This window comes from Malaya genurostris, chromosome 2 (assembly GCF_030247185.1).
Source record: "Malaya genurostris strain Urasoe2022 chromosome 2, Malgen_1.1, whole genome shotgun sequence".
Lineage (NCBI taxonomy): Eukaryota > Metazoa > Arthropoda > Insecta > Diptera > Culicidae > Malaya > Malaya genurostris.
Genome location: NC_080571.1, coordinates 87,434,451 through 87,578,629, shown reverse-complemented (window position 1 = coordinate 87,578,629; position 144,179 = coordinate 87,434,451). Strand labels below are relative to the sequence as shown.

Genomic DNA, 144,179 nt, shown 5'->3' with positions numbered 1-144,179 from the left:
GATTTAGGTCAAATTTTGCATGAAGGCTTTTTTCGAGGTGCTTAAACTTTTGAGCACTAGAACTTTACGAAAATAGAGTTGATCCCAAAATTTTGGCACCCTTATATATATAAGAGCGGTAAAAATCAACGTGTTTTGTCGGTTACGTCACTTATACCATCATATATCTGGAACCAAAAGTCACAACCATTTGATCTTCGAACTTGATCAACGGCCTGAAAGTAGCTTTCAAACGAGCCCAAGTTTGTTAAAATCGGATCAGCCATCTCTCAGAAAATTGAGCGCGTTCAAATACAACGCTTTTTGTCGGTTACGTCACTTATACAATCATATCTCCGGAACCAAAAGTCACAGCCATTTGATCTTCGAACTTGATCAATGGTCCGACAGTAGCTTTCAAACGAGTCCAAGTTTGTTCAAATCGGTTCAGCCATCTCTGAGAAAATTGAGCGCGTTCAAATAGCACGATTTTTGTCGGTTACGTCACTTATACAATCATATCTCCGGAACCAAAAGTCACAGCCATTTGATCTTCGAACTTGATCAATGGCACGCCAGTAGCTTTCAAACGAGTTCAAGTTTGTTAAAATCGGATCAGCCATCTCTGAGAAAATTGAGCGCGTTCAAATACAACGCTTTTTGTCGGTTACGTCACTTATACAATCATATCTCCGGAACCAAAAGTCACAGCCATTTGATCTTCGAACTTGATCAATGGCCCGCCAGTAGCTTTCAAACGAGTCCAAGTTTGTTCAAATCGGTTCAGCCATCTCTGAGAAAATTGAGCGCGTTCAAATACAACGCTTTTTGTCGGTTACGTCACTTATACAATCATATCTCCGGAACCAAAAGTCACAGCCATTTTATCTTCGAACTTGATCAATGCCCCGATAGTAGCTTTCAAACGAGCCCAAGTTTGTTAAAATCGGTTGAGCCATCTCTGAGAAAATTGAGCGCGTTCAAATATCTTCGAAAAGTGCACATACATACACACATACACACACACATACACACACACACACACATACACACACACACAGTCATTTTCCGATCTCGTCGAGCTGAGTCGAATGGTATATAACACTATGGGTCTCCGAGGCTCCGTTCGAAAGTCGGTTTTTCCAGCAATTCTAATACCTTTCTATAGAGAAAGGCAAAACCCTTCTTAGTCCACTTAGTGGAATTTTCATATATCTTGAAAAATCACCATAGGAGGGAGTACATGAAATTTTCGAAATCGAAAAAAAATTTTTGATGCCAAAAGGCTTAGAATTGCATGAAACGTCGAGATTTAGTGTCATCTCGAAAAAAAATTTTTTTGAAAAAGTCGACTTTTTGGGACTTAGAAAAAATATGAAAATTTTTCTAAGTCCCAGAAAGTTGATTTTTTCAAAAAAAAATTTTTTCGGGATAACACTAAATTTCGATGTTTTATGCAGTTTTAAGAGTTTTGGCATCAAAAAAAATTTTTTATTTTGGAAATTTCATGTACTCCCCCCTATGGTGCTTTTTCAAGATCGATAATTGTCAAACCTTTACCACCGGGCAGCACCCCTTAAGCATGTCCGATTTAGGTCAAATTTTGCATGAAGGCTTTTTTCGAGGTGCTTAAACTTTTGAGCACTAGAACTTTACGAAAATAGAGTTGATCCCAAAATTTTGGCACCCTTATATATACAAGAGCGGTAAAAATCAACGTGTTTTGTCGGTTACGTCACTTATACAATCATATTTCTGGAACCAAAAGTCACAACCATTTGATCTTCGAACTTGATCAATGGCACGACAGTAGCTTTCAAACGAGCCCAAGTTTGTTGAAATCGGATCAGCCATCTCTGAGAAAATTGAGCGCGTTCAAATACAACGCTTTTTGTCGGTTACGTCACTTATAGAATCATATCTCCGGAACCAAAAATCACAGCCATTTGATCTTCGAACTTGATCAATGGCCCGACAGTAGCTTTCAAACGAGCCCAAGTTTGTTCAAATCGGTTCAGCCATCTCTGAGAAAATTGAGCGCGTTCAAATACAACGCTTTTTGTCGGTTACGTCACTTATAGAATCATATCTCCTGAACCAAAAATCACAGCCATTTGATCTTCGAACTTGATCAATGGCCCGACAGTAGCTTTCAAACGAGCCCAAGTTTGTTCAAATCGGTTCAGCCATCTCTGAGAAAATTGAGCGCGTTCAAATATCTTCGAAAAGTGCACACACATACACACACACACACATACACACACACACACACACACATACACACACACACACACACACAGACATTTTCCGATCTCGACGAACTGAGTCGAATGGTATATAACACTATGGGTCTCCGAGGCTCCGTTCGAAAGTCGGTTTTTCCAGCAATTCTAATACCTTTCTATAGAGAAAGGCAAAAAGCCTTCTTAGTCCACTTAGTGAAATTTTCATATATATTGAAAAATCACCATAGGGGGGAGTACATGAAATTTTCAAAATCGAACAAAAATTTTTGATGCCAAAAGGCTTAGAATTGCATGAAACGTCGAGATTTAGTGTCATCTCGAAAAAAATTTTTTTTGAAAAAATGGACTTTTTGGGACTTAGAAAAAATATGAAAATTTTTCTAAGTCCCAGAAAGTTGATTTTTTCAAAAAAATTTTTTTTTGAGATGACACTAAATTTCGATGTTTTATGCAGTTTTAAGAGTTTTGGCATCAAAAAAAATTTTCGATTTTGGAAATTTCATGTACTCCCCCCTATGGTGCTTTTTCAAGATCGATAATTGTCAAACCTTTACCACCGGGCAGCACCCCTTAAGCATGTCCGATTTAGGTCAAATTTTGCATGAAGGCTTTTTTCGAGGTGCTTAAACTTTTGAGCACTAGAACTTTACGAAAATAGAGTTGATCCCAAAATTTTGGCACCCTTATATATATAAGAGCGGTAAAAATCAACGTGTTTTGTCGGTTACGTCACTTATACCATCATATATCTGGAACCAAAAGTCACAACCATTTGATCTTCGAACTTGATCAACGGCCTGAAAGTAGCTTTCAAACGAGCCCAAGTTTGTTAAAATCGGATCAGCCATCTCTCAGAAAATTGAGCGCGTTCAAATACAACGCTTTTTGTCGGTTACGTCACTTATACAATCATATCTCCGGAACCAAAAGTCACAGCCATTTGATCTTCGAACTTGATCAATGGTCCGACAGTAGCTTTCAAACGAGTCCAAGTTTGTTCAAATCGGTTCAGCCATCTCTGAGAAAATTGAGCGCGTTCAAATAGCACGATTTTTGTCGGTTACGTCACTTATACAATCATATCTCCGGAACCAAAAGTCACAGCCATTTGATCTTCGAACTTGATCAATGGCACGCCAGTAGCTTTCAAACGAGTTCAAGTTTGTTAAAATCGGATCAGCCATCTCTGAGAAAATTGAGCGCGTTCAAATACAACGCTTTTTGTCGGTTACGTCACTTATACAATCATATCTCCGGAACCAAAAGTCACAGCCATTTGATCTTCGAACTTGATCAATGGCCCGCCAGTAGCTTTCAAACGAGTCCAAGTTTGTTCAAATCGGTTCAGCCATCTCTGAGAAAATTGAGCGCGTTCAAATACAACGCTTTTTGTCGGTTACGTCACTTATACAATCATATCTCCGGAACCAAAAGTCACAGCCATTTTATCTTCGAACTTGATCAATGCCCCGATAGTAGCTTTCAAACGAGCCCAAGTTTGTTAAAATCGGTTGAGCCATCTCTGAGAAAATTGAGCGCGTTCAAATATCTTCGAAAAGTGCACATTCATACACACATACACACACACATACACACACACACATACACACACACACAGTCATTTTCCGATCTCGTCGAGCTGAGTCGAATGGTATATAACACTATGGGTCTCCGAGGCTCCGTTCGAAAGTCGGTTTTTCCAGCAATTCTAATACCTTTCTATAGAGAAAGGCAAAACCCTTCTTAGTCCACTTAGTGGAATTTTCATATATCTTGAAAAATCACCATAGGAGGGAGTACATGAAATTTTCGAAATCGAAAAAAAATTTTTGATGCCAAAAGGCTTAGAATTGCATGAAACGTCGAGATTTAGTGTCATCTCGAAAAAAAATTTTTTTGAAAAAGTCGACTTTTTGGGACTTAGAAAAAATATGAAAATTTTTCTAAGTCCCAGAAAGTTGATTTTTTCAAAAAAAAATTTTTTCGGGATAACACTAAATTTCGATGTTTTATGCAGTTTTAAGAGTTTTGGCATCAAAAAAAATTTTTTATTTTGGAAATTTCATGTACTCCCCCCTATGGTGCTTTTTCAAGATCGATAATTGTCAAACCTTTACCACCGGGCAGCACCCCTTAAGCATGTCCGATTTAGGTCAAATTTTGCATGAAGGCTTTTTTCGAGGTGCTTAAACTTTTGAGCACTAGAACTTTACGAAAATAGAGTTGATCCCAAAATTTTGGCACCCTTATATATACAAGAGCGGTAAAAATCAACGTGTTTTGTCGGTTACGTCACTTATACAATCATATTTCTGGAACCAAAAGTCACAACCATTTGATCTTCGAACTTGATCAATGGCACGACAGTAGCTTTCAAACGAGCCCAAGTTTGTTGAAATCGGATCAGCCATCTCTGAGAAAATTGAGCGCGTTCAAATACAACGCTTTTTGTCGGTTACGTCACTTATAGAATCATATCTCCGGAACCAAAAATCACAGCCATTTGATCTTCGAACTTGATCAATGGCCCGACAGTAGCTTTCAAACGAGCCCAAGTTTGTTCAAATCGGTTCAGCCATCTCTGAGAAAATTGAGCGCGTTCAAATACAACGCTTTTTGTCGGTTACGTCACTTATAGAATCATATCTCCTGAACCAAAAATCACAGCCATTTGATCTTCGAACTTGATCAATGGCCCGACAGTAGCTTTCAAACGAGCCCAAGTTTGTTCAAATCGGTTCAGCCATCTCTGAGAAAATTGAGCGCGTTCAAATATCTTCGAAAAGTGCACACACATACACACACACACACACATACACACACACACACATACACACACACACACACACACACACACAGACATTTTCCGATCTCGACGAACTGAGTCGAATGGTATATAACACTATGGGTCTCCGAGGCTCCGTTCGAAAGTCGGTTTTTCCAGCAATTCTAATACCTTTCTATAGAGAAAGGCAAAAAGCCTTCTTAGTCCACTTAGTGAAATTTTCATATATATTGAAAAATCACCATAGGGGGGAGTACATGAAATTTTCAAAATCGAACAAAAATTTTTGATGCCAAAAGGCTTAGAATTGCATGAAACGTCGAGATTTAGTGTCATCTCGAAAAAAATTTTTTTTGAAAAAATGGACTTTTTGGGACTTAGAAAAAATATGAAAATTTTTCTAAGTCCCAGAAAGTTGATTTTTTCAAAAAAATTTTTTTTTGAGATGACACTAAATTTCGATGTTTTATGCAGTTTTAAGAGTTTTGGCATCAAAAAAAATTTTCGATTTTGGAAATTTCATGTACTCCCCCCTATGGTGCTTTTTCAAGATCGATAATTGTCAAACCTTTACCACCGGGCAGCACCCCTTAAGCATGTCCGATTTAGGTCAAATTTTGCATGAAGGCTTTTTTCGAGGTGCTTAAACTTTTGAGCACTAGAACTTTACGAAAATAGAGTTGATCCCAAAATTTTGGCACCCTTATATATATAAGAGCGGTAAAAATCAACGTGTTTTGTCGGTTACGTCACTTATACCATCATATATCTGGAACCAAAAGTCACAACCATTTGATCTTCGAACTTGATCAACGGCCTGAAAGTAGCTTTCAAACGAGCCCAAGTTTGTTAAAATCGGATCAGCCATCTCTCAGAAAATTGAGCGCGTTCAAATACAACGCTTTTTGTCGGTTACGTCACTTATACAATCATATCTCCGGAACCAAAAGTCACAGCCATTTGATCTTCGAACTTGATCAATGGTCCGACAGTAGCTTTCAAACGAGTCCAAGTTTGTTCAAATCGGTTCAGCCATCTCTGAGAAAATTGAGCGCGTTCAAATAGCACGATTTTTGTCGGTTACGTCACTTATACAATCATATCTCCGGAACCAAAGGTCACAGCCATTTGATCTTCGAACTTGATCAATGGCACGCCAGTAGCTTTCAAACGAGTTCAAGTTTGTTAAAATCGGATCAGCCATCCCTGAGAAAATTGAGCGCGTTCAAATACAACGCTTTTTGTCGGTTACGTCACTTATACAATCATATCTCCGGAACCAAAAGTCACAGCCATTTGATCTTCGAACTTGATCAATGGCCCGCCAGTAGCTTTCAAACGAGTCCAAGTTTGTTCAAATCGGTTCAGCCATCTCTGAGAAAATTGAGCGCGTTCAAATACAACGCTTTTTGTCGGTTACGTCACTTATACAATCATATCTCCGGAACCAAAAGTCACAGCCATTTTATCTTCGAACTTGATCAATGCCCCGATAGTAGCTTTCAAACGAGCCCAAGTTTGTTAAAATCGGTTGAGCCATCTCTGAGAAAATTGAGCGCGTTCAAATATCTTCGAAAAGTGCACATACATACACACATACACACACACATACACACACACACATACACACACACAGTCATTTTCCGATCTCGTCGAGCTGAGTCGAATGGTATATAACACTATGGGTCTCCGAGGCTCCGTTCGAAAGTCGGTTTTTCCAGCAATTCTAATACCTTTCTATAGAGAAAGGCAAAACCCTTCTTAGTCCACTTAGTGGAATTTTCATATATCTTGAAAAATCACCATAGGAGGGAGTACATGAAATTTTCGAAATCGAAAAAAAATTTTTGATGCCAAAAGGCTTAGAATTGCATGAAACGTCGAGATTTAGTGTCATCTCGAAAAAAAATTTTTTTGAAAAAGTCGACTTTTTGGGACTTAGAAAAAATATGAAAATTTTTCTAAGTCCCAGAAAGTTGATTTTTTCAAAAAAAAATTTTTTCGGGATAACACTAAATTTCGATGTTTTATGCAGTTTTAAGAGTTTTGGCATCAAAAAAAATTTTTTATTTTGGAAATTTCATGTACTCCCCCCTATGGTGCTTTTTCAAGATCGATAATTGTCAAACCTTTACCACCGGGCAGCACCCCTTAAGCATGTCCGATTTAGGTCAAATTTTGCATGAAGGCTTTTTTCGAGGTGCTTAAACTTTTGAGCACTAGAACTTTACGAAAATAGAGTTGATCCCAAAATTTTGGCACCCTTATATATACAAGAGCGGTAAAAATCAACGTGTTTTGTCGGTTACGTCACTTATACAATCATATTTCTGGAACCAAAAGTCACAACCATTTGATCTTCGAACTTGATCAATGGCACGACAGTAGCTTTCAAACGAGCCCAAGTTTGTTGAAATCGGATCAGCCATCTCTGAGAAAATTGAGCGCGTTCAAATACAACGCTTTTTGTCGGTTACGTCACTTATAGAATCATATCTCCGGAACCAAAAATCACAGCCATTTGATCTTCGAACTTGATCAATGGCCCGACAGTAGCTTTCAAACGAGCCCAAGTTTGTTCAAATCGGTTCAGCCATCTCTGAGAAAATTGAGCGCGTTCAAATACAACGCTTTTTGTCGGTTACGTCACTTATAGAATCATATCTCCTGAACCAAAAATCACAGCCATTTGATCTTCGAACTTGATCAATGGCCCGACAGTAGCTTTCAAACGAGCCCAAGTTTGTTCAAATCGGTTCAGCCATCTCTGAGAAAATTGAGCGCGTTCAAATATCTTCGAAAAGTGCACACACATACACACACACACACATACACACACACACACATACACACACACACACACACACAGACATTTTCCGATCTCGACGAACTGAGTCGAATGGTATATAACACTATGGGTCTCCGAGGCTCCGTTCGAAAGTCGGTTTTTCCAGCAATTCTAATACCTTTCTATAGAGAAAGGCAAAAAGCCTTCTTAGTCCACTTAGTGAAATTTTCATATATATTGAAAAATCACCATAGGGGGGAGTACATGAAATTTTCAAAATCGAACAAAAATTTTTGATGCCAAAAGGCTTAGAATTGCATGAAACGTCGAGATTTAGTGTCATCTCGAAAAAAATTTTTTTTGAAAAAATGGACTTTTTGGGACTTAGAAAAAATATGAAAATTTTTCTAAGTCCCAGAAAGTTGATTTTTTCAAAAAAATTTTTTTTTGAGATGACACTAAATTTCGATGTTTTATGCAGTTTTAAGAGTTTTGGCATCAAAAAAAATTTTCGATTTTGGAAATTTCATGTACTCCCCCCTATGGTGCTTTTTCAAGATCGATAATTGTCAAACCTTTACCACCGGGCAGCACCCCTTAAGCATGTCCGATTTAGGTCAAATTTTGCATGAAGGCTTTTTTCGAGGTGCTTAAACTTTTGAGCACTAGAACTTTACGAAAATAGAGTTGATCCCAAAATTTTGGCACCCTTATATATATAAGAGCGGTAAAAATCAACGTGTTTTGTCGGTTACGTCACTTATACCATCATATATCTGGAACCAAAAGTCACAACCATTTGATCTTCGAACTTGATCAACGGCCTGAAAGTAGCTTTCAAACGAGCCCAAGTTTGTTAAAATCGGATCAGCCATCTCTCAGAAAATTGAGCGCGTTCAAATACAACGCTTTTTGTCGGTTACGTCACTTATACAATCATATCTCCGGAACCAAAAGTCACAGCCATTTGATCTTCGAACTTGATCAATGGTCCGACAGTAGCTTTCAAACGAGTCCAAGTTTGTTCAAATCGGTTCAGCCATCTCTGAGAAAATTGAGCGCGTTCAAATAGCACGATTTTTGTCGGTTACGTCACTTATACAATCATATCTCCGGAACCAAAAGTCACAGCCATTTGATCTTCGAACTTGATCAATGGCACGCCAGTAGCTTTCAAACGAGTTCAAGTTTGTTAAAATCGGATCAGCCATCTCTGAGAAAATTGAGCGCGTTCAAATACAACGCTTTTTGTCGGTTACGTCACTTATACAATCATATCTCCGGAACCAAAAGTCACAGCCATTTTATCTTCGAACTTGATCAATGCCCCGATAGTAGCTTTCAAACGAGCCCAAGTTTGTTAAAATCGGTTGAGCCATCTCTGAGAAAATTGAGCGCGTTCAAATATCTTCGAAAAGTGCACATACATACACACATACACACACACATACACACACACACATACACACACACACATACACACACACACAGTCATTTTCCGATCTCGTCGAGCTGAGTCGAATGGTATATAACACTATGGGTCTCCGAGGCTCCGTTCGAAAGTCGGTTTTTCCAGCAATTCTAATACCTTTCTATAGAGAAAGGCAAAACCCTTCTTAGTCCACTTAGTGGAATTTTCATATATCTTGAAAAATCACCATAGGAGGGAGTACATGAAATTTTCGAAATCGAAAAAAAATTTTTGATGCCAAAAGGCTTAGAATTGCATGAAACGTCGAGATTTAGTGTCATCTCGAAAAAAAATTTTTTTGAAAAAGTCGACTTTTTGGGACTTAGAAAAAATATGAAAATTTTTCTAAGTCCCAGAAAGTTGATTTTTTCAAAAAAAATTTTTTTCGGGATAACACTAAATTTCGATGTTTTATGCAGTTTTAAGAGTTTTGGCATCAAAAAAAATTTTTTATTTTGGAAATTTCATGTACTCCCCCCTATGGTGCTTTTTCAAGATCGATAATTGTCAAACCTTTACCACCGGGCAGCACCCCTTAAGCATGTCCGATTTAGGTCAAATTTTGCATGAAGGCTTTTTTCGAGGTGCTTAAACTTTTGAGCACTAGAACTTTACGAAAATAGAGTTGATCCCAAAATTTTGGCACCCTTATATATACAAGAGCGGTAAAAATCAACGTGTTTTGTCGGTTACGTCACTTATACAATCATATTTCTGGAACCAAAAGTCACAACCATTTGATCTTCGAACTTGATCAATGGCACGACAGTAGCTTTCAAACGAGCCCAAGTTTGTTGAAATCGGATCAGCCATCTCTGAGAAAATTGAGCGCGTTCAAATACAACGCTTTTTGTCGGTTACGTCACTTATAGAATCATATCTCCGGAACCAAAAATCACAGCCATTTGATCTTCGAACTTGATCAATGGCCCGACAGTAGCTTTCAAACGAGCCCAAGTTTGTTCAAATCGGTTCAGCCATCTCTGAGAAAATTGAGCGCGTTCAAATACAACGCTTTTTGTCGGTTACGTCACTTATAGAATCATATCTCCTGAACCAAAAATCACAGCCATTTGATCTTCGAACTTGATCAATGGCCCGACAGTAGCTTTCAAACGAGCCCAAGTTTGTTCAAATCGGTTCAGCCATCTCTGAGAAAATTGAGCGCGTTCAAATATCTTCGAAAAGTGCACACACATACACACACACACACATACACACACACACACATACACACACACACACACAGACATTTTCCGATCTCGACGAACTGAGTCGAATGGTATATAACACTATGGGTCTCCGAGGCTCCGTTCGAAAGTCGGTTTTTCCAGCAATTCTAATACCTTTCTATAGAGAAAGGCAAAAAGCCTTCTTAGTCCACTTAGTGAAATTTTCATATATATTGAAAAATCACCATAGGGGGGAGTACATGAAATTTTCAAAATCGAACAAAAATTTTTGATGCCAAAAGGCTTAGAATTGCATGAAACGTCGAGATTTAGTGTCATCTCGAAAAAAATTTTTTTTGAAAAAATGGACTTTTTGGGACTTAGAAAAAATATGAAAATTTTTCTAAGTCCCAGAAAGTTGATTTTTTCAAAAAAAATTTTTTTTTGAGATGACACTAAATTTCGATGTTTTATGCAGTTTTAAGAGTTTTGGCATCAAAAAAAATTTTCGATTTTGGAAATTTCATGTACTCCCCCCTATGGTGCTTTTTCAAGATCGATAATTGTCAAACCTTTACCACCGGGCAGCACCCCTTAAGCATGTCCGATTTAGGTCAAATTTTGCATGAAGGCTTTTTTCGAGGTGCTTAAACTTTTGAGCACTAGAACTTTACGAAAATAGAGTTGATCCCAAAATTTTGGCACCCTTATATATATAAGAGCGGTAAAAATCAACGTGTTTTGTCGGTTACGTCACTTATACCATCATATATCTGGAACCAAAAGTCACAACCATTTGATCTTCGAACTTGATCAACGGCCTGAAAGTAGCTTTCAAACGAGCCCAAGTTTGTTAAAATCGGATCAGCCATCTCTCAGAAAATTGAGCGCGTTCAAATACAACGCTTTTTGTCGGTTACGTCACTTATACAATCATATCTCCGGAACCAAAAGTCACAGCCATTTGATCTTCGAACTTGATCAATGGTCCGACAGTAGCTTTCAAACGAGTCCAAGTTTGTTCAAATCGGTTCAGCCATCTCTGAGAAAATTGAGCGCGTTCAAATAGCACGATTTTTGTCGGTTACGTCACTTATACAATCATATCTCCGGAACCAAAAGTCACAGCCATTTGATCTTCGAACTTGATCAATGGCACGCCAGTAGCTTTCAAACGAGTTCAAGTTTGTTAAAATCGGATCAGCCATCTCTGAGAAAATTGAGCGCGTTCAAATACAACGCTTTTTGTCGGTTACGTCACTTATACAATCATATCTCCGGAACCAAAAGTCACAGCCATTTGATCTTCGAACTTGATCAATGGCCCGCCAGTAGCTTTCAAACGAGTCCAAGTTTGTTCAAATCGGTTCAGCCATCTCTGAGAAAATTGAGCGCGTTCAAATACAACGCTTTTTGTCGGTTACGTCACTTATACAATCATATCTCCGGAACCAAAAGTCACAGCCATTTTATCTTCGAACTTGATCAATGCCCCGATAGTAGCTTTCAAACGAGCCCAAGTTTGTTAAAATCGGTTGAGCCATCTCTGAGAAAATTGAGCGCGTTCAAATATCTTCGAAAAGTGCACATACATACACACATACACACACACATACACACACACACACATACACACACACACACAGTCATTTTCCGATCTCGTCGAGCTGAGTCGAATGGTATATAACACTATGGGTCTCCGAGGCTCCGTTCGAAAGTCGGTTTTTCCAGCAATTCTAATACCTTTCTATAGAGAAAGGCAAAACCCTTCTTATGTCGTTTTCGTTTTTAAACTGCACTACACCGGTGGAGTGCTACACCATGGCATGAATAAACGAACAAAAATGATGAAAACATAAACAGTAACCATTGACTACAATAAACGATTCCATTGCACAGAGCTACACCAAACTTTTGATGAGTGCTACACTAGTGGTATCGGTGCAGAAAAAGTGTAGCACTGGTGTAGTGCAATTGGTAAAAACGAACGGTTTCAGTGCAGCTTTCGCTACACCTGTGTAGTGCAATTTAAAAACGAAAACGACATTAGTCCACTTAGTGGAATTTTCATATATCTTGAAAAATCACCATAGGAGGGAGTACATGAAATTTTCGAAATCGAAAAAAAATTTTTGATGCCAAAAGGCTTAGAATTGCATGAAACGTCGAGATTTAGTGTCATCTCGAAAAAAAATTTTTTTGAAAAAGTCGACTTTTTGGGACTTAGAAAAAATATGAAAATTTTTCTAAGTCCCAGAAAGTTGATTTTTTAAAAAAAAAATTTTTTCGGGATAACACTAAATTTCGATGTTTTATGCAGTTTTAAGAGTTTTGGCATCAAAAAAAATTTTTTATTTTGGAAATTTCATGTACTCCCCCCTATGGTGCTTTTTCAAGATCGATAATTGTCAAACCTTTACCACCGGGCAGCACCCCTTAAGCATGTCCGATTTAGGTCAAATTTTGCATGAAGGCTTTTTTCGAGGTGCTTAAACTTTTGAGCACTAGAACTTTACGAAAATAGAGTTGATCCCAAAATTTTGGCACCCTTATATATACAAGAGCGGTAAAAATCAACGTGTTTTGTCGGTTACGTCACTTATACAATCATATTTCTGGAACCAAAAGTCACAACCAACAACAAAAAATCACAGCCATTTGATCTTCGAACTTGATCAATGGCCCGACAGTAGCTTTCAAACGAGCCCAAGTTTGTTCAAATCGGTTCAGCCATCTCTGAGAAAATTGAGCGCGTTCAAATATCTTCGAAAAGTGCACACACATACACACACACACATACACACACACACACATACACACACACACACACACACACACAGACATTTTCCGATCTCGACGAACTGAGTCGAATGGTATATAACACTATGGGTCTCCGAGGCTCCGTTCGAAAGTCGGTTTTTCCAGCAATTCTAATACCTTTCTATAGAGAAAGGCAAAAAGCCTTCTTAGTCCACTTAGTGAAATTTTCATATATATTGAAAAATCACCATAGGGGGGAGTACATGAAATTTTCAAAATCGAACAAAAATTTTTGATGCCAAAAGGCTTAGAATTGCATGAAACGTCGAGATTTAGTGTCATCTCGAAAAAAATTTTTTTTGAAAAAATGGACTTTTTGGGACTTAGAAAAAATATGAAAATTTTTCTGAGTCCCAGAAAGTTGATTTTTTCAAAAAAATTTTTTTTTGAGATGACACTAAATTTCGATGTTTTATGCAGTTTTAAGAGTTTTGGCATCAAAAAAAATTTTCGATTTTGGAAATTTCATGTACTCCCCCCTATGGTGCTTTTTCAAGATCGATAATTGTCAAACCTTTACCACCGGGCAGCACCCCTTAAGCATGTCCGATTTAGGTCAAATTTTGCATGAAGGCTTTTTTCGAGGTGCTTAAACTTTTGAGCACTAGAACTTTACGAAAATAGAGTTGATCCCAAAATTTTGGCACCCTTATATATATAAGAGCGGTAAAAATCAACGTGTTTTGTCGGTTACGTCACTTATACCATCATATATCTGGAACCAAAAGTCACAACCATTTGATCTTCGAACTTGATCAACGGCCTGAAAGTAGCTTTCAAACGAGCCCAAGTTTGTTAAAATCGGATCAGCCATCTCTCAGAAAATTGAGCGCGTTCAAATACAACGCTTTTTGTCGGTTACGTCACTTATACAATCATATCTCCGGAACCAAAAGTCACAGCCATTTGATCTTCGAACTTGATCAATGGTCCGACAGTAGCTTTCAAACGAGTCCAAGTTTGTTCAAATCGGTTCAGCCATCTCTGAGAAAATTGAGCGCGTTCAAATAGCACGATTTTTGTCGGTTACGTCACTTATACAATCATATCTCCGGAACCAAAAGTCACAGCCATTTGATCTTCGAACTTGATCAATGGCACGCCAGTAGCTTTCAAACGAGTTCAAGTTTGTTAAAATCGGATTAGCCATCTCTGAGAAAATTGAGCGCGTTCAAATACAACGCTTTTTGTCGGTTACGTCACTTATACAATCATATCTCCGGAACCAAAAGTCACAGCCATTTGATCTTCGAACTTGATCAATGGCCCGCCAGTAGCTTTCAAACGAGTCCAAGTTTGTTCAAATCGGTTCAGCCATCTCTGAGAAAATTGAGCGCGTTCAAATACAACGCTTTTTGTCGGTTACGTCACTTATACAATCATATCTCCGGAACCAAAAGTCACAGCCATTTTATCTTCGAACTTGATCAATGCCCCGATAGTAGCTTTCAAACGAGCCCAAGTTTGTTAAAATCGGTTGAGCCATCTCTGAGAAAATTGAGCGCGTTCAAATATCTTCGAAAAGTGCACATACATACACACATACACACACACATACACACACACACATACACACACACACAGTCATTTTCCGATCTCGTCGAGCTGAGTCGAATGGTATATAACACTATGGGTCTCCGAGGCTCCGTTCGAAAGTCGGTTTTTCCAGCAATTCTAATACCTTTCTATAGAGAAAGGCAAAACCCTTCTTAGTCCACTTAGTGGAATTTTCATATATCTTGAAAAATCACCATAGGAGGGAGTACATGAAATTTTCGAAATCGAAAAAAAATTTTTGATGCCAAAAGGCTTAGAATTGCATGAAACGTCGAGATTTAGTGTCATCTCGAAAAAAAATTTTTTTGAAAAAGTCGACTTTTTGGGACTTAGAAAAAATATGAAAATTTTTCTAAGTCCCAGAAAGTTGATTTTTTCAAAAAAAAATTTTTTCGGGATAACACTAAATTTCGATGTTTTATGCAGTTTTAAGAGTTTTGGCATCAAAAAAAATTTTTTATTTTGGAAATTTCATGTACTCCCCCCTATGGTGCTTTTTCAAGATCGATAATTGTCAAACCTTTACCACCGGGCAGCACCCCTTAAGCATGTCCGATTTAGGTCAAATTTTGCATGAAGGCTTTTTTCGAGGTGCTTAAACTTTTGAGCACTAGAACTTTACGAAAATAGAGTTGATCCCAAAATTTTGGCACCCTTATATATACAAGAGCGGTAAAAATCAACGTGTTTTGTCGGTTACGTCACTTATACAATCATATTTCTGGAACCAAAAGTCCCAACCATTTGATCTTCGAACTTGATCAATGGCACGACAGTAGCTTTCAAACGAGCCCAAGTTTGTTGAAATCGGATCAGCCATCTCTGAGAAAATTGAGCGCGTTCAAATACAACGATTTTTGTCGGTTACGTCACTTATAGAATCATATCTCCGGAACCAAAAATCACAGCCATTTGATCTTCGAACTTGATCAATGGCCCGACAGTAGCTTTCAAACGAGCCCAAGTTTGTTCAAATCGGTTCAGCCATCTCTGAGAAAATTGAGCGCGTTCAAATACAACGCTTTTTGTCGGTTACGTCACTTATAGAATCATATCTCCTGAACCAAAAATCACAGCCATTTGATCTTCGAACTTGATCAATGGCCCGACAGTAGCTTTCAAACGAGCCCAAGTTTGTTCAAATCGGTTCAGCCATCTCTGAGAAAATTGAGCGCGTTCAAATATCTTCGAAAAGTGCACACACATACACACACACACACATACACACACACACACATACACACACACACACACACACACACAGACATTTTCCGATCTCGACGAACTGAGTCGAATGGTATATAACACTATGGGTCTCCGAGGCTCCGTTCGAAAGTCGGTTTTTCCAGCAATTCTAATACCTTTCTATAGAGAAAGGCAAAAAGCCTTCTTAGTCCACTTAGTGAAATTTTCATATATATTGAAAAATCACCATAGGGGGGAGTACATGAAATTTTCAAAATCGAACAAAAATTTTTGATGCCAAAAGGCTTAGAATTGCATGAAACGTCGAGATTTAGTGTCATCTCGAAAAAAATTTTTTTTGAAAAAATGGACTTTTTGGGACTTAGAAAAAATATGAAAATTTTTCTAAGTCCCAGAAAGTTGATTTTTTCAAAAAAATTTTTTTTTGAGATGACACTAAATTTCGATGTTTTATGCAGTTTTAAGAGTTTTGGCATCAAAAAAAATTTTCGATTTTGGAAATTTCATGTACTCCCCCCTATGGTGCTTTTTCAAGATCGATAATTGTCAAACCTTTACCACCGGGCAGCACCCCTTAAGCATGTCCGATTTAGGTCAAATTTTGCATGAAGGCTTTTTTCGAGGTGCTTAAACTTTTGAGCACTAGAACTTTACGAAAATAGAGTTGATCCCAAAATTTTGGCACCCTTATATATATAAGAGCGGTAAAAATCAACGTGTTTTGTCGGTTACGTCACTTATACCATCATATATCTGGAACCAAAAGTCACAACCATTTGATCTTCGAACTTGATCAACGGCCTGAAAGTAGCTTTCAAACGAGCCCAAGTTTGTTAAAATCGGATCAGCCATCTCTCAGAAAATTGAGCGCGTTCAAATACAACGCTTTTTGTCGGTTACGTCACTTATACAATCATATCTCCGGAACCAAAAGTCACAGCCATTTGATCTTCGAACTTGATCAATGGTCCGACAGTAGCTTTCAAACGAGTCCAAGTTTGTTCAAATCGGTTCAGCCATCTCTGAGAAAATTGAGCGCGTTCAAATAGCACGATTTTTGTCGGTTACGTCACTTATACAATCATATCTCCGGAACCAAAAGTCACAGCCATTTGATCTTCGAACTTGATCAATGGCACGCCAGTAGCTTTCAAACGAGTTCAAGTTTGTTAAAATCGGATCAGCCATCTCTGAGAAAATTGAGCGCGTTCAAATACAACGCTTTTTGTCGGTTACGTCACTTATACAATCATATCTCCGGAACCAAAAGTCACAGCCATTTGATCTTCGAACTTGATCAATGGCCCGCCAGTAGCTTTCAAACGAGTCCAAGTTTGTTCAAATCGGTTCAGCCATCTCTGAGAAAATTGAGCGCGTTCAAATACAACGCTTTTTGTCGGTTACGTCACTTATACAATCATATCTCCGGAACCAAAAGTCACAGCCATTTTATCTTCGAACTTGATCAATGCCCCGATAGTAGCTTTCAAACGAGCCCAAGTTTGTTAAAATCGGTTGAGCCATCTCTGAGAAAATTGAGCGCGTTCAAATATCTTCGAAAAGTGCACATACATACACACATACACACACACATACACACACACACAGTCATTTTCCGATCTCGTCGAGCTGAGTCGAATGGTATATAACACTATGGGTCTCCGAGGCTCCGTTCGAAAGTCGGTTTTTCCAGCAATTCTAATACCTTTCTATAGAGAAAGGCAAAACCCTTCTTAGTCCACTTAGTGGAATTTTCATATATCTTGAAAAATCACCATAGGAGGGAGTACATGAAATTTTCGAAATCGAAAAAAAATTTTTGATGCCAAAAGGCTTAGAATTGCATGAAACGTCGAGATTTAGTGTCATCTCGAAAAAAAATTTTTTTGAAAAAGTCGACTTTTTGGGACTTAGAAAAAATATGAAAATTTTTCTAAGTCCCAGAAAGTTGATTTTTTCAAAAAAAAATTTTTTCGGGATAACACTAAATTTCGATGTTTTATGCAGTTTTAAGAGTTTTGGCATCAAAAAAAATTTTTTATTTTGGAAATTTCATGTACTCCCCCCTATGGTGCTTTTTCAAGATCGATAATTGTCAAACCTTTACCACCGGGCAGCACCCCTTAAGCATGTCCGATTTAGGTCAAATTTTGCATGAAGGCTTTTTTCGAGGTGCTTAAACTTTTGAGCACTAGAACTTTACGAAAATAGAGTTGATCCCAAAATTTTGGCACCCTTATATATACAAGAGCGGTAAAAATCAACGTGTTTTGTCGGTTACGTCACTTATACAATCATATTTCTGGAACCAAAAGTCACAACCATTTGATCTTCGAACTTGATCAATGGCACGACAGTAGCTTTCAAACGAGCCCAAGTTTGTTGAAATCGGATCAGCCATCTCTGAGAAAATTGAGCGCGTTCAAATACAACGCTTTTTGTCGGTTACGTCACTTATAGAATCATATCTCCGGAACCAAAAATCACAGCCATTTGATCTTCGAACTTGATCAATGGCTCGACAGTAGCTTTCAAACGAGCCCAAGTTTGTTCAAATCGGTTCAGCCATCTCTGAGAAAATTGAGCGCGTTCAAATACAACGCTTTTTGTCGGTTACGTCACTTATAGAATCATATCTCCTGAACCAAAAATCACAGCCATTTGATCTTCGAACTTGATCAATGGCCCGACAGTAGCTTTCAAACGAGCCCAAGTTTGTTCAAATCGGTTCAGCCATCTCTGAGAAAATTGAGCGCGTTCAAATATCTTCGAAAAGTGCACACACATACACACACACACATACACACACACATACACACACACACACACACACACAGACATTTTCCGATCTCGACGAACTGAGTCGAATGGTATATAACACTATGGGTCTCCGAGGCTCCGTTCGAAAGTCGGTTTTTCCAGCAATTCTAATACCTTTCTATAGAGAAAGGCAAAAAGCCTTCTTAGTCCACTTAGTGAAATTTTCATATATATTGAAAAATCACCATAGGGGGGAGTACATGAAATTTTCAAAATCGAACAAAAATTTTTGATGCCAAAAGGCTTAGAATTGCATGAAACGTCGAGATTTAGTGTCATCTCGAAAAAAATTTTTTTTGAAAAAATGGACTTTTTGGGACTTAGAAAAAATATGAAAATTTTTCTAAGTCCCAGAAAGTTGATTTTTTCAAAAAAAATTTTTTTTTGAGATGACACTAAATTTCGATGTTTTATGCAGTTTTAAGAGTTTTGGCATCAAAAAAAATTTTCGATTTTGGAAATTTCATGTACTCCCCCCTATGGTGCTTTTTCAAGATCGATAATTGTCAAACCTTTACCACCGGGCAGCACCCCTTAAGCATGTCCGATTTAGGTCAAATTTTGCATGAAGGCTTTTTTCGAGGTGCTTAAACTTTTGAGCACTAGAACTTTACGAAAATAGAGTTGATCCCAAAATTTTGGCACCCTTATATATATAAGAGCGGTAAAAATCAACGTGTTTTGTCGGTTACGTCACTTATACCATCATATATCTGGAACCAAAAGTCACAACCATTTGATCTTCGAACTTGATCAACGGCCTGAAAGTAGCTTTCAAACGAGCCCAAGTTTGTTAAAATCGGATCAGCCATCTCTCAGAAAATTGAGCGCGTTCAAATACAACGCTTTTTGTCGGTTACGTCACTTATACAATCATATCTCCGGAACCAAAAGTCACAGCCATTTGATCTTCGAACTTGATCAATGGTCCGACAGTAGCTTTCAAACGAGCCCAAGTTTGTTCAAATCGGTTCAGCCATCTCTGAGAAAATTGAGCGCGTTCAAATACAACGCTTTTTGTCGGTTACGTCACTTATAGAATCATATCTCCTGAACCAAAAATCACAGCCATTTGATCTTCGAACTTGATCAATGGCCCGACAGTAGCTTTCAAACGAGCCCAAGTTTGTTCAAATCGGTTCAGCCATCTCTGAGAAAATTGAGCGCGTTCAAATATCTTCGAAAAGTGCACACACATACACACACACACACATACACACACACACACATACACACACACACACACACACACACAGACATTTTCCGATCTCGACGAACTGAGTCGAATGGTATATAACACTATGGGTCTCCGAGGCTCCGTTCGAAAGTCGGTTTTTCCAGCAATTCTAATACCTTTCTATAGAGAAAGGCAAAAAGCCTTCTTAGTCCACTTAGTGAAATTTTCATATATATTGAAAAATCACCATAGGGGGGAGTACATGAAATTTTCAAAATCGAACAAAAATTTTTGATGCCAAAAGGCTTAGAATTGCATGAAACGTCGAGATTTAGTGTCATCTCGAAAAAAATTTTTTTTGAAAAAATGGACTTTTTGGGACTTAGAAAAAATATGAAAATTTTTCTGAGTCCCAGAAAGTTGATTTTTTCAAAAAAATTTTTTTTTGAGATGACACTAAATTTCGATGTTTTATGCAGTTTTAAGAGTTTTGGCATCAAAAAAAATTTTCGATTTTGGAAATTTCATGTACTCCCCCCTATGGTGCTTTTTCAAGATCGATAATTGTCAAACCTTTACCACCGGGCAGCACCCCTTAAGCATGTCCGATTTAGGTCAAATTTTGCATGAAGGCTTTTTTCGAGGTGCTTAAACTTTTGAGCACTAGAACTTTACGAAAATAGAGTTGATCCCAAAATTTTGGCACCCTTATATATACAAGAGCGGTAAAAATCAACGTGTTTTGTCGGTTACGTCACTTATAGAATCATATCTCCTGAACCAAAAATCACAGCCATTTGATCTTCGAACTTGATCAATGGCCCGACAGTAGCTTTCAAACGAGCCCAAGTTTGTTCAAATCGGTTCAGCCATCTCTGAGAAAATTGAGCGCGTTCAAATATCTTCGAAAAGTGCACACACATACACACACACACACATACACACACACACACATACACACACACACACACACACACACACACACACACAGACATTTTCCGATCTCGACGAACTGAGTCGAATGGTATATAACACTATGGGTCTCCGAGGCTCCGTTCGAAAGTCGGTTTTTCCAGCAATTCTAATACCTTTCTATAGAGAAAGGCAAAAATGCAAGAAAAAATCATTTCGAGATTTTTCAGGCTCAATAACACATTAATTTGAACAAAACCGTCTGAAAATTTGAAGAATGTTTGAATAGAATAGTAATATAAACTAACTTGACAAATTACACAATCAGTAGAAAAATACAGGACAACAACTTAACATGCTACTTGGAACGCAGAAATACTTCGTCAAATATTCGCGATACAACTTGCGAGCCTGGGTCATCGCATTCTGTTATCATTACGGCTCGGTACAGTTGCTGTGAAATATAAAATAGCTCTTTCCGGTGCTTGAAATAATGCATAAATGTTGGAGACATTTTTTAGCCACAGTACGTACCGAAAGATGTGGTCTATTTGCTTCATTCTCTCCTCTTTCTGGTGGTTCCTGAGTTCCATTTTTTTTCCACTCCCAGCCTTCCTGACTGTTGTCAAAAATGTATCAAAAGATTTGAAAACGTTATGGATAGTGCTTGCAAGAAAACCAAGGTTTTCTCATGTTTTCTTATTGACAGATCCGGATATTCATTGCTTTTCGAAATTGCTCTTCTTTCGACGCCATCTTCGGCGTAAAAGCTTGTAGTATCTCCAAAAATTGATTTTACATAAAGAACAGCTAAGAAACAAATTATTAATTGATAAACAAATTTTTAGACCAGCTATGCTTTATGCAGTACCAATTTGGTCAAGTTGTTGTCTGAATGGTAATAACCTAATCATGTATACAATAGGGCTGAGAAGTCACCACTTGTGACTGAACACCCAATTTAAATCTTAATATTTTTATTTTAACTAATATTTCAATAAATAATATACATTAAAAAAAAGTTCTACCGCCCTGTCATCCCATGGAATTCGCACTTGCCTAACTATTTGAAGCCATATTATTGTTGAAAAATCCATGAACATTGTAATCGCAAGCACTGTCGAAGTGCTACAAAATTAAAATTTGATGTGTCATTGATTAACCTGCTGACGTTGATGAACCTGCTGACGCCATGTGAATTGAAGTGTAATTGACACAATGCTCTAAGCGAACCACCTTGCGTGCTAAGCTTACGTCTGTTGAAAAAAAGGTGAATTATATTTCAACTCAAGCTAGGCCTAGGGAACAAATCAAAGTAATTGTTTTGAATATTACTACTGCCTTCCAGTAATGAGAGTCGATATCAAATCTCAGATAGCCCATCGCATTAATCTCTATATGGATTACCGAAACTCCTGCAAACTGAACAAGTAGTTGGAATTGCAAAAAATGTGTGTTTCTCACATATGAACAAACGATGATTCTTTGGCTAGTGATTAAAACTAAAACTACTAAATCAATTTCTCAAAAATGTCATCTTACACAGAAAAAATCTTTACACTTATAAGATGCACTTACATGGAGCGTCTTATCTCACACAAATTTATTTTCAAAAACATGTTAAATTGCGTGGTTTTAAAATTAAATGGCTCAGAATCAACTGAAATTTTTCACAAGTGATTTTTAGACAAAACATCATCGATCAGAAAACTCACTGCAGAAAAATTCAGTACTGATTTTATGACAACGCGATTCTCAATCTGTTGTGAAAAGTTCACTAGCGAACATTCTGCTCGATTATATTCAAGAAAAAAGTTCGCACATTGAATATATCTTATATGATCAGCCAAAAGTTTGAATTACAACTATCAGCCGAAAGTTTGAATTACAACTGCAAACTTCAACTATTTGAAAGAGGGCCGTTTATACTGCAGTGAAGTAAAATTTCGCGTAATTTCTTGGGAATACATTAATGGTTCTAAAAGGAACCAATTTGACGAATTCAGGAAGTTACAATTTAATTTTCGAACTATAATTTCGAAACTGAATTCAATTCCGGAATCCAGTTCCATCATGCAGGCTATGAATTCTATACCTGTGTTCTGGAACTAAGTTCTGAAACTGAATTTTGAAACTTAATTCTAAACCCGAAATTAAGTCCAGAATTCAATCCAAAACTCAGTACCCGAATCCAGATCCAGTAATAAGAAACCGAATGCGATTATTAATCTATTGCTGCTGTCACTTGAAGGTGAATTATCGCCACGAAGTCCAAAAAGCGAATGAGAGCTGCGACCTGAGCGTTTGAGGTTTTTAACGACCCAGGAGGTCTACTGTTAGTGGAAAATCTTCACCAAGACGTCTAGTCCTATCCAACGCACAAGAAGAAATAATCGATTTTTGCATTTTTGCATAAATATCTGTTTATTAATCTTATTTTTGTGTATTACATCAACGTTTTACAGTACAAGTGTTTTGACCCTTTTGCCTTTCATCTTTGTTGTTCATACGATTCGTTATTAATAATATGTGTTCTAGTTACTCTTGTTTTACATACTAATGTTTAATCATAATATTTATTTTAATTACTAATAAAATATTTACCTACTTATAACTATCCCTTACCTAATACGTACAAATTTTGAATTATTTGTATTACAGAGATTAAGCACCTCTCTTCAAATTTCGTGCATTATTGTTCGAATTTTTGTTCTAGTATATCCAGGGAGGCCATCTCATGTACTTCACTAGTCCTTGTCCAAGGGGGTAGATTTAGAATCATCTTACTTTGAATGCGCTGAAGCCTAAGATTGTGCCAAACAGGGACTGCGTATTCAATTGCGGGGTAGATGATTTGTTTATAGACAGCCATCTTATTCTTCAAGCACAGTTTAGATGTTCTACAAATCAGCGGATACAGAGACCTGATGAGTATGCTGCATTTTTGAACGATTTTGTCAACGTATGACCTGAATATCAGATGTTTGTCAAAGGTGAGTACTAGATAGATAACTTCGTCGGTCCATTGGAATCGTATTCGACATTCGTCTGATGGAACAAGTTTTGGAGATCTTGGATGTGGAAACAAGATGACCTGAGTTTTTGAAATCGATTTTTGACCACGGTCCACTTTTTATACACGTTCAGTTAAAAGTCGGGACTGATATGTGCCTGACTACCTCAAAACTGTCGTCCGTGCGCAAAAAAAAGCAAAAGCAAAGATTTTTCCGCATTGTTTTCAAAGTTTGAGAAAACTTAATTCTTGAGTTGTTTGTGGTTATTTCACATTGTTTAGAATACAATCCGTAATTCCTGATCATATTTTTGATAGAATGGAGAAAGAATTATGTTGTTGCATTTAGTACAAGTCGAGATATTTACGATTAACTTCTGCCCATTCTTTCACATGGCGAATTTTGAAAAGGCGCCCCATAGTAAAGTAAGTCGTATTCACGACAAAACAGAATCTTTCTGAAAATTTTCAGTGTGCGTAGGGTGGTTGATAAGTTAAAATAGTGGTGATGTATTTGAAATTTATTCAATACTACATAATTAATAAAAGCAGCAAGTGTTGTGATTAATAATGATGAATGATTAAAGAATATTAGCCATGCCACTTAGCTTGAATAACGTACACAGAAGTAATATGAGCGAAGACTACCGCCAATTCAAAAGCGCTATTCAAATACTGCGTCTACTATGTATTCAAGACTTGCTGACAATGCTGCGCTCCTGTTACCTCTATGAATCAAATTCCTTCTAGATAGAGTTTTATTGAGCTTAATCCAAATACTGCAGTCGATATTTCTCAGTTACGAATTTTATGTTAAATATAATAATTAAATCTTGCACGAATCACTTCGGTATCGAACTGAAGCACTCTCATTGAACATAACTCAAAAATGAGTGACACACCACTCAAATTCATTAAAAAGTGCACTTGAGTTACCACCTATCTACTCATTTTTGAGTAAGGGACGAAGCAGCATTTTGCACTCAAAATAAATAAATTATTTTTCGTTAATGATTAAATAAAAGGATTCCCTAATTAAAATCATTCGTCTTTCTTTTAAATAGGAAGGACAAAAAAGTGATTGAAAACCGTTCAATTTGACCGCATTGGAGTCAAAATTGAACGATTTTTATACCCTTACCTATGTAGGATCTCTCACTTAGCATAATTGAAACCACAAAATTACTATTAAGTACATCTATGATTGATGATTCATGATTTCAAAAGCCGGATCTAGAAATGGTAATGAAAAACGGCGTGTTCCTGCATTCTTAAATTCGATAAGTATATTTCGATAAAGAAAACGCACTGAACTGCTAGAAGTATTTTTTTCACTAAAATGCTTGCAAACTCAACTCTTTCTCTAATGTATGAATAAATGCGAGAGAACTCATGGCCTTAGTAAATTTTACTCAAATCCATACTCAAATTTTGACATATTCTTCCAATTTATGAATTTGAGTAAACGCAACTCAAACCATGAGTTATATTCAAAGAGCGTGAGCGTAGTGGGAATTTAGCATCGAAGTAAGCTTGTAGTATTACCAAAAATTGATTTTACACAATGAACAGACATACGTTCATCAGTCTGCGAAATATGTTACTCGTTGATGAAGTATTTTCAGAAATAAAGGTATTAAGGGATGTCTAGATCTTGTCACGAACAGGGCCTAGTCTCAGCTCCACTATTCATCTCATATTCTAAAACTCTATTCAATACATGGGCTTAAAGGAACAGATGAAAATCACTACATTCGCTTCGACTTTTGCGCCACTATAACAACAACAGTACTCCACATTTTTTAAACTAATTCTTCTGCTATATTGCTCCTGATGGCCGTAACGAAGATATTGCATCCGATTTTATCTAAACTCGTTGATTGGAAGTCGAGCAATCCTTCAAAAACCGAGGTGACTCTACTAATGATATGACTATTGGTTCAATTTCTCTATGAATAAATGTCGTAATCGATACACCGTACTTTTTTATATCCGCTTATAACTTTCTCGAAGACGTTTGAACCGTTTTCAGAAGTCTTGAACACGTTTGAAAGCTACTTGTAGATAATTTAAATCAGATAAAATGATTCTAGAGATTCAACCATAAAAAGAGCGTCATCGATAAACCGCACTTTTTCATCCGAACAACTTTCTCAAAGATAATTCAATCGATCTCGAAAGATTTAATCTGGTTTGAATGCTATGATATGATCACATCACGTTCAAATGGTTCATGACGGTCACTTTCCGGTTCTGGAGAAAGAATTATACAAATGACGTAATCGATATTTCTCTCCATTCGATCGCTCAGCTGATTTGAACTATCTTAGATTCGTTTGAAAGCTGCAAAGGGGTCAATGATCAAGTGCAACTCGTGATCTTGATATTGTTCTGAATAGTTTCGACTTTCTGTTAGTTAATCTATTCTGGATCAAATCAAAGCTATGCAAAATAGATTCTTCAAATATTACTAAAATCTTGCCAATATTTCTACAGATAAAAGGATCTACCTGACTACCGGTTTAAATTCACTAAAACGATTACAATAATCACAAGTGCTACGATAAAGTGCCGCCCGATGGTAATGCTACTAAGCAGCTCTATAACAAAAACATTCCAACGAAAAAAAAAAGATAAAATTAACTACCATTTGGTGTAAATATTTAATATTCCTCCCAGCAGTCCAAAAATAACATCCAGCTCGTTACTGATGGTTTTAAATTTTTATTGTGAAATATAAAATATTACTTCCATTATGACTTTTACAAACTCGCTTCCCTTTCCCTCGTCACTCACTCATCACCCTCCGGATTCTCACCACGTGATAAGGAGGGGCGGCCCTCTGCCACTCTGTTGATTATTACTCATCAGTTACCATTTGAGTGCTCTCATGCGCGCGCGTCCCGGTCGGGACTCGGTCACAGCTCGGGTTCACAGCTTCACGGCCAGCCAATTCGGGAGTCTATATCTGCGCTTCCTATTACCTACTCTCCTGTAGGCAACCAGAGACAAACCTTTCCAACGGTGCTCACCGACCGAAATATTCCGCCTAAAATTCCCTTTTCCGTGCTAAGGCAACGCAGAATGTGTCTGAGCGCTCATGCCAGAAACTCCGCTCATTCAAACTACGTCACAGGAAGGCTAGTACGACCTGCTGAAAGATGGCTTATTTTCACACTTTTCATTTCATGCATTTCTACTTAGGAATATTTTCGTTCGTTTGAGAAAACGATCTTCTTCCTCTGCTCTCGTGCGTTCAACCGTTGGCCCTCAATGCAATGAACCGAGGCGTATATTCTTTGAAGAAACTGTAATGTCTCATGATCTGGGTACGGGAGTTTTTATAGGCCGACTTTTGCTGGTTGGTTAGTGTATACGGGCTAATGCTAATGCCAGTGCAGGAAGACCAGAAATTTTAAGTATATCGAGAGTTGCGTTCTGCGGCAAACTAAAGAGTATATATCGCGATAGAATATAAATAAATATTTATCTGTTGGAACCAAAATCGAAGAACGCAGCGAACACATAACTACCCGTCAGCCAATGCGGCGGCATGTGTTCAAAGAACGATATCGAAGGAGCGATTTTATGCGCACACGATGGTATTGCAGATTTTTTCCCCATTACGAATAACATTTATGAATGACTCGGTTTTCAATGATGTTTTATCCTTCTGTAATGGGTTCGAGATCATGTATTCTTGAGCTAGTCAAGAGTTTTTATAGTTTTTGAATGTTTCTTTGAACAATTGTGGCTTGGCTATGAGCCTTTACTTTTGATATTAAAGACTGTCCCAGAAAGTATGGACGCACTTTAATTTCGCTGTAAATAATTCACTAGTGTTAGATATTCAAATTTTATTCGATATATCGATAATATTAGACTACAACAACAGAATATTATTCTCAACATTTGCTACTTAGCCATTGTAGACTAGCTGGCGCACCTTCTTGCGAACGTTCCTCGTTAAATTCCGTACAGACTTCATGGCACAAGTTTTGACACTTTTTTCCAATCTTTTTTTGAACTGTTGAATGGTTTCGGCTGCCGAGACATGTTTCCTAAGATGTGCCTTCGTTAATGCCCAAAATTCCTCAATTGGTCGAAGTTGTGAGCAATTTGATGGATTCATGTCTTTTGGGACGAAAGTGACATTTTTGATAGTATACCAATACGCGTACCGTTGGTTTCGAGTAGTGGCAAGAAGCAAGATCTGGCCAGAAGACAATTGAATCCTTGTGGCTTCGAATCATGGGTAGAAGTCGTTTTTGTAAACATTCCTTGATGTATATTTCGCTCTTCATTGAAGCAGTGGTGATGAAGAGTTTCGAAATCTTGCCGCAGCTACAAATTGTCTGCCAGACCATAGCTTTCTTACCAAATTTTTCGACTTCAATCGATGTCTCGGACTGGTTTAACACTTGCCCTTCTCGCACCGTATAATATTGTGGTCCCGGCAAGGATTTGTAATCGAGTTTCGCGTAGGTTTCGTCGTCCATGATTATGCAGTTCAAATTTCCAGCAAGAATCGTATTGTACAGCTTTCGAACCCTCAGCCTGATCGATGCTTCTTGTTTGGACTACGTTTTGGTTGTATCTGCTTCCTATAGGTTCGAAGATTCAAACGTTCTTTAGCACGAAGAACATTTGACTTCGGAGTGCCCACTCTTTTGGCCACATCCCGAACTGAAACCTCCTTCTTTTGCTCGAACGCCTTCAGTATACGTTTATCCAACTGAGGGTTAGTATGACCTTTTTTTCGACCCGTTTTCGGTTTATCCTCAAAGGTGTTATCCTCACCGAACTTCCTGATTGCATTTCGCACGGGTTTTTCATTTACTCCTTCCGTTTTTGCTATCTTTCTCAGTGACAGTCCGCGTTCTGTGCACCATTTGTACACAATTTTTCGACGTTGTTCTGCTGAAAGTCCACGCATTTCGAAACAAACTAATGAAAACGAATAAACAACTGCACAAGTGGGTAGAGAAGAGTGTAAACAACAGGACGCGGCCATAAAAATTGAAGGATTCTGAACCATTGCGAAATGGCAGCGGTTTTTGGTTGCGTCCATACTTCCTGGGACAGTCTTTATGAAAGCAGAATTTAATGTTCAATTTTGTTTCTTGTGGCATTGTTTGTAGTCTTACTTGTACTATTTAATTGTTTTTCTTATTTCGGAACATGCTTTACGGTTTTGGAATTCCTTTGACCTTAACGACTAAAATAAGATCAGATTTGAAATTTCATTACTTTTTTAAGTCGTCGCATAGTTCGACTGTTTGAAAAATTTTAACACTAATCATGTTGTGATTTCAAAAAGTGGATCCTGATGAAATTCAGGAATTCCATATAGGATTAAAATACCTTTCATTTGAGTTAAGCTCTCCTTTTCAATACTTTCCATATCATAGCAGTTTCAATGAGCGAATGGGACACAAAATTTTCGCAGATGTACTTAACTCCCCAAAAAGCTTCTCTCTTACTAAAAAAATCTCCGTCGCAATTGGTAATCAGGACCAATTGGGGCACCACTACACATCTTTGACGCCTGAAGTTATTAACAATCATCATTCTGCCATGGACACAAACATTAAAGTTCGTAAGCGCGAAAATGTCTATGGGGAAAATTGGATTATAATCAGGAAGCTGCTTTAAAACCTATTACGTGTATTGTCGACGAACCATACTATTTTATAACAATAAAATCAGAACTTTGAAGCTTTTATTTTTTCCTACAATATTACGCGATCAGTGACATAACTGAATGACGTGCATACGAATAAAACTGACATACTCTTCCCACACTTCCGAATATCGATAATCAAATGAGCTAGTTGATTAAGTACGTGAATTTAGCAAACCTTCAATGCTTCACTTTAAATGACAGTGTTGTGCAGGGGACAATAACGATGTATTAAAATTGAAATTTCAAAATACATTTATAAATAGGCCCTTTGGAAATTTTTTTATTTGAGCGAATTCTAAAACTACTTTTCTTTTAAGGTGAAAAAACAATATGAATACATTTATGTCAAATCTTACCAAAAATTTGGACAAAATGCATTGTTCGTGATACGATACATTACATTCTTTTTGTTCAATTTGATCTTTCTGTTTCATTGCTAGGCTAGTACTACCATACTGCTGACACTAAGCATCCTTCCAGGTCGAATTTCGAATATATGATAACTGGCTTGTAAGACCAGCGCTCTATGCATTGAACCGCCAACCCTGGCTAACCGGTGTAACATGTAAAAAAAAATCAAATGAATCCAAATATTTTCAATTTATAAAGCATAATTTTCGCATTTTTGTGTTTACAGATTAACTTTTGAGAAGTGTAAGAACACATTTGTTAAATTGTTGTATCTGAAACATGTTGCAGTGTATATATCATAAATTAAAGATATAGAGGATAGCATTTTATGATATTCATGATAAGGGATCGACTTCGTCAACTCATGAAGTTGTAGTGTACTGCTATCAACAGCCAAACTTTTACTATTCCTATTGTAAACTGAATGAACTGTTCATTCATTACATTTTTTATTAAAACGCAGTCGATTCGTCGACCTGTTATTTGAGTTATTTAAATGAAAAGTAGGACTTCTAACAAGTCAAGAAACACAAGTTCACTTTCATAATACCATTTGCTGTAGTTGTCATTGAATCAAAACATATTTATTTCAAATGTATGTAATGATACCGTCATAGCCCTTCTGAATTGTTTAAAAAGGTATAATTACAAGCTCCAGGAAGCCATATATTCTGAATACCATTATCGGTTTATATACTGATATAATATGAACATCATGAAGAAAATCAAAGTCTTGGCATTACATTTTTTTTGTGAAATCTGACCTTTCTGTTTCAACAGACTTCGCAGTCGATTCTCAGCGTACAGAATCAATGAATGGCTCGTACTACGATCCTACTGACACTAAAAATTTGGAAGGATCGAAAGCTTGAACATACGACAACTGGATTGTAAGACCAGCGCTCACTGCATTGAGCCGCCAATCGCACATCGAAAACTAAACAGAAAGATATAATGAAATTTATATGTAAATCAGTAGTAACATAGAATAGGTATGAGTTGAATCGAAAGTTTGATTGAAAACCTTCATCGATGCCAAACTGAATTGGATTGCATCGATTTTTCAATGAATATATAACTGCGTATCTTTCAATTAACGCTTAGTTTTGCGATTAAATTATATTCAAACGTAAAGAATTGTAAAGTAACTTTATGTTTAATTTCCTGCTTCAAATATGTGCATGAAAATAGATGTAAATTCACAAAATATTTTCATCTGTGTAGATATTTTTAGGGAACTTTTTACAAACCAGTAGTAAATCCATTTCAAAAAAAAATCTTGTATTTATATTATTGATGCAAGGTTGGAATCAACTAGGTAAGGTATTGTTACCAAGTGGTCTGTAATAAAGCATGTACAATTTCTCTATAGACGAGAATATCAATAATAAGACCATTTTGGTTATAAATTGAATGACTGAATTGACCGTCTTAAACACCATGCACAAATGTGTCTCCCTCATATTAGTCAGTTAAAAATAAACATGGTTTATTACCCTATGTATGGTACAATCAGGAAGTTCGGTGAAGATAACACCTTTGAGGATAAACCGAAAACGGGTCGAAAAAAAAGGTTTTGCTAACCCTCAGTTGGATAAACGTATACTATAAGCCGTTCGAGCAAAAGAAGGAGGTTTAAGTTCGGGATGTGGCCAAAAAATGGGCACTTCGAAGTCAACCGTTCTTCGTGCTAAAGAACACTTCTTGCCACATCTTCGAACCTATAAGGAGCAGATACAACCAAAACGTAGTCCGAAACAAGAAGCATCAATCAGGCCGAGGGTTCGAAAGCTGTACAATACGATTCTGCCGGAAATTTGAACTGTATAATTATGGATGATGAAACCTACGTGAAACTCGATTACAAATCCTTGCCGGGATCACAATATTATACGGTGCGAGAAGGGGAAGTGTTAAACCAGTCCGGAACATCGATTGAAGTCGAAAAATTTGGTAAGAAAGCTATGGTCGGTCAAACAATTTGTAGCTGCGGTAAGATTTCGAAATCCTTCATCACCACTGCTTCAATGAACAGCGAAATATACATCAAGGAATGTTTACAAAAACGACTTCTATCCATGATTCGAAGCCACAAGGATCCTGTTGTCTTCTGGCCAGAGCTTGCTTCTTGCCACTACACGAAATCAACGGTAGAATGGTATACTACCAAAAATGTCACTTTCGTCCCAAAAGACATGAATCCACCAAATTGTTCACAACTTCGACCAATTGAGGAATTTTTGGCATTAACGATTGCACATCTTGGGAAACATGTCTCGGCAGCCGAAACCATTCAACAGTTCAAAAAAGATTGGAAAAAAGTACAGGTGTGTAATGTCAGAGACATAACTGGATGTCGTGAATACGAATAAAACTGACACTCTTACTTCATATTTTAGAATATAAATTAGTTGATCTATAGCGTGAATTGTGCAAGTTTTGCTATTTTATGCTACTAGAATTTGAAACGATACACCTAAACTACAGTACAGTACAGTCTCGACGATTGAAGTCCAAATGAAAGCACGACCTAAGCGTTTGAGGCTTTATACCACGCAAAAGGTCTGCTTTCATTGCCAACTGCTCCACTGGACGACTGAAGTCCAAATGATAGTTGCGACCTGAGCGTTTTAGGTTTTTAACCACGCAGAAGGTGCACTCTCTGAAGCTGCTGGTTGATTAAATCATTCACACGACGTCTGCTTCCATCCAACGCACAAGAAGAAATGATCGATTTTCGACCACGGTTCCCCTTTTATAAGCAGTCAGTTGAAGATATGTGCCTGACTACCTCAAAATCGTCGTCCTTGCGCGAAAAACCCAAGCGAAAGTAAAAAGTTTTCCGTGTTGTTTTCAATTTTTTAGAAAACTTAATTTTTGAGTTGTTTGTGATTTTCTCACACTATTCAAAATATTATCCTAAATTCCTGATCATATTTTTAACGAAATAGTGAAAGAATTATGTTGCTGTCATTAATACAAGTCGAGATATTCACGATTAAGTTCTGCCCATTCTTCCATATGGCTAATTTTGAAAAGGCACCCCATAGTAAAGTAAGTCGTATTCACGACAAAAGTGTCAAAACTTGTCGCCAAGAAGTCTGTACAGAATTTAATTAGGAACATTCGCAAGAAGGTGCGCCAGCTAGTCTACAATGGCTAAGTAGCAAATGTTGAGAATAATATTCTGTTGTTGTAGTCTAATATTACCAATATATCGAATAAAATTTTAATATCTAACACTTATTTACAGCGAAATCAAAGTGTGTCCATACTTTCTGGGACAGTATTTAGTGGAAGGAATAGACAAAAATTGTGCACTAGCATGTCCCTTAGAAAAAAGTAACCAAACCGCCCTGATTCTTAGTAATATTTATATTTAAAAGAAAATCTTTTCTTAATTTACCTAGTGGTGTGATAATGCCTTTCTCTTGTCAGAGTCTCATTAATTTTTTTCGTTCAAATAATTTCTGTCACGAATTCAGGCTAATTTTTGATACGATATCCCGAAACAAAACGTATCAGCAGTAATATATTTGAACTTGAGCATTGTTGATGTTTTTAAACAAAATTGATAGATTGTTTGTTATAACACTGGAAGTTCCAGCCATTTGAGCTTCAAACTTGACCAATGAGTCTAAGTTTGTGGAAATCGGTTCTGCCATCTGAGAGAAAATTGTGCGGATAGGAAAAGTGCGTTTTGTCGGGCTCGACACTTATACCATTATATCGTCGGGACCAGAAGTGACAGCATTTTGAATCTTGTGATTTTACATCTTATGAGATAAATAATTGGAGCGTGAATTTTCATGCAAAATTTTGTGATTTGAAAATTATAAGGCTTGCAATCGAATGAAATAAAAAACAAAAGATCAATAGCAACAGCGCGACTTGAACCGAGAAACATTAGATTACAGAGCGTACCAGTTAATCGACCGATCCACAGAATGATGGAAAATTGGTACATATAAATCTATACAACGGTACTCAGTAGCCGAGTGCAAATTACACAGTGCCGTTTGTAGAATTATCTCACCTGTAGAGTTCATAATTTTTTTCTGTGACGTTTTACCATTTTCGAGCAAATTCAACGGAGAGATAAAAGCGGTTTGTTACTTACATCCATTATGCCATTATATCTCCGGAACCGGAAGCAAAAGCCATTTTATTTTGTTTCGATTATAGAGGTTTTAACCTTAAGATCATGCGCCTCTTCGGGCCAGAAAAATTTTCTGACCCTATGTGCAGGGTTGGGAATCGAACCCAGGTGGACTGCGTGAAAGGGTATCGACTTACCCATCACGCTATACCCGTCCCAATCAAGAGCCATTTGATGTTCGAACTTAATTTGCAGTCCAATAGTTTTCTAATGAATATAAGCTTGTTGAAATCGGTTCAACCATCCCCGGGAAAATTGAGCGGGGAGGAAAATCTTTGAAGGATGCACGCATCTATCTCGTTAAGCTGAGTAAAATTGTATAGAACACTGGGGAGTTTATTATTAATTTATCCTTTCTGCAGAGAAAGACAAATAGGAATCAACCTCTGTTTAAGTTAAGGATAATATAAATGTTTTTGCCCAGACGGTCAAGTGTCATATACCATTCGACTCAGTTCGTCGAACTGAGCAATGTCTGTGTGTATGTGTCAAATAATCTCACTAGGTTCTCTCGAAAATGGCTTAGCTGATTTAAACAAACTAGGATTCAAGTCTCGTAGTTCCATACAGAATTCCTGAATTTCATCCGGATCCGACTGTACATGTATTGCACATTTCACAGCGGAAAAACAATAACCGAAAAAAAATCTAAACTAGATTCAAAACTACACAAATCGATATTCATTATCAGTAGGCAACTAAACAAACCGATTCTGGCTATACTGATTCCCAGCTTCCAGTTCCGGAAGCATCGGAAATAGTGATCATATATTCCAAAAAGGATCTCACTCACTATGCTCAGCTATGGTTTGACCGATTTTATGATTGAAATGCAAGTTGTCGTGGTCCCTTACGGAATTCCTGAATTTCATCCAGATCCGACTTCCTACCAAAAATTACAGCATATTTTCGTATACAACAAAAATTTACATCGTTGTTTAGAGTACGATGTTAAAATTGTATACAATTTTCGAAATTTGAATAAAAACTTTTGGAGTTTGTGCCGCATATTAGTTGATGGCCATACGAACTGACATATATTATACCAGTTCTCGGGTTCTGGTGCCGGAAGTGCCTACAATAGTGGAACTCACTTCTTTTTCTCGAGTTTCATTCTTTAGGTAATTTTAGTTACCGCACAAACGAACCCTTGTTTTTTTTAAGAATCGAAGAGAAACATTTTGAATAGAATACCACAGTATTATATATGAGAATATGGTTGAGGTTTTTATATTTAAAGATCATTTTGTAATAATAAACGTACTAAGAAACAATTCCACTAATTTCAACTATTATTTATTAACGATTTTTTTCAGCAGCATAAAACATCTTTTTCTTGAATGAACAAACTTGAGGCTTCGAAGATGCTCATATTTACGGTTGCACACAATCATCTTCTACGAGATATCACATTCATCTTGATTTACTCTTTTTTCCCAGTGTACTCAAAGCTACATAGTAAAAACATAGTTTAAAAAAATGTTTACAGGTTAAATGCATTGACCTCAAACGCAATATCAAATTTGAAACAAACCAACTGTTGTAATAATGACCTTTTCATAAGAAGCTGATGCAAATTCTATTTAAAAAATTTTGACCGTTAATTCCGGTGTTTCCGGAACTAAATTTCGAAACAGTTATAGCCGAACTGCATTTGCTATGAAATCAATTAATTCAAAAAAATCATAACAATTTAAATCATTTAAGACTGGCATACTCGAGCATAAAAAATAATCTATCATTTCGTGTGTTCATAATTTCACTCGACATAGAATTTTAAAACTTGTAATTTTACTACGAATCAATTGGGATTGCGTAAAATTATAATATACCATAACTTTTCTATATGAGACAAAAGCTTACATGCTGTAGAGTAAATATGGTTCTGTGATGAAATTTCGGTACTAAAATTCTAAATAATGTGTAATGTACATTTGATCTTAATTTACGTCTATTACTTACATTGTAATGTTATAGTGAGTAAAAATTTCTGAAGTGGACCCCTAATTTTTCACGAGGTAACCGATTTTTCAATAAGTGTTTTGTAGTACTAATATCTCTACGAACATGTTCGTAAAATATTTTGCAATATTCGAAATTTTTATTCTATTTCTATCTACATAACACTTTTATATACCTCTTTATTGTAATGCTTCCTGAAATTTAAGTTCCTTTTTGAATTACACGACTCTTTGCAAATAGATAAACAATTATTTTTATCATAGAATGAAGAAAAAATTGTTTAAAAATGATCAATTTTACTAACTGACATTGAATGTAAGATTTTCTCTGACAACGAGCAATTTGTTGTAAATGTTTTGTTGAAACCACCAGCAAAGATAAAAGAATCTGATACTGAGAATCACGAGAAAAATATTGTTTCTTGCGTTTTGATTCAAATAAAAATTTTTCAACCTAAATCGAAACGATGAACGGTTCTGAGACCCATAATTTGATTATAACTTGGTTCAATGAAGGATCAACGATATTTTCAATTGGAATGCTCTTAAACTATCTGTTTAACCAGTAACATCGGGTGCCTAGCATTCTTAACAGCCAAAAACTAATTTCATCAGAAGCAAGATCGCTCACGAAAAAACGAACCAACGATTATGTTCGTTAGGTGTGACAAGACAAACCACCAGTTGTCTCGCTCGATCGCTCTGGTAGCGCAGGAAGAAAAACTTACACTGCCAGTAGATGCTCTCAAGAAGATTTCCCACTTTCACTCTTTTTCACACATTTGTATTTCATGATCACGCGCCTCCTTAGCTTCTTCTGCGCCATGACTTGCGCAAGAGTTCTTTTTTTTTCTCGCTTTGTACTGCGATGCGAGTGCACAGTGGGAGAATGTTTTTTTGTTTTGGCAATGATCAAGATCAATGATGTTCTTTATTTTGGCAATGAGAAGATTCCATGTTATATGAGGCATTTCGAATCTTTCCTTTTTCTATTTTGAACTTGATGAGATAAGATATTCGACGTATTCAGAAAATCATAGCTCTAATTGGTTTTAACACATTCCAAAACAAACTACTTGACATTTCAGTCGAGCTCAGTGTGATCGAAAACCGTACCATCCTCCCGTTTTAACATTTCGCTCTGGCTCATTTGCTATCTCACACTTTCTCGCCCGCGCATATCTGTTTCCATTTTTTGATCCTGCATCTGTACGATCGCACTCCCTAATGGTAGCACCAGCAGTGCGAGTGCTACCACTCGAAGGAAAAGCGTTTTCCCTATCGAATACAACGGCTCTGAAACATCTTTGCTCTTTTCATTTCGTATCTGAACCCGGACGTTCAGCAACCGGTGAACCGACTATCGAGCGCGCGTACGGTGAAACATATTCACAAACGTTCCGAATATTCTTGATAATTTTATTGTACGATCAACGGTTCGCGCCCGTGGAGCTGCTTTATGGACCCATCTTTTCTATTGGGTCGGAAGGGGGAAATCTTCGCTACCAGTTGAAAGTTTAATTATTATTATTGTTCGGCCGGCGATAGTGTGTTTACTTGCTGATATATCGGTGCTTGGACCGGAATCATCAAACGGAGCCCCCCGGGATCCTCGTTTTTCAATACTTTATGCTGGTCGTACGCCGTGGACCGCGCGTTTGAGGTGTGAAAATTTTTGTGAAAGTGCGAGACAATTAGGTGTTGATCACTGCTAGCCGTGAAAAATGTGGTCTTCTTAGTGCTCGGTCTTATGATTCGTCGTACTACCACCGGCTAGATCTGACCAAATGGTTTGTTTGGGTGCTTCTTAGCTAGTTCCTAGCGCCGGAGCGAATATTGTTGGCATCCGACGCTGCCAAAAATAATCGTTTTGATAACAAATATAAAGCACCCCCTGCGGGTGTGAAGTGTCACCGGAGTATGTGTTGAGAAGTGTTACAAGTGTGCGAAATTTGTGACACGGCTGTCGATTGATTTATTTATTCCGGTAACGAAAGAAACCAAAAGGAAACCTTGCTGCTCCTCAGCCGTTATGCATCATTTGGACTTTGGCAGCGTTAGACATTCCGACGGTACCAGTGGCATTCATGGCAGTACCAATATGGGCATCACCTCGCCGTACGACGCACTACACGCCGTGACCACTAGTTCTGCTGCCGAAATGGCCGTTGATTTTCATCATCACTACACCCCGACGGAGTACTGGAACGCATCGCCGTACAAAAATGGATCCACCCCCATGAAGGAGATAGAAGGTGAATGAACAGTTTGTCTCGATAAGACGTGGAAACCTTGTGGCACTTTGAAATTGGCCGGTGGCCTTGAACATGACTGTCGGTTGGACTGCGCAATCATCGATCGATAAATTTCAATTTTCACAGCATTCCTTGTTATTGAGTTACTTCAACACACGTGCGTTGATTGTTAAAAAAAATTAACAAAAAACAATCCTTGGAATGACCAAAATTATTAGTATACCAGTATGCATAAATATAACATGAAATAATATGTAAAACTTTGTCGACTACACGCTTGAAACTTAGTTTTTATCTCGGCGGAAAAGATGCCGTAAACGAACGGCGAAGCGTTATTTTATTGAAATTTTGGAAAAGATAGCCTTTTCCAACATACTCGGTGTATTATTCCGATTTCTCTTCAATTCAAAATGTTATACTGATATTTGGCTTTGTAAATTGCCGTATTTACCAGCAATTTGTCGCTTTACCGAAATCAGCAAATTAATGATATTTATGGCGTTTTTCATTGAAAAACACTGGTTCATATCGCTCAGTTTTTCACTGAAAAAATGGTTATTTTGATGAATCACCGAGTTTCTGTGGTCTAAAAGCTGTTTATAGAGATTCCGGTAATCAATCTATAAACAGCTTTTAGACAACCGCAATTCGGTTCAAAGTAGCCATTTTTCTTCAGTACAAAACTGAGCTATTTGAATAAGTGCATATGCTCATATGTGGAATCGGTTGCAACTAAAAATTCAATTCAAATATAGAGACATGTTTCGTGATATTTAAAACAAATTTTTTTCAATGTTTGGCGGTTATTCGTATCAAGGAAACCCTCAGAGTACGGGATAAACGCTAATCTACTGTATGAAATTGATTAGATTTCGGTATGATATATTGCCTTCAATGTTTAACGTTTCATTGAGCCTTCACTTTCGTTGTAGCCGGAATCTGATTTTCTGCGGGAATTCAAATTGTGTTCCCTACTAAAAATGACATAAAAGTACTGTTTGCTGTAAAAATGCTTCCCTGTATATTCTTCTTCCTTTTTTTTACGTTTTCGAGCCTATCAAATCAACCGCCAACATGATGATACTCAAGTAACAATTTTTGTTACGCTAGCTTGTTCGTGACTAGTTTGCAACCAGATATTCGAGTGATTGTTAATACCATATAACCACTTGCGTGACTCAAAAAGCGCAGTTTCTACTAGTTGCTAAGTCGGCACAAACTTGGTATAAGGTACAAATTTCACAACGATTTCAAAACTGTCGAGCGGAATTCAATTTTAATTAACTGTTCTGCTATGCGCCTTCAATCGAAGTCTGTTTATGAAGATATGAAAAATAAACAACGAAATAACCCTATGTTCAGAATACTCAAAATTAATCCAAGTACACTAAGGTCCTTTTTATGCGGTTTTTTTATACGACTTTTTTATACGAAGATTAAGAGTTACGCGGTTTTTTCTTATGCGGTACGTAAATTTGCATAAAAAAGACTTCAGAGTAGATTGATTTTTCCTAATGATCATGAGAATTATAATATTATCACAATTGATATTCAATCCCTATATTCATGTTTATGATAGTGCATATAACAAAAATGACTATTCTGCCTTTCATTATTTTCACTAAAAAGTAATTTTGAAAAATATAATATCCTGGTTTTATTTATGTTTCATGCACTTCTTGCGACTCCATAGCGTGATTGCCATATTCAAGCCAACAAAAGTTGCATTTTCGTTATCATTACGTTTGGAAAACCTACCAAAAGCTATCTCAATCAATGCAGGAATTGTATGTTATAATCTTATAATATCTATGTTATTGCAATATCAATTCACAATAACGGATTGCTACTTGGGTAACGATTTGTTTTTATTTATAACAATTTTTATTCAGGCCAATTTGCGTATATCTTTACGTGGCCGATTTACCCATGTTTTTGTTACATAATATATTTTTTTATTGTTGGACTTCGTTGTCACCCTTCTTCTAGGGGGGGAGAAGCTTCCATTTCCTTCTAGCGAAGATTGGAGGTCATTTTGTCCGTTGCTCATATCATCCATTGCTACATCGTTGGAGTTGTGAGTGTTTTCCGTTTCCTTGTTTTCATTGTTGATCGCAGTATTGGGTTCATTTGCAGTTGCTGTAGATGCGCTTTGTACATTGATTGCAGTTGATAGTTGGTTAGATGGTGAAGGTGTTTTTGAAACAGGAGCACTGCATTCACTAGTTTCCGTTATTGGGCGGTTGTCCTTGTTTTTGTTTGTTTTGTTTGTTTTCGCAGTTTCAGTGCAAGGTTTGCCGTAGTGTGCAGGTTGTTCACAAAATTGACAGGTAACCAATTGATTTTCATACGTAATCGACGTTTTACACGGATGTATCCCGTCTTGACCACAAATGATGTATGATGGAATTGCTTTACGTAGTTGCATACGTACCACTCGCACGCCATTCCGGATACCCGGGAAAAAATTCCGCCATACTTCCTTTTCGATGGAAAGAACTTCACCGTACTTGGACATACTTTCCCGAACATACCCATCGCTGGTCTGCGGGGAAAGGTACTACGCGTACTACATTGTCCACCATGTACACAGGGATGTTATATTTAACATTGTCATGATCAATACTGTGCACCCTGTTATTAACCGAAGCAAATGCAATTGCATCTTTTTCACGTTTGAACATAATGTACACACAGTTAGACGCCTTGTTGAATTGAATCTCACTTACATTATTAGCGCCTAGATGCATTCGTTCCTTAAGCAAGATTTCAATTTCGGTTGCTGCTGGTCTAACTTTGCAGCGCTTGAAATCAATACAAATTGAATTTGGCCTTGTAGGCCAAGTTTAAGGCTTTGTTAAATCGTATTTGCCCATTTCGTACACTCTATTGTTCACACTATTGTTTCTTTGTTTCTGTCGTCGTGACCGTAAGAAATTTTCGACTGTGTCGGAAGCGATGCCAGCACGAACTGACTTGGGTAACGATGATTTATTGGAATGTTTTTTTTTACATTTAAAATTTTATTCGATTAATTGTTTAAAATCTCGGCAATAACTCGCATTTATGAAAACCGATAATTTCAATAATTTCTGTCCAAAAACGACAAAGATCTCGATAATTTATTGTCTTCCCGCAACCTAAGATTCCGATAAATTCAAATTACCTTTCAAATAAAACATACCGAGAATTTCATTTGTTTTAATGTTTGCCGAGATGATTGCCGAGTACTCGAGTGTTCAAATCTCGGCAAAGTTTTTTTTAAAACCACTTTGAATATTTAGGCCATTGTTTATGTTTGGTAATACCAGTTCGATTAATGTGGATTCCTATTGAGAGCCGATGTACATTGCAATGTACATTCCGATTGAAAGCCGATGTACATTGCAGATGTCGCTTTGGAAGCTGTAATTTGACATTTGGCAAGTAGAAACTACACCATTAATGGAAATGAAGTAATACCGATCATAAACAACGTCGTGTCTTTGCTGATTAGGTCCTTGAAATGCAAGAAAATCCTAAATTTGATCGAAAGCCCCAATATCTTATTATTTTTCTCGCTTCCACTTCCACTTTCACTTCACTTGATTTTACCAATTACCAGTATCACGCATAGTGAAGTGATCATTGTAGTGGAAAAAAACTCATTTTTTCAACAAAATGTTAGTGGCATGATATTCATAATGACATCAAGTTCATCTAAGCAATTACTTTTGTCTCTGAAGCGACTTCCGTAATAAGGACCTAAATTCACTTCACTCGATTTTCACCGTGAAGTGATACCGATAATAAGAGTCACAATCACTTCACTTAGTTTTCACCGTGTAGTGATACCTGGTAAAAATGGTCATTATTTTCCATTATTAATAGCATACCTCTTTACATCGCAATAATCATCCGATAGGAAAACCAAAATAACCCTTTATTGCAATTTTAATGTAACTTCAATACAGGTTCAACATCTTTCAACTGATTAATCTGGAGCTTCAGAATGAGAACTCTTATTTAATTAAATTCCAGTGGCAGGTTTAACAATAAGACAATTTAACAATCTCGGATTCCCAAAAACTTAAGTTGTTCATGTAATCAAAATTGGGATTCCTTGCCCTCTGTTACTATTGATGTTGAAATAGTACATTGTCAATGTTTACGCGTTTAATGCAAGATTGCAAAATTTGAGTATAAGAATTAAGAATAGTCAAGTCGATACCATTATTCCTTCAATTCTTCAACTTTCTGATCCCAAACGAACAGAAATTCTCTGAACGTTAATGATCTTCCAGCATGAGCACAGTTTATTTTATAAATATAAAAAATAGATATAGCATTCGCTCAAACTTTGGAAAATTTTTCCGACGCCCTGCAGTTTTTTAACAATATCTGTCACAATTGGTCTTGTAAACAATATATGATTTGGGACTTAAATTCTACACTGTAATAGCTATCCAACAAGCGATATCGATTTTTTGTGTAGTTGACTTTCCCCCTATTCAAGTGAGTAGTGGGCCAATCACACTAAAACGCGAATTTGTTTGCGCTTCAAAGGTTGATCTTGGAGACTAAATGCCTTCAAACGAGTCGTATATTGTAGATTGTAACGTTTTTATTCATGAGCTAACTTTTCAAGTTTGAGAAAAGATTGTAGTTCGAGAGAGCCAAATCAGGTTAGCAAGGTGGATGTGGAAGCAATTGGGGCCATAAATTGCCGATTTTAGCCTTATGCTCTTATGTGCCGAAGCATTGTTTCGTAAAAACGAGATTTACGGAACTCATCCGTTTACCGGATGCAAGAGGAAATTTGCCTTCTGCGATATGGTTTCGGAGAAACCACATATTGTTATCGAAAGTTTTGATTTGTTCTTTGATTCTGTCATCCCAGTCGAAAGCGGTTCATTTTATGAGCTGTGTCAGATGAAAAATAAAAGTAAACTGAGCAATCCACTTTATCATCCTGGCACCCGTTCAAAGATGATTTTTTGTTGATATAATTAAGACGCCAATTCAGGGTGCTGCGAAACATATCCAACTAATTCGGATTTCCTAACCATTATTTACTTTTATTAACATGTTGATTCATTTTATTCCAATAAAAAAAGAAAACTTCCAATCATCTGAAAAATACTCATCAGGTATACCGATATGAAGTGAGTATTTGTTTGTTAAAGTGAAACACTCATTTTGAAAAAATAATAAAATAATAAAATAATAAAATAATAAAATTATTGCTAATTGCCCTACACATCTTGACCACCTTTCTGGCAATTCATTCATGCCAATCGAAATGTTTGTATTTTCGCGCCAACTAATCAAATGCCCAATTTTTGACTTCTTCGTAGAATTTGAAGTGCTGGTCAGCCAATGCGTGACTTTTCGATGAAAACAAATGGTAGTCGGAAAGGGTCAAATCTGATAAATACGACGGATAGCAGCTCCATGCCAAGTGGTTTGATTGTATTCTGAACCGGGTTTGCTTTGTGTGCAGGTGAATTATCGTGTAACAAAATTACTTTGTCGTGGCGACCCATTCATGGTTCAAAGTGATCATTTTGTTGTCTGTTGCGTTTAGTATTAACAGTTTCACCAGATTTTAGAAGCTCATGATACACCCCACTTTTCTGAACATAGAGCATTGCTTTCTTGCCGAATCAATCAGGTTTTGAAGTCAATGTTGATAGTTATCCCAAATTAACCCATGATTTTTTTTCCGTTTATGATTCTGAAAAACAAATTCATTTTGCAATGCCAGTAACAAGTCAATGGAAATCTGATTTTCCTTCGGGTCTTCGAAGTAATATTTCACGAGTATTTTTGCCTTTCTCTATAGAAAGTCAATAGACCTATAGTGTTATATACCATTCGACTCAGAAATCTTCTTGTATCAGGAATCTTCTTGTAGAAGATTGAACCAATTTCAACAAAATTAGGCCCATTTGAAAGGAACTAAGGGGCCATTAATCAAGTTTTAAGATACAATGGCTGTGACTTCTAGTTCCGGATATATAATGGTATAAATGACGTAACCGAAAAACGGGTTATTTTCTACGCGCTCAGTTTTCCCGGAGATGGCTAAACCGATTTTTACAAGCTTAGGCTCATTCGAAAGCTAGTATCGGGACGTTGATCAAGTTCGTGGATCAAACGGCTGTGACTTCTGGTTCCGGAGATATAATGGCATAAGTGGCGTAACCGACAAAAGCGTTGATTTTTTCGCTCTAATTTTCTCGTACATGGCTGAACCGACTTCAACAGGCTTAGGCTCGTTTGAAAGTTACTATTGGCTTAGTGATCCAGTTTGAAGATTAAATGGCTGTGGCTTCTGGCTACGGAGATATGATTGTATAAGTAACGTAAACGTCAGAACTCATTAACGCTCAATTTTCTTGTATGTGGATGAGTCGATATCAATAATTTTAGGCTCATTCAAAACTAAAATGTGGCTGTGGGTCGATTTTTGATCACGTTCAAGTGTATTATTGCTAATACTCTTGCAAACGGGAAATTAGCGAAACGGGAAATTAGCGTGACAAAAATATTTTCACTATTAAATATTAGTTTTTTTTTCGTAGTTGGTATCTTTACAAAAGTTGTTTGTAATCAAATGGCGATCCTTTTGATGAAAAAAGTTACTAAGGTGGTCCTCATTTAGATTGAAATCTGAAATCTAACTTTCTTAATTGAACTCAAAAATGATTTTGTTATGCAATGAAGTTGAAGGAATTTTATTTGAGCAACTTTGTTGAAAAAAGAACTTCTCTAGCTCTTCATTTGATCGAGTTACATGAATTTTCCCGAGTAAAAATAGGGTGGCTCCTGAAAAATCACTTTTTTTGTGAGCAATGATTAGTTCAACAACTCTTCTGAAAACTTTTCCGTAGAACGTTTCACAAAAAAATTAGAACAAAAAAACGTAATTTTTCAGGAGCCACCCTCCTTTTACTCGGTAAATTGATGCAACTCGTTCAAATGAATATGAATAGCTAGAGAGGTGCTTTTTTCAACAAAGTTGCCCAAAATATAATTATTATATAATATCCTACAACTTTATTGTACAACAAAATCATTTTTGAGTTCAATTAAAAAAGTTAGATTTCAGATTTCAATCTAAATGAGGACCACCCTAATAACTTTTTTCATCAAAAGGAGCGCCATTTGATTACAAATAACTTTTGTGAAGACACCAACTACAAAAAACTAATATTTAATAGTGAAATTATTTTTGTCACGCTAATTTCCCGTTCCGGACCATAGAGCATTGGTCTCAGAAATGTTGCCGAATATGTGACATAAACGCTGAAGTATGCTTTTGTGAACTACCCAAATCAGTCTGAATAAATTGATGTCAAAAATGAGCCTCGGAATTATCTGAATGAAAAGGCAAAATATTGAAAATATTTTAATGAGACCATGTCGATGAAAGAGAAAGACATTATCACAACACTGATTGATTGAGAATAGTTTTTTCAGTTTTCCATTTATCTTTCATTCGATTCTTGTGGCACCCATTTTTCACAATTATGGACTTTTCCCATAGCTTTTAAACGATACGGATTTGTCGTGCAACATTTAACATTGCTGCAATTCGCTTTTGACTAAATGATTCATCTTCATCCAATACTGCTTGCAATTCGGTTTTGGATAGTCTTCCAATTTGTATGTTGATTCTGATAGATCGTGATCACCACAATTTTTTTTTTAAATACATCAAACTTGTGTCTTTTGGAGCAAATTTTCACAGAATAAAGCTGGGAATAAATAAACGATAACAATACTCCTACTGAAAATTGCTCACACGCCACAGTAATTCTTAGTGTTTGATTTACGAGACATTCTTATCCAACAAGTGACAAACTTCTTCATTCCGATAATACCTTCCTTGATGGTAGTACAAACGCTGCATCACCACCATATTGCATCAGCTGGATAATCAATTAGATAATTCAAACAGCGCCTAATTAATGACTGTTTGTATCGAAATCGCAGCTCTACTTTGTGATTTGGAAAGCTTCCTGAAACGTGGATCAACTACTTCATCTGGTGAAGCAAATCTCCCGATTGAAACTGTCTGTGTCTTTCTGTGCTGCGGCCACTGCTACTGGTATTTACTGCTACAGAGGACTGTTTATTTTCGTGAACGACTTCAACGTATACAAAGTGTGAGAGCCAGCCCACGAGGCAGACAAGACAAAATTGCTCGGTGAAAAAGAGTCAGAGAAAAATTCTCTAATTACAACATAAATATTTGCCCGAGACATGACACTCTAAATTATGATACCCCGTAGAAAGGAGACGAAAACGTGTTGAAGAAGTGGAAAACGCGCACAAAGCTAGAACAAGAGTTGCTCACATGGCTGTTGGTGCAGGTTTCTTCGAATCCATGTCTGCACTTGTGGTGTACGGTTAGAGCTACCAACAGTTCACGGCGACCTTAATGATGTTATCGACGTACTTGAGATGCCCTGGTGGCAGTAACGTAGATCGCTGCATGACTACTTTCACACGTAAGACTTCACGTCTGGCACGATAGGAAATGTATAAACACTAGATCAACGATCAGTACGTTATCGGGAAGATAGATTGAGCATTTGTGGCTTGAACTGTAGCGAATCGAACACATTTTGATTATTTAGGGTTTCACCTGGGCGCGAACGATTCGAACACAGGAGGGGAAAATTCTCATTGCAAATCGAGAATAAAAATAAACGCAACTAATCTATCACAGTCATTTTGGTTAGATAATTGACATGCAAAAGAATGGTACGAACTTTTTATTGTAGGTTTGAAAACAGTAGGAACTGATTTATTTTCTGCCATTCATTGAACAAAATTGGGTGCATACCAATGATACGACTATGAATAACTATTGTGGATCTTTGATTAACAACCACTAGTACACAGTAAGTTCATTAACCGAACTGGATTCCACTGGAGTTGCATTGAAACAACCAGCAGTTTTCATCTGTGCTTACATTACACAATACTTACTGGTCCATGTTTTTGTACCGATGTTGCTTTAATCAGAAAACAAAATAATCTAACTATCTACAATCATTCGCTACAGGCGATGAAACTTGAAGACAACAACTTAATTAACCGCGCTCGGGGTGTTTCTTCATGTTGTCGTTTGTGAATTGAGTTCGCTGTCTAGATCACAATCACAAAAAAATTCGAACCGGTTTAACTATTCCACCAGGCTTTCTGTTTGCAACAACGAATGTTAAATTCCTAAACAATAATTTTACACTACATGCAATCAAAATATATTTAAAAAAAAGGCGGGTGAGTAATGTCACAGACATAACTGGAGGACGTGAATACGAATAAAACTGACATATTTCTTTCTCACTTCCGGATAGAGATAATCATTTGTATTAGATTGTGTATATTTTGCAACTTTCATTGCTTCGCTTCCAGAATTTTTACGATGCATCTTTACTACAGTACGACTAATTGACGGCAAACATATTCTACCATACAATTAAATAACACGGAACAAATACAGTTTTGTAGATTTAGATACTAGTAGAAATACTCAAAATCCTTTGGAAATATTTTTTTTTTTTTTTATTCAAGAATATAATGTTTAAGGCACACTGCTTAAGCTCTAAGATGCCAAGGGCTTTTACTAATTTAAAATTTACGACTAACTTAAAACTAGGGTTGTATCATTAAGTAATGTCATATTTGGGTCGCAGTGGTTGACTTTGGCAGATCCAGCCTTCATGTGGTGATCGGCCGGTGATCTGAATATTTCATGAGAGTCTTCCATATGGCGTTGGTGAATATTCATGTTGGCCGCATTCTTCGGTCCGTGTGGGTCCGCGGGAAACACCCCCAGGTTACGAATACCCGGCGGGTGGCCCGCATGCTGTTGATAAGTTTCCGTGGGCGATGATGGTGTTGTTACAGAAGAAAATGAAAAAAAAAAGATAGCGAAGTAAATATTGCGGAAAACGAAGTAAAATGGGGATATGGGAATGAAATGACTAAAACGACAGAGATCTAATTAGTTGACATCGAGATGGTGAAAAGACGGGGAGGGGGGAAGCGAAGGTTAGTGACAGCAAAGAGATCTTGTTAGTTCCGATGAAGATGGTGGACAGATGAGGAATCGGGATAATCGGCGGAAGTTAGTGTCGAACCTGCAGTTGAGAAATAATTCTTAGCCACAGTTGAAACAACGTCGATAAATAGGAGGAACTTTCTAAGCCAGATGTAACAGATTACACTTGTATATTAATGTGTTTGAGAAACTGGTATATGAGAAGCATATATGAACTATCCCGACTCGCCAACACATCCCGAACCGGAACCTCAGGCGGTCTACCTCGGGCCCTGAGGGATTCCAGTAGCTTCGACCTGGCGTCGCGATACTCTACGCACGACCACACGACATGCTCGATGTCCTGATAACCGTCGCCACAGGTGCAGAGCCCGTTCTCCACGATCCCGATACGCCGGAGATGTGCGTTGAATGTATAGTGATTTGACATGAGTCGTGACATAACGCGAATGAAATCACGACTCACGTTCATCCCCTTGAACCAAGGTTTCGTCGATACCTTAGGGATAATGGAGTGTAGCCATCGTCCCAGTTCGTCATTGCTCCATGAAGTTTGCCAACTTTCGAGAGTTTTCTGACGAGAAATACTGAAAAATTCATTGAAGCAGATTGGTCTTTCATAAATATCACCTTCTAATGCGCCCACTTTAGCCAATGAGTCTGCCTTTTCATTGCCCGGAATGGAACAATGCGAAGGGACCCAGACTAACGATATTAAATAAGACCGTTCAGATGAAGTACTCAAATGTTCCCGTATTTTCCCCAGGAAATATGGGGGACACTTTCCTGGCTTCATTGCCCGGAGAGCTTCTATTGAGCTTAGACTGTCCGTGACAATGAAGTAATGGTCTTTGGGCAAGGTTTCAATGATCTCGAGGGTGTACTGAATAGCAGCTAATTCTGCGACGTAAACTGAAGCCGGATCACTGAGTTTGTAAGAAGCGGTGATGTTTTGATTGAAGATGCCGAAGCCTGTGGACTTGTTAATGTTTGATCCGTCAGTGTAAAACACCTTTTCACAGTTGACTGTTCTAAATTTATTATAAAAAATATTTGGGGCCACTTGAGGGCGCACGTGAGCCGGAATTCCATGAATTTCTTCTCTCATGGATGTGTCGAAAAACACAGTAGAATCAGAAGTATCCAAGAAATGAGCACGGTTGGAAACAAACGAAGAAGGATTAATATTCTGAGCCATGTAATCAAAATACAAGGACATAAAACGGGTTTGAGAATTAAGCTCAACTAACCTTTCGAAATTTTCAATCACCAGAGGATTCAAAATGTCGCATCGAATGAGCAAACGATATGAGAGATCCCAGAACCGGTTTTTCAATGGGAGAACACCCGCCAGCACTTCGAGGCTCATCGTATGAGTCGATTGCATGCAACCCAAGGCAATACGCAAACAACGATACTGAATTCTTTCCAGCATGATGAAATGAGTGTTCGCCGCGGATCGGAAGCAAAAGCATCCGTATTCCATCACGGACAATATCGTTGTTTGGTACAGCCTGATCAGGTCTCCTGGATGGGCACCCCACCACGACCCGGTTATTGTACGAAGAAAGTTGATTCTTTGTTGGCATTTTCTTTTCAGATATCTAATGTGACATCCCCAGGTACCTTTGGAATCGAACCAGACCCCGAGATATTTAAATGTGAAAACCTGAGCTATGGTTTCACCCCCTAGTTGAAGCTGTAATTGTGCTGGTTCTCGCTTTCTCGAAAATACAACCAGCTCAGTTTTCTCCGTAGAGAACTCGATACCCATTTGAAGAGCCCATGTGGATAAGTTGGCAAGAGTATCTTGTAACGGCCCTTGCAGATCGCCAGCTTTGGGTCCTATAATAGACACAACGCTGTCATCGGCAAGTTGTCTTAGCGTGCAAGATGTGTTGATACATTTATCGATGTCGTTTACGTAAAAATTGTATAGAAGGGGGCTTAGGCATGAGCCCTGAGGAAGACCCATGTAACTGAATCGTATTGTCGACAAATCACCATGCGCGAAATACATGTGTTTCTCAGACAACAGATTATGTAAAAAGTTGTTCAAAACTGGCGAAAGACCATGCTGATGCAGCTTCTCAGATAAGATATTTATAGAAACTGAGTCAAAAGCCCCCTTAATGTCTAGGAAAACTGACGCCATTTGTTCTTTACGAGCAAATGCCATTTGAATTTCTGTTGAGAGCAGCGCAAGACAATCGTTCGTTCCTTTACCCCTGCGGAAACCAAATTGTGTATCTGAAAGTAAGCCATTAGTTTCGACCCAATTGTCTAGACGGAAGAGAATCATTTTTTCGAACAATTTCCGGATACAGGAAAGCATAGCAATCGGCCGATACGAATTGTGATCGGAGGCTGATTTTCCTGGTTTTTGAATGGCGATCACTTTCACTTGTCTCCAGTCACGTGGAACAATGTTGTCCTCAAGGAACTTATTGAATAAACTCAACAAGCGCCTTTTGGCGGGGTCTGGCAGATTTTTCAACAAGTTGAATTTTATTCTGTCTAATCCCGGGGCTTTATTGTTACATGACAAGAGTGCAAGTGAGAGCTCTACCATCGAAAACGGTGTTTCGTTTGTATTTGGTGTCGAGGCGCGGGTGATCTTCTGTTCCGGAACAGAGTCTGGGCATACTTTTTTAGCGAAATCGAATATCCAGCGGTTGGAATATTCCTCGCTTTCATTCGTGGTGTTATGATTGCGCATTCGTCGGGCTGTGTTCCAAAGAGTACTCATAGATGTTTCTTTCGTTAAGCCGTCTATAAACCGACGCCAGTAACCGCGTTTCTTGGCTCTAATCAAGTTCTTAGTTTTAACGTCTAACGCCGCGTAATTCCGGTAATTATCAGGTGTTCCATTTTTTCTGAATATTTTATACGCGGAGGCTCTCTCCGCGTTTAAATTTGTGCACTCTTTGTCCCACCACGGGTTGGGAGGACGGATGTTAGTTTTCGCGCCGGGTACACGTTTCGTCTGAGCTTGAGTCGCGGTGTCGAGAATCAAGCCAGCCAAAAACGTGTACTCTTCCTCCGGAGGAAGTTGTTGAGTTCTTTCAAGTTTCTCAGATATCGAGGTCGCATAGCTATTCCAATCAATATTTCGTGTGAGATCATACGAAACATTGATTGTCTTCGATGGTTTTGAGCCGCTGGTGATTGATATTACGATCGGTAGATGATCGCTACCGTGGGGATCAGGAATTACCTCCCACGTGCAATCCAACCGTAGCGATGTCGAGCAAAGGGATAAATCCAGCGCACTTGGTCTTGCTGGTGGTGCAGGAATCCGTGTCATTTCTCCCGTATTCAAGATTGCCATATTGAAGTTGTCGCAGATATCATGGATCATAGTTGATCTGTTATCATCGTGAAGACAGCCCCATCCCGTACCGTGTGAGTTAAAGTCTCCTAAAACCAACGTCGGTGCAGGAAGGAGCTCTACGATATCACTGAGCCACCGATGCCCAACCGAGGCTCTTGGGGGAATGTAGATGGAAGCAATGCAAAGGTCCTTACCTTTGATTGTAACATGACATGCGACAACTTCAATACCTGGTATCGAGGGGAGGTTAATGCGATAGAAAGAATAGCACTTTTTGATCCCCAAAAGTACTCCTCCATAGGGATTATCTCGATCCAGACGAATAATGTTAAAATCGTGAAAGTTTAAGGGTATTTCAGAAGTTAGCCAAGTTTCGCACAATGCAAATGCGTCACATTTCAGATTGTTTACTAGAAATTTAAATGAATCTATTTTTGGGATAATACTTCTGCAATTCCACTGTAAAACAGTGATTAGATCCGTGACCTTGGTGGATGATTTAGCCATCGAAAGATACAATCGCTGAAAGAAGGGGCCAATTTGCAGTCAACTGCTTCAAATATGTTTTTACTGTTGGCATGAAAGCAATTAAAATGCTTCTAAGAGGGTCTGAAATATTGAAAGTTGTAAAAATCCAGTCCACAACATCAGAGAACTTTATAAGTCCAGCACCTAGTTGGTTCTCTGGTGGATTTTCAGGGACGCTTGGGGATTTTTTAGTCCCTGGAAGCGGTGGGAATTCCATCTCGGAATTGAGTTTTCCGAGACCAGGAGCTTTTTGCTTCGGTGAATTGTCCCGATTCCCGTTAGCTGTAACTTTTCGAAGCCCTTCGGAAGACACTTTCGAACCCTTACTAGGTAGCTTATGAGAAGATTTATTCATTCTTTTCCTACAGCTACGAGGGACCGCTGAAGATGGACCTTCCAAAGGGTCGTCAGAATCGCTATCGTCAGTTGACAAGCAGGCATATGGATTCGTTGCCTGTTTAGGAGGGGTGGCACTCTTAACCATCTCGGCAAAGGAACGCTTGGAGTGTTCCTTCAGGGAACGCTTCATCCGATCTCCTCGCAGTTTGTAAGCGGGACAGTCAGAGAGGTCATGCGGACCCTCCTTACAGTAGAGACACTTTTCAGCATCCTTACCGCAAGAGCCGTCCGCATGAGCTTCCCCACAGTTAGCACAACGTGGCTTATTGCTGCAATGGATAGCTGTATGCCCCAGTTGTTTGCAATTGGTACAATTCATTATCCGGGGTACAAATAAACGAACAGGCAAACGAACCCGGTCCAAGAGGATGTAGTTGGGCAATGCCGAGCCGGCGAAGGTCACACGATAAGAGTCTGATTGGGGATAAGACTTTGTTCCATCCCCGGCGATCGATACTGAATGCAATCGCTTGCAATCCAGTATCTTGACATTCTTAAGTGAGGGGTCTTTAAAACAACCCGCCCCGTACTTAAGAATATCCTCGCAAGTCAAACTCGAATCGGTGACCACACCGTCGATTTCGACTTCACGAGCTGGCACGTAGACGCGGTACTCCAGCGTAAAAGGATCATTTTGAACAAGCTCATTAGCCTGTTTTGAGCTGGTAAACAGGACCCTGAGCTTGTCTGGCCGTATTCTATCTATACTTTTTATGGTATTATATCGCGAATTCAGGTCCCGCGATATTTTTAAAATATTCAGTTTTTTGTCGTGAATACGACTTACTTTACTATGGGGTGCCTTTTCAAAATTTACCCTCTGAGAGAGTGATAAGTTTTTGATCGTGAATATCTCTTGTTGTATCTAACGAATCAACATAATTTTTGCTACATGCCATCGGAAATATGATCACAATTTTATGATAAAATTTTCAGTTGTGTGACATAATCTCAAATAGTTCAAAATTAAACTTTTCTGAAATGTTTGGTATAAACGAGTATCAAAGAGGATAATTCATATGGCGCGTTTGCCTTTCTCGTATTTTGAAAGCTCATAGCTCAGTGATCTGTGGAAGGATTTATATAATCTAACTACCAATAGAATCGAAATTTTTCAACTTAAACGTGTATAGCAAGAGCATTGAAGTATTTCAATAGTACACTATTGAAAAACCTATCTCATTTGACCCATGTCAACACCAGCCAATCAGAACGCGTTCTGAGGAAGAGAAGAAAATAGCTGCTGCTGTACAACAAATCGTTCAAGAAAAATGTTTCCAAAAGTGGTGAATATCGTAGTGAGTTCCTCAATTTGGTCCTTCTGAATGCTAGAAACGAATCCCTACAGCATATTGATAGTCTCTTTCAATAAATTATGCAAATCCGAAATGAAATAATCGACATTGAAATTCTATATGCGGCTATTTTTATAGCCGTTAGGACCGCCCATTAGTGAAAAAGCTACAAACGAAATCACATAAAAGGAAATCTCTTAACAAAAATTGAATCAGTTTGGATTCTATCGCCACTGCGAGCAGATGTGTTTTGTGTCGTCTGCACAGCTAGTTTCGCTTTCGACAAGAGCGATTACGTCACAGCTGCCAGTCATTTCGATGGATGAAAAAGCAACGTTGGAGAGCATTATAAAAAATCAGCCGTTCTAATGGCTCTAAAATTTTTCTAAAGAACTATTAGGATTTGTTTTTCGCAAATCGCAGGTAATTATCCTCAGTTTAGTGCAAATCAAGAACAATTTGGTTTGATTTGTGCACTTTTCGCTGTGTGAAATTCACAGTAATCGAGATCAAGTGAAGCCTTTTTTTGCGAAAAATGTTCCGAGTTTAATATCGTAGAGAATTACGCAATTTGACCCTTCTGAATGTTGGAAATGAATCCCTACAGCATATTGATAGTTTTTTTTCAATAAATTATGCAAATCCGAAATGAAATAATCGACATTGAAATTCTATATGCGGCTATTTTTATAGCCGTTAGGACCGCCCATTAGTGAAAAAGCTACAAACGAAATCACACAAAAGGAAATCTCTTAACAAAAATTGAATCAGTTTGGATTCTATCGCCACTGCGAGCAGATGTGTTTTGTGTCGTCTGCACAGCTAGTTTCGCTTTCGACAAGAGCGATTACGTCACAGCTGCCAGTCATTTCGATGGATGAAAAAGCAACGTTGGAGAGCATTATAAAAAATCAGCCGTTCTAATGGCTCTAAAATTTTTCTAAAGAACTATTAGGATTTGTTTTTCGCAAATCGCAGGTAATTATCCTCAGTTTAGTGCAAATCAAGAACAATTTGGTTAGATTTGTGCACTTTTCGCTGTGTGAAATTCACAGTAATCGAGATCAAGTGAAGCCTTTTTTTGAGAAAAATGTTCCGAGTTTAATATCGTAGAGAATTCCGCAATTTGACCCTTCTGAATGCTGGAAATTAATCCCTACAGCATATTGATAGTTTTTTTCAAAAAATTTTGCAAATCCGAAATGAAATAATCGACATAAAAATTCTGTATGCGGCTATTTTTATAGCCGTTAGGACCGCCCATTAGTGGAAAAGCTACAAACGAAATCAAATAAAAGGAAATCTCTTAACAAAAATTGAATCAGTTTGGATTCTATCGCCACTGCGAGCAGATGTGTTTTGTGTCGTCTGCACAGCTAGTTTCGCTTTCGACAAGAGCGATTACGTCACAGCTGCCAGTCATTTCGATGGATGAAAAAGCAACGTTGGAGAGCATTATAAAAAATCAGCCGTTCTAATGGCTCTAAAAATTTTCTAAAGAACTATTAGGATTTGTTTTTCGCAAACCGCAGGTAATTATCCTCAGTTTAGTGCAAATCAAGAACAATTTGGTTAGATTTGTGCACTTTTCGCTGTGTGAAATTCACAGTAATCGAGATCAAGTGAAGCTTTTTTTTGCGAAAAATGTTCCGAGTTTAATATCGTAGAGAATTACGCAATTTGTCCCTTCTGAATGCTGGAAATGAATCGCTACAGCATATTGATAGTTTTTTTTCAATAAATTTGCAAATGCGAAATAAAATAATCGACATTAATATTCTGTATGCGACTATTTTTATAGCCGTTAGGACCGCCCATTAGTGAAAATGCTACAAACGAAATCACGTAAAAGAAAGCTCCTAACAAAAATCTAATCAGTTTGGATTCTATCGCCAATGCGAGCAGATGTATTTTGTGCCGTTTGCAAAGCTAGTTTCGCTTCCGATAAGAGTGATTACGTCACAGCTGCCAGTCATTTCGATGGATGAATAAGCATCGTTGGAAAGCATTATAAAAAATCAGCCGTTCTAATGGCTCTAAAAGTTTTCTGAAGAACTATTAGGATGTGTTGTTCGCAAATCGAAAGAAAATATCCTCAGTTTAGTGCAAATGTAGAACAGTTTGGTTAGATTCTTGCACTTTTCGCTGTGTGAAATTCACAGTAATCGAGATCAAGTGAAGCCTTCTTTGTTTTTGCGAAAAATGTGGAAAAGGGGAATGCTTGCATAATTCATACAATTGATCAACTATTTGATATTCGGAAGTGTTAAGGAACATGTCATTTGTTTTCGTATTCACGACATCCAGTTATGTCTCTGACATTACCCACCCGCCTTTTTTCCTTTGATTTGGTCCGGAAATAGACCGCGTAAGGCCCGGCCGGTAGTGCGAGCCCATCAGGATAGCTCTTTATGCGGGACTTTTTACTGACAAGGGAAGTCTCCATTTGAACATCGGGAGCGGGGGGGGGCAGGTTTTAAATTAGACATAGCGGAACTACTTCCGCGCAAAAACAAATGATTCGGGGGGAAATATAATGGTCAAATAAAGAAATAAAAATAAACGAAGTAAAGGTACTTAACTAAGATCCAACGGGGGACACCAAGCTGGACTTCGTCGATCGGCGTATCGCCGCTTTGATGATGTGCAAAAAACCTCCGAGAGGAAAAGGCACACTTATATATAATCCTCACACAATGGCCGCTTGTTTATAATCCTCACACTTGGCCTTGATCGGCGAAACAATAATCGGCTAACGGTACCGTTTCGATCGACCGCTCGCAATAAGGCACTGTTCTATTATATAATACGAAAAAAAAACCTATCAGAGGAAAAAGCACTATTGTCTATCACACAATATCGTCCGACCACTTTATCACACACACACAACTGGTTTTCAATGCTTTCGCAGTAAATCCAAATCACGTCCGTTCGCTCGGAAGGTTGAAACGGCAATGATTTGGAAATATTTGAGTGGTTCTATAAAACCGCTCTGCGTAATTTGTCCAATGTTTATAACTGTTAAAATTCAAGAGCTAATATATAAATCTGGGGCACGCTCCAAATTCAACTGAAAATTTTTGGAATCTAGATCAAAAACCCAGGTCATAAATTTAGTTCTAGAAGTAAGGAACTGAAGTTATTTTTAGAATTTTCCAAATTGCGTTATAGAACTAAATTCTGAACTTGAATCCCAAGTCTTAATATAGAAACTGAACTCAGTTCCAGCATCTAATTCCAGAAATCATGTCCACAATTTAGTTCCAACATGTAGGTTCTGAATTCTTGAAATGAATGCTGAGACTGAATTGATGAATTAAATTCTGAAATTTAAATCAGGAATTAAAGTTTGAATTCAGTTTTTAAATGATTCGGTGTTCAGACCCAATATTTAGTTTCAAAATCCAGATCTAAAATTCATATCCTGAATTTTGTTAATGAATTCTGAAAAATCCTAAATCATATACCTGGATTCGAATCCCTGAATTTCAAAATCCTGAAATTGGATTCAGTTCTAGAGTCATAGTTTTATTTTTATTTTTTTAGTCTGTGATCTGGAACGAAATTTTGAAATAGAAGTATGAAACTAAATTCGGAACTTAAAACTACAAGGATTAGCCCCATGGGATTGTTCGAGCCATTGATGTGGAACAAGGTAACCAAAATTTCTAATGATCGACATTTTCAATTAATCGTCACACTTTTGAATCCGCAAATGCACGAGAATTTGCGAACCCAGAATATAGACTCTATTTGTCGTGATTTGAATTTGTTTTGTAGCCGACGAAATTACATCAATAGCACGAATTGTATGCAATTATATGTTTGCACATGATTGCGATACGAATATCGATATTTAAGCTTCTCTTCGCCAAGCTTGTATTCAAGTTTTGTATGCAAGCAGTTATTTTTATAGCGGTTCTCTACCTTTCTGCGATTTCGATAGAAGTGATAAACTTTTTCTCATTATCAATCGAGTGCATCTTATATAAATTAGAAATTAATCTTATGCACTCAATACGTAGAAATATTTCCAATCAAATGGTGACATAATATTAATAATAGATACAAAATTGACTGAACTGTAATTGTTCAAAACCTGACCACATTTTTCTTGAGTTTCTAATATATAGAAAACAAAAATGTGTTCCACATGAAAATTAACTTCAGAATTCTGGTGGACCAGAATCTAGGTTCTGAGATTAGTTCTTGAAATTAACTAAAAATTCAGTTCTCTACTACTGCTGGTTTACTGCTAGCCGCAACCTCTGAATGCGAAGAAGAGCACCACCTGAGCATTTGAAGTTTTTACTACCTCATTTTTACTGATGGTGGTGAAGAACATCAGCACGATATCCAGTTCCGTCTAAAATACTACAAAAAATGAATAATTCTCGGTCCAGACTTAACTATTACACTCAGCCAGTAGAACACCGCAACTGATATGTGCCTGACTACCTCAAAACCGTCGTCCTGGTGCGAAAAAGGCAAGCAAACGAGATGAGTTTTCCTCGTTGTTTCCAAAAGTTTGAGAAAACATAGATTTTGAGTTATTTATGGTTCTTTTACACTGTTGAAAATTCAATCACAAATTCCTGATTATATTGCTGATAGCATGGAGAAAAAATTATGTTGTTACGTTAAGTATAACAAGAGATATTCACGATCAAAAACTTATCACTATCCCAGAGGGTAAATTTTGAAAAGGTGCCCCATAGTAAAGTAAGTCGTATTCACGACAAAAAAATGTTGTATCCAACTAGTGATGTAATTATTCCTTTCTCATATTATAACAATGGAATTCTTTAACTATACTGTTCATTAAAATGAAACAGGAAAGTTTGTTCAGGTGCGAACTATCATAAATTACAAATCAAAACACTCCGTAGTTCCTGAATCGGAAATCGGATCCGGATAAACTTCAAATAGGATAATAATACCTCTCACTTCTCATATCCAGAAAAATTAAAGAGATCCTTTTCGTATTTTTTGATCGTTATTTCCGGTACTCCCGGAAGCAATAACTGGGTAACGGCAATCGGTTCGTATAACCAGCAAACAACATGACCTACAAATTGGAACTGTTTTGAATTCAATTATAAAGATTTTCCTTTATTTTGGCTTAACGGCTTCTTGAATTTTTAAATACTAATCATTCTGTAATTCCGAAACCGGAAGGACAATATGAAGGAATCCCGTAAGGGATCGTAAGACCTTTCATTTGATTCAAAGTTTGTGAAAATCGACCAAGCCATCTCTGCGAGAAGTAAGTGAGATTTGTTTAAAGTATATTACCGGTGCTTCCGGAATCGGAAATCGGGATCCAGTATAACCGGAATCGGTTGGTTTGGCCGTCTACTACTGACAATAACTGCCGATTAGAATATTGTTCAGTCCAGTTTGAATTTTTTCATGCTTTGTGCCTCGTCGCTTTCAAAAACAATATGCAATTTTAAATATTCTTTGACTAGTAATTCTGGAACCGAGAGTCGGGTCCGGATAAAATTCAAGAATTCCACATTCAGATTATTTGACACACACAGACGCGCTTCAACTCGACGAACTGAGTCAAATGGTATATGGTTCAAACCGGTTTTCACAGTGATCGCGTAGCCTTTCTGTATGACGAAAATATACCTACAGATTTTTAGTGATGATAAGCAGCACATTCTATGCGATTTTCATTCAGCGCTCAAAAATTCGCTACTATTAAAATTTAAACTGCTCGGAAAACATAGCTCTCAATCATTCGTAACCGAATGTTCGAAGTGAGCACACGCGTTTTTTTAACAATCGACATCGGTAAGACGAAGGTGCCTATCACAGCAGAGGCTGTAGTATAGGCATTAAATAAAAGTGATAAAAAGTAGCATCCCCGCAAGTGAGTTCTGTCTGTGCACCGGTTTTGTATCGGTATCGACAGTAGACGCTATTGTGCTATCCTCGGGCAGCAGTTATTTCTATTGTTTGCTACCCGCATCGCAGCAGCCAAATCCTGAGTCAAGGTCACGCTGAAGCACAACGAAGGAGTGAAGGAGCAACTCACCTAACAGCTTACCGTGACATACTGTTAAGTATTTTCTCAAACTTTTTCTTTCAACTTTTACTATTCATATATTTTCTTTTCATTTTATTTCTTTCTTTCTCATTTCAAGTGCGGGAAACTTCTTTACTCCCGCACTTTAAATATGAATATTGATGACAGTGGGGGTGTCTCGGAGGAGGGCGAAGCTGAACGAATGAACGAAGAACATTTAGAGGCTGAGTTTGCTTCCGAGATGCCATCTACCCCTCCTATGCCATCTCCCCCTCCGATACCATCTCCCTCTCCAATGCCATCTCCCTCTCCGATGCCTCCATCTCCCTCTAAGATATTGCCTGCTCGCCAAAAAGTTTACCAGGACGATGGCTCGGGGGGTCCGTGGGTGGTATACTTCCGGCCCAAATTAAAGTCTCTCAGAGTTTTAAATATTGCTCGGGACCTGGAAAAACATTTCTCGGCAATAAAAACAATAGATAAGGTTTCGCCAAACAAGTTACGCGTTGTTGTGTCCGACCTGAAGCAAGCAAACGAGATTGCTACCAGCGAGTTGTTCACGAAGGAGTACCGCGTGTACGTCCCGTCTCATGTGGTGGAGATCGACGGTGTGGTTCGTGACGAAAGTCTGACAATCGACGATCTGATGAAGGACGGGGTAGGCCGTTTCAAAAACCCCGACCTTCAATCAGTGAAAATTTTGGAGTGCAAGCAATTGCACTCCAAATCGATAGATGGTAAATTTTACCAATCGGACTCATTTCGCGTGACTTTTGCCGGATCTGCACTTCCAAATTATTTGGTAGTGAGTGGAGTTCGTCTACCTGTTCGGCTGTATGTACCGCGGGTAATGCATTGTACAAGCTGCAAACAGCTAGGTCATACGGCAACCTATTGTTGCAACAAACTGCGATGCGGCAAATGCGGAGAGGCCCATGAGGACGATCTCTGCAGAAGAGCAGTGGAAAAGTGTTGCTACTGCGGGGAGAATCCTCATGATCTTTCGGTGTGCCCTACGTACATACAGCGTGCGGAGAAATTGAAGCGATCCGTGAAAGAACGTTCCAAACGTTCTTATGCGGAAATCTTAAAAAGAACCACTCCATCGACCCCTGAGAACCCGTTTGCAATCTTGCCAGTTGAAGAGGATACCTCTGACGACCCAGGCGAAGGACCTTCCTACACACAGGTTGAAGGAAGCAGGAAAAGACAAAATCTGGCTTCTCCCAAGCTTCCTCGTAAAGGCCTCAGACTGTCCTCTTCGTCACAAAAGAACCAAACGGAAACAAAAAGTGCTGACTCAAAACCGAAGCAAACACCTCCTGGGTTCAAAAAACTTAGGGATGATAAGGAGTACCCAGCACTTCCTGGGGCACCAAAAAACCCGAATGACCCCAAAGCACAACCAGAAAATCCAACAAACGCTGGATTATTGAAATTTTCTGATATCGTGGACTGGATATTAACAGCCTTCAATATTACTGATCCTCTGAAAAGCTTCCTAACTGCTCTACTGCCAACAGTAAGGACATTTTTAAAACAGTTGACTGAACAATGGCCCCTCCTTGCAGCGATCGTATCTTTTGATGGATAATTTACCACTGCGAATCGAAGATATGATCATTGTGCTTCAGTGGAATTGCAGAAGTATCATCCCAAAACTTGATTCTTTCAAACACTTAATACATACTCATAATTGCGATGTATTCTCCTTGAGTGAAACTTGGCTTACTTCTAACATCAACCTCGACTTCCATAACTTTAACATAATCCGCCTGGACCGAGAAGACTCTTATGGAGGGGTACTTTTAGGGATTGAAAAGTGCTATTCATTTTATCGTATTAACCTCCCCTCGACACCGGGAATTGAAGTTGTTGCTTGCCAAATTAATATTAAAGGCAAAGATCTATGTATAGCTTCTATCTACATTCCTCCCAGAGTCTCGATAGGGCATCGTCGGCTTGCAGACATCATAGAACTTCTTCCTTCACCGCGGCTGGTTTTAGGGGACTTTAACTCGCATGGTACAGGATGGGGCTGCTTATATGATGATAATCGTTCTTCGTTAATCCAAGATCTGTGTGACAACTTCAATTTGACAATTCTAAACACGGGAGAAATGACACGGAACCCTAGACCGCCAGCACAACCAAGTGCGCTGGATTTATCCCTTTGCTCGACTTCGCTACAGTTAGATTGCAAGTGGAAGGTAATCTGTGATCCTCACGGTAGCGATCACTTGCCGATCATAGTTTCTATCACCAACCGTGGAAGACCATCGGAAACAATCAATGTTTCGTACGATTTCACACGAAACATTGATTGGAAACGTTACGCGAGCTCGATATCTGAGAAACTAGAAACATCACAGGAGCTTCCTCCGGAGGAAGAGTATACATTTTTGGCTGGCTTGATTCTTGACACCGCAATTCAAGCTCAGACGAAACGAGTACCTAGCGCGCAAACTAGTATGCGTTCTCCCAACCCATGGTGGGACAAAGAGTGCTCAGAGCTGAAAACGAAAAAAGCTTCAGCCTTCATCTCGTTTAGAAGGAACGGAACTCCAGATAATTATCGGAAATACGCGGCGTTAGAATTTCAAATGAAAAGTCTGATTAAAGCTAAGAAACGCGGTTACTGGCGAAGGTTTGTTGACGGATTAACGAGAGAAACAGCAATGAGCACTCTTTGGAATACGGCCCGTCGCATGCGCAATCGAAATCACGCGAACGAAAGCGAGGAATATTCTAACCGCTAGATATTTGATTTCGCTAAGAAAGTATGTCCTGATTCTGTTCCGGAACAGAAGATATCCCGCGTCGCGACATTGAATACAAACGAAACACCGTTTTCGATGGTAGAGTTCTCACTTGCGCTCTTGTCGTGTAACAATAGAGCCCCGGGGTTAGACAGAATTAAATACAACTTGTTGAAAAATCTGCCCGACTCTGCCAAAAGGCGCTTGTTGAATTTATTCAACAAGTTCCTCGAGGGTAATATTGTCCCACACGAATGGAGAGAAGTGAGAGTTATTACTATTCAAAAACCTGGAAAACCAGCCTCCGATCACAATTCGTATCGGCCGATTGCTATGCTTTCCTGTATCCGGAAATTGTTGGAGAAAATGATTCTCTTCCGTCTAGACAATTGGGTCGAAACAAATGGATTGCTTTCAGGTACACAATTTGGGTTCCGCAGGGGCAAAGGAACGAACGATTGTCTAGCGTTGCTCTCAACAGAAATTCAAATGGCATTTGCTCGTAAAGAACAAATGGCATCAGTTTTCCTCGACATCAAGGGGGCATTCGATTCAGTTTCCATTAACGTTCTATCTGAGAAGTTGCATCAGCATGGTCTTTCACCAGTTTTGAACAACTTTTTATATAATCTATTGTCCGAGAAACACATGCATTTTGAGCATGGTGATTTGACGACAAAGCGATTCAGTTACATGGGTCTTCCTCAGGGCTCATGCTTAAGCCCCCTTTTATACAACTTTTACGTAAATAACATTGATGAATGTATCAACACATCTTGCACGCTAAGACAACTTGCCGACGACAGTGTTGTGTCTATTATAGGACCCAAAGCTGCCGATCTCCAAGGACCATTGCAAGATACCCTCGACAACTTGTCGACATGGGCTTTTCAAATGGGTATCGAGTTCTCTACGGAGAAAACTGAGCTGGTTGTATTTTCAAGGAAGCGAGAACCTGCGCAATTACAGCTTCAACTAGGGGGTGAAACCATAGCTCAGGTTTTCACATTTAAATATTTCGGGGTCTGGTTCGATTCCAAAGGTACCTGGGGATGTCACATTAGGTATTTGAAACGAAAATGCCTACAGAGAATCAATTTCCTTCGTACAATAACCGGAACTTGGTGGGGCTCTCACCCAGGAGACCTGATCAGGTTGTACAAAACGACGATATTGTCAGTAATGGAATATGGATGTTTCTGTTTCCGCTCCGCTACGAATATTCATTTCATTAAACTGGAAAGAATTCAGTATCGTTGTTTACGTATTGCCTTGGGTTGCATGCAATCAACCCATACGATGAGTCTTGAAGTGCTGGCGGGCGTCTTACCGTTGAAAAACAGGTTCTGGGATCTCTCATATCGACTGCTAATCCGATGCGACATTTTGAATCCGATGGTGATAGAAAACTTTGAAAAGCTCGTCGAGCTTAATTCACAAACCCGTTTTATGTCCTTGTATTTTGACTACATGGCTCAGAATATAAATCCTTCTTCGTTTGTTCCCAATCGTGTTCATTTTGTGGATACTTCTAATTCTACTGTGTTTTTCGACACATCCATGAAAGAAGAAATTTGTGGAATCCCGGATCCTGTACGCCCTCAAGAGATCCCAAAAATTTTTAATAATAAATTTAAAGAAGTCGACTGTAATAAAATGTTTTACACTGACGGATCATATCTAGACGGGTCCACTGGCTTCGGTATATTCAATGTAAATTTCACCGCTTCCTATAAACTCAGTGATCCAGCTTCAGTTTACGTCGCAGAACTAGCTGCAATTCAGTATACCCTTGAGATCATTGACACTCTGCCCACAGATCACTACTTCATTGTATCGGACAGTCTCAGTTCCATTGAGGCTCTCCGTTCAGTGAAGCCTGGAAAGCACTCACCGTATTTCCTGGGGAAAATACGGGAACAATTGAGTGCTTTATCTGCAAAATCATACCAGATTACCTTGGTTTGGGTCCCCTCACATTGTTCCATACGGGGCAATGAGAGGGCGGACTCGTTAGCCAAGGTGGGCGCACTAGAAGGTGATATCTATGAAAGACCAATCTGCTTCAATGAATTTTTCAGTTGCTGTCGTCCGAAAACTCTAGCTAGCTGGCAGAATACATGGAATAGTGGAACTCTGGGACGATGGTTACACTCAATAATCCCACAGGTATCGACGAAAGCTTGGTTCCGGGGGTTAGACGTGAGCCGAGACTTTATTCGTGTAATGTCAAGGCTCATGTCTAATCATTATATGTTCAGCGCGCATCTCCGTCGTGTGGGGCTCGCTGAGAGTGGTGTCTGCGTTTGCGGTGAGGGTTATCATGACATCGAACATGTTGTTTGGACATGTGTCGAGTATTGTGATGCCAGGTCCCAACTCATAGGTTCCCTTCGGGCCCGAGGTATACCACCCTTCGTACCAGTCCGCGACGTCTTGGCAACTCGAAATCTTCCTTATATGACTCTCATCTATAACTTCTTGAAAACTATCAATGCTCAAATTTAGTGCTCTCCCTATCTCTTTCTCGTCTACAGCTCTACCGCACTCTTCTTTACGTTGCTGGAAGTATGGCCTGTGTAAACGATGCTTCGGAGCATGCACCTGCCTTGAACTGACTGAGTTGCTGGAAGCTACCCAAAAACGTCACATCAACGTCAGAACACACCAACGAAGCATCCCAATCCAGAATAATCTCTTCATTGCTACAAGCTGAAAAACATGAAGATTCATCGAACGCAAAATGTGTCTAAAAGATGTATGCCACAAACCAATGATGTATTCAAATTTCAATTCAATACTGTGTAGGTCCCACCCTCCCTATGTCCCCTTACTAACTGGGGAGTATGCCGCCCCGTAATACGGCATCCCTTTCTCTCTCCCTAACAACAAGACAATCGGCCACGTTAAGCTAAAGCAAATGAGCCTAATAAAAATTTTATTTGAAAAAAAAAAAAAAAAAAAATAGCTCTCAATAAGTGAGAAAAATGGTGGCATACCTCCGAATTGTCGGTAATATAGAAGCCTTCAAAAGCCACCACCGATTAATTCAACTGTAGCAAGAGAGCTGAGAAACATCGGGGAGCCACCGGTTGGTTTTGGACCACCCTTACTTACCTTACATCATCTTACCTTACCTCATTTTACCTTACCTTACCTAACCTTTCTTTACCTCATCTTACCTTGCCTTACCCTACATTACCTTACCTTACCTTATTTTGCTTTACCTTACCTTACCTTTCCTTACCTTATCTTAAGTTACCTTACCTTACTTAGCAGCATATTTCTGGGGTGCCCTTTACTGTATCAAGCATACATCTCCATCTTACTCGGTCCATGGTTACTCGTCGCCAGCCACTCAAGACACGTCGACTTTTTAGACTGCCCTCCACGCAATCCATCTATTTTTCTCGCTGCGCTCCTCTTTTTTTATTCCCGCATCCTAATGGCTTGCCCAGCCCATCGTAGCCGTCCAATTTTAGTTGTCCAAATGGTAGGTGGTTCTCCAAGCTGCTGTTGCAATTCGTGGTTCATACGCCTTCTCCACGTTCCGTCTGCCATCTGCACCACGCCATAAATGGTCCGCAGTACATTTTTTTTCGAAAACACTAAGGGCACGTTGGTCCTCTACCAACATTTCGATGCATTAATAGCCAGTCCGTACATCTAGCTTCGGCTTTCAGTCCAAGGTATGTTTCCATCATCTTCTTCGGACCACCATACAATATACTTTTAAGAAGGTTCAGGTTTCTTTCATCGCTATACGCTGATACCTAATATTATACAAAACAATAAACCTCCCAATGCCTCTTAATTCTATTTGAGAATGGTGGATATATTAGCACCATCAGAAAGACCACCATAGTGAGCAGTTGTATTGCATACATGACATCTAGGAATTTTATTAAATTTTACTAGTGAATCGTTCCCGCACCGAAACGTCCTCACGAACAAGTGAGAGTAAGCGCACAACACTTAGATTGAAGTACTCATTTATGTGTATTGTTCGACCCATTTTCAACAAAACTGAGAAAACTCATATTATGGGTAAATATCCTTTTTTGCAAAAAAATGGAGTAATTTACTACCCAGTTTCAAATGATGGACACGAATCGAAGCTGGGTAGAAAATTACCCATTTTTCAAGAGATTCAGAAACCAAACCCGATGTATTTATCGGATTGCTTAGAAAGAAGCGAAATAAGAGCATTATTGGAAAAATATATTGAAATATTTACGTATACCATGGTTTTAATTTTATCAGTTGTACATCCGGCTCCGACCATTCATTTGAATCTAAGTTTGAAAAAATCGGTACACACACAAACATTTTGCGTACTCGACGAATTGAATCGAGTGGTATATGACACTCGGCTCTCTGGGCCTCGGTTACTGTGAAAACCGACTTTTGAACCGAGGCCCGGAGGGTCGAGTGTCACATACCATTCGACTCAGTTTGTCGAGTACGCAAGATGTCTGTGTGTGTATGTGTGTATGTATGTGTGTATGTAACAATAATGTGCACTCGATTTTCTCTGAGATGACAGGACCGATTTTATTCCCGGTTCGGAAGTAACGGTAATATGTGCAAAAATATGAAAAAATATACTCGAGTTTCTCAGAAACCGCTTTACCGATTGTTCAACTCAGATTAAAATTAAAGTCTCTAAATTTCAATCGCCTGCTATTGAATTTTATCGGGGTCCGACTTCCCGCTCCGGAGTTATGGGGTAAATGTGAAAAATGAATTATAAAAGTGCACTCGATTTTCTCAGAGATCGCTCAACCAATTTTTACAAGCTTCAAATGAAAGGTCTTTCAATTCCATACAATTCTAGAATAACAAGCTAATAAGTATAAAAAATACATTTCCAGAAGCGTGCTTTTATACATGGCACAGAAAAATCGACCACAATATCTTTAACTAGTCGTATAATTCTTCAATTGAACAGGTTTGGTTAGTTGATGACTAAATACTCTGATTTTAGGTATACCGGAACTTCGCTCCAGGTTCCGGAAGTACCGAAAAAAGTGATCGTGTACTCAAAGACGGATATCACTCCAATTGCTCAGAAACGGCTGAAATGATTTTTACAAGCTTAGATTCAACTGAAAGGTATTATAGGTCCAAATATATGTCTAGAGCGATATTGCAAAAAAAAATCTTTCAAATTTGGTTCAAAATTGTTTCAATTTATAGGTTGTGTTAGTTGCTGGTTGAATGAACTGATTTTAGCAATGCCGGTTTTTAGTTCCTGGTTCCGGAACCCCGGAAATAGTGGTCAAAAAAGGGTTTTTCTACTAATTTAATAACGAAAAGTTTTCTAGTCTCATGGACTACTAATGTGCAAAAATGCAAAAGAAAACGAAGAATTGACTAAACTTTTTTAAATTTGAAAAGTTAAGCTAGCGTATGCTCAAACAAACATTTTTGTTCTTATTCAAGAATAAAAAAAAAGTTTAATGAAGAATCCCTTAGTCATAATTTTGGAACATGAGTTATATGAGAAAGGCATCATTACACCACTAGATGGATTAAAACTGGTTTCCTATGCGATTATTAATATCTGAGTTGAAATTATTTGAAAGAAGTGCATGCAACAAATCGCCCTTATTTAAAATCCGTCTATCCGTGCAAAACAAACGATTTTGGCACATTTTCTGCGGCTAATAACTGATATTGCTCCATACTTGAGAAAAGCAATAATTTGACGTCTATGTTTATGTGATTTGCGTAATTGCTTATTTAAATTGTTTACAATTACGTGAATTATTTACTGTTCTGTGTAGCATTGCAACACCAAAACGTTGTTTACTATTTACTTCGATCGAAGGCTGTTTTACTACTATTATCAATAACTTATGGTTTCCTGGGTCGACTTAACACTAATTGAAAGGAAGTGAGCAACGAAATAACTAGAACAGATTTTTATATTCAATTCAATTAGTTACAATCACTACCATCGTCAGGCATATTAAACGAGACAAAATTTTATTGAAAGCAAAAGAAAACAGACTTATACTTAATAGAAGAAGACTTAAATACGATGCAATTAAAAACTATCACACTGTCTGAAATGTTTCAATCATTCCATATAATAAAACACCACGAAGCTCCTAGTCAGTACTCAGGCGACCTTAATCAGGGAAGATTTATATTTCGATTTATTACTTTAATCCTTCTAATACAACTATTTATGTCAAAGTTCAAGCATCACTAGTACCAGTTAGATTTGATGGATCAATGTTCCAAGGATCACTTAAATGACGTGGTAGAATATTTCATAAATTAGAAATGTGTTTCCCAGCAAACAGCAATAATTCATTTCCACTGATGATTTCATTACAGTTTATGAGTAGCTACTACAACCACCTTTTTACGACACTTTACTGTCACCAGTCAACCCCAGTACACGCAGTAACATCTTTTAATTGCAATCAAGTGATGCAAAACGCCGTTAGTCATTCTAAGTCAAGAACACAACCGCCGCAGTTTCGTGTGCCCGGTCGTCGGTGATGAGACGAGATTTATTTCTTGTTAATTTTAAATTATCGCCATTTCATTTGAGTGCGACAGCCGACATAAATTGAGCTGAACTAATTGTTTAATTCTGGTTTGTGTACCTCCTTTTGTACGGTGCAAACGGTCTCGTTTTCCACTCGAGTGCAATTTTCATTCACAGTTCTCGTGCTGCATCGTGCAATTTTTTCCGAACATCATCCTCCAATTAGGAGCCCCTAAAATGTTGCTTTCATGAACGCGTATCAGTCGTCCGATTCGGATGGACGTCTATTCCGGTCAAATTAGCTTAATTGTAAAAATAGAAATCTAATTTCTACTGGTTTCGATCTGAATGAAGCTTACTGACAGATCTGCGGCACCTTATGCGATCCATTCTATGCAAAATTGGTGAAACGTTGGGTACTTCATGCTAACGCGGTGTGGTTGAACGGGGGTCTTAAAACAGCTGGATTCCGTGTTTCCTTGAAGGTTTATTTTTTCCACATGTTCATCGCCTGCTTCCCGCTTTGACTGCCATTCCATGAATCATTTATGTGACTTTCCACTCTTAGCCTGCTCCAGTTTGATAAATTACTGGCAGCAAGACAAGAACTAATTCGACAAAATTGTTTTCATTCCAGCGTATGTACTTTTGTTCACGCTGTGCGCAAAGGAACAAGCAAAACGATACTCTCGGAAATAGTGTAGCGCATTGTCAATGTTAAACGGCAAGTTTTCTTCTATTTGCGGATCAATGACGCATACTAATCGACTGCTCCGGATATTACGCCCACTTAGCCGAGTGTCAAATAATTAATCTTCATTTGTATCGGGCACCTTGAAAAAAAAATATGATGAAAAATGGTAGAAGTCTTTGCGATGTCAAAGTAAGAAACTGCCTATACTTAGAAAAATCCTACTAAACTCTGTTTGTGTTTGTGAATTCATAATTAATTGTGTGATGACATAGAGATTAAATCTGTTCTGAAACTTGGTAGCTGGAACGATAGAGTAGAGTGTGGTAACAGTACCCATTGAAAAACTGGTATCAAAACTGATTCAAATGCCTTGCAATGTAATGCAATATTGGGTAACAATTAACCTAACCACCTTACAAAACTCTTACCCTTTAGGTTTATACATCGAACGGAGATAGCAGATTTCACGGTAACAAATGTTAATAATAGTAATATAGCCTTCGATAATTACATATAGCCAGTCGCCATACGTAATTATCGAAGCATTTTCTTTTCAGTCTCTCCACATTATCGCCGACACCCGTTTCGATAGCTGACCCAATTTTCACATACTAAGATCTGAATCAAAAATGTAATGGTTCATATGCTGCTACTGGATTTTAGCCGGATCTGGCTTCCGGTTTGAAAATTACAGATTGATAAGTGTTCAACTTGTCCGTTTCAAGTCTGTATTTTCAGCAGTGAAGAAGTGAAAAGTATGAAAATCCAGTCAATTTTATTGTTCGTAGATTTCTTGTTAAATCAAGGCCGAAAAAACACATTTCTCCCATAGATAATTCTGGCATCCGGTTTCGAAAGCACCTATAATTAGGGGTCAGAATACTTCGGCATAGAACTCCCATCGATTTCTCAATTATGGGAGGATTTCTACAAGCCTAGATTTAAATGGAAGATCTTGTAGTCTCATTGGCATCTCTTCAATATTATCTGGCCCGACTCCTGAATCCGTTACTACAGGATTCCTATTCTTCTTTTTGATTATTTGTGATCACTATTTCCGGTACTTCCGGAACCGGAAATTGGGATCCGAAATATCCGAAATCAAAATTTTTGTCCGTTTTTCAACCAGACCGGTACAATCCAAGAATTAAATGGCTAGTTGAAAGGATTCTGTAAGATTTTTTTAGTGTCATATACCGGAAGTTGCCGTCAAATATAATTCGCAATAACAGCCTATGACTCTAGAGTCTCTCATATGGATCTTTAATTACATAACCTTGCATTATGAGAGAGACAAAAACCAGGGCTGACATTATGCATCTCGAATCGAGTTTCTCGAAACGATTATTTTTAAAGTCGATTCGGCTGAACTGTATCGCTTTCGACCACTTGATCGGGATTCAAACAGGGTGGTACTAGATTTCGACTGGTGTGGTTCGAATTGTCAAATAAAAATAAACAGACCCATATACATTGCAATCACGAAAAAATGGAACTTCAAATTATTGTTCGATATTTTAGATTACATTTATTCAGTTCGAGCACTGAAAAGAAGGAAACTGTCTTCAATACGAAATAATTTAAATCAATTGAGACGCCGATGCTTGTACACAATCTATTGTGTTATTGCAAGTCAAATGAAATTTACGTCGTCCATATGTGTAGTTTTAATCAAAGGCTTTTAGGTTCTGCAGCTTTTATTGTAGTATGCTAGGAGCAAACCATTAGTTGCAGCATTTATAATCTATCTAGGTACTAATGAAGAGTCAAATTTGCGTGCTTATCATGAAATTGAAAGATGATGATGCTTTTGACATATTCCATATATTTTGAAGGCGCTTGGAAAACAATTTCAGTTTACTTTAGTTTAAACGATTACAGCCATAAAACCTTACAAATATGAAAAAAAAACATTATTCACGTAGTATCATCAAGCGTATGATTGATAACTGTCCAATATATTTGAAAATTTCAGATAACATTTTATATATATTTTTATTTAAAAGATATTTTTATTGAGGCCTATTTGCGTACAAGCTTTACGTGACCGATTGAGCCGATTTTTTAAATATTTTTTTTTTTGAGTTGGATCTCGTTGTCACCCTTTTTCTAGGGGGAGAGCTTCCATTTCTCTCCTGGAAGGATTGAGGGGCACTTCGTTCGTAGTACGTCTCGTCATCCATTGCCGCATCGGTGGTATTGTTGTTGATTTCGTTGATAGTTGCTGTAAATGCGCTTTGTTGTACATTGTTTGCAGTTGCTAGTTGGTTGGATGGTAAGTTGTTAACTGCAGCTGGTGTACTTTGTTCTATAGGGGATACTGATGGTTTCGTTGAGGGGGATGCGTCATTGTTGTTGGTGGCTGTCACAGGTGTACTGGGGTTGCTTGGGGTTGGTGTGAAGGAAGCACCGTTGTCCTTTGGTGTAGTTGTCTCCTTGTCCAGTTTATCACATGGCTTACCGTAGTGAACAGCTTTTTGGCAATATTGACATGTGGCCATCTGATTGTCATAGGTAACAAGTGATTTGCACAGATTCTCGTATCCTGACCGAAAGTCACATAAGAAGGTATAGCTTTCTTCAAGTGTATGCGTAATAAACGTACGCCATTTAGAATATCGGGGAAAAAATTCTTCCACTTTTCTTTTTCGATAGAGAGAATCTCTGCGTATTTGGACATAGTTCTGCGAATATATGAATCGGTGACGCTTGAGGGAAGAACATGCACACGCACTTCTATAGCACTATCTTCCATATATACTGGAATGTTGTACTTAATGTTCTCGTGCTCCACATAGTGCACATTGTTATTGTCTTTTCGAATTTAATTGCATCTAACTCTTTATAGAACTGGATGTAAATAAGATTATTTGTCTTATTGCATTGAAGTAAATACACGCGTTTAATATCAAGATGCATTTGCTCCTTAAGCAAACCTTAAAGTTCTCGTATTGAAGGTCGAATTTTGCACTGCCTGAAGCCAACAACAATTGTATTCTTTCGTGTCGGCGGTAGCTTTTGTTCGTTTGGTTCACTCATTTCGAGGTCGTTCTATTGTTCACTATACACAATACTGTACTTGGTTTCTTATGTCCCAAACGTAAGCGGTTTTGTTTTATCGACTGACTTGGATGAGATGTGAAACCGACTGAAAATTTTATATTGTTTGTACATGAACAAATATTATTTGAATGATAATATCTGGGCAAGCTGACAAATATGATATCTCTAAATCCACCCATGAAAACTAAGAATTTCCCAGATGTGTAAAAAACACCCAATCTCAATTCTTCGATTTTTATATTTCATTTCAAGATCATTGATTAATTGATTATTATAAATCAAACACTGAATTAAGTCTAAATTAAATAAAGTTCATCCACTTTCCTTCGCTTTCTTCCACAATTCGTTTGAGTACAGTTTTCCGTCCCCGGTTCAAGAAATTTGATCACAAACTACAGTTACTGTACATAGTTTAGTTTCGACTTACTTTTTTATATTTAATAAATACCATTCATCTGTCAAAACAGTCTTGTGACTTTTAAATAGTCTGACTCAAACATAATATGCCAATCGCACCAAATATATCATGATATATAAGACGACGTATTAGAATAACTATTATCAACACTAATATTTTTATGAAAACCCACGATGCTATCGATAACTACCTTTAAATGTAAAGAAACGTATTCGAAAATTCAAAGTCGATAGCAATAAAGCTTTCGACCGTTTCTTATCGAGTTTAGTCATATAAGCGGTCGATTGTTTTGGCTTCATAATACCGAAACTTCTCGATAATCTAATACTTCTTCGAGTAAAGTCGAATGAGGCTCGATGATCAAGTTTGAATCGAGAACCATAATACGAAACTTGGTCGATTCGATCAAATTTTAGTTCAATCGAGATACATAATGCCACCCCAGTTTTAATACTCCTTGTAGTTTAATGATTTCTATTTCGTATCACTATTATCCTTATATAATACGAAAATACATTTCTTTGGAAGCATAACCTACAAATAGAAACAGTTTTGAGCCAAATTTAGTACAATTTTTACCACTATTTCCGGTACTTCCAGAACCAGAGCAGAGCAAAAGTGAGGTTCGTTTGGCCATCAACTAAAATAACTTACAAATCGAAGCATAAAAAGGCCTTTTTTCATATTTTGTATCGATAAAATTCAATAGCAACCTTTGGGATCAACCTATAGATCACAAGATCTTTTATGTGAATCAAAGTTTGTGAATAAGCCATCGTGGGGAAAAAGTAAGTAAAGGTTTATTTGAAGTTGGTTCGTGCGGGTAGCAAGTGACATTCCCTACAAATTGAAACAGTTTCGAGCCAAAACTAGAATTTCTTTATGTGTTTTGCATCATTACCCTAATTGATGCAATGAAATTTTATACATTTAGTCTATCGGAAAAAAAACAGAAATTTCATTTGAGAACACAAGTCCTTTCATTTGAATCTAAGTATGATAAATCACTTAAACTGTCCCTGAGAAAACGAAGTGAGCTCCATTTTGGAGCTCTTAACCACTACTTTCGATTAACCGGGAACAGGAATCTGTGGCCCCGATGTAGCCGAAGTAAGTTTGTGCAGTCATATATTAACAAGAGCTATGAACAATAACAATATTTTGCAGAGTTCTAAGGAATCAGCTTATCTTCCCAGTTTCATTTCACTATTGAAATTGATTTTTTTCACTCATCACCCTGTATTTCTGGAACTGGAAGCCGAATGAGTGAAATTATGAAGTATTCTGCGCGATTGTAAAACCGTTCATCCCGGGTATAAATAAATGATATAAATAAAATAAAATAAAACCATTCAATACTTCCTCATTTTATATCTGCTTTTCAACACATACTTCTTGTTGTTTCGGATGCGAAAGTCAGATCCAGATGAAATCAAAAACAAATCAATGGGTACGTTTATAGCGTGATGGGTAAGTCGATGTTTTTCACGTCTGGATTCGATTCCCAACTCCGCATATAGGGTCAAAAAGTTTTTCTGGCCGGAAGAGGCGAAAGACCTCAAGGTTAAAACCTCTCTAATCGATACGAAAAAATCAATCATAGGATCTCCCATTCGAATTTATGAAGATCGATTAAGGGGCGGATGAGGTCTAACACTTTTGAAAAATCATTTATTATTTTCTTTCTATTTTCTGAATATTTTGTGGCATTTTCAAGCCTATCGAAACAAAACTCGGCAAGTTATGGGCCTTTATCTTTGCTTATCTCATACTGCGAAGAAGAGAGAGCTCGGAACACAGGCCCAAGATTTCTGCTTCGATTTGCTTAACAAAACATTCTTGAAATGTCTCATTATAACAATTTATAAAAGAAAAAATATGATTTTTTGAAAATGTTAGACCCTACGGGCTCCCTTGAGTAATAAATTGTTTCCATTTATTTTATAGACAAAATACTTTAAACACGATTTTCTCGATAGCAGGTTTTAAAAGTACGTGTCCATCATTATTCAAAAACTACTGCATAATTTTTTTTTGTCAGATTTTGCACATACTTTCTACATAAAAAAGACCAGACCCCAACGTTTCCCTTCTCGTTGTTTGTTACTTTGGGGAGGTTTTACAGCTACAACATGGCGGCTTTTTTCGTGAAAAATCGTAGTTTTCACTTTGAAAAACCACCAAAAATTCAAAAAAAAATTTAAAAATATCAAACAGAAACGTTGGGGTCTAGAAAAACTTCTACTCTAACTATGCTGATATGATTTGTTCACTTCTGATTAATCTGCGCTGAGATACAGTGGACATTGCAAATCATGATTTTTGAGAAGCGTCCTCAAAAATACATCTTCCCCGACTTGTTCCTCAATATTTTTTCACGAAAAAAATACAAAATGCGCTTCGAATGATGCAAAACGCTTGAATTAATTTTGTTGAGCGATAGTTCTGAAAAAAATCGCTAAAATGATGATTTTTGCATATTTTTGTAACATACAGATATTTCGCGATCTCGACGAACTGATTGGAATCGGCACCCTGCTCTTTGGAACACCGTTCAAAAGTCACAATTTATTTATTCATGCATTTATTTATTTATTTAATAATTTATTCATTGTTTTTTTCAATTTAATTTTTTTTTCAATTTAATTTTTTCTTCACTTATTTAGTGCTTTATTTACATATTTATGTATTTATTCATGATTTATTTTTTTTATTTATTTATTTCTAAAAACTGATACATACACATAGTCTTTATTTATACGGAAGATACGCTTAAAAACTGCGTTACTTCGGAAGTCCGCGTTAAAAATAAAAAGCAAAATTATAGAATTTCTTTGTTGTTTCCAAATATCTTCGAAAAGCCATAAAACGTCGAGATCTAGTGTAAGATCGAAAAATATTTTTTTTGAAAAAAATTCAAAAAGTGTCAGAGAGAAGGCTTGAACAAAATCCGGGATAAGACCAGCTCTCGGCACTTGGAGCAGTTTTTGGACAAAACAAGGTAACCGCATGACTTTGGAAATTCGCATTGAAAAAATACGCGTAACTTTGGAAATCCGTGAAAAAAGCTCCGTAACTTCGGGGATCCGTGTAAAAAATCCGCGTTAAAAGAAACCGCATAAACCTCAGTGTAGATAATATGCATATGCTATACATAATCCATATATAATAGAAGTTGTAGTCTAAGTATAACGGATGCAAACTTTTTCAATGAGTCACCAAACTCGAAGGCAGTCTCTGCTCGTAAAAATAATACGTATCTTAGAAGAAACTGGTTCATGATGGTGAAACGTGATCATGAACCTCGATAACGATACATCGCGAGTTCCTCTCGTGGTTCGAAGGCAGATTCAATTTCATCATTCAAAATTTCCGCTACTGTTGGCTTGTTTGATACGACGACGATGTTCAAACGATTCAAGATTTAGTAACTGTCACCGATCTTAAAGTGGCGGTAGATTCTGCCTAGAGATGGGCAACGGTTCAAAAGAAATAGTTCTTGTGAAAGAATGAATGAGCAATAGTTCTATTTTCGAGAACGGTAGTGTCTCAGTTCAAAGTCGTTCAATCCAACTATGATAAGAACAAACGAAAGGCTCTGGAGAATTAATATTGACGTAAACTTAATTATATACACTCTAGGACTAAGCAGTTTGAAGATTGTTGCAAATGTTTTAGTTCTTAATGGAACACTCGAACGTTATTTTACACGTCAAGATCAATCAATATGCTCATTGTATTGACTTTGGCTTCTGTTGCACTGCATCGTTTTAAGAAATTTATTTTTCTTTTTTCCATAATTATGAGCTACAGTTATAGAAATAAACACAATAAATATGATTTTACAAACAGTCCGCCTAGAGTAGAATATGTTAATTCTTTGCATTCATTTAAAAAAATATATATTACCGACAACTTCTTGAAAATCAAACTTATATCTACTAGCATTCAAACAAACTTTTTTTCTTTTCAGCATGTCTGCAAAACGCAAATAAAGGCCAGTACAACCCTCTGGAACAGGTCGAACAACTCAGCATTAATTGTGATAGTGATAACCTTCATAGCAATGATAGTGTTTTTAAGAACAGTAAAAGTAGTAATAACAACAACAACACCTTAAGTAGTAATAAAAATCTCATCGAAACCGAGAATAGCCCATCAAGTAAAACCTGCTCCAGTGTCCCCAATGGAACCGCCAGTCCTGGGGATATTTCGAATGCACCAGGCAGTAAACCAGTGTCTAATGTGGGCAAAAAATCTAATAACCCCGGCGACGATAAATCTTATCATCAATCTCTTGCAACCGTCATGGTAATGCTCGAGGGCAAACATTTGTGGGACAAATTCCACGAGCAGGGAACCGAAATGATTGTTACCAAGGCTGGTCGACGAATGTTCCCTACCTTCCAGGTGAAGGTTGTTGGTCTGGACCTGACGGCGGAATATCTCATGATAATGGATTTTGTTCCACTGGATGATAAACGGTATCGATACGCTTTTCACACGTAAGTTTCTAGAGTAGAGTAGTACTTTCAAATAGAATCGTTATGCAACTATCTACTGATACGAAATTTATCGACTGTTTATCATTATTATCGCTAAGATAATCATGGCGACATAACTAGTGACTCATTAGAGACGTTGAAAGATTGGTGCTCGTTACGATCGGTTCAACGGTTGGGTGACTTTTGACTGTGGATATTTAATAGTTTATAGACCAACTAAGAAATAAATTACGTACTACATAACGCGGCATAAAATCCCAATGACTATTCCTGTTTTTTTTTCATTCTGAATGTCGTTTGTGAGATCTCAAGGATGATTTAAAACGATTTTAACTAAACTATTCTTGAATGAAAAACCGTCCATCGTGCATGAAAAAGTTTTGCGTAATTCATACACACACAAAAAATAAATTTTTCAGGTAACCTAATCCCACATTGCATGACCGACGACTGTTAAAGAGACAGTTCAACTAAAAGATAGGACTCGAACTTTCTAATTTTCTCTTGGATTCTTGGAACTGTTCTTCAAATTTTACTAAGGCTGAATTGAAATAAGACATTCAAAATTGTAATCTTGAACCTCTCTATTTTATATTGCATTCAGACTTATACTTATTAGAATCGCATATATTCATCATGTATTGACAGTATTAGACAACGATATTCCAATTACACGGTGCTACAAAAAAATTAATACATCCAAGAAATCGGTAGTAACATGTGATTAGGGCATATCGCACGATAGGCCCTTGCGAATGTTACAAAATATAATGCTCATTACTCGGCTCTACAACCTTCATTTACACAATAATCGATATAATCTCGTAGATAGAAGCCCAATCTACGAAATTGTTCACAATATGCTTGAACTTCATGTTTAAAACTTGAGTAATGAGCATTATTTTTAGTAACTTTCAAAAGGGCATATCGCACGATATGCCCTAATCACATGTTAGTACCGAAATGACATACATAATCACATGTTAGTACCGAAATGAGATTATATACATGGTCGAGTAATGCACGAAAATATTCTTATTATTATTTTCTTTAAGTGTCGCCTTTGACTCATTAGTGCAGAGCAGTTCAAATTGAACTGTTTAGTGCAAACTCAACCGTTCAACAAAAAGTGTTTTGCAATTAGCATTAACTTTACGTCTGCTTAGCGGTTCAAGTTGAACTTTTTTTTTTTCATAAATACGTTTATTTCTTAAGGCAGTTTACATAATTTTTTCTTCGCCGTAGCATCACTTTTACATAATATTCTTATCCTAATTTAATTCTAACATAGTCACAACGTTTTGCATTTATTAAAACATATTCTCTTATTACTTAAATATCATCTTAGGTAACTCGTCATTAATTATGAAATCTACTCGGAAATATTATTTGAACCAAACGATTAACTTCTATAAATTATAAAATAAGCTGTTATTTTCAGACATTTTGTTAATAATTTCATAAACTGTTTCGAGTTTGTTTGTATCATTACATTATTTTTATTCTAATTTAGCTATTGGTTGAACTCATGGACGCAGCTGGGATCAGAACTAAGTCTTGAAAGGGGCCTTTATTAAATTGAAACTCCAGTTTTCTTTATGAAATGATAAATAAGTTTCATGTATGAAAGGTCACGACAAGCAAGAATGTCTCGAACTGGGATATTGGATAGTCTACCTTGGGTACGCAAAGAATTTATTAGTTGAGATCTGACATCACGATACTCCACGCATGTCCAAACGACATGATCAATATCTCGATAACCTTCGCCACAAGCACAATGATTAGTCTCGGAGAGCCCAATTCGAAGGAGATGTGCATCTAACGTGTAGTGATTGGACATGAGTCTGGACATCACACGAATGAAATCTCTACTCACATCCAGTCCCCTGAACCATGCCTTTGTCGATATTTTCGGAATAATTGAGTGCATCCACCGACCCAGATCATCTTTATCCTAAGAAGCTTGCCAGCTGGCAAGTGTTCTTTGGCGAGACGAGCTATAGAATTCGTTGAAAGCAATTGGTCTCTCATAAATTTCACCCTCAATAGCACCACGTTTGGCTAAAATATCGGCTCTTTCATTGCCAGGAATGGAGCAATGAGCCGGGACCCAGACTATAGTGATTAGATAATTATTGTTCAATATGTCGTTCAGGCACTGTTTTATTTTGCCCAGGAAAAACGGTTCAGTCTTGCCAGTCATGTTTGAGCGAATGGCTTCAATTGCACTCAGACTATCTGTGAAGAGGAAATAATGGTTTGGAATTAATGTGACGATTACACTCAAACTATAATGAACTGCTGCTAGCTCTGCTATATAAACAGATGCAGGTTCTTGAAGCCTAAATGAGGCCGAAACATTATTGTTGAACATACCAAACCCTGTCGCTTCTTCAATTCGCAATCCGTCCGTGTAAAACATTTTCTCAGAGTCAATATGCCTGAACTTACTTGAAAATATTTTTGGGATTTCCGTCGAACGTAGATGATCCGGGATTCCACGCACTTCGCGCTGCATGGATGTATCGAAAAATAAAGTTGAGTCAGGGACATTTAGGAGGCTGACACGGATAGGAATATATCTTGAAGGGTTGATTTCCTGTGACATATGGTTAAAATATACTGTCATGAATTTTGTTTGAGATCGAAGCTCGACTAGTCGTTCGAAATTATTAATTACCATGGGATGCAGCACCTCACATCTTATTAGCAGGCGTGATGAAAGCTCCCAAAATCGATCTTTTAATGGAAGAACTCCCGCCAGAACTTCAAGACTCATTGTATGTGTCGAATGCATGCACCCTAAAGCAATTCGCAAACAACGATACTGAATTCGCTCCAGTTTGATAATATGAGAGTTTGCAGCGGAACGAAAGCAAACGCATCCATATTCCATCACTGAAAGTATCGTTGTCTGATACAATTTTATTAGATCTTCCGGATGAGCACCCCACCAAGATCCTGTTATTGTTCGAAGAAAATTTACTCTTTGTTGGCATTTTGTTATCAGAAACCTAATGTGTCCTCCCCACGTGCATTTGGAATCGAACCACACCCCGAGGTATTTAAAAGTTAAAACCTGTTGGATCATTCTTCCCATCATATGGAGCTGAAGCTGCGCGGGATCATGCTTTCTTGAAAAGACGACTAACTCTGTTTTCTCCGCAGAGAATTCGATACCAAGATGAACAGCCCAATCGGACAAGTTATCTAGGGTATCTTGCAATGGTTTATGCAGATCAATAGCTTTGGGTCCAGTAACTGAAACCACGCCATCATCTGCCAATTGTCTTAGTGTACATGGGGTTACTAGACAGCTGTCAATGTCATTTACGTAAAAATTATAGAGGAGCGGACTGAGGCATGAGCCTTGCGGGAGACTGTAACTATTTCTGAGTGTTGCCAAATCGCCATGTGAAAAATGCATGTGTTTCTCTGACAAAAGGTTGTGCAAATAATTATTTATAACCGCTGGGAGTCCATTTTGGTGAAGCTTGTCTGAAAGAACATCAATGGAAACTGAATCAAATGCTCCTTTAATGTCTAAAAATACAGATGCCATTTGTTGCTTTTGAGCGAAGGCAATTTGGATGTCAGACGAAAGTAATGCAAGGCAATCATTCGTCCCTTTATTTCTACGGAAGCCAAACTGAGTATCTGACAACAAACCGTTCGTCTCGACCCAAGTGTCGAGACGTCGTAGAATAATTTTTTCGAACAATTTTCTGATGCAGGACAACATCGCAATGGGTCTATATGAGTTGTGATTGGAAGCTGGTTTCCCCGGTTTTTGAATGGCGATAACTTTCACTTGTCTCCAGTCAGGTGGAACAATATTTTGCTCAAGAAACTTGTTGAACAATTCCAACAAACGTCTTTTTGCGAGGTTGGGCAGATTCTTCACCAAGTTGAATTTAATTCTGTCCAACCCTGGAGCGTTATTGTTACAAGACAAGAGTGCTATAGAAAATTCCATCATTGAAAATGGGTTATTAATAAAGCCATTATTTGGAGGAGATTCCCGTATAATGCTCTGCGTAGGAACAGAATCTGGGCAAACTTTCCTAGCAAAGTCAAATATCCATCGGTTCGAGTATTCATCACTCTCATTGCCCACGTTACGATTCCTCATTCGTCTGGCCGTGTTCCAAAGAGTGCTCATTGAGGTATCTCTTGACAAACCTTCGACAAAATGTCTCCAATAGCTACATTTTTTGGCTCGAAGTATGCTCTTGTACTTGGTTTCTAAAACCATAAGTTTTTCAAAATTCTGAGGAGTTCCTCCTCCCCGTTTTAGAAACGTCTTGCAAGCATTTTGTTTGGCGAGTTTAGCCTCTGAGCACTCTTTGTCCCACCAGGGGTTGGGAGGCCTTCTGTTAGTCGTTGGCCCAGGAAAGCGTTTAGTTTGGGATTGTTCTGCGGCCTCCAGAATCGAACAAACGAGGAAGTCATATTCTTCAAGTGGAGGGAGCTCTTCCATTGAATTCAAAATACTAGAGATTCTACTTTGGTATTTAATCCAGTCGATATTTTTTGTCAAATCATATGGAATACTAGCGGAAGTAGCAATGCAATTGCTACTGCTAATTGAGATGATGATTGGTAAATGATCGCTACCGTGTAAATCAGGCAGTATTTTCCAGGTGCAATCTAGTCGAATTGATGTTGAGCAAAGAGATAGATCTAATGCACTTGGGCGTGCAGGAGGTCTTGGGATCCGTGTCATGCTACCCATATTTAATACCGTCATGCTAAAATTGTCACAAATGTTTTGTATTAAAGATGATCTGCTATCATTGTAAACGGAACCCCACATAATACCGTGCGAATTTAAATCCCCCAGAATCAATCGTGGTGCAGGAAGGGCTTCAACCATTTCATTAAGCTGTTGCTGTCCAACTTGTGCTTTTGGAGAAATATAAACCGAAGCTATGCAAATATCTTTGCCTTTAATGTTTATTTGGCAAGCAACAACTTCTATACTAGAAGTTGAAGGGATGTTTAATCTATAAAAGGAATAGCATTTCTTAATTCCCAAAAGCACTCCACCATACGGAGAGTCTCTATCGAGACGTATAATGTTAAAATCATTAAAATTTAAAGCTATGTTTGAAGTAAGCCATGTTTCGCATAAAGCAAATACATCACATTTTTGACTATGCAATAATATTTTAAATGAATCAAGTTTTGGCATGATGCTTCGACAATTCCACTGCAGGACAGTGATTGTATCATTTGCGACGGGTGATAAATTATCCATCAAAAGATACAAAACCTGAGACAATTGGCCATTGAGCTGATAACTGCTTCAAAAAGGTTCTAGCTATTGGAAGGAATGCCATTATGAGGGTCTTTAAGGGTTCAGATATATTGAATGCTGAGAAAATCCATTCAACAATTTCCGAAAACTTCAGTAATCCTGTTGGTGGCTGTGAAATGGAGCCCACTGGATTATTATCTTTTTCTGTACTAGATCCTGGATTGGTTTGTGAATTTGACAAACCAGGAGGCACAGTCTTTGGTTTTGACTTTTTTTGTTTAACACGGGGATCTTTTTTTGAAGATGAAATTTTAGGTGTCTTTTTTGGTAATTTGGAGGAAGACTTCTTTCTCTTAACTGACCCTTGGGTAGTGATAAACGAATTACCTTCACTATTTTCGTCAGAGTCAGAGTCCTCTGGTTCCTCTAGATTTGAAAACCCGTTTTCGGTTTCCAAAGGGGGGACATCAATGACCGTTTTAAGCATTTCTGCATATGTGCGCTTAGACCGTGCTTTTAAAGAAAGCTTAATTTTGTCTTTGTGCACTTTAAATGCAGTGCATACTGAAATATCATCATGAGGACTATTCCCACAATAAATACATTTTTCAATTTCCTTGTTGCAATCATTATCTTTATGAGGCCCTTCACACTTAATACATTTTGGTTTATTACTACAGTAAGTAGCTGTGTGGCCGAATTTTTTGCAGTTCGTACAATTCATTACATTTGGAACAAAAAGCCGAACAGGGAGGCGAATTTTATCGACATAGACATGGGACGGCAACGCAGACCCGGCAAATGTCACTCGAAACGAGTCTGATGGGCGATAAACTTTTTTTCCCTCTTCATGAACTACTGAGTACAGTTGTTTGCACTCCAGTATTTTCACACCCTCAAGCATAGAGTTCTTGAAACGACCAACAACATGCTTGAGTAAATCATCTACCGAAAGACTCACTTCGGTAACAACACCGTCAATTTCGACATCTTTGGAGGGTATGTAAACTTTATACTCTTTATTGAAATGTTCCGAAGAGACAATATCATTCGCGTGTTTCAAATTATTTACCACAACACGAATTTTATCGTTATTTACTTTTATGATCTCTTTGATTGAAGAGTATCGTGATGTCAAACCTTTATTACTTTGAAAAATGTTTAATGGCTTTGATATACGTCTAAAAAAGACTATCCAAGGCCCAGAAGAGCTCTCCTGATATTTTTTCGTTCGTGGGGGTATCGGATTCATGCTAGGATTTACGTCCATGGATTCATCCATTACATTAAAATTTTTAACTAAACTTTAAAATAAAATTTGAAACCAACACTACACAGTACTCAATCAAAAGGAAAAGAAAAAACTTCTACCTTGAAATTGTTGTCTATCTCCGTTGCACTGCCGTGTAGATCCTCGTTGCTCTAGATGTTCTTGTTGGATGTATCTGGACGTTGATACAATGCTGAAGCTCACTGTAGCGATAGAATATGATGTGATGCTACTGCTAACTGACATCCAGCACCACTCGAATTCCGATTTGCTTTCGTCTTCGCCAGCTGTAACCAGCGCAGGTCACCGGTGTATACCTGCGTGTTGTATGGCAGTGGAAAGACCGAGTTGTCTTGTCTCCTTCTTCCTAGTGCTCCGCACCGATATGCTTCTGCACCGAAGTGCCTTCGCACCGGTGTGCCTTTGCACTCTCCTGCTTCTATGTGCCTTTGCACTCTTCCTCTTCGATGTGCCTTTGCACTCTCCTGCTCAGCACTTGTGGCTGTATATTGCGGCCTGGGTAGAGTTTGGGAAACGCCCTTTGTTGTTTCCTTCACCAGCTTGGCCCAGCACTAGGGCTCTCTTATGCAGCACGACTATACGTTTTAACGGCTGCTGCCAACAGGTTTCTACCTGTAGTTCAACCGTTGTCGTATTTAACGCGTGTAAACCAACCAGCGTTATTAAACTGTACGCTTCTATACACAACCTTCTCGGTTGAACGGCTATTACTGAATGGCAAGTTGAACTGTTTAAGTTTGCACTAAGCAGTCATGGAAGAATTATGGTTAGCTTTTCTTCATGAGCTTTCATATTTTCGCCAAATATAAAATGTAATAACTGAAAATAAAATCGCCTCCGAGTGGTATAAAATCTCCATTTCCTATTGCTGTTTCAAGGAGCGAAAACCGATACAATACATTATTATTATTATATCGTTTATTTATCCCCGGTTTTTTCAATACATACATACCGAGAATACATTTCGAGAGTAGCCTAATCAAAAACAACATTCACATTGCACTGCTACTCGACGATGATTCACTAAGATTTTTATTATGATTCATGCTGGATGACTTGAAAATAACCCTTATTATTATTATTTACCCTCGGTTTTAACCTTACGGTCATTCGAACGAAGAGTTCTTTTTATATCAATGAGTTTCATGTACATATTTTTGAAAGTAAATTTACGTGTATTGCGACGCTCCATTTATGTGCATCTTGTCAGAAGTAAAATCACAAGATTTTTTCGATGGGTGTGGTTTTAAACCAAAATTTTCAAATTTGATCAATATCTATTCTATGTAGTTGAGTCTAGTTCCGAGAATCTATCAATACTTTGGATATTCTAAAAACATAGAAACACAACAATATTTGCCGATCACTATTGTTCTCTCTGAACTTTAATGAAAATACCTGTTTCAATTTCTCTAGTGGTGTAATGATGCATTTTTTCATATCACTCATATTCATTTATTTGTTTATTTATTTATTTCTTCAAGCAAATGTAGACTACATTTAAATGGTTTACAATGTTTACTTAGATACTTCTCATATATAATATTGTGGTATACTTCAAAATAATTGTCTTTGAGTTTTTTTTAAGTTTCTATGTTTCGCCTTCGGCTCATCAGTGCGTCAGTCGAAAGGTCCAAGATACTCGGTTCAAAAATCGTTTTTTTGCATTGATTGCATAACCTTTCTTTATGAGAGTAGCAAAAATATTTGATAAGTTTATCCCAAAACTGTTTGATAGATATTACCCAGATTTTTAATTGAAGTTCTTCTCTATAAATAAGTGACCGAGTCCGGTATGTTCGAAAAGTTTATCTGAGCTTGAGCTTGAGCTTGAGCGACCACCCCTGGTTGCTACTCCGTTACTGATCGGAATTAGCTGAAATTGTACAGGGAGTTTCTAGATGATCCGACCTGGGACTGGTAAATCATCCCTCAATGTACATCTTCTGGTAATCCCAGAAATCGTTGATCAGTACCGGCGCCGGCCAGGCCCGAACGTAGATCGTCTAAGGAATGGGAAGGGATGTTAGTCCAACACTTGTTGTTACTAGAGGCCGTATATACTACTGCGCACTCCACAAGTGTCACGGGAGAAGGATATTTGTTAGTAAAAATTTCAGTATTGGTATTATTCGCGCCCGACTCAGTATGTTCCGGTTTCAAGATGCTCGGATGCACCACTAAACTCACTGACTTCCCGAGTGAACGTTTCAACAATATCCTATATTGAAGTCCCGGGAAGTCTTGATTCACAGCTCTTATTCGAGGAAACTGAAGAAAAAATGGCAATACTATCGCGTAAAGAATAAAAACTTCCCTATTTTTTATAAATGAAACTACGTGATTTTTTTTTTTTCATAAATACGTTTATTTCATAGGCAATATACATAAGTTTTTCTTCGCCGTGGCATCCACAATACATAGTAGTTTAAACCTAATACATTTCGAATATCATATTAGTATGTTGGTACTCATTAGTTAATCTAAACACTGTTTTTATCAAGCGAGTTGCTATTTTAAATTACATTAAATAAAATACATTTATTTTGTACATGATCTTATAACTATTTCAGGATTGTTTGTATCAGTTCACCACTTATATTCAATATCCTATAGTTGGCTATTGGTTGAACTCATGGAAGAGAAAACAGTTTAACATAAAATAAAATTTAAATTGGAACTCCAATGGATTTAATGAAATGATAAAGAAGTTTCATGTATGGAAGGTCACGACAAGCAAGAATGTCGCGAACTGGGACATTGGATAGTCTACCTTGGGTACGCAAGGAATTTATTAGTTGAGATCTGACATCACGAAACTCCACGCATGTCCAAACAACATGGTCAATATCGCGGTAACCTTCGCCGCAAGCACAATGATTAGTCTCGGAAAGTCCAATTCGAAGGAGATGTGCATCTAACGTGTAGTGATTGGACATGAGTCTGGACATCACACGAATGAAATCTCTACTCACATCCAGTCCCCTGAACCATGCCTTTGTCGATATTTTAGGAATAATTGAGTGCATCCACCGACCCAGATCATCTTTATCCCAAGAAGCTTGCCAGCTGGCAAGTGTTCTTTGGCGAGACGCGCTATAGAATTCGTTGAAAGCAATCGGTCTCTCATAAATTTCACCCTCAATAGCACCACGTTTGGCTAAAATATCGGCTCTTTCATTGCCTGGAATGGAGCAATGAGCCGGAACCCAAACTATTGTGATTAAATAATTATTATTCAATATGTCGTTCAGACACTGTTTTATTTTACCCAAGAAAAACGGTTCATTTTTGCCAGCAGCGTTTGAGCGAATGGCTTCAATTGCACTCAGACTATCTGTGAAGAGGAAATAATGGTTTGGAGATAATGTGACGATTACATTCAAGCTATAATGAACTGCTGCTAACTCTGCTATATAAACAGATGCAGGTTCTTGAAGCTTGAATGAGGCCGAAACATTATTGTTGAACATACCAAACCCTGTCGCTTCTTCCATTCGCGATCCGTCCGTGTAAAACATTTTCTCAGAGTTAATATGCCTGAACTTACTTGAAAATATTTTTGGGATTTCCATAGAGCGTAGGTGGTCCGGGATTCCACGCACTTCGCGCTGCATGGATGTGTCGAAAAATAAAGTTGAGTCAGGTACATTTAGGAGGCTGACACGGATAGGAATATATCTTGAAGGGTTGATTTCCTGTGACATATGGTTAAAATATACTGTCATGAATTTTGTTTGAGATCGAAGCTCGACTAGTCGTTCGAAATTATTAATTACCATGGGATTCAGCACATCACATCTTATTAGCAGGCGTGATGAAAGCTCCCAAAATCGATCTTTTAATGGAAGAACTCCCGCCAGAACTTCAAGACTCATTGTATGTGTCGAATGCATGCAGCCTAAAGCAATTCGCAAACAACGGTACTGAATTCGCTCAAGTTTGATAATATGAGAATTTGCAGCGGAACGAAAACAAACGCATCCATATTCCATCACTGAAAGTATCGTTGTCTGATACAATTTTATTAGATCTTGCGGATGAGCACCCCACCAAGACCCTGTTATTGTTCGAAGAAAATTTACTCTTTGTTGGCATTTCGTTATCAGATACCTAATGTGTCCTCCCCACGTGCATTTGGAATCAAACCACACCCCGAGGTATTTGAAAGTCAAAACCTGTTCGATTATTCTTCCCATCATATGAAGCTGAAGTTGCGCGGGATCATGCTTTTTTGAAAAGACGACCAGCTCTGTTTTCTCCGCAGAGAATTCGATACCAAGATGAACAGCCCAAACGGACAATTTATCTAAGGTATCTTGCAATGGTTTTTGCAGATCAATAGCTTTGGATCCAGTAACTGAAACCACGCCATCATCTGCCAATTGTCTTAGTGTACATGGGGTTACTAGACAGCTGTCAATGTCATTCACGTAAAAATTATAGAGGAGCGGACTGAGGCATGAGCCTTGCGGGAGACCCATGTAGCTAATTCTGATTGTTGCCAAATCGCCATGTGAAAAATGCATGCGTTTCTCTGACAAAAGGTTGTGCAAATAATTATTTATAACCGCTGGGAGTCCATGTTGGTGGAGCTTGTCTGAAAGAACATCAATGGAAACTGAATCAAATGCTCCTTTAATGTCTAAAAATACAGATGCCATTTGTTGCTTTTGAGCGAAGGCAATTTGGATGTCAGACGAAAGTAATGCAAGGCAATCATTCGTCCCTTTATTTCTACGGAAGCCAAACTGAGTATCTGACAACAAACCGTTCGTCTCGACCCAAGTGTCGAGACGTCGTAGAATAATTTTTTCGAACAATTTTCTGATGCAGGACAACATCGCAATGGGTCTATATGAGTTGTGATTGGAAGCTGGTTTCCCCGGCTTTTGAATGGCGATAACTTTCACTTGTCTCCAGTCAGGTGGAACAATATTTTGCTCAAGAAACTTGTTGAACAATTCCAACAAACGTCTTTTTGCGAGGTCGGGCAGATTCTTCACCAAGTTGAATTTAATTCTGTCCAATCCAGGAGCGTTATTGTTACAAGACATGAGTGCTATGGAAAATTCCATCATTGAAAAGGGGCTATCAATGGAATCATCATTTGAAGAAGACTCCTTAACAATGCTATGCGTAGGAACGGAATCTGGACAAACTTTCCTCGCAAAATCAAATATCCATCGATTCGAGTACTCCTCACTCTCATTTCCTACGTTACGATTCCTCATTCGTCTGGCCGTATTCCAAAGAGTGCTCATTGAGGTTTCTCTTGACAAACCTTCCACAAAATGTCTCCAATAGCTGCATTTCTTAACCCGAAGTATGTTCTTGTACTTGGTTTCTAAAACCAAGAATTTTTCAAAATTCTGAGGAGTTCCTCCTCCTCGTTTTAAAAACGTCTTGAAAGCATTTTGTTTCGCGTGTTTAGCATCTGAGCACTCTTTGTCCCACCAAGGATTTGGAGGTCTTCTGTTAGACGATGGACCAAGAAATCGTTTGGTTTGGGCTTGTTCTGCGGCCTCCAGAATCGAACAAACGAGGAAGTCATATTCTTCAAGTGGGGGAAGCTCTTCCATTGAAGTTAAGACACTTGAAATATTACTTTGGTATTTAATCCAGTCAATATTTTTTGTCAAATCATATGGAATATTAACTGAATTAGCAATGCCTTTGTTACTGCTAATTGAGATGATGATTGGTAAATGATCGCTACCATGTAAATCAGGAAATACTTTCCAGGTGCAATCTAGTCGAATTGAAGTCGAACAAAGAGATAAATCTAATGCACTTGGACGTGCAGGAGGTCTTGGGATCCGTGTCATGCTACCCATATTTAGTACCGTCATGCTAAAATTGTCGCAAATATTATATATTAGAGATGATCTGCTATCATTGTAAACGGAACCCCACATCATTCCGTGCGAATTGAAATCTCCTAAAATCAAACGTGGAGCAGGAAGGGCTTCGACAATTTCATTAAGCTGTCGTTGTCCAACTTGAGCTCTTGGAGGAATATATACCGAAGCAATGCAAATGTCCTTTCCTTTAATGTTTATTTGACAAGCAACAACTTCTATACTAGAAGTCGAAGGAATGTTTAATCTATAAAAGGAATAACATTTCTTAATTCCTAAAAGCACTCCACCATACGGGGAGTCTCTGTCGAGACGTATAATGTTAAAGTCATTAAAATTTAAGGCTATGTTTGATGTAAGCCATGTTTCGCACAAAGCAAATACATCACATTTTTGACTATGCAACAAAACTTTAAATGAATCAAGTTTTGGCATGATGCTTCGACAATTCCACTGCAGGACAGTGATTGAATCATTTGCGGCGGATGATAAATTATCCATCAAATGATACAAAACCTGTAAGAGCTGGCCATTGAGCTGATAACTGTTTCAAAAAAGTTCTAGCTATTGGAAGGAATGCTGTTATGATGGTCTTTAGAGGTTCAGAAATATTGAATGCAGCGAAAATCCATTCTACAATTTCCGAAAATTTCAGTAATCCTGTTGGTGAATGTGAAATGGAGCCCACTGGATTATTGTCTTTTCTTGAGCTAGTTCCTGGATTGGTTTGTGAATTTGACAAACCAGGAGGCACAGTTTTTGGTTTTAAATTTGGCTTTTTAGCTTTAACACGGGGATCTTTTTTTGAAGGTATAATTTTAGGTGTCTTTTTTGGTATTTTGTGGTTTGTTAATCTCCTCTTAACAGACCCTTGAGGAGTGACAAACGAGGTATCTTCACTATTTCCGTCAGAGTCAGATTCCTCTGGCTCCGCTAGATTTGAAAAACCGTTTTCGGTTTCCAAAGGGGAGACATGTATGACCGTTTTGAGCATTTCTGCATATGTGCGCTTAGACCGTGCTTTTAAAGAAAGCTTCATTTTGTCTTTACGCAGCTTAAATGCAGCGCACACTGAAAGATCATCATGAGGGCTTTCCCCACAATAAACACATTTTTCAACATCTTTATCGCAAAGATTATCCTTATGAGGCCCTTGACATTTGATACATTTGGACTTATTACTACAGTAAGTAGCTGTATGTCCGAATTTTTTACAGTTCGTGCAATTCATAACATGCGGTACGAAAAGCCGAACAGGAAGACGAATTTTATCGATATAGACATGGCTAGGCAATGCAGATCCGGCAAATGTTACGCGAAACGAATCTGAGGGACGATAAGACTTTTTTCCATCGACAATAGATGCTGAGTACAATTGTTTGCACTCGAGTATCTTAACTCCCTCAAGCATGGAGTTTTTAAAACGGCCAACTCCATTTTTAAGTAAATCATCTGCTGTCAGACTTGCTTCAGTCACAACACCGTCAATTTCTACCTCCTTCGATGGAATGTAAACTCGATATTCAATAGCAAATAATTTACAGGTTACAATATCGTTTGCCTGTTTCAAGTCGTTAACTACAACTCGAATTTTATCTCTATTAACCTTACAGATTTCTTTAACTTCAGAGAAATGTGATGTCAAATCCTTTGTAATTTGCATCAAGTTTAAAATCTTTTCTTTTTTTCGAAGATAGACTATCCATGGCCCAGTGGTACCCTGTGGATAATGTTTAGCCCTCGGAGTATTTAAACTTTTACTAGTATCCGGAATCGGATTCGGATGATCTTCCATGAGATCATCCATTACATTAAATTTTTTTTGTAAATTAATAATACCAAAATAAAAACTTATGTTTAGTAAAATTTCAGATATAAGAAATAAAAAATAAATTAAATTAAATCTACCTTGTAGCTGATGTCTCTGTTCCTTTATCGTGAAGAACGACGTGAAGCTCTTCCAACGATTTCCAATTGGCAGTCTTTTGCTGTTTCCAATTGGCAGTCTTCTGTCGTTTACTGCTATCTCAGTTGCTCTGCCGTCGTTGTGAACACCACTGCACTTGCTGTACCTGACCCCAGGTACAGTGCTTTTGCTCTTGGTGGCGATCAAATGCGATGCTTGCAGTGTAGCACCTCGCGATATATGCCGTCTCTTTTGATCCTACGCAGCGTACAAATTCTGGTACCTGGTAGATCAGCACTGGGTTGCTTTAGCACCTCTGTGCCTTTGCACCCCTTCGTCTTCGCACCTTTATGCGATGGCACCTCTGTGACTCGTCACTTCTATGCTCTCGCACCTCTGTGTCTCTACACCTCTGTGCGTATGAACGGGATGGCCTTCGTTGCTAGCTTTCCAGTCGGGAAACGCCCCGAATATTGCGTTTGCTATGGGCAGTTTAACTACCTGAAGCTTAGAATTGTCTCGGTAGCAGCCGTTAACTCACGAGCCAGTACAATCGAAACACAACCTCTTCGCTTGAATGGTTTTTACTGAATGATTGAAACTACGTGATATCATATAAACGAGCGAATAGGATTTGAACAAAAATGTTGATTCATTGCATTGAAATATTCTAAACAGTTTTTATAAAATCATTTTAAATCACCCAATAAAGGTCAAAATATTTCACGCGAGTCTTGATTCCTTATTATTTCCGCTTTATTATTTTTATTATTATTAAAATTATTAATTGATTATATTGGTTGATCTGGGCAGCCGGCTACCGAGAAAAATATTAATTTACTCTTTGAAATATTAATATCAAGTGTTTTTTACTGTATTTAATATACCGATATATGTTATCTCTGTTATTAACTTTGTAATATAAACGGATTTGCGTAATGGTTGATTTTTATCATTCATTTTATAATCCTGAAAGACAATCAATAACATGGAAGAAGAAAACATTCCAAATAAAACTTTTCTCGGAAGCTAGACGGAAATTGATAGGTTGAATGAAGAGATAATTGAGTAAAATAGAGTAATCAGAAGTGAAACATTGAAAATATCTGATAACTGAAAGGAAAAAAAAACTCCTGCAATTGTCGCCTTTTACGACATGGAAGCAGGAACCCAGTGGATCTATTCTTGGTTCATTTTTTTCCACCGGATCCCACACGGCATCTAGGCTGGTACAGTCCGGAGAGAGCTAATAGGTACTATCAATCTCCTAGTGGACCCCAGCCCCTTGTTCGAAAAGTTTATCTGATTCGATACAAAAACTACATTGCTAGTTTTGTACCGTTTTAAGACTTATCAGAGATAATGAGAGGATGACAAATCCGAACAAAACAGCGTATCACTTTCGTATAACTTGGTACAGGAAAACATTCGTCTTCGTGAATTTGCCTATTCATGGTGCCTACGAGAACAGTTCCAAATGAGATGTAAGGCAGACACGTTTTATCACATCTACAGACTGTTTTATTGACAAGAAACTTCTTGACTAATTCCGGACAGCTTCAGTAACCTGGTTTTGGTACCAATAGACTTGAGTCAAAAGCACATTACTATTTCATGTTGTTTAACGTCTGCTCTTCGGTTTATCAGTGCATTAGTAGTATATGTTATTTAAATGTTTTGTATGTAACATTACCAGTTCAACATACTACTAATGAACTGATAAGTCAAAGACGAGACATAAAATAAAGTCGATTTAGCAGATTTCGTGTCTGAATCCTAGCGCTCTATGTATTGAAACATCAACCCAGCGTGAAATGTGATTATAACATCCCGGACCTAACAAAGAGAACATGATTTTTTTGGTTCAAAATTAACTTTATTCATCAACGTAATCTCCATCAAGAGCAACACAATCATTCGAGCGCCGCTCTAACCACTTCAAGACCACTTTTGTAGAACTTTTTGTCTTTTGACTCAAAATAGGCCTCAGTTTCAGCGATAACCTCTTCATTCGTGCGAAATTTCTTCCCGGCGAGCATTTTTTTCAGGGCTGCGAACAGCTAGTAGTCGCTGGGAGCCAAATCTGGTGAAAACGGTGGATGTGGGATGTGTCCAGTTTTGCCATTGTTTTGATTGACTTGTGATACGGTGCGTTGTCCTGATGAAACAAAATTTTTTTCTTCTCCATATGCGGTCGTTTCTTTGCAACTTCAGCCATCAAACGCACCAATAACGCTACATAATATTCACTGTTAATGGTATTTCCTTTCTCAAGATACGCGATAAATATTACACCACGCACATCCCAAAATACCGAGGCCATAACCTTTCCAGCCGATTGTTGTGCGCTTTGGACGAGATTCACCAGTTGCTGTCCACTCAGCCTTCGATCGTTTTGATTCCGGAGTGAAGTGATGAATACATATTTCATCCATTGTCACATATCGTCGCAAAAATTTCAGTCTGTTATTTTTAAACATGGCCAAACACTGCTCAGAATCATCAACACGTTCTCCTTTTTGGTCAACAGTGAGCAAACGCAGTACCCACTTTGAACAGAGCCTTCTCATTGGAAAATGCTCATACAATATAAAGCCAACACGGTCTTCTGATATTTTTAGCAACTCGCAACTTCACTTTTTGAGCATTCAAAACAATTTTGTGGATTTTTTTAATGTTTTCTGCTGTTACCGCCTCATTTGTTCGTCTACTGCGTTTTGCATAATCGGTGTCTCTACGACCACGTTTGAAGTCAGCAAACCAACGTTTTATTGCTGTTTCTGGTGGAGCCTCCATAACACTTTTCAAGCCATTGCTTTGTTTGAACGGTATTTTTCCCATCAAGAAGCAGTGTAAAATCAAAACACGAAATTGTTTTTGATCCATTGTTCTTAAAATAACAAAAGGAGCGTCACTCTTAGCACAATAACTCATAAACTAATAAATAGAATGCCATGAAATATTAACAGCTCTCTTTTAAAGGTTAGTATTAACTGAAAAAACGGCGACTGCAATAAAACTAGCGCCATCTTTGCCAACCAAGTTTAGCAAACCAATGTATACCTTTTTCTCCGTAATTTAATTAAACGAAGATTATGCGTGAGCCGTAAAGATCTAATCGCCTAAGAAACTACCTTTATTCTATTTCCAATCCAATTCAATACGTTTTTATACATACTGTGATGTGTTAGTCGAAAATCAAACCCGTAACCTTGAACATAATCAGATCCTAAGGCCATTATTCTGTTCTAGTTCCAGCTGGGTTGTAGCGGGCAAAGCAGATCCCGTGTCTCCACCACGGATAAGTGTCCACCCTGACTCACCTGCAACCGGAGCGACTTGGATGAAGCAGACCATTTCCTTCGACAAGCTAAAGTTGACCAACAATCAGCTAGACGATAACGGACACGTGAGTATCCTTTCAACCGGCAACGGCTCACAGATCATCAAATCACACACCATTAACACAATAATGAATAACCGGTGCTATTTTATTCCCACCATCCACTCTGTTTTCCGTCGGAGTAGATCATTCTCAATTCGATGCATCGGTACCAGCCGCGCCTCCATGTCTGCCACTTTACACGTTCTATCAGTCACGGATCCATTAAAGATGAGAAGGACATGCTGAGTCATCGGACGTTCATCTTTCCGGAGACGTCATTCACGGCGGTGACGGCCTACCAAAATCAAAGGGTACGTTGCTATTTTCTGCGTTTTTCATCCTTATCCAAATCAAAAAATTTACTACTTTACATTTACGCATTTATGACAGTTACTTAAATGATTTACCAAACCTCTTTCGAGGTTAAAATATTTGAGAAATCGTTTTTCTCTACCACTTTTACGAAACTGTTACCGATTGCGTAGACATTGATGTCAATGCACAAAACTAAATTATTCCATTCAAATTGCTCGAAAAGAACCTATAGAGAACTAGACAATTTACTACGATGTGCAGTCTATGAATAATAATCTTTTATGTCATCTAAACAGGTCACACAATTGAAAATCGTGAGCAATCCATTCGCGAAAGGCTTCCGCGACAACGAGACCAACGAAGAGTAAGTATTTATGATAGACAGTTCGAAATATTTTCCATTGTTATAACGAGCAGTAATGGAATAAAAAAAATTATAGTGTGGACCTATCTCATAAACGATCAATAAAATCAATTCGTCAAAACTGTTTACTACGCACCGTCAGTTTCCACAAACCGCCAAGTTTATTATCAAAACAAACCCGATCCGTAATTGGCCAATAAAGCGTGTTAATTGAAGCTCATTACCCCCGGCTCAAAAACTCATTTTTCTTCAGATCAGTATACGAGCGGCACGATAATAATATATTTTTGTTGCAGTTTTCCGTTTTTCCTCCGACTGGATAAGCATCCAGCCGTAGGTGTGAGGAAAATCTACCTTTCATTCAAGGTATCATTCTCACAAAATTCTGCATTTACAATGAGTTGACCTGCATACTCTGATGCGGTCGCGCCCGAGGAAGAGAGAGAGAGAGAGAGAGAAACCCATAAAATGTTACCCACTTGAAATGTGCGTCCATGATCACGTCTGTTTGACAGCGGCTGTCGCCATGTTTGTTTTTATGGGTGACTGACTCGATAAACATAATATTTCCGCGCAGTTCTCGCAGCAACTCATTAAGTCTGCGGATCACATCGCGTACGATTCAGGCTCTATAATTTACCTCTGCTCTGCCTCCGTAGTTGCTTGTTTTGATGTAAGAATGCGCTACGGGGACTCAGATGCATTCTCCGGGGAATGCCGTAAATTACATGAAAATTTTCCCCAACCGACAGAACAAGCAGTTTTTTTCCCTACAGAGTTTCCACTTCCATCTCTTCCGTTTCGAACGTCGAAATGGGAGGCGTATTTTAATATCTTTATGTTATTTAGGCAATTTATTATACTCTGTTTCCGACAACTTCAGCCTTTTGGAAAATATAACGCATGAGATAATATCACGACGGTGTGGTAAAGTTAAGATGAATGAATGGTTTTTTGAATTTATTATTCTAATAAATTAAAACGATCCATACTGGATTTGAGCTTTCTAATTCATCACTGCCTTTCATAATTTGAAATAAATTAGTGTCAGCTTCGAAGTATTTTTCTAGTAAGAACCACATATGTGTTGAATAATAAATATAGAAGACTGCAAAATTTTATTCCGATATAAAGAAAATGGAGTGCATTTTTTATGGAACTCACTGAATAATTTTCAGACTTTTGGCATTAATCATCATTATTACTAGCACGATGCTTTCGTTGTTGGTATTAATATTGTTATATTGTCTTTCTGGTCAATGCTAATTGCAAGTCAACTAAATTAGCTGTTTTCAAGTTACGGTCTACTGATTCCTGAGAAACCGCGAATTGAAATATGCTTCAGTAAAAGCAAAATCAACAAAACCCAAGTTATTTTGTCCTTACTTCCAAATATCTCGAGAATGGCTACTTCTAGGATAAAGGTCATTAGGAGATTTATTTTTTTAGTTTTGAACACAGAGAACAGACATCCAAGCTAGTACAAATTTTTCAAAAAAGCTGTTTGAAGCATACAAGTAAAAATCTGTTAAATATCACCCTTGCCGGGAAGAAATGATTTGCAAACCAATAACAATTTTTTTTATAAAAATCCTAACATCTTAATGGTCGAAATTAGCACTATTTAATTTGAAATAAGAGTTAAAATATCAAAAATCATAACAAAGTCTGCATGAGAAAATTGCAAGAAAATATAAAATTCTGTCATAGTAATATCAAAGCAAGAACAAAATATTTATAGAAGACGAATTTATCAGCATTCAGAATAGAAAAATATCACACGCATTTCTGTTACCTAATTCTGATGCAGTTTATTCAATAGCATTTTATTTGAAGACAGAACTACTGGATCAATTCGACCGTCCCACGACAAAAGGGCATAACTGCAAATGACAGTTTCTCTTTGTTGACTTTTTCTTTCACGACTTACCGAACTGATTTTATATTTGAAGATTTACTCTTCGCAAAACTTTCAAGGTAAAACTACAAGCTTTCGTTTTATATTGGAAACTTTAGAGAATTTGCAATCATGGCTCAGAAAAGAGAATGTGAACAAAGACAGGATCTCATTTGCAGTTAGGCTCTTTTGTTGTGGGACTATCGAATTAAACTTGATGAAATTGGAAAAACTCATCAATAACGAAGTAGGATGTAATAACAAATAAATAGCTAAATAGATATTGTACAATGTCTTGATTCCTTCGATGAAAATATCAACTATTGCTATGACATCACAGAAACATCAAGACAAGATATGATGGTAAAGTTTGTAATTGATTTGATCTTTGTTCGTTATTTACATCTACCCGAGTTGCGCACGACTTTGCATGCATGAATTACCATTGTATGAAAGCTCGAACGCAAGAGCCCATAAAGGATTACTGAGCTGATCGAAACGCCTCTATAGGAGAATTGCTACTTGGTGATTGCTTTTTCTCTCTCTGTGTTTTGAGTATGCAGCAACAAATTTCTTGCCAGATACTTACTTTTCAACCGATTGTGGAAAGTGATTTTTTTTTTCAGCACAATCTTCCACACCATACAGCTTCAAAAGGGAGGTTGAAATCCTATACAACAAATCCTCAACATATTGTAAAATTCACATTCATGTCATTTTTCCATTTTAAAACCCCCAATATTTTAATTTCGAAATAGTTCATGAAACCCCGTTGACGTCATGTTGATAAGCACCATCTTGAAAATAAAGAAGTTACAGCTAACAAACCTAAACACCAAAATCTTCGACTCTTTTTGATCAACCAAAATATGATTCTACAACTTAAGAGTTCTAAATTTGCCCTTAGTAGCCTTTCTCCGATAAATTTAAAGGCTTAAATTTAATTTAAGTACTAAGATTTTTGTTGAATGCGTAAACTTTAGATAATTGTGCATTTATTTACAATAGCTGACTTCGAACATCTCCTTAGATACCTTTTTTGTACAAGTAACGGTTTTTGAGTGAAGTCAATTTATTTATTTCAAGTACATGCAAAAGTACATCCGATCTTTTTAAAAGTGGATCAAATTTGTTTCCCCGACCATGCAAAACAAAATGATTTGCTATGATCAGGACATGTGCCAAGTATAATCCAAATCGTGAAATCTGATGACTTGTTATCTGTTTTTGGAAGTGTTCTGATTCACTACCTATTTTTTTACAATCAAGTCAAAGTTTTAGATTCAGTTACCGCCCATTATGAACTTTAGAAAAGAGTAATTGGTAGTTTACCTAACATTTGGACGTTACACAATTTTTGTTTTCTATCTAATTTTGGGTAGCTCATAGAAAAGGTCGACAATGAACGATTTCTTCTCGAAAAAACCTGTTTTAATCCACCTAGTGGTGTAATGATGCCTTTCTCATGTATAATATTGTGGTATTCTATTCAAAATTTTTCTCCTCGATTTTTGAAAGAAACCAATGGATTGCTTGTTCATTAACTAGTATAACATACAGAATGAAACAGTACTTTGCTCGCGTAGGTCATCCTTAAGAAAACGAAGTGGGTTCACTATTATATGCACCTCCGACACCGGAACCCGAGAACCGGTATAATCGAAGTCGATTCGTACGGCCACCAACTAACATGACGTACAAACTCTACTAGTTTTTATTCACATTTTGAAGATTTTATACAATTTTGCCATCGCACTCTAAACGACGATTTAGATATTTGTTGTATCCGAAAATATGCAGTAATTTTTGGTAGGACCACAAGACCTATCATTTGACCCTAAGATTGGGAATAAAAGTTTTAAGCCAGTTTACAATATTTTTTGCGTTTTTTGTTCCGCCGGTTTAAGTGACGGTGTACACTATTGAACACACTTTACCCTATAACTCCGAAACCGGAAGTCGGATCCGGATGAAACTCAGAAATTCCGTATGGTACCGTTAGATCTTTTATTTGAATTTAAGTTTGTGGAAATCACACACACACACACAACCTTTCTATATGAGAAAGGCATAACTCGATTTTCAGTGGTCGTTTGACTAAACGTGGGGGAGACCGGGACTAAGTCGGACTTTTTTAAGGAAATTGAAAAAAGCAACTAGGTTGTTATCTAAATTGTTGTATAGATTCAATCTACAGCTACAATTCGCAACTTGTGGTTTAGCAATATATTCATTAGTTTTTGTAAGAAGTCGCGATGAAGTAACCAACCTTAAAAATTTCAGAAACATTATGGGGTGAAACCGGACATTTCTTGGAAATTTAAAAAACCACACATTACACCTAGGTTTTTTCTCATCTAAGGAGTGTATCGGAAATAAGCTATCCACAAACTTTTCTTTCAAATTATGATAAAAAAACGACATTTTACTCAAACTAAAAATTGATCCTTTATTGTACGAGGTTAAACTTGAGCATAGTGAAAACCGGATAAAATTTAAGTTATTCCTTCACGAATTTTCGAGCTTTTTTTGAACTCCTGCATGCTGCCTTACCAGTCTTCTTGAAGACCTCCTTCACGATTGTCCAGTAACGTTCGATGGGTCGAAGCTGAGTGCAATTTGGTGGATTAATATTTTTCTCAACGAAATTTATACCCTTCTCCGCAAGCCAATTGAGAGTGGTTTTGGCATAGTGAGTCGACGCTAAACCCACCAAAACAGTGGAGGTGTACTATGCTTCTTAAATAAAGGCAACAATCTCTTCTAGAGACACTCAGATCGATAGATTCCTGCATTTATAGTTCCGGTAGTGTGAAATATAGTTGACTTCAAACCACAGGAACATATTGCTTGCCATACCGACCGAATTTCTCCACTTGAATTGACCTGTCCGCATCGCTCACATCCTCTGTACATCCATCGACGACAGTACAGTATTGTGGACCTGGAAGGGTTTTTCAGTCCTCCTTTACATAAGCCTCATCGTCCATCAAAACGCATGCATCCGGACACTGCAAAAGACGCGAATACTATTTCCGGGCCCTTGTGGCTGCTCGCTTCTTCTGTTCTACACTTTGTTACTAGATTTTCTGCTTCTTGTAGGTCTTCAGGTGATTTCGCCTCTTGATACGCTGGATCATTCCGACACTCGTTCCTGCTTTTTTGGTCAAATCACGTATTGACATTGATTTGTTCTTCATGGTTAGAGATACCACTTTCTGGTCCTGTTTCGAGTTGTAAGAACCGGGTTTTCTGCCTCTTTATCCAAAGAGTAGTGTTTCCCAAACTTATTAATGATGGTTTTAACACTGGCATGATGAATTCCAAACCACTTCGCCAATTTTCGCATAGTAATACCCTTCTCACTTAGCCATGTGTCCAAAACCTTAATTTTCACTTCCTTTTCAATACGCGTCAATTTGAAAACTCTGAATTTCAACCGCACAAACAAGTAAACAAACAAAACGCGCCGCACACTGTGACCTGAGCATAAAAAACCAACACAAATACATGCATACAACACAAATGTATGTGGGTAGCTTATTTTAGTTACACTCCTTATCTAACATATACAGTTGTGTAGCTTCATCATTTAGTTACAATTCCCAATTTGTGACTTTGAAAAGCAAGCATTAGTTTTTTACCAAGTCACCATGTAATGATCAACCCATTTGGGGCTAAACTGGACTTTAAAGTTTCACACAAAAATGAAGAACGAATACGGTAGGGTGTTAAAATTTAAGAATGAGCGCAAAACAAATGAAATTCTTTCAACAATCCGTACACCTTTTGACACGAACACGATTGACGCAAAACTCAATTGACTCACCGTCATGCAGCTAACTGACGTCTGTTTGTCACATAAAAGCGCATTTACAAAGTCAATACATGGATCGAAATAATTGCTGGTTTAGCGAATATTGAAGCTGTCCGGTTTATTCCCGTCTTTGGGCTAACCCCGGTCTCTCCTACGTTCAGGGGATGTTTAGAGCGAAATGTGGCACCGGGAAATGAAAAAAAAACAGGTCGGGTAGCACTTGCAATTAGGATTTTTTTTTGCGAGATTATTGAAAACAAACAAGAAGGACAAACAAGACAAAACAGGGTAAAAGAATACATGCAATAAAAATTTCTTCGAGATAACAGATGTTGAATACAAGTAATTTTTCGGATAAAAACGTGTTTAATCCACCTAGCACATGCCACAAAAACGCACACGTACACCTTTTTTATTAATTCGCATGTGTTTTTTGCATGAATATTCTTCGGTGTTTCAGTTTTCATGACATTATAATAATGAGCGTCGTTTTAAGCGTCAATTTGAGATTTTATTCACTCATTACTCTGTAATGTCGAAACTGCAAATCGGATCGAATTTGAATCTAAAAGTGTAACAATCGATTAAACATTCCATGATATGTCGAAGTAATTTCCACTTTAGAGTTTAGAGTAATTTAAGGTACTTCCAGAGCTGGTATGGCCATATGACGAATAAATTTGCAATATTTTCGAGTCCAACTTTAAAGCTTTTCTGGATTGTCATCTTCTATATCGCTTTGAATTTTCAAAATTCATAATCCTACAATTCCAGAATCGGAAGTCAGAATTGGATAAAATCGGATTTATTTTAATTTGAACTTTTGTTTCTGAAATTCGATTTGGTTTCTTTTGAGAAAACGATTGAGCTTTGAGAAACGATTCGATACTGGAACCGAAATTCGAAATTCGGTGTAGCCGAAGTCAGACAAATTCACCTGAGTAGCTGTATAGTTTACATTTGTTTCAAAATGTTTGAATATCAATGTAGACATCTTTGAGGAATCATAGTGCGTATTAAATTTTTGGGTGCCTTCCGAAACGAAAACTGAATACAATCAAAAATGAAATAAGTTTATTTGGTTATCGACTATCTAAATCTGCTAATCCGATAAACCTGATTAATGTATGTGAAAAAGACATTTATATACTAATCACCTTGTATCTCCGAAACCGGAAGTTGGATCTGACTGAAAAACAAGATGTTTTATGGAATCTTAAAACTATTCATTTGAATCTTAATAATTCTTAGATTTCATTTGAATCTTAGATTATGCCCGGGTTGGCGGTTCAATGCATAGGACGCTGGTCTTACAAGCCAGTTGTCGTATGTTCGAGTCCCGACCTGGAAGGATTCTTAGTGTCAGTAGGATCCATAGTACTAGCCATGCAATGATTCTGTACACTAAGAATCGGCTGCGAAGTCTGTTGAAACAGAAAGGCCAAATTCCACAAAAGGAATGTAATGCCAAGACTTTTTTTTGAATCTTAGATCGGTTCAGCCATCTACGAGAAAAATGAGCTACACAATTTCAATTTCGTTTTACATATCACCCTGTAGCTCCGGAACCAGAAGTCGGATCCAAACATAATTCAGGAACCTTGTTTAGGATCATACGACTTTTCAAATGAATCTGAGTTTGTAGAAAAAGGTTGAGTCAGCTTCGAAAAAAATTGAGTGAAATTATTGGTCACACACGCATTTGCTGATCTCGACTGATTCGAATGGTATATTCGTGTTATGTTCTTGCAACAAGTAGTTTTAAACAATATAATTATGGAATCAGTTTCAACTCGAAAATTCTGCCATCATCTGGTTTACATATGCCATATTCGAAAGATTTTGTTGCCAAAAACGAACCGTGCTAAAATCGGTCTGAGCAAAATATCATGCTGTACACAGTCTTTTGGGTACTTAGAAACAAATGTATGTAACAGTATAAAAATCGTGTTCTATGTTGCATTTCTTTGCCAGACAGCCCTCAAAACTTCTATTACTGGAATAGGGAAAAAAGTCGCTTACACAAAAATTTCAATATCTCCGTTAAAAATGGACGGATTTTTACAATCTATGGCTTGTTGGATAGGTTTTACCGTGCGGAATCTAAGTCTGAAAATATATTCTGTTTTTAAGGTCAATTGTGACAGATACTGTCAAAAAACATACATTGACATAAAACTTCGTATAACTCAAAAAGTAAACGTCCGATCTCAAAACCATTCAATAGCGTTCAGGGTGAAGGGAAGACTTTTCATTTGCGACTAGTTTGATCAAAATCGGTCCAGCCATCTATGAGATGCCGACCTTCTAGTTGACAACACACATACAGACACACACACACGGACATTTGCTCAGTTCGTCGAGCTGAATCGATTGGTATATGACATTCGGCCCTCCGGGCCTCGGAAAATTTTTGTAAAGTTTGAGCGAATTCTATACCTATTTTTTATATTTATAAAAAAAGGTAAAAGATCAGATTGTATATAAAGTATATAATATTGTTGTATAATTGGAAGAAGAGGGAGGTACAATCAGAGCACCTAAAGTAAACGATTTGGATAAGGAGAATAATGTAGCCAACCTCTTGTTGATAACATTTCGTGGATATTGGACGGGCTACAATAGGCGGTAGATACATACACATACATGCCACAAAAACGCACAAGTACACATCTAAGTTTCTAAACTGTATCCGTAAAAGATTGGTTTGCACAATAATCAAATATAATGTGAAAGTTAAATGCTTGGAAACTTGAGATATATGAGGAAACCGTACGCTTATAAAAGTCCATTCGCACTATGTCGGGACGACCGATCCGGGACGTTTTTTTCCTCTTTGGCGATGACTGAGCTGCCAGCGTGTGCATGTATTGGAATGCCGGATTCGGCATAAAATCCATTTGGTTGCCACCGATATTCCTCGCCGAGATTTTCCCGGTGCCGACGGTGCGAAAAACTCGGCGAGATTTTATGCCGGATCCGGCATTCCAATACATGCACACGCTGGCAGCTCAGTCATCGCCGAAGAGGAAAAAAAATATTCCGGCCGTCCCGGAATAGTGCGAATAGACTTTTAATCATCATTTCATTATTTTGTCCCGGGTTGGCGGTTCAATGTATAGGACGCTGGTCTTACAAGTCAGTTGTCGTATGTTCGAGCCCCGATCTGAAAGGATTCTTAGTGTCAGTTGGATCCATAGTACTAGCCATGCAATGATTCTGTACACTAAGAATCGGCTGCGAAGTCTGTTGAAACAGAAAGGCCAAATTCCACAAAAGGAATGTAATGCCCAAGACTTTGCTTTTTCATCATTTATCTCATATACTGAAATCAAGAATCGAAGTGAGATCTGCGATCTCTATTCAAAGTAAAAGGTAATAGAAAGTGACTTCAACTTTTTGCATCACTATGCCAGAAGTTTTGTAGATTTGTTATACCATTTTTGCTATCATATTGCTTCCCAAATAGATCCAAAATGCAGATATTGGACCCGATTACTTTGCGATCAGTAAAACAATGTGAAACCCGAATATTGAGAGAACTATTTAAGCATATACAACAGTTACGATTATTTTCAGCAAAATAGGACGAAACTTTTATAAATTGACAATTCTCACGACCAAACCGTTTTCCATGAACCACACGAAACATCTGTAGCTCTTTCGGGGGTGTCCATACTTAGCCGCAATACAGAACTAGCCTTTGGGCGCAAACAAAAAGACATGTGCAGAAGATCGGAGAGAAGTAAAAAAAAATCGATCCTCAAGATGTGCATAAATAAACGATCGTTGTGTTTGATTTATCGTTTGTTTACGTTTAACGCTGTGGCTCTGCTGCTTCTAAAAGTCATATTTAGAGCAGTTTTTTTTTGCCTTCGCTCCGCCAACTGCAATATAGTTCAAAATTCACTTTTTTTTTGTTTTTATGCGCTGAAACCAGATGAATCAAATCATAACTTACGAATTGTTTAGGGAGGTGTTGTTCGGCCGGTGTTTTCATTGATGGTTCGAATAGCGTCATTCACAGATTTTGTTTGTTTGTTTGTTTATTTATTTCAGAAGGTGGGCAGATTTCCGAAAAAGAAATGGAACGAATCATGCGTGAAAGAATGTGACTGTTCATGGGACGACTAGGGAAAAAACGATAAGTGAGCTATTACACCGTGGTTCAAGCTATTAATGTATCATTACATGCTGAAAAACACGGTCGACCTGGAAAGGTTATCGGAAATTAACGTTTCTTCGTTATACAATTGAACTATTTTTATGAGGACTCGAAATCTAGTTCAATATTAGGATATGTTAAACAGTTAAACAGTAAATGATAATGTGAAACTGTTTGTATAAGAATGATCGATTTTCGCATAATTATTTCTTCTTTGAGCTGCAAAGGGATTTAAAGAACTAAGATAACAAAAACGAGTATCGTGCATACTGACAATAATCAATATGAGTACTACTATAAGTGTTTATACTAAATTCCAAGTAATAAATGTTAACTTGTAACACAATGCTTCTGATACGAGCATCGCAAAACAAACGACGAAAAGTTGAACTCCCAATCAAATGCCATAACCCCGGCGGATCAATAATCCCAGCGAACAGTTTTGTAGCACCGTTATCAATAGTAGCTAGGTAGAAAAGACATGCAGATGTAATTGCATTTTCATCATAAAAAAATGGCCAAATATTTCACTGCCGGCACCTGATCGGTGTTTTGGTACACCGTTATCACCTGAAACGGATGATTACGGTCGCGCATAAAAACGCGTTCGCAAACAGAATCCAGCATCAGTCTCCACGATGCGATCGTTCACGGCTCTAGTTCTGGCAGCAACCCTGGCGATTGTGTCCGGTGCCTTCGTACCGAACACCAGCCAGGTCAAGTACGCCGACAAGCAATGGCTCCACAAGCAGGAAGATTTGCTGCTACTGTTCCGTCATCTTTACCAGAAGGACTGGAATCCTCAGCTGGTTGCCTATGCGAAACATTTCGAGCTGAAGAGCAGCCTCCATCTGTACAATGACGTTGATGCCGCGAAGGAATTCTGGACCTACTACGAGCACGGATTGCTTCCCAAAGGAGAGGTGTTCTCGATTTTTGACGAAGTGCATCGCGAGCAGGCAATCGCTTTGTTCCATTTGTTTTATTATGCCAAAGATTGGGATACGTTCTACAAAACAGCGGCCTGGGCTCGATACTACGTTAATGAAGGTATGTTTGTGTACGCTTTATCTGTGGCTGTTACGCACCGCTCGGACATGGCCGGATTCATTCTGCCAGCTCCGTACGAAATTTATCCGTACTATTTCGTAAACACCGAAGTTGTTCAGAAAGCACAACAACTCAAAATGCAGGGATACCACGGAATGAAGAAGGTTGGCGATGTGTACACAGGTGTCATCACAAGCAACTACACCGGATGGTATTTGCATACCAATTCCGAGCAGAAGATTTCATACTTCACCGAAGATATTGGCCTTAATACCTACTACTACTATTTCCACATTGACTATCCATTCTGGCTGGGCGGTAAGGAATTTGGTCTTCACAAGGATCGTCGTGGAGAGCTGTACCTGTATGAACATCAGCAAATTCTGGCTCGTTATTATCTAGAACGTTTATCGAACAACCTTGGACACATTCCGGAATTTTCGTGGTATTGGCCCGTGAAAACTGGTTTCTATCCAGATCTGCACTATTATAATGGCCTCACGTTCCCGAATCGTGACAATTACCATGTCGTCAATCAGCAAACCTACTATCACGACATTCAGCTGATCGATGACTATGAACGCCGTATCCGTGAAGTGATCGACCGGGGCTTCCTAATCATGCCCGATGGAAAGACAGTGAATTTCACCCAACCCGGAGCCATCGATGACCTAGGAAACCTGATTCAAAGTAACCCCGATAGCTACGATACTCGGTTCTACAAGTACCTTAGCATGTTCTCCCGCATCATCATGGGTGTTGCTATCGAGCCTGTTGAACCACACCAAGTCATTCCGAGCGTTTTGGAACACTTCGAAACATCCTTACGAGATCCGGTGTTCTACCAAATTTACAAACGCATTATTCACTACTACTATCAATTTAAGGATCATCTGTCACCGTACACCTACAAGGAGCTGTACTTCCCGGGTGTTAAGATCGATGATGTCTTTGTCGATAAATTGGTAACATATTTTGACAAGTTCGATATTGACGTGACTAACGCCATCGATATTGAGCCAGAGCCCTATGAAGAAGGAAAGTATACCGGTTTCGGAGAGATCGAATACAAGCCAGACCCGGTTGTGATAAAAGCACGCACAATTCGCCTCAATCACAAACCATTCTCATTCAAAATGAGCGTTACCTCCGAAAAATCCGTGAAAGCTGTTGTTCGTGTATTCATTGGACCAAAATACGATGAGTTTGGATCGACGTACCGTCTGAACGAGAACCGAGAAAACTTTTACGAATTAGATTACTTCGTGTACGATTTGGTGGCCGGCAAAAACGTCATCACTCGCAACTCGCTGAGCTTCAATGGTTATGTGAAAGATCGAACCTCTTTCTATGACCTCTACAAACGAGTCATGGTGGGCTACACTACCGACGAAAAGTTCCCATTGGACATGTCCGAAGCTCACTGTGGCTTCCCGAGCCGTTTGATGTTACCGAAGGGCACGAAGGGTGGAATGACGTTCCAACTGTTCTTCATCATCTCACCATACTATGAACCGACTGTCCGGCAGTACACTGGCTTCGATCCGGTAGTGTCTTGTGGAGTTGGTTCCGGTGCCCGCTACTTTGATAAATTACCATTCGGTTACCCGCTTGATCGCAAGATTGATGAAACGTATTTCCACGTGCCGAATACATTCTTCGAGGATGTGGTTATCTTCCACAAGAAGGAGGGTGATATCAATACAATGGTGTAAAAAGAATCACTGACCACTTTCAGACATTAAGTCTACGAAACTAGGTTTCCCACATCATGCCGATCTGGGGAATCTAGATTTGTCCATACTAAATGTGATACTGTTTGTAATAAAAAAGATGATCGAATGAAAAGAAAAACATGGTTTTATGGGATGCTTTCATACGGTGGGTTGCACTTTCGGTTTCATGTGCGGTTTGGTCCAATTATGGAATCCGGTTTGTTTATGTGAGAAGGCAATGTTGATAGCTGCTCGGTTGGGCACCTTCACGCAGGATTAGACGATCGCGCATTATTATGCCTGCAAGTGGTGAATGTGGATGTTTATTTATGTTTCCAATTAAAGATTTGGAGTGTTTTTGAAGTTCGCTTGGAACTGTAGAAATGGTGAGAAGCTCACAGAATGGATATCATCAGCCGTGTTGAATTCGGTGGATCATCATTACCGCTACGATCCTAGGTTGTGTAATCACACGTACAACAGTAAACATTTTTAATGCGTCTTACTTTGTGTGTGTGTTTTTGTTTCATTTCAGTCAAAAAATTCAAATATCAGTTTTAATGGAATTACAAAACGTTTTGTTTTTTGTTCAACATTATTTCAATTCCAACTAGCTCGATTCTTCCGGATAAAATTAATAAATTTCCGGTTGTTTAAAGCAACAAAACGATTAGTTGACCATTAATCAAGACAAATTGTTGTTCCAAACCGAGATATCGCAGATTCGAAACAATATGTAATGCATGATTGTTCCAAACAAATGTTGGTTGTTTAAAAAAACATTGATTGAATGAAACCAGAATTGGTATTGTCACTATATCAACAAAAAATAATTCTACAATATTTTTTCTGCTGTGTTTACACCCCCAGAGGGAGTACCGAGGAGCCCTGGCCCTCCCGAAATCAGAAACAGAAACAAAACAAAATATTTGAACCGAAGCGAACAGTGTCAAAACTAATTAAATTGGAAGTCAAACCCGGGACAAAATGAACGACAATAATAATAATAATAATAAGCAAAATTGTACTGGATGACCGGAAAGAGGAAGTACCAGAGCTTGGCATAGTTAGGCTAGATTTTGCACATACTTATTGAGGGCTAAAAAATTAACGTAAGCGCACTTCGAGTACATGTTTGGCTGGATCCATTACTATTCGTTAAATAACAGAATGATTACCCGACAATAGACTTAAGTCGTACTTCGAGGATCAATGGGTCGAAAAATATCATGATGCCGGTTTTCTTAGATTATCATAGTATACTTTTGGAGGACTACCTCAACGCAAGTATTAGCGTGCATTAATGGAGCGATTAAAGACCAAACTCGCTGAGATCGTTACATGTTGCATATAAGCATTAGGGTGGGACAAACATTGATTCCTGCTCCACCAAACTGTTCGTGTTACTATTGGGTCCCATAAGCACTATGCAAAATTTTGGCTCGATCGGAGAAACTATATTTTCGCGCCAGAGGTTTATATTTTATATGGGATTTAGTATGAAGAAATTCCTTTTTACAATTATACAATGTAATACAATAATAATGGGATTTAGTATGGAGAGATTCACCTTTAACAAAAAAATCGGCTGGAGAACCTATACTGTAAAAAGCAATGCATATGATATTTGTGTAGGAAATTTAATGAGGAAGAAAACTTCAGAAGACCGCAAAATAATTCGACGTTTGTAGAAAAAGTCATTAAAGGAAAACCGGCACAAGGTCCGAACAATGTCTCATTCCTTAATATATCTAGCACCACTAGATATATATATATATATATATATATATATATATATATATATATATATATATATATATATATATATATATATATATATATATATATATATATATATATAATAATACTAGATATATATAATAATAATATGATGTGACTTCCTTTAATTGTGCTATAACGGTTGATCCGAGTTGTTTGATGTCTCCAAGATAGTTACTCCGCAGAGTTTAAAGATTATTTTTAAGTAACAAACCATGATCCAAATCTGTAAATTAGGGGACGGGCATAGCGTGATGGGTAAGTCGATACTTTTCACGCAGCCCGCCTGGGTTCGATTCCCAACCCCGCACATAGGGTCAGAAAGTTTTTCTGGTCCGAAGAGGCGAATGACCTTAAGGTTAAAACCTCTATAATCAAAAAAAAAAAAAATCTGTAAAGACACAAAAAAGTCATGTAAATTATGGTTTTGTTTGTATAAAATAGTACCGTCTATATCTTCTAAATTATAGGAGATAGGGAATTCATATCTTTGGCAAAGTTCTTGGATTTAAGTTTATCAAAAATATTGTAGAAGATTCCAAAAACCTATTTCTTCAAATTAAAAAGTTAGAATTTTTTGTGTCTTTAGAGTGAGTTTTGGAACATGGCTTGTCACATAAAAAAAATCTTTATACTAAGCTGAGTACCGAATGTGAAGACATCAAACCACTCAGATCAACCGTTGTAGTATAATAAAGAAAAGCAAAATCATATTACCACCACGAACAGCAGTGGTGCTAGATATATTAAGGAATGAGCCATTGTTCGGAACTTGTGTTGGTTTTCCTTTAATAACTTTTTCTACGAATGTCGAATTGTTTTGACGACTTCGAAGTTTTTTCTCCTCGATAAACTTCCTACTAAAATATCATATGCACTGATTTTTATAGTTCATAGATTAATCTCCAGCCGATTTTTTTGTTAAAAGTGAATTTCTCCATACTAAATCCCATACAAATTTTGAACCTCGGGCGCGAAAATATAGTTTCACCGATCAAGCTAAAATTTTGCATAGTGCTTATGGGACCCAAAAGGAATACGAAAAGTTTGGTGGAGTTGAAATCAATATTTTGTCCCAGCCTAGTGAAGTTTGGTGAGAATTAGAAAATAAAATTATTTTAAAAGTGTATTGAAGAGACGTTTATTTTATATTAACTTATTGTGTTCAACTTATTTTCAGTGTATATTTCTTAGTATACTGAGATCTCTTTTTATGCGGGGGATACATACCGCGCAAAAATAAACGCGTAATTTCGGAAATCCGCGTAAAAACCGCAAAACTTAAGAATTTTTTTTTGATGCCAAATATCTTAGAAATGCAAGTTCAGATCTGGTGCAATTCGAAAAAAAAATTTTGTCTCAAAATCTACTTTGGGAATTTGAGACCGCTTAACTATACGGAAATCCGCGTAGCAAAAACCGCAATCTTAAACAAAAATTGTTCATGCGAAATGACTAAGAAATGCATCAAACGTGCGAATTCGATGCCAAATGTCTTAGAAGTGCATGAAAAGTCGAGATCTGGTGTAAACAAAATAAATTGACTTAAAAATTTCGGGATAACACCAGGTCTCGACGTTTCATGCGTTTCTAACAAAACAAGAAAACCGCGTAACTTCGGACATCCGCGTAAAAGAAGCCGCGTAACAAACTGATCAAAAGAATCGCGTAAAAAAGACCTAAGTGTGCAGTGAAACGAATCAACTTAGAACTAAGCTTGATTTTCCTATCTCTGATGATCGATGATAAAGAAACCAAATATTTTTGCGGTTTGTATCGTGTTCCTACACAGAAAAAAATAATGAAATTTACACGACATGTAATTCAATGATACTTTGAAATAGACATCCATTGAATTAAAAATTTGATTCAAAACCATCATCGATGTAAAAGTAAATTAGAATGCCTTGATTTTTCAAGCAGCATCTTTTAATTTACGCTTAGTTTTGCTTTTAGAGTATATTGAAAAGTAAAGATCTGAGGAGTAACTTTATATTTAATTTCTCGCTCCAAATATGTGCATGAAAATTGATGTATATATTTTTATCTATGTAGTAGCTGATTTATGACAGATATAATCTATGCCACTCTGAATTATTTCATCAAACTAGTTTTGTGTGTGAGTGTTTATCGGATTACAGTTTCATTCATAATAAAATTTTGAAGTACATTTATGACACGTTTGTTCTAGGATATAGGATTTATTCCCTTCCTTAAGTGTTATTCGCATTGAGGAAAATTCTATAACCGTAATTTTTATGTTCTATCGTAACATTTACTTACTTTACTTTACTTTAATGGTGCACATCCCGTCTTCGGAATATGACCGAACGAATTGTAGATTTCCAGGATACTCGATCTTGAGCCGCCGTTTTTCAGTCACTCTGTACTCCCGCTGCGCGTGCATCCTCTTCGATTGCGCACAGCCAACGAGTGCGAGGTCTACCCCGCAGACGACGACCGACCTCTCCCAGGTTCTCTGCTGAACATCACGTAGGCCATTCTCTCTTCCGGCATTCTTGCTACATGTCCAGCCCACTGTAGTCAGCCGTGTTTTATAAGCCTTCCAATGTTCGTATCTTTGTATACTTGGTACAGCTCATGGTTCATGCATCTGCACCATTCTCCATTCTCTTCTTTGCCGCCGAGTACTGAGCGCAGGATATTTCTCTCAAAGACGCCGAGTACTCGAACATCTGTTTCCTTCAACGACCATGCTTCGTGGCCGTATACGACAACAAATAGTATCAACGACTTGTATAGAGCAAGTTTGGTGCGTGCGTGCAAGCTACGAGACTTCAGCTGGTTACGAAGCCCGTAGAAAGCCCTATTAGCAACTGCAACACGCCCTTTTACCTAGCGGCTAATATCATTATCGCATGTCACTAGTGTTCCAAGATATATGAACTCGTCAACAACCCCGTATTGTACCCCATCTATCTCCATGTACTTAGTCTTGCTAGAATTTACCGTAACATTTACTGACATCAAATAAAAAATAGAAATGGTGGGAATCAAATATCAAATGACTTTCATAACTAATTTTCGGAATACCTACACTATTTTCTACGTAACGAAGTTGATTTGTACAGACAGTTTATTCATTGCGAAATCAGGGAATTTTCATAAAAAATATGTTTATCATAAAGCTGATTTTATAACTTTCTTGAACTTTCAATCATTTCGAAATAGATTTCACACAGGCTATATTCTTCATTTTGCTTTATAATCGTCTGAAAAACGGTCCACTTGGCTGGAATATGATCTATGCTAGATGGTATGCTATTCTTTTATAAAATTTTTTTATTCAGGCCAATATACGTACAAACTTTACTTGGCCGATTGAGCCATGTTTTTATTAGATAACATATATCTCTTATTATTGGATCTCGTTGTCACCATTTTTCTAGGGGGAGAGGTGCTTCCATTTCTATCCTGCGAGGATTGAGGGGCACTTTGTTTGAGGATCGTCTCGCCATCCATTGCCGCAGCGGTGGTATTGTTGTTGGTTTCCGATTTCTCTTCGTTTTCCTTGTAATTCGCAGTTTTGGGCTCGTTGCTAGTTGCTGTAGATGCACCTTGTTGTACATTGATTGCGGCCGAGATTTTTTCAAAACAACGAACGAAAGATGACCGTTGTACGGAAATCAGGGTTGTGTCATGATGTTCGTGTGATACCATCGTGATTCAGAGTGACAGACATATGATTTCATGGTGTACAGTGATTCCGATATCACAAGTCTGTCATAGGCAAAAGACGCTGGAAAGTGACTTTTTATATAGTGATTTATGAGTTAATGCAACCCTTATGCTTATAAGAGATATTCTGCAGGCAGAAGAAATGAATCTTGACCTAAAAAATTATATTGATACATTAGAGAATAATTACAAAATTTTTTTGTGAAATGCACATTTTTCACTTGTATCTGCTCATCACCTGCTCTCCTCACTTTCTCCAACTTCCATTGAATTTGCATTTCGCATTCTCCCTATCAATTGTATTATTATTCTCAGAATTTTGTCAAACAAATTGTTCTCAATCGTTCGCTAAAAATGACCAACAAAATCAAATCTGAGTTTTTGTGAGTTTATTCCAGGGGGGTTACATACAATCTACACCGCTGAAACGTGTCATAAAAACACAGTGTTTCAAATAGCCAATAAGTGAATACAATAATTGGCACTTGTTACATAAGCTTATTGTAACATTTCAACAGTTACTGCTGTAGATTCTGAATAATGAATGGTGTTTTAATTCTCTTTCAGCTCTCAGGAGAGGATTCCTTCAATGAATGATCGAATGAAAGGTGACCGGGTCACAAATTATAAAAGTAAGTTCCATTTTTTTATCGGTAAATGTTATCCAAGCTCATAGGAAAGGCATGTCACTCTTTAAAATTTTGCATTTTTAATACGTATAAGAGAACAGACACGCTGTTAGAAGTGTCCTCTGCTGCTGCTATTTTTCACAGTTGCTACAGTCAGTGGGCCGTGTCACTGCAGAAGATAATAAATTTTATGTTATACCGCGTTGTTGACAGACCGTAATCCGTTTAATGTGGCAAGGATTTTATTTAGTGCTTTCTCGAGTATTTTTTATCTTTTTTTTCTGTGCTTCAGTGATGAAAACATAAAACCGTTGTTCTCACTCCTTCACCTACTATTCTAAAGTTATTCATTTCTGTATGTCTCCTATCCTCTAACAATACTTTGTACAAGTGGCATTAATTTTTAAATCGAGAAAACTCCTACCGCCTTTGCGCCGCCATGTGGTCGGTCTAACGCACGCGATTTACTTTTACTGTCAGTTAATGGGTAATAAAAGTGCAACATCTTTTGCCATCTTTTTACTTCTAGAAGAAAGTGAAATAGCAAATTCTGCTCCGATGACATCAACGTCAGTAGCAGCGATGACAGGCTCGTCGATTTCCCCCAATTCCACCGGTAGTAACGGAGGCACTACTATGGTGAATAGCTCCAGCAGTCTCAGTGGTTCCAGCATGTTCCAGTCGTCTTTGGTGAACCCCTCAACGGGTCTATCGCCGTACAGCATCAGTCCGCACAGTAATTCAGCCATGTTGGGACAACCGTACGGAACTGAACCGAGTGGATTTGGTCCTATCTATCATCATCACCATCACCATCATCACGGCCACAGCTCACTCTCGACACATCACGGATCGTACATGAGCTCATTCGATAAGTATGATAAATACAAAATGGCATCGACAACTCCACCGCACCATGCGAATCACTCGGTGGCAACCACCGCGGCGTACGGTGGTCATTATCAGGGATTCTATGGTACACCAAATCCTAGTCATCATCAACTGATGAGACAGAACAATAGCTGTATAGATTATGTTCAAAGATGAGAACTTTCATTCTGAAAGATCGCTGTAAATAGGTTTAATATTTTTGATAGTATTTTACGTAAATGCTATGTGCTGGTTCTTGTTGAACTATTAAAACACCAAACAAAACCATTGAATCCAAAGAAGCAAGTGCCATAAAATAGTTTTATGTATAATTTATTTTTTCCTAACTTATATCTGTCACTAGAAATCATAAACCGTATGGTGTAATCATAATCGCGCTGTTATTATTCACGATCCGAAATCCTGTATGTAGTGTGTAGGAAAGTTTAGTTTATAGGTTCGTTCACTTATTTCATTATATCTCCGAAAATGTCAGTCAATTGACCTTCAAATTTGATCAATCGCTTATCTTCGGAACCAAAAGCGTCAGCCATTTGAAGTGCGAACTTGGTCAATGAATCAATAGTAGCTTTCAAACGCGTCTATCCAAAGTTCTTTCTAGCAATTATAAATTCTTTCTATAGGGAAAGGCAACGAAGAAATAATGAAAACATTTTCATCTAAAGAAAAACTAAATGTTCGAAGAAAATTACACGCAGAAAAGTCATACCCTTTTGTATCAAATGTTATATTATTCGTTTCAGACATAACGTTTTTCGAACATTCTATTTTTGGTTAAGTTAGATCGACACAAAATATTGAGTTCAAATAGTTGTTTAAATAATATAGTAATCAATTACATTTAAACAAAATTAAGGAGTGTATCGAAAATAAGCTATCCACATACATTTGTGTTGTACGCATGTATTTGTGTTGGTTTTTTTATGCTCAGATCACCGCATGCTGTGCATTTGGCTGTCTGCTTTCGTTTGTTTACTTGTTTGTGCGGTTGAAATTCTGCGTTTTCAAAATGTCGCGTATTGAAAAGGAAGTGAAAATTATGGTTCTGGACACATGGCTAAGTGAGAAGGGTATTACTATGCGAAAATTGGCGAAGCGGTTTGGAATTCATCATGCCAGTGTAAAAATTATAATTAATAAGTTTGGGGAACACTATTCTTTGGATGAGCTACCAGGAAGAGGCAGAAAACCCGGTTCTTCCAACCCGAAACTGGACCAGAAAGTGGTATCTCTAATCATGAAGAACAAATCAATGTCAATACGTGATTTGGCCGAAAAAACCGGAACGAGTGTCGGAATGATCCAGCGTATCAAGAGGCGAAATCACCTGAAGACCTACAAGAAGCAGAAAATCTCGAAACAAAGTGTAGAACAGAAGAAGCGAACAGCAACAAGGGCCCGAAAATTGTATTCGCGTGTTTTGCAGTGTCCGGATGCATGCGTTTTGATGGACGATGAGACTTATGTAAAGGAGAACTCAAAAACCCTTCCAGGTCCACAATACTTTACTGTCGTCGTTGGAGAGGATGTGAGCGATGCGAACAGGTCGATTCAAGTGGAGAAATTCGGTCGAAAGGTACTGGTAAATAATACAATAAATTGTTGTTTTAACTCAGTACCAGGTTGATATCACAAAATATTTTACTGGATGTAGCAGATATACATGCCATGTCAACTCCAGAGCTTTATTGTTGCATGACACAAAACAACTAAAACAGTATTTTTCTAAACAAAGTTAGAAGCATGTTGTAAACAAAAGTTAGAGCTTTCTTCATACCATGACGGGTTGAAAGAATGAATTGAGTGACTAGTGACTAACCAAACCAAGTCGCATTATTACGGACAATGTGACATAACAAGTGGATCAGTTGATGATGTTGCCAACAACATTTTCGTCTTTTTTTTTTTTCATAAATACGTTTATTTCTTAAGGCAGTTTACATAAGTTTTTCTTCGCCGTAGCATCACTTTTACATAATATTCTTATCCTAATTTAATTCTAACATAGTCACAACGTTTTGCATTTATTAAAACATATTCTCTTATTACTTAAATATCATCTTAGGTAACTCGTCATTAATTATGAAATCTACTCGGAAATATTATTTGAACCAAACGATTAACTTCTATAAATTATAAAATAAGCTGTTATTTTCAGACATTTTGTTAATAATTTCATAAACTGTTTCGAGTTTGTTTGTATCATTACATTATTTTTATTCTAATTTAGCTATTGGTTGAACTCATGGACGCAGCTGGGATCAGAACTAAGTCTTGAAAGGGGCCTTTATTAAATTGAAACTCCAGTTTTCTTTATGAAATGATAAATAAGTTTCATGTATGAAAGGTCACGACAAGCAAGAATGTCTCGAACTGGGATATTGGATAGTCTACCTTGGGTACGCAAAGAATTTATTAGTTGAGATCTGACATCACGATACTCCACGCATGTCCAAACGACATGATCAATATCTCGATAACCTTCGCCACAAGCACAATGATTAGTCTCGGAGAGCCCAATTCGAAGGAGATGTGCATCTAACGTGTAGTGATTGGACATGAGTCTGGACATCACACGAATGAAATCTCTACTCACATCCAGTCCCCTGAACCATGCCTTTGTCGATATTTTCGGAATAATTGAGTGCATCCACCGACCCAGATCATCTTTATCCCAAGAAGCTTGCCAGCTGGCAAGTGTTCTTTGGCGAGACGAGCTATAGAATTCGTTGAAAGCAATTGGTCTCTCATAAATTTCACCCTCAATAGCACCACGTTTGGCTAAAATATCGGCTCTTTCATTGCCAGGAATGGAGCAATGAGCCGGGACCCAGACTATAGTGATTAGATAATTATTGTTCAATATGTCGTTCAGGCACTGTTTTATTTTGTCCAGGAAAAACGGTTCAGTCTTGCCAGACATGTTTGAGCGAATGGCTTCAATTGCACTCAGACTATCTGTGAAGAGGAAATAATGGTTTGGAATTAATGTGACGATTACACTCAAACTATAATGAACTGCTGCTAGCTCTGCTATATAAACAGATGCAGGTTCTTGAAGCCTAAATGAGGCCGAAACATTATTGTTGAACATACCAAACCCTGTCGCTTCTTCAATTCGCGATCCGTCCGTGTAAAACATTTTCTCAGAGTCAATATGCCGTAGATGATCCGGGATTCCACGCACTTCGCGCTGCATGGATGTATCGAAAAATAAAGTTGAGTCAGGGACATTTAGGAGGCTGACACGGATAGGAATATATCTTGAAGGGTTGATTTCCTGTGACATATGGTTAAAATATACTGTCATGAATTTTGTTTGAGATCGAAGCTCGACTAGTCGTTCGAAATTATTAATTACCATGGGATTCAGCACCTCACATCTTATTAGCAGGCGTGATGAAAGCTCCCAAAATCGATCTTTTAATGGAAAAACTCCCGCCAGAACTTCAAGACTCATTGTATGTGTCGAATGCATGCACCCTAAAGCAATTCGCAAACAACGATACTGAATTCGCTCCAGTTTGATAATATGAGAGTTTGCAGCGGAACGAAAGCAAACGCATCCATATTCCATCACTGAAAGTATCGTTGTCTGATACAATTTTATTAGATCTTCCGGATGAGCACCCCACCAAGATCCTGTTATTGTTCGAAGAAAATTTACTCTTTGTTGGCATTTTGTTATCAGAAACCTAATGTGTCCTCCCCACGTGCATTTGGAATCAAACCACACCCCAAGGTATTTGAAAGTCAAAACCTGTTGGATCATTCTTCCCATCATATGAAGCTGAAGCTGCGCGGGATCATGCTTTCTTGAAAAGACGACCAGCTCTGTTTTTTCCGCAGAGAATTCGATACCAAGATGAACAGCCCAATCGGACAAGTTATCTAAGGTATCTTGCAATGGTTTATGCAGATCAATAGCTTTGGGTCCAGTAACTGAAACCACGCCATCATCTGCCAATTGTCTTAGTGTACATGGGGTTACTAGACAGCTGTCAATGTCATTTACGTAAAAATTATAGAGGAGCGGACTGAGGCATGAGCCTTGCGGGAGACCCATGTAACTATTTCTGAGTGTTGCCAAATCGCCATGTGAAAAATGCATGTGTTTCTCTGACAAAAGGTTGTGCAAATAATTATTTATAACCGCTGGGAGTCCATTTTGGTGAAGCTTGTCTGAAAGAACATCAATGGAAACTGAATCAAATGCTCCTTTAATGTCTAAAAATACAGATGCCATTTGTTGCTTTTGAGCGAAGGCAATTTGGATGTCAGACGAAAGTAATGCAAGGCAATCATTCGTCCCTTTATTTCTACGGAAGCCAAACTGAGTATCTGACAACAAACCGTTCGTCTCGACCCAAGTGTCGAGACGTCGTAGAATAATTTTTTCGAACAATTTTCTGATGCAGGACAACATCGCAATGGGTCTATATGAGTTGTGATTGGAAGCTGGTTTCCCCGGTTTTTGAATGGCGATAACTTTCACTTGTCTCCAGTCAGGTGGAACAATATTTTGCTCAAGAAACTTGTTGAACAATTCCAACAAACGTCTTTTTGCGAGGTTGGGCAGATTCTTCACCAAGTTGAATTTAATTCTGTCCAACCCTGGAGCGTTATTGTTACAAGACAAGAGTGCTATAGAAAATTCCATCATTGAAAATGGGTTATTAATAAAACCATTATTTGGAGGAGATTCCCGTATAATGCTCTGCGTAGGAACAGAATCTGGGCAAACTTTCCTAGCAAAGTCAAATATCCATCGGTTCGAGTATTCATCACTCTCATTGCCCACGTTACGATTCCTCATTCGTCTGGCCGTGTTCCAAAGAGTGCTCATTGAGGTATCTCTTGACAAACCTTCGACAAAATGTCTCCAATAGCTACATTTTTTGGCTCGAAGTATGCTCTTGTACTTGGTTTCTAAAACCATAAGTTTTTCAAAATTCTGAGGAGTTCCTCCTCCCCGTTTTAGAAACGTCTTGCAAGCATTTTGTTTTGCGAGTTTAGCCTCTGAGCACTCTTTGTCCCACCAGGGGTTGGGAGGCCTTCTGTTAGTCGTTGGCCCAGGAAAGCGTTTAGTTTGGGATTGTTCTGCTGCCTCCAGAATCGAACAAATGAGGAAGTCATATTCTTCAAGTGGAGGGAGCTCTTCCATTGAATTCAAAATACTAGAGATACTACTTTGGTATTTAATCCAGTCGATATTTTTTGTCAAATCATATGGAATACTAGCGGAAGTAGCAATGCAATTGCTACTGCTAATTGAGATGATGATTGGTAAATGATCGCTACCGTGTAAATCAGGCAGTATTTTCCAGGTGCAATCTAGTCGAATTGATGTTGAGCAAAGAGATAGATCTAATGCACTTGGGCGTGCCGGAGGTCTTGGGATCCGTGTCATGCTACCCATATTTAATACCGTCATGCTAAAATTGTCACAAATGTTTTGTATTAAAGATGATCTGCTATCATTGTAAACGGAACCCCACATAATACCGTGCGAATTTAAATCCCCCAGAATCAATCGTGGTGCAGGAAGGGCTTCAACCATTTCATTAAGCTGTTGCTGTCCAACTTGTGCTTTTGGAGGAATATAAACCGAAGCTATGCAAATATCTTTGCCTTTAATGTTTATTTGGCAAGCAACAACTTCTATACTAGAAGTTGAAGGGATGTTTAATCTATAAAAGGAATAGCATTTCTTAATTCCCAAAAGCACTCCACCATACGGAGAGTCTCTATCGAGACGTATAATGTTAAAATCATTAAAATTTAAAGCTATGTTTGAAGTAAGCCATGTTTCGCATAAAGCAAATACATCACATTTTTGACTATGCAATAATATTTTAAATGAATCAAGTTTTGGCATGATGCTTCGACAATTCCACTGCAGGACAGTGATTGTATCATTTGCGACGGGTGATAAATTATCCATCAAAAGATACAAAACCTGAGACAATTGGCCATTGAGCTGATAACTGCTTCAAAAAGGTTCTAGCTATTGGAAGGAATGCCATTATGAGGGTCTTTAAGGGTTCAGATATATTGAATGCTGAGAAAATCCATTCAACAATTTCCGAAAACTTCAGTAATCCTGTTGGTGGCTGTGAAATGGAGCCCACTGGATTATTATCTTTTTCTGTACTAGATCCTGGATTGGTTTGTGAATTTGACAAACCAGGAGGCACAGTCTTTGGTTTTGACTTTTTTTGTTTAACACGGGGATCTTTTTTTGAAGATGAAATTTTAGGTGTCTTTTTTGGTAATTTGGAGGAAGACTTCTTTCTCTTAACTGACCCTTGGGTAGTGATAAACGAATTACCTTCACTATTTTCGTCAGAGTCAGAGTCCTCTGGTTCCTCTAGATTTGAAAACTCGTTTTCGGTTTCCAAAGGGGGGACATCAATGACCGTTTTAAGCATTTCTGCATATGTGCGCTTAGACCGTGCTTTTAAAGAAAGCTTAATTTTGTCTTTGTGCACTTTAAATGCAGTGCATACTGAAATATCATCATGAGGACTATTCCCACAATAAATACATTTTTCAATTTCCTTGTTGCAATCATTATCTTTATGAGGCCCTTCACACTTAATACATTTTGGTTTATTACTACAGTAAGTAGCTGTGTGGCCGAATTTTTTGCAGTTCGTACAATTCATTACATTTGGAACAAAAAGCCGAACAGGGAGGCGAATTTTATCGACATAGACATGGGACGGCAACGCAGACCCGGCAAATGTCACTCGAAACGAGTCTGATGGGCGATAAACTTTTTTTTCCTCTTCATGAACTACTGAGTACAGTTGTTTGCACTCCAGTATTTTCACACCCTCAAGCATAGAGTTCTTGAAACGACCAACACCATGCTTGAGTAAATCATCTACCGAAAGACTCGCTTCGGTAACAACACCGTCAATTTCGACATCTTTGGAGGGTATGTAAACTTTATACTCTTTATTGAAATGTTTGAAGAGACAATATCATTCGCGTGTTTCAAATTATTTACCACAACACGAATTTTATCGTTATTTACTTTTATGATCTCTTTGATTGAAGAGTATCGTGATGTCAAACCTTTATTAATTTGAAAAATGTTTAATGGCTTTGATATACGTCTAAAAAAGACTATCCAAGGCCCAGAAGAGCTCTCCTGATATTTTTTCGTTCGTGGGGGTATCGGATTCATGCTAGGATTTACGTCCATGGATTCATCCATTACATTAAAATTTTTAACTAAACTTTAAAATAAAATTTGAAACCAACACTACACAGTACTCAATCAAAAGGAAAAGAAAAAACTTCTACCTTGAAATTGTTGTCTATCTCCGTTGCACTGCCGTGTAGATCCTCGTTGCTCTAGATGTTCTTGTTGGATGCTGATTGTTGGATGTGATGCTACTGCTACCTGACATCCAGCACCACTCGAATTCCGATTTGCTTTCGTCTTCGCCAGCTGTAACCAGCGCAGGTCACCGGTGTATACCTGCGTGTTGTATGGCAGTGGAAAGACCGAGTTGTCTTGTCTCCTTCTTCCTAGTGCTCCGCACCGATATGCTTCTGCACCGAAGTGCCTTCGCACCGGTGTGCCTTTGCACTCTCCTGCTTCTATGTGCCTTTGCACTCTTCCTCTTCGATGTGCCTTTGCACTCTCCTGCTCAGCACTTGTGGCTGTATATTGCGGCCTGGGTAGAGTTTGGGAAACGCCCTTTGTTGTTTCCTTCACCAGCTTGGCCCAGCACTAGGGCTCTCTTATGCAGCACGACTATACGTTTTAACGGCTGCTGCCAACAGGTCTCTACCTGTAGTTCAACCGTTGTCGTATTTAACGCGTGTAAACCAACCAGCGTTATTAAACTGTACGCTTCTATACACAACCTTCTCGGTTGAACGGCTATTACTGAATGAACATTTTCGTCTTTGTTATGTTTCATGAGTCTCGTCGTTCAAAAGAAATCTGCCAAAATTTTATGACACTCTGATGTTTGGTCCACGAGGGATAGTGATTTAAGTGACGCTAGTCTTAATATTCTCAAATCAATCGATTCGAAACAATTTCGTGTGCCAACGTTACATTGAAAAATGGATGCGTTTGAAAATCGAAATCGATGAGAAACGACTCCAATGCTCTTTCACAAGTAGCTCGATACCCTGGCGAAAATGAATGAATTTGTCTTCGCATTGCTGCCGCATGCATTATATTCACCGGATATGGCTCCTAGTGACTACTATCTGTTTGCTCTAAATGACGGATTGCAAATTTTAACACACATAATCCTGCAGTTCCGGAACCGACAGTCGGATCCGAATGAAATTCAATTGCTACCTATACATATACACACAGGTATTGCTCATCTCGACGAACACTTGACCAATTTTTTAAATCGCTTTTTCAAGTGATTACCTAACCTTTCTATATGAGAAATATTTACGTGGCATGGGAATTGTGTTTAAGTTTCCGTTGATTAATTACATGAGCCATTTTTTGATCATTTTTCAAATAATGCGGTATGCAATGCGAACAAATCTTGTTGACGGAAAAAAATGTTCGTGGAACAATCGAAATATGGTGACTGGCGATTATGATTTTCCGCCAAAAATAGGAACCAGTTGATTGGCACACTGTTGTTGAGAAGAAACTATGGTAAAAGTCATACTAAATCATGGCACGAGGGAACTCAAATCATAAAGTGTTCTGGGCACGCAAATCATTTAAAACACTCAACTATGATGATAGCTTGGACGTTTTAAAATTAATGTTTCCATATCTCAAAACTCGTCGAGCAACCCTCGATGACGGACTTCCGGTGAAACCCTCAACGAGTGAACACGTCGTATCGTGTTAGTGCGGTGAAAATTCGAGTATTTCGCGAGAAAGAAAGGATTTTCATCCGTACTTCTGTGACTCCACGTTGTCACATAGCGAGGGTTTCACTTGTAGTCCAGTAAAAAGAAAGTCAATTGGACTAGAAACGAAAACTAACTGCACGGAACGACCGAAATTAGCTCTGCGCCTAATTCGTATTACTGTTTTTGAATTAGTTGATTTTAACAACCAAATTTTAAAAATAACTATAAAATTAGTTAAAATTGAGAATTTACTTTGCTGAAAAAACTCTTATTTTTAGAAAATGTGTTTAGTTGATGAATATCCTGGACACAAACCAGCAATATTTCAATCCAACACGAAATTCTCATTGACAACTAATTTTGTTATTAAAATCAGAAAATTTGTTTCTATTTATCTATCACCATCATTACTGAAGGACAGCACAAAGAAAACAATACTGAAATGGGTATTATTAACAAGTTTATTAGCCAAAAACTCATGAGAAGTGTCAAAGCAGAACAATCCATTAAAAAGCTAAAAAGGACAATCTTATTGAAACTGCTTGAAAATTGTTTTGATGTTTTTCGCATGTGTTCGATATATCTTTATTTAAATTTCTAAACCGATATGTAAAAATGTCGTAAACTGTTAGTGCAAATCGTATTTATTCAGAATTTGTGCGCTCTTGAAGCGATTGCGCGTAATAATGTTTTTACGCGGAACAGTGAAGTGAATTTCGAATGTTTCACGCTAATTGTGATGAAGTTTTTTTGTATCTTCAAACCTTCCGAGCTGCGCCGTCCGGTGTACTACTTGTATTCGGTTTTTGTTTTCCGAGTGCTCAAAGTTTTCAGTGAGAATGAAGAAAACAGTGATTTAGAAGAAAAAAATTCAAAAAGATGTTTATGTTTCGTTCATGTCTTTTTCTCCAATACAACATCGTATTTATACCTGCCAATATAGAAAAGACAACCGCGTCTGAAATTTTGTCACAGTAGTGTGCCATCTAGTGGCTAGTAGTCATTACGGTGTTACCGTTTCGATGACAGGGCGCCATATAGCTGCAGATTGCAGAAGCCAATTCAACCATTCATATTGGTTGAAAATAACATTTTATTTCTTTAATTCAACTAAAAAAATAGTTGAATGGAAATGAAATGTGCCTTAGCTAAGAAATGACAGCACGTTTAATTTGTGAATTCAACTAAAAAAATAGTCATTTCAACAAATATTTTATTATTATTAAGGGAATGAGAATAAAAAATCTAAATTAGTAAAAGTAAGATTTTTTTAGTTGTCTCAAAAAATAACTAACTAAAATCAGCAAATCAACTAAATTTTTCGCGAAAATGCTGATTTCGGTCGTTCCGTGTGGCAATATAGCTAAATCGCTGTGCCATCAATCGGCGTCATCTCAAGTGAGGTGACGCCACCAGAAGTGAAGAAGAAGATGGAGAAGAACCCTCGATGACAAAAGAGTAGCAAAATTCCTTAAACTTTGCTGTTTTAATTGGTTGATCCCAATTGTTGGTTATTGTTTTAAATCTTTTTGCTAACACTAGACAAGTTTAATAATATTTTTTGATCAATATTTATGCCAAATATTACCGACTCACTAATAATCAATAATAATACATCATACATCTTATTTATATTAACCTGCGATTCCAGAAGAAAAGTCATACAAGGTTCGAAACATATGCTTTTTTCTGGAGTTAAGGGTCGATGGGTGTAATCAGTTCCAATAATCCAATTCAAATAATGATGCTAAAATCACTTTAATTCTATTGTTTTCAATTGGCAGGTCTTAACTAATAGCGAAGGCTCGAAATCATTTTTGATTCAATGATTTTTATTTTCAGATAACAATACTTCGAAATAGTAAAAAAAATTTTTTTTCAATTTTGAAAAAAGATAAGAAAAAAAATTGTACACTTGTATCTGTTCTGGACAACTATTATAATCATAGTTTTTGAAAGGATTCCATGGATTTTGAAAACAACTAGATGATAATGATTATTGTTTGAAAGCCTGGAGTAATTCAAAAGATTTCACCTCTAAATTAGATTCTTTCACTTAACCAAGATAATTAGTAGGAATAGGTCACTAATTAGTTTACATTATCTTAACCATGACACTTTCCACCGAAGCGTGGTGTGTGAGATGGCGTCTCATGAGAGATCGTGAGAATTAGAACCACGCGTTAATATTTGACGAAGTAGAAAAAAAAGTCCGACCGTCTCCGCGGCAACCTTCTCCACCCGGAATTCCGGCTGACACACGTGCTGTCAAGCTGTAATTGATTGGCTCAAACCGACCGACGCTTGTTTATGATGCTGTGTTGTGGCTGACTATAGAGCTACTTTGAAGAAGCTGATCATTCCGTCCGTCTTCTGGGACCGACCGTCGCTGGTGTGGATGACTGTAACCAGATGCCGAGTGCGTTGTTTGTCTGATGGTGCACTTGGTATGCAGTTGTTTAATTCCGAGACGCATATCACTGTCAATCAAAAAAGCACTACTGTTGGTGCCGCTTTTGTCCTTGTCAAGGAGCATTCCAGGTACGAAGTTGTTCTAGCCGTTTCGGTAGCATGACATTAGCATTTTGTAGATAAAAATCTTTAACAAGAATTGTAACATAGTTAAACCAGTTTATAAAATTTGTGATACATTACCTTCAAACAAATAGTCAATTGTTGCACTATTTTTTTCAGCTTTTGATAAATCATGTGTATAATATTTCCATTCATCCACATTCATTTAATTTATTATAATTTCTTGATTTGATGTGTAGTTTTGGTTTGTCATTTCGATTCGATTTAACTCGGGCATTCAATCTTGAGCGGTTTTGCCAAACAAAACCAGTTGTATATTTACTTAAATTATTCAGTCGGACTCAATAGCAGAGCTGTGATGAATTGAAACGATTTTTGTTTGAAAAGTTCTATGCTCTGGCTCAAGTACAACTAGTTATTCATCACCTGGTATAAGCAGTAAAATGAAGTTTGTTTGAAGCTTTAGTAGATTCGATTATTGTTTTTTTTTTCATGCTGGAATTTGATGGTTTTGAACCAATTCACACACTACATTAAGGATATCTGTTTGATTTGAGTCCAAATTGTGGTCAAAATAAACAAAAGAAATATCTCTTCTAACTCATTTAACAAAATAAAACATTTACTGCAAAAGTTATTCTAGTCAAAGCGCAGAGATTGTGTGCTAATGAGAAAATTGACGATCAGATTTTTTCATAATAATTGAATTGACCATTAGGAGATCATTTACTTCTGCGATGCTGTGATTTTTCTTTGCAGAAAAAAATGTTAACCTACTTGTCTTTTTATCGGGAAACAGGGTACGTACAAACGTATTATTTATTACCAAACAGTAATTCGATCCAATAGAAGATTCCATATTAAATTAAATCAATCCATCAACAAACGACTATGTTATTATGACAGAAAAAAGGTTGCGCGGCTAGTTCTGCATTTTTTAATTGACATTGTGTGTTTTTTTTCGATTCAGTTCACAGGAAATGAACACCTTTTTTTGTTTATCACTTTTTTTATTTATAAGCTCTATAACTGTACCAATAGACAATAGTCATCTCATTAGTAGAGTCGTCATATTCTTTTATCGATTACTCATCTCTGAGTACTCTCTTTTGTAAGAAAGTTTGCAAAAACTCAGAATTAGCTTATGTAAATAATCGAAGGAATGATTAGCATATAAAAATGATCAAAGCTCTGAAAACTTAAATTAAACTTTCACATTATTAGACATTATTTCGCAAAAGGAATACCTAAACAAATCACATTACAATTAGCCCTAAAATAGTTCCGTGAGATACATTCGAATTTTTAAATTTGTATTATGATTATGATTTAACAGAAAATTTCATTTAAAATCAATAAACAGATTTTTAAAAATTATAGTTCATGATATTTGTAGTATGATTTATGATTAATTGAAATATGAAATATGGAAGTAAAAAAGGTTGGATATAAGCAACTTAGTTAGAAAACCACGTTTAATTCTTTTTCAAATGCAAAAAACCGGATAAAAATATTAAGAGTAAAACCCAGACTCGGATTTTGCAATGAAAGAATCGTTTATAAACATCCTTTCTGCAAGAACCGGACAAAAAACATTGAACTCAAAAACTGGACAAGAACTTACCCGGTATTTCCAAATAAATGGTTTTTGCATTCAAAGTTTTAAATTCACAAAAAAGTAACGCGTATAACGCTCAAGACCTAAAAACGCATTTAACGCATCGTAACGCTTATGACATACAAAAGAGTAGAGCATGAAACATTTCGAAACACATATTACTCACAAAAAATGCATGTAACGCATGTAACGCTTAAAACAAACAAAAAAGTAACGCAAGTAACGCTTCGTAACGGCTATAACATACAAAAAAGTAACACTTCGTAACGCATATAACATACAAAAAAATTACGCTACGTAACACCTATAATGTACCAAAAAATAACGCATGTAACGCTTATAACATACAAAAAAAGTAAGGCATCTAACGCTTCGTAATGCTCCTTAATTACAGAAAAGTAACATATGTAACGCTTCGTAACACCATTGACATACAAAAAAATAACGCGTGTACCACTTCGTAAACAGTAAGGTATGTAACGCTTTGTAACGCCCATAACATACAAAAAATAACGCATGTAACGCTTCGTTATGTTTATAATTTACAAAAAAGTAACGCATGTAACACTTGGTAACACCTATAACGTACAAAAAATAACGCATGCAAGGCTTCGTAAAGCTTACAATAAATAACGCATCTAACGCTTCGTAACGCTTCCTAATTACAAAAAAGTAACGCATGTAACGCTTCGTAATGCCTATAACTTACATGAAAAATAACGCTCGTAATTCTATGTAACGCCCATAATTTTCAAAAAAGTAACACATGTAACGCTTATAATTTACAAAAAATAACGCATGTAACGCTTCGTAACGCTTATAACCTACAAAAAATAACGCATGTTACACTTCGTGAAACTTATAACTTATAAAATAGTAACGCATGTAACGCTTCATTACGCCTAGAATTTGCAAACAAGTAACGCTGAAAAAAAGTGAAAAGGGCTTGTAACACCTATAGTTCATAAAAAGTATCGTATGTAACAGTTTTCAGTTCAACTTAGCAAATTTTTCCACGACGGTTGGAATTTTTAAAAACCTGTTTTAATCCACCTAGTGGTGTAATGATGCCTTTCTCATATCAATCATACTATCATATATAATACTGTGGTATTCTTCAAAATAATTTTCTACGATTCTTAAAAGAATAACCAAAATCTGTTTGTTTGACCGTCTACTGATAAAAACTATCAATTGGAGATGATTTGAGGTCGACTTAGAAAATTTTTTACGGTTTTTCGCCCTTTCCAGTGATGGTATAAAATTTTCTACACACTTTACCCTATATTTCCGGATCCGGATGAAATTCTGGAATTACGTATGGAACCACAGGACCTTTCATTTGAACATAAGTTTGTAAAAATCGGTCGCGCCATCTATGAGAAAAGTTAGAACACATATTTTCATTTTTTGCACATTTTACCCCATAACTCCGGAACCGGAAGTGGGATCCAAATAATGTTCAGGAATTTTGTATGGACCCACAAGACCTTTCATTTGAATTAAGGTTAGTGAAAATCGATTCAGCCATCACCGAGAAAAGTTAGTGCAAAAAAACGTTATATACACACATACGCTCATACACACACATACACACATACACACACATACATACACATAAATTCACACAGACATACACACACAAACATTTTGCGTACTCGACGAACTGAGTAGAATGGTATATGACACTCGGGCCTCCGGGCCTCGGTTCAAAAGTCGGTTTTCACAGTGATTACATAACCTTTCTATATGAAGAAGTCGGGTGAATTGGACCGGTTTAGAAAAGCAATTCTGGTTCCAAAGATTTCTCAATATTGCGCCAATATAAATTCAATACATTTTATATCGCACAAATAATCCTTAGTACATCAACTAATTACAGATATTCCAAGCGTAGGCGAATGACCAAAAAATCCCAGAAAGTCTGTGGAAGTAATTTTCATTTAACAAAAAGCTTCTACAAACAGATCCATATCCTGCATATGCATCGATTAAAGATTATACATTATGATCAACGGTAGGTAACGATCGTCGAAGAAAGAAAAAGCCATCGTGAAAATATAGTAACAGATCGAGGAAAAGGAAACTACTGTCAACACTGACTTACTAACCTTCCATATAGTTTCAGGCGGTAGTGCAGTATGAATATCAACACGTAAAGTTGTGACAAACACGGGAAAAGAAACAAACCTTTGCAGACAGCTATAGGAACATGCATAATTTATGGTTTATTTTGACACTTTTATTCGGCCCATTTGTCATGCTGCCGAGACTATTCAGCCAACATTCCAAAAATCGACTTACTGTGGGTGACCCGAAACATTAAACCATCATTCGTTATAAACTTCTACTCCGGATACTCTCGACCCGGCCCAGCAGCCAGAAGAGATAAATGTTCGGGGCTACATTGCTACAAATTTATGCCCTCGAAGATGGGAAATTGGTAATAAATTTTCTCAAGCCGTAACCCACCCGCGGAAAAAGGAGACCGTAAAGCAGAGAAGAAAAGTGCATCTGCATCAGGCGTACTACGTCTGGGATAAGCAAAAATGCAGCGGTGATTAGGAGTGTTTTGTAGAAAGGATAACCTCTAGCGGCTGTGCTAACCCTTCGATGATGAGAGAGCATAAAAAGGAATGCATATGTGAGCCAGAGAGTTACACATTATTTATGCATTTCTCCTGTCATTTTGGGTTTCAAGTGAACCAGTTCCTTCATTATGGCTTGCACTACGACATGCTGTCATGCTGTGCCGTAAGGAAACATTAGACAGTGTGGAAAAGGGACTGGCAAATATGTTTTACAACAAAACTCAAGAGCATCGCCTAATCGAACGAAGAGATTTTGTCTTGGGAGGTCTTAAAATTGAATTGCGTAGGTACATAATTGGATGATTATTATTATTTTTAAAGAATCTCTCGGCAAATAAGGTAAAAATATCAATTTTTACGAAAAAATTTTTGGATGTTGGCAACAATGAAGTTGCCCAGAGGTTTATAGCATTGGTTAATTTAGCTTAATTATAATACTCGGCATTACTTCGAAACGAACAATTGACGTGTTATTTCATATAACTATTTAGCACATCACTTAACAGAATGTTTTTTTTTTGTTTACTTCTGCTATAATAAAACTATGAGTGGATTTTTAAATTTGATTTATAATGATTTCTAACTAGAACATGATCTCCCTTCAAAATAAGCAATGATTGAATCAAAATTTAGTCAAATAAAAAAAAATCATTGTTCAAATCAGTGTTGGTGGTTGCCGTAAATTTGACAGAAGCTGCTTTATTGCTATCTATATTGTATACAACATTTTCAATCCGGTAGAAGATGCTACAAGAACTCGAGTCTCTCAATGCATGAACCGTGAGAGAATTTTGCTACATTTCTTCGCTCCACTTCATACTCTGAGAATTTCACGCCCTTAAAAAAAAATTTACAGTCTGATAATGATCGTTGCTGTGTGGAATTTCCCAAGAGAGAATCGCAAGTTGACAATTATCGCAGAAAATCGAATCGATGATTCAACTTGATGATTCTCATACTAGGTTGCAATATTTCAAAACCCTTGTGTGGAGCATTCGCAGACATTTTCATAGACACAACTTATACAAAGGTTATATGTACATAGTTAGAACAAGCGGCAATAGTAACATGATTCTATCGCAATTATCAACTGTCTGTATAGAATCGGATCGCGAAACGAGAATAAGCGACCGTTTGTTGCTTCAGAGAGGATCCCCACAGCAGCGTGCTAACCTTTGATTCTCAGAAATGTCATCGAAAGAAATTCCCTCTCGCACTGGTGTCGATTCTATGTTAAATGAGCCATGCCAGGTTTTTGTTGTTGCGATGATTTCCGTTTCTCTTTGATGGCACTGATTCAACCGTTGAAGTTGCCAGTGAACGTTCTTTGATACGATAAAAGCCATCCTTGGTTCAAATTATTTCTTGCATATCCACTATTTATTACATATCCACCAAAGTTGAGTTGATATTATCGGCAATGTCTAATGTTCCTGCTATACTATTATATCAAGAAAAAAATTGGTTCAATTTATCTATGATTTTATTCGTGTAATCATACAACTAAGTTTACTGTTTAAATGAACCGTTTTTTTTTTCGCGTCCCCCTCCGATTGATAAGTATAAGTTCTTCCATTTCCTAGGGGCGTTTCAACAATTCAAACGTATGTATTGATAATTATTCATATTTTTGAAAATGGCCTAATATTATCACATAACACTTTTTCTTTACAATCAAATATTTAACGCAGGGATCTTGCTCTGACTGAAGAAGCACCAAAGCAGCAAATCATTAGCTTCTAATAAAAATTCCAGGGCTTAATTGTGGTATGTAAATGATTCGATCGTATCGCCACAAAAGGCTAAATATCTTGAAAATTGGCAATATAATTCAAAAGCGTGGTTTTAGGAAATTTAAAACGAATATAAATTGAAAAAGTAGTATCAACAATTACCTTGCAATTTAGTTTGAAAGAAATCATTTTGTCCGTAAAAACAAACAAAAATGTATGATTATAACAAACAAAAACATTAGTTGAAATAAATAAATTCAAGTTCATTTATTTCAACTAAATTGTATTTAAATTTTAAACGCTACTATTTTTACTTTATCTAAAGTTTGTTCATTTGAAACAAATTTCAAATCCAATTTACTGTGAATTTTCGTCAAGAAATTGACAGGAACACAAAAAAAAAGTTGTTATTTTTATCAACATTTTGATTGAAACAAATTAATCCACTGACAAAAATTAATTATCAGTACGCTTTCACATCTCATCCAAGTCAGTCGATAAAACAAAACCGCTTACGTTTGGGACGGAAGAAACCAAGTACAGTATTGTGTAGTGAACAATAGAACGATCTCGAAATGTGTGAACCAAACGAACAAAAGCTACCGCCGCTACGAAAGGATATAATTATTGTTGACTTCCCTCTATCGAAAAAGGAAAGTGGAAGAACTTTTCCCCCGGTATTCTAAATGGGGTACGTTTGTTACGCATGCGCTTGAAGAGATCTATACCTTCTTATGTGACTTTCGGATACAAGAATCCCGTGCAAATCTCTTGTTACCTATGAGAATCAGATGGCCACATGTCAATATTGCCAAAAAACTGTTCACTACGGTAAGCCATGTGATAAACTGGTCAAGGAGACAACTACACCAAAGGACAACGGTGCTTCCTTCACACCAACCCCAAAAACCCCAGTACATTGAAAACAGCCATCAACAACAATGAAGCATCCTCCTCAACGAAACCTATGGACGCAACACATTCAGAACAACCCAAGCAGCACATGTAACTTGTTCATAAAAAAAAACAGATACTGCATAATGGTCGCATTACAAACACGAAGAACCAAGTTGTATTAAGATGGTGACAATTGAGTCAAAATAATGTTTTGAATTGACAACTCATCATACTAAGTTACAATAAGTTCCAATGTAACTTTTAGGTAATCTAACTCTTACGACGTGCTCGCATTGACTGTTTTTAGTTGCATTGACAAGGTTAAGTAATGATTTCATATCGGTTACCATATTCGTTTTGATGCAACTAAGAAATAAGTTCCAATGTAACTTTTAGGTAATCTAACTCTTACGACGTGCTCGCATTGACTGTTTTTAGTTGCATTGACAAGGTTAAGTAATGATTTCATATCGGTTACCATATTCGTTTTGATGCAACTAAGAAATACAATTACAGTGTCGGTACATTATCCCGGATAATACTACTCAATCAATAAATAGAATAAGTAGAAAATTCCTTCAGTTTAAAAAAACTCGCTATAGTTAAATCTGCGTTTTACGCTTTTTGCCGGTACATGTGCGAACCAAACTCGTTTCGTTTTGGGAAGTACATTCTCACTACCAGAGAGAATAACACCACTAATGGTTCCACCAACAACAGTGGCACCGAACCAATGTATGGGAGCGAGAATAGCGAACCACTGCTCCCCCTTAAATTTCTGGATGGCAATGAAAACGCCTCTTCTCCAAGGAAAAAGATGACAACTAGATTCAGCGATAAGAGAAAATATTTTTTTTATTAATGTTAAACGGTCAATTCAATCTTAAGTGCATATGAGCCGAAATAAAATATCTTGATGAAAAAAAAATTAATTATCATGTTTTTAAATTTCAAGCAGCAATGTTCGCTATATCAAACTAGACTTTTTGTCACAATTTTAATGAAATAAATGCGTTGCATGAAACCCAAATTTAGTTATTTTACAATTTTGTTCTCTGCGTGTGTCCCTCCAGAATGCTAGAAATAAATAGGAAAGGAGAGCAGTTAATCTAGAAATATATTGAAATTTCCACTCCTAAAACCAATATTTATCATGACATTCCACCAACTTTCTCAATATTCATTTGATATCGGTTCTTCGTAAATCGATCTCTAATCTCTGAGAAATAGTTTAATGATTAATACTGATGGTTGAAAAAATCTTGTGAAAATATTTTACCAAATTACCAGAATCCATACTAAAATGCGTGCAATTTCACTTATTCAGCGGCAGATAATGGTGAAATACCAATAAATTTATATGTTCATAAAAAGCAAATTAGACCCTAGTTGAAGTTTAGTGCATTGTTTTCTTAATTTAGTGGTGAAGTAGGATGCAAACAACTTAATTTTTTTAGACCTTGAGTACACGCGGTAAAACTGAGCTACCTTAAAGCAACAAAACATATAGCAGCTTATAAAACTAGATTCGTGTTTATTTCGATCTGGTATATAATTATTTTAAGCCAAATTCGAATTTATCGACGACAATAGTCTACGTTCAATTTGATTCAACATTGTGGTAACTTTGGTTATAGATTATTTCACTGTAAAATTGAATGAACATTTATTCCAGGACAATAAAAGTTGTGTTGATTTCATCAATAATGTTCGTTTTGATTTTTTTTATGTGAAGGAAAAGTTTAGTTGAATTTAATTATTTCATTAGTTCTTAGTTGGTTGATAATCCAAATCAAAATGTACGCTGTTCAAAACTGTAAAACGGTTAGTTGTCCATCAAACCAAAAAAAATATTATTTCGAGATATCACAAATTCGAGATATCACAAATTCAACAAAAATATTCTAACAAAACGAGTAGTCCATCAAATCAAAATAAAACAAATAGTAGTTTCATTCGCAAACCCTAACAAAATATTCTAGTTTTCAACAAGAATATGGTTGTTCCAAACAAATGTTTTGTTGTTTCAAAAACATTAGTTTAATTTCATGCAAAAAAATCATAATTACCCGGAATATATTTTTACATTATTTTTTTTCTGCGTGTATGCTTAAAAGAATCGCATTGACGGAGAAAATTATAGCAAAAACTTTAAGGTTGCCACGCACGAGGCCTATACGACCGATCCGAGTCATCCGGCACCGATTTTATTTCTACTTCGTCTATGGCTGAGCTGCACATGCTCACAGCACACAAATTCGGTGCTGGAGAGCTTGGATCGGTCGAACCATGAAAAATAGAGTTTTTTTTAACATCAAATGAAAGAGAAAATTGTTCTCTATCGTTTACTATTATGTCTCTTACCATGGTTACCATTTTTTGGTATCTGAACGCCTGTATTCGTTGAAAAAATCAAAATTATTATGATTATTATTGTCACTCTTAAAGCGACATTCATAAATGAGTGCGTTCAATGCCATTATCCATGTTGACAGTCGCGACTTTCGACAACTCGACATGATATCGTTCATGATATTCCGGATATCATGTTCAAATGGTCATATGCGTTGACATCAAATTGTATGGAATATCAAGTGATATGGAACATGATATCATCGGATATCAATTATATCCGCATATCACTTGATATCAGCGCTAATGTGAACATACTATCAGTGAGCATCGAGTCTTTCGGAATACCTCTTCAAAGTGAATGTGGATAGATGGCTTATTGGCCGTTATCACAAAAAAACGCGAGAATTGAAGACAGTATTTAACTTTCTGGCATGTGAAAATAATACAGAAAAGGCTTTACTTCTAGAAAAGCATATGACCGTAACCGTAACCCTGTAATGTCGAACCATTCAATATCGTTCAGGGTGACGGGAAGACCTTTCATTTGTGACTAGTTTGATCAAAATCAGTCCAGCCATCTCTGAGATCTCGACCTTTTTGTTGACAACACACATACAGACCCACACACATACACACACGTACATTTGCTCAGTTCGTCGAGCTGAATCGATTGATATATGACACTTTTCTAAACTTCGAGCGAATTGTATACCTATTTTTTATGTTTATAAAAATAGGTAAAAAACCCGTCAGGTATTTTTGAATGCAAAACGTGGATAAAAACTTGAGAGCAAAAACTGGACTCGGATTTGACAATACAAGAATCGTTTTAAACCAGATTTTTGCAAGGGCCAGACAAAAACCTTGAATGTAAAAACCGGACAAGAACTTAACTGGCTCTTCCAAAACAGATGTTTTTATCCGGTTTTTGCATTCGAAGTTTTTGCAGACTGCATTTAGCCATGTATATATTATATTGCAGTAATTATAGCGCCTAGGAAATATTCTCGAAGTATTGTATCATTTCATAGTCAATAACGATTTCCACCATGATGTTGTTTCCCACTGGGAAAGCGGTTAGATCTTGTTGAGCGTTTGTTGAACGAGTTTGTTAGAAAGGTTTGTTTTTTTTCCACAAAAATAGTGAGAAAATTGGGTGTTATAGAAAGAAAATGTGTAGTTATTCTACGTGAAGTTGAAATATTCTACAGATATGTAGTGCTCATATAAAAAACTAGGTGGATAAAAATTTCCAAACTTCTCCAGTAGTCCAACTCCTCATATTGAAAATAGCTGAAAATAGCTGTCTGCCAAATTTGTTGAACGAAAAATATGGCACTCGGTCAATGATCTGTTTCGAAATCGGCAAACAAAGGTCCCGAATCGGCCTCCCGTTAGAAGATTTATTGGACATTCATCGGACTAACGGCTCAACGTATTGGGCCAATAGAGGACTTCCGTTGGACGTTATTTTTCTTAGAGGGTTGAAATTCTCTCGTCACACCCGCATAGCGTTTTGGCTACCTGGGCAGCCATGGCCACCAGACGGCTACCAAAATTGATTCAATGACGGTTGTCAAATCCAATTTGACAAAACAAAGTCGCCTGTATCCAAGTTAGCCGAGCGTTTTCATCTTCTCACCTTCGCTGAAAATGTCAAAGATTTCAATGTGGAAAAATCCTGGTGGATACGGTTGTATCGTTTGAGTTGTATTTCTGGCAGCGGTGAGGCAGTCGGTCACCAGAATGTCTGCCAGCCATATTTTTCCAGCTGGCAGCGTTTAGTCAGCCATCTGGCAGCCATGCGTATGCGGGCACCATTTATAATATGACACTTCAGCTAGAACCCAATAGATGGCAGCGCAGCAAGGTGCTAACCATTTGTACTAGAACGCGACTAGTCCAATAGATTAGGGACTGAATATGCACGCCAACGCAAAACAAGTACCCAAAAGGTGGATAAACAATACACGTAGAAACACCACACGCTGCCAAAAAAACCCAACGGTTGACTTAAATTCACCTAACATGAAGTAATCAAGCATGTTTTTAATTGTTGGGTGAAAAGTACTGTATCGATTGAGTAGTTTTCACTCAACAGTGTAGTTTACTTCAATAAGTTGCTGTTGGGTGAAAAAATTTTGTGTGTTGCATTGCAGAAACTATCGGTCTGATTTGAAGTGAGTGAAATTATTTTTTAAAATTGCCGGTTTTGGGAGAATAATTCAATGATTGTCATCAATCGCAGTGTGAGTAGCTTCGTATAGTATCTTTTTAAAATAATAATTACACCGCAATATCATTTCAGGCGATGGAAGATATTGAGATGCGTTCGATCGCTCAACGGTGCAGTTCCAGCAGCTGAATAGAACAGCCTTGGCAGTTCAATGATATAGTCTGTAGATTTAATACTGTTGCAGCTCCAGTTGCAAAGTACAGTGAATATGAATTCCCATAAGTGTGCGAACAGATTTAATTTTATTACTCATTCTGAATTTTGTAAATGTAACGGTAACAAACTATCTGAACATAATTACATTGTTGAAATATGTAAAAAGATAAATATTAAATAAATAAAGTAATCATAGTTGACTTTATTGTTTGCGTTTTATTTTTCAAACCATCGAACGAAAACTGAAATCAAATTACCCAAGTTGATTTTTATATCGCTTGCGTAGTTTCTACCTAATCAGTACTATTGATGCTTTTACTCAAAAATAAGTAAAACCCATTTTACCCAAAATTGGCTTCCTGCACACAACCCCTCTATTGAGTGAAAAGTACTTAAAATTAGGTATTTTTTTGGCAGCGTGCAGGTTACCAATGCTGCTATGTAGCAATGTAGTATATGGCTATTTTATAATATGCTGTAGTAACAAAAATATGCAGGTGATTAAAATAATTATAAAGAACTTCTGCTGAATCAACTGACATGAATTCACTAAGGCTATTATCGTTGTAGTATAGTTTTATGTGGCTTTATTTATTAATGGTCCATCCACCTACTGTAATAAATGAGCAAATTCAAAAGTATTTTTTCGCGCCAGTCAAACTGGATTATTCCAATCCACATTTAGACTAGCACTATCTTCTATGGAACATAAGATCTATTTTTTTGCAACCAAATATAGCAGCAATACATTGTTATATGTAAATATTATACTCATTGCTTCTCGTGTATATTGAATTTATGAATAGTCCGAACCGCTTCAGAGTCTTAGATTACAGCTACACGTTTGATTTAATAATTAATTATTAGTTCGTCGAATAAATAAAATGAATTGTTCTGTTTCAACTCTACATCATGATCTACATTTCACTTGTAACAAATCGGTACAATAAAGTACTGATGTTTGTAATTTCTGTAAAGTGGCACAAATGTGGAATATATTATGAGAAAAATTCTATAACTAACCCAAATACAGCTATAGCTCAATTGGATAAAGTGTATCGTTTTGAATTGCTTTTACCTAGAATTCATTAAAAACAAACTAAGGTTTGTAAAAACAAACTGAGTTTGTAGAAAGAAAAGACAAATTACCAACGGTAAACAATTTGTAGAATCTCATCACTTAAGCCATAACAATGTTTTTCAAAATACTCAACCGAGAATTATTACACTAATGTTATCTAAGCCAACATCTTTGCTTCGTTTCTGGAAGCCATATCACTGTAATATTTGTGTGTCAAATTGAACTGCCGAGTTTCGCATTAAGCAGTTCAATTTGAACTGCTATGCACTGATGAGTCTAAAACGAAATGGTAACAAAAATTCATGTGTGTACGATTAGTGCACACTACATAGATCAAAATATCTAGCTCTCACATTTTACGAACAAATCATACTTTTTTTTGCTAACATGGCGCCCTCAGACGAGTCCCTATCGAATCTCGTGCATACAATTAGATGAGAAAAATTCCAAATCACACCATATGTACACATACATATGTTCAATGTGATGCCGCGCGATGACTTAGCTCAGCCTGAATGTGATGCCGTGCGATGGCGTAGCTGTAGACTAATTTTTCTATAAGCTGACAGAATCTGTCTGCGGACTTTCATAGTAACACTACAGAAAACTTCTTAGGGAGCCAAACGAAACGTCAAATTCTTATGCTAGAGCATGAGAATTTTACGGTTCGTTTGGCTTCCTAAGAAGTTTTCGCCAGCCTGTTACTATAAGAGTCTGTAGGTTTGTCTATAAGCAAAGACATCATGCGTGCATTGTGCCCTCAGGCGAGTCCGCATCGAATCTCGTACATAGAAGTAGGGGAGAGAAATGTCAAATTCGTGTGCGCCAAAACAGCAGCACTGCGCAGTCATACAATTGACATGATATGTTGAATGTAATTCCGTGCGATGGCGTTGGTGAACTGAAGATTGAGATCGCTTCTAGCTGACAGGGTCTGCTACACCCAAACCTCCATTTACGAACCTTATATATGTATGTATGTATGCTTACACACTCACTCGTTTGCGTATATGTGTATATATTTATACATATAAATGATCGCTTTTACTTCACCAATATTTATATGTATTAATAAATACAAATATTTGCACACATGCGTACGTATATTAATACATATATACATATATAAGTTACGTAAATGGAGGTTTGGGTGTATAAGCAAATGAAATACACCCAAACCTCCATTTACGTACCTTATATATGTATATATGTATTAATATACGTACACATGTGTGCAAATATTTGTATTTCTTAATACATATAAATATTGGTGAAGTAAAAGCGATCATTTATATGTATAAATATTAACACATATATGCAGACGAAAGAGTGTGTAAGCATACATACATACATATATAAGGTTCGTAAAAGGAGGTTTGGGTGTATAACAAATTTAGATATTACTAAAATTTTCCACCTTTGCTATAAGAGTGCAACCATATGTTTTAAGCAGTACTAGATCAGACAAATGACAGCTTGCTGCTTTTTTTTTTCTTTGCTATGTCTTATCGACGGCTGAGACCGATTGCGGTCCATCTCGCCACAGCTTGCTGCTTAAAAACAAACAAACCAGAAATTTTAACGAGAAACGTATTATAGTTTTACGTAAAAAATTTGTTTATGTTATTATCGAAAAATGTCTAAACCAGGTGAAAAGGCTCTGCAGGCTATGAAAGAACTGGATAAATCAGTAGTTGTTTTCAAAAAGCCCAAAATTCCGAATACCAGACCCAATAAGAAAAAAATCCTCACGGAAGAATCATATTTAGAGGTAAATTGGCATGGAAAACAAGAAATATTTTATAATTTTCTTTTAAATTGCAGGAAATGGCCAAAATAATTCAGCGTGATTTTTTTCCGGATCTACAAAAGCTAAAGGCACAGAATGAGTACCTAGATGCCCTGGCTAGCAATGACATAGTCAAATTACGACAGATTTTTTCAAAGTACAACTCTAAATCACCTCTATTCAGGCAGCGTGAGTATCAATGTTTGCAGTATTTGGTTCTTTTTCTTGAATGGTTTCATTTTTTCCAGCAAGCCCAGCCACGTTCGAAACACCGCTTCCTAGTGCCTCACTCGCTACAGAAGATACTCCATCAGTTCGGTCTACAGTCAGCGCAAGCTCAAGCAAAAGCAGTAAATCACTCGCGGATGGACACTCGTTGGATAGTTTTTTACAAAACTATACTAGCGAAGACAACGACAGCTTCCAGGAAATTATCGAAGCCGCAGACAGAAAAATGAGACAAAAATTTGCTGTTCTTTATGCAGCTGAAAATAGCAGCAAGGAAAGTTTGTGCAATAGTTTGGCGCTACCGTGCATAGAGAGCCAGTTCAACAATAAAACTAAACCAAAAGAATTGGATATGTGGACATATCGTAATAAAAATTACATTATGTACATTCCGGATGGAGTGTCATTGACTCGAGCGGAAGAAATTGAGCAGGCAAACAAAAAACAAGAAATAGCGCATGATAACACAAGGTTGAAATCAAATCCTTTCAATGAACAGGAAAGTAAACAAGCCATCACTGAAGCTGCGCGATCACAAGCTAAATGTCTGCCAGAAAAAATTGGTGTTGACGGAAAACTAATCGAGGCTTCATTAACGCCTGCTGTTCGAGGATTCAATTTTGTAAAAAGTCCGTCACCATGTCCCGGTGTCACGGACAGCCCTCTCTTTACCTGGGGTGAAATTGAGGGAACACCTTTCCGCTTGGACGGTGGAGACACCCCACTCCATCCAGCTTCTGCGGGACCATCGTTTAGAATTGCAGAAACTTCTAAGAGAGAAGCACTGGGACTCCAGCTGGCTGAAAAAGCCGCCGAGAAATCACGTTCTAAAAAGGCAAAAGCAATAGAAGCAGCTCGAAGAAATATTGCTTCTCCTATGATTCGAAACACTTTCGATCGCATAGCCAGCATGTCACCAGCTGCCAGAAGACTTGCCTCTAACAAACTAGGCCTGATTAATAGTCCTAGTCCGTTACGCTCGCCTTGTACCTCGAGTTCTCTGAAAACACCTCTACGTAGCAGTAAATTAAAACCGACACCATCACCTGCCGCCATTGTTAGAAGAAAAACACCAATGGTCGCTGCTTCCAACAGTAGTGGCAGAAATCTCCCCGAATCAATAACTTTGACCGACAACCTATTGGATATACCATCTGCTGCAAAACGACCGAAAGCCGCAGATTTCTTTTAGATTTACTAAATTAAATGGTGTATGAAAAAAGAACTACTATTTTTGCTTAAACTGTTGTACAGTGATTTAAATGATTAGTATGCATACAAACTGCATGAACTTCGAGAATAAAGAACTGTCCTATTTTTGGAAATCCACCGCATTAATCTTACATTGATCTAGTTATTGAATCTGTCACATGTCTCCATATAATCTTCACTGTTGCTTTGGTTTGGAATGGTTTTACAGTTAATTGTCTCACTGTAATTGTGAACAGGCGACTTGTAAAACTTCTTCTCATAAGTTTCGTTCTCCAAGTGTTACTATTTTAATTCCAAGAGTTTCCCAAAATACCTTTCCCAAATTCCTTTTTCACGCAGAGTTGCATTTCGTTTTTTTAGGTGTGCATCATTTCAAATGTGCTCGAACCACAAACTATTTATGCAAACCAAACCTTGGAAACTCTTGAACGGATAGCAGGATTTAACCATACTAAATAACGTCAATCGTTTAAAAATATGGTTTGCAGGAGTAGTTCAACCTTGAAAACTTTTCAACTAACACAATAGTTAGGATTTTTTCAAACCAGGTTCAGACATCTCTTAGACTAATTTAAAGGATAAAAAACTACGTTTTGAAGGTTAGGTCATAAATAAGATTTTTTCTCCGCAAAGGTTTGTTTATAAAAAAAAAGTCTTTGAAATCCTTTGAGCCATCTCCGTGAAAGTTAAGCGAATAATACAAATGGCGGTTTGTTTATTGCACCACAAATCTTAAAATTATTTATTGCGTCTTAAACCTTAAAACCGGTTCATCCATTTACGAGAAAACAGGTAAAATAAGTGTGTTTGCGCCACTTTTACGTTTATATCTCCGATATCCGAACAGAAA

General features: G+C 37.5%; 3 protein-coding genes across 3 annotated transcripts; all 3 read left to right on the top strand.

The window, feature by feature from the left end:
- Positions 1-37,432: 37,432 nt before the first annotated feature.
- On the top strand, positions 37,433-116,327 carry LOC131428094 (T-box transcription factor TBX10). The gene is made up of 7 exons (XM_058591756.1): positions 37,433-38,418; positions 77,484-78,015; positions 95,589-95,745; positions 95,865-96,032; positions 96,333-96,400; positions 115,090-115,154; positions 115,681-116,327. The coding sequence occupies exons 1-7, from the start codon at positions 38,196-38,198 to the stop codon at positions 116,196-116,198; spliced, it is 1,731 nt and encodes a 576-aa protein (XP_058447739.1). The 5' UTR covers positions 37,433-38,195; the 3' UTR covers positions 116,199-116,327.
- LOC131428093 (hexamerin-1.1-like) lies at positions 106,879-109,183 on the top strand. The gene has a single exon (XM_058591755.1). It carries the CDS (start codon positions 106,918-106,920, stop codon positions 109,042-109,044), a length of 2,127 nt encoding a protein of 708 aa, XP_058447738.1. The 5' UTR covers positions 106,879-106,917; the 3' UTR covers positions 109,045-109,183.
- Positions 116,328-141,585: 25,258 nt separating the features above from the next.
- On the top strand, positions 141,586-143,455 carry LOC131431758 (splicing factor ESS-2 homolog). Its single transcript, XM_058597634.1, has 3 exons — positions 141,586-141,871; positions 141,925-142,078; positions 142,138-143,455. Exons 1-3 carry the CDS (start codon positions 141,737-141,739, stop codon positions 143,307-143,309), a joined length of 1,461 nt encoding a protein of 486 aa, XP_058453617.1. The 5' UTR covers positions 141,586-141,736; the 3' UTR covers positions 143,310-143,455.
- The last annotated feature ends 724 nt before the right edge of the window (positions 143,456-144,179 follow it).

Bases quoted from the DNA above. Each gene is read 5' to 3' on its own strand.
- LOC131428094 (XM_058591756.1), top strand. From the start codon at position 38,196: ATGCATCATTTGGACTTTGGCAGCGTTAGACATTCCGACGGTACCAGT. The intron at 78,016-95,588 runs GTAAGTTTCTAG...ATTCTGTTCTAG, and splicing joins TATCGATACGCTTTTCACAC to TTCCAGCTGGGTTGTAGCGG. The intron at 95,746-95,864 runs GTGAGTATCCTT...CCGTCGGAGTAG, and splicing joins AGCTAGACGATAACGGACAC to ATCATTCTCAATTCGATGCA.
- LOC131428093 (XM_058591755.1), top strand. From the start codon at position 106,918: ATGCGATCGTTCACGGCTCTAGTTCTGGCAGCAACCCTGGCGATTGTG.
- LOC131431758 (XM_058597634.1), top strand. From the start codon at position 141,737: ATGTCTAAACCAGGTGAAAAGGCTCTGCAGGCTATGAAAGAACTGGAT. The intron at 141,872-141,924 runs GTAAATTGGCAT...TTTAAATTGCAG, and splicing joins CGGAAGAATCATATTTAGAG to GAAATGGCCAAAATAATTCA. The intron at 142,079-142,137 runs GTGAGTATCAAT...CATTTTTTCCAG, and splicing joins ATCACCTCTATTCAGGCAGC to CAAGCCCAGCCACGTTCGAA.